The 135,068-nt window shown below is 36.0% G+C and overlaps 12 protein-coding genes, 1 long non-coding RNA gene, 1 other non-coding gene and 5 pseudogenes across 21 annotated transcripts in view; 5 read left to right on the top strand and 14 right to left on the bottom strand.

Annotated features, from left to right (window-relative positions):
* Positions 1–5,686: 5,686 nt before the first annotated feature.
* Positions 5,687–7,763, bottom strand: LOC103322768 (F-box/LRR-repeat protein At3g48880-like). Of its 3 annotated transcripts, XM_089046803.1 has the most exons (4): positions 7,623–7,755; positions 7,121–7,170; positions 6,442–6,827; positions 5,687–6,266 (listed from the first exon to the last, which is right to left on the bottom strand). In XM_089046803.1, the coding sequence occupies exons 1-4, from the start codon at positions 7,738–7,740 to the stop codon at positions 5,795–5,797; spliced, it is 1,026 nt and encodes a 341-aa protein (XP_088902929.1). In that variant the 5' UTR covers positions 7,741–7,755; the 3' UTR covers positions 5,687–5,794. The 3 variants fall into 3 exon arrangements, with proteins under 3 accessions (XP_088902929.1, XP_016647406.2, XP_088902930.1); XM_016791920.2 differs by lacking the exon at positions 7,121–7,170 and having other exon boundaries at positions 7,623–7,763; XM_089046804.1 differs by lacking the exon at positions 7,623–7,755 and having other exon boundaries at positions 6,928–7,609.
* Positions 7,764–8,195: 432 nt separating this feature from the next.
* On the bottom strand, positions 8,196–9,275 carry LOC148920245 (F-box/LRR-repeat protein At3g48880-like). The gene is made up of 2 exons (XM_089044572.1): positions 8,905–9,275; positions 8,196–8,757 (listed from the first exon to the last, which is right to left on the bottom strand). The coding sequence occupies exons 1-2, from the start codon at positions 9,273–9,275 to the stop codon at positions 8,196–8,198; spliced, it is 933 nt and encodes a 310-aa protein (XP_088900698.1).
* Positions 9,276–10,817: 1,542 nt separating this feature from the next.
* Positions 10,818–13,999, bottom strand: LOC148920244 (F-box/LRR-repeat protein At3g48880-like). Its single transcript, XM_089046505.1, has 3 exons — positions 12,785–13,999; positions 11,713–12,098; positions 10,818–11,574 (listed from the first exon to the last, which is right to left on the bottom strand). Exons 1-3 carry the CDS (start codon positions 12,797–12,799, stop codon positions 11,124–11,126), a joined length of 852 nt encoding a protein of 283 aa, XP_088902631.1. The 5' UTR covers positions 12,800–13,999; the 3' UTR covers positions 10,818–11,123.
* A 27,054-nt stretch (positions 14,000–41,053) lies between these two features.
* Positions 41,054–41,497, bottom strand: LOC148920243 (secreted RxLR effector protein 161 pseudogene; annotated as a pseudogene).
* Positions 41,498–45,759: 4,262 nt separating this feature from the next.
* LOC148920242 (F-box/LRR-repeat protein At3g48880-like) lies at positions 45,760–47,149 on the bottom strand. Its single transcript, XM_089046802.1, has 3 exons — positions 47,043–47,149; positions 46,555–46,943; positions 45,760–46,435 (listed from the first exon to the last, which is right to left on the bottom strand). Exons 2-3 carry the CDS (start codon positions 46,941–46,943, stop codon positions 45,928–45,930), a joined length of 897 nt encoding a protein of 298 aa, XP_088902928.1. The 5' UTR covers positions 47,043–47,149; the 3' UTR covers positions 45,760–45,927.
* Positions 47,150–51,553: 4,404 nt separating this feature from the next.
* Positions 51,554–52,747, bottom strand: LOC148920241 (uncharacterized). The gene is made up of 6 exons (XM_089044571.1): positions 52,738–52,747; positions 52,407–52,645; positions 52,109–52,327; positions 51,895–51,992; positions 51,717–51,798; positions 51,554–51,625 (listed from the first exon to the last, which is right to left on the bottom strand). The coding sequence occupies exons 2-6, from the start codon at positions 52,533–52,535 to the stop codon at positions 51,554–51,556; spliced, it is 600 nt and encodes a 199-aa protein (XP_088900697.1). The 5' UTR covers positions 52,536–52,645; positions 52,738–52,747.
* A 723-nt stretch (positions 52,748–53,470) lies between these two features.
* Positions 53,471–59,028, bottom strand: LOC148920240 (uncharacterized; annotated as a pseudogene).
* Positions 59,029–59,927: 899 nt separating this feature from the next.
* Positions 59,928–64,484, bottom strand: LOC148920239 (F-box/LRR-repeat protein At3g48880-like; annotated as a pseudogene). Its single transcript, XR_016123574.1, has 4 exons — positions 64,443–64,484; positions 63,952–64,328; positions 63,397–63,832; positions 59,928–59,936 (listed from the first exon to the last, which is right to left on the bottom strand). The product of XR_016123574.1 is annotated as an F-box/LRR-repeat protein At3g48880-like (transcript).
* Positions 64,485–72,304: 7,820 nt separating this feature from the next.
* On the bottom strand, positions 72,305–73,481 carry LOC148920237 (uncharacterized). Of its 2 annotated transcripts, XR_016124385.1 has the most exons (3): positions 73,371–73,481; positions 73,044–73,213; positions 72,305–72,947 (listed from the first exon to the last, which is right to left on the bottom strand). It is a non-coding gene; the product is annotated as an uncharacterized LOC148920237 (long non-coding RNA). The 2 variants fall into 2 exon arrangements; XR_016124384.1 differs by lacking the exon at positions 73,371–73,481 and having other exon boundaries at positions 73,044–73,364.
* On the bottom strand, positions 72,346–72,429 carry LOC148920238 (small nucleolar RNA Z159/U59). Its single transcript, XR_016124843.1, has one exon. It is a non-coding gene; the product is annotated as a small nucleolar RNA Z159/U59 (small nucleolar RNA).
* A 419-nt stretch (positions 73,482–73,900) lies between the features above and the next one.
* LOC103322769 (F-box/LRR-repeat protein At3g48880-like) lies at positions 73,901–75,294 on the bottom strand. 2 transcript variants are annotated; one of them, XM_089046800.1, is made up of 3 exons: positions 75,246–75,294; positions 74,727–75,097; positions 73,901–74,613 (listed from the first exon to the last, which is right to left on the bottom strand). In XM_089046800.1, the coding sequence occupies exons 2-3, from the start codon at positions 75,095–75,097 to the stop codon at positions 74,112–74,114; spliced, it is 873 nt and encodes a 290-aa protein (XP_088902926.1). In that variant the 5' UTR covers positions 75,246–75,294; the 3' UTR covers positions 73,901–74,111. The 2 variants fall into 2 exon arrangements, with proteins under 2 accessions (XP_088902926.1, XP_008222919.2); XM_008224697.2 differs by having other exon boundaries at positions 75,211–75,280.
* Positions 75,295–82,603: 7,309 nt separating this feature from the next.
* On the bottom strand, positions 82,604–85,366 carry LOC148920236 (F-box protein FBW2-like). 2 transcript variants are annotated; one of them, XM_008224699.3, is made up of 4 exons: positions 85,226–85,366; positions 84,982–85,059; positions 84,242–84,669; positions 82,604–83,806 (listed from the first exon to the last, which is right to left on the bottom strand). In XM_008224699.3, the coding sequence occupies exons 2-4, from the start codon at positions 85,021–85,023 to the stop codon at positions 83,362–83,364; spliced, it is 915 nt and encodes a 304-aa protein (XP_008222921.1). In that variant the 5' UTR covers positions 85,024–85,059; positions 85,226–85,366; the 3' UTR covers positions 82,604–83,361. The 2 variants fall into 2 exon arrangements, with proteins under 2 accessions (XP_008222921.1, XP_088903131.1); XM_089047005.1 differs by lacking the exon at positions 85,226–85,366 and having other exon boundaries at positions 84,982–85,161.
* Positions 85,367–88,106: 2,740 nt separating this feature from the next.
* LOC103322772 (uncharacterized) lies at positions 88,107–90,277 on the bottom strand. Its single transcript, XM_008224701.3, has 4 exons — positions 90,151–90,277; positions 89,821–90,011; positions 89,118–89,539; positions 88,107–88,979 (listed from the first exon to the last, which is right to left on the bottom strand). Exons 2-4 carry the CDS (start codon positions 89,941–89,943, stop codon positions 88,367–88,369), a joined length of 1,158 nt encoding a protein of 385 aa, XP_008222923.2. The 5' UTR covers positions 89,944–90,011; positions 90,151–90,277; the 3' UTR covers positions 88,107–88,366.
* A 719-nt stretch (positions 90,278–90,996) lies between these two features.
* Positions 90,997–92,794, bottom strand: LOC103322785 (F-box/kelch-repeat protein At1g57790-like; annotated as a pseudogene). The gene is made up of 2 exons (XR_016124694.1): positions 92,659–92,794; positions 90,997–92,265 (listed from the first exon to the last, which is right to left on the bottom strand). The product of XR_016124694.1 is annotated as an F-box/kelch-repeat protein At1g57790-like (transcript).
* Positions 92,795–100,468: 7,674 nt separating this feature from the next.
* On the top strand, positions 100,469–103,374 carry LOC148920235 (sugar transport protein 13-like). Its single transcript, XM_089046264.1, has 5 exons — positions 100,469–100,948; positions 101,084–101,406; positions 101,905–102,029; positions 102,171–102,462; positions 102,550–103,374. Exons 1-5 carry the CDS (start codon positions 100,921–100,923, stop codon positions 103,180–103,182), a joined length of 1,401 nt encoding a protein of 466 aa, XP_088902390.1. The 5' UTR covers positions 100,469–100,920; the 3' UTR covers positions 103,183–103,374.
* A 5,851-nt stretch (positions 103,375–109,225) lies between these two features.
* LOC103322774 (sugar transport protein 13-like) lies at positions 109,226–112,567 on the top strand. The gene is made up of 5 exons (XM_008224703.3): positions 109,226–109,494; positions 109,604–109,926; positions 111,063–111,187; positions 111,391–111,682; positions 111,773–112,567. The coding sequence occupies exons 1-5, from the start codon at positions 109,356–109,358 to the stop codon at positions 112,424–112,426; spliced, it is 1,533 nt and encodes a 510-aa protein (XP_008222925.2). The 5' UTR covers positions 109,226–109,355; the 3' UTR covers positions 112,427–112,567.
* Positions 112,568–125,065: 12,498 nt separating this feature from the next.
* LOC103322758 (sugar transport protein MST4-like) lies at positions 125,066–128,256 on the top strand (annotated as a pseudogene).
* Positions 128,257–131,074: 2,818 nt separating this feature from the next.
* On the top strand, positions 131,075–133,445 carry LOC103322693 (sugar transport protein MST4-like). Its single transcript, XM_008224622.3, has 5 exons — positions 131,075–131,366; positions 131,499–131,821; positions 131,939–132,063; positions 132,158–132,449; positions 132,543–133,445. The coding sequence occupies exons 1-5, from the start codon at positions 131,234–131,236 to the stop codon at positions 133,203–133,205; spliced, it is 1,536 nt and encodes a 511-aa protein (XP_008222844.2). The 5' UTR covers positions 131,075–131,233; the 3' UTR covers positions 133,206–133,445.
* Positions 133,446–133,792: 347 nt separating this feature from the next.
* Positions 133,793–135,068, top strand: part of LOC148920234 (sugar transport protein MST4-like) — a 2,299-nt gene continuing 1,023 nt past the window's right edge. The window contains exons 1-4 of the mRNA XM_089047371.1: positions 133,793–134,070; positions 134,205–134,527; positions 134,602–134,726; positions 134,813–135,068. The exon at positions 134,813–135,068 is cut by the window's right edge and continues 36 nt beyond it. Of these exons, the coding sequence (XP_088903497.1) occupies positions 133,938–134,070; positions 134,205–134,527; positions 134,602–134,726; positions 134,813–135,068 (837 nt within the window). The 5' untranslated portion in view covers positions 133,793–133,937. The remainder of the gene's footprint in view (positions 134,071–134,204; positions 134,528–134,601; positions 134,727–134,812) is intronic.

Below are 135,068 nucleotides of genomic sequence, written 5' to 3'. Positions count from 1 at the left end.
GTAGTGTTGGCAAGGGTCCCCTTGGGTGCACTCAATACCATGAATGCCCCAATAATTGGAATATAATTTCCCTTTATGATGTATTTAACATTTGTTGACCTATTGTCAGGTATAACTCAGTTGGTTGAGCTCTTTCACCACCTCCACTTATGTCATGTGGGTAGATGTTCAAAAACTCGAGACGCCCAATTAATATTTGTGTGTAAAACCCCATCCCAATTGCTTGTACTCAAAAAGAAAAAAAAGGCAAAAGAAATAGCAAACATAAGCATGATTACAAAAGAAAGTACAATTAATTTTAAGGTAAATGCTATGACATTCCGCCTCCCGAAAGTAAAAGATTGATCTAGCGAATGTTTCTTGAGATAAATTTCGCTGGTCATGCATAAGTAGAGTGGGGAAACTATGGGCAACAGACTGACCTCAGCCAATTCAATAGCAATTTTTGTTTTCCACCTTTGCTCGAATTGGGGCAGATTTATACATAAGGATCAAATTCTTGTTCATATATAGCCTCTAGAAAATTCTACATACTAGTACGGCTTTAATCAGATTCATATGCACAAAGATAGACGGCATTTCTCTCATAGTAATCATCGCAATCTGTACAACAATCAGATAAAGAACCCTCACACCTGAAATTAGTAATATGAGAAGCAAGAGTATATATTTAATCGTCGCCCTCGTCAAAACCTCTACAATCACTGACATCCAAAACCACAAGCTCCTTGCAGCCCTGTAGTAACATGACAAGATTATCCCGACCGATGTCTCCCCGCCTCAAGCTCAAGTGCTTAATATCAGGCACCAACTTGACAACTGCCAGTGCCTCAGCATTGCCAATATAGGCATTAGCCACATGCAAACGCCAAAACTTCTTGCAGTGAATGCTGATCTCTGAAAGGGTTTTCTTCAGATCAAGACTGCTCCCCAAGGACAACTCCTCCAAATGTTTCCACTTTGCAATTAGTTGAGGAATTATTCTTGGTCTCTGGTGCACTAAATATATGGGCAAAGACAGAGCCGTCAGGCGAGGGCACCTGCAAACAATAGTTTAACCCTGCCATTTTAGGGTGACTGAACTGATATTATATGGATCAATGTTTTCAAAGGCGAGGCGTATAGGCGAGGCGTTTTTAGTAGCGCTATGCTAGGCGCAAGCCAAGCGTTGAGGCGTAAGCCTTTTGAACATTAATTTATTTTAATAAGAAATTTTTTTTTTAATAATACAATACAATTAAATTGTACAACTAATTTTTATTGAACGATAACAATCTTTTAAATATAATAAAATATTTGGTAAGGATAGAAATTAGGGTTGTACTATACAATATGTATATATATATATATAATTCCATGTGTTAATATATTAACTTAGAAAAAAAAAACAAAAAAGTAAGTAGAAAACGGCTGGAAATAGAAAAGGCAGGAATATTGGATGAAGGGAAGCCGTTTCACTTACAAGAGGTTTATTTTTCTATTTCCAAGTGGGGCAAAAAAAAGGGGGAATAAAAAAGAAAACCTTGCGTGGTTTATTTTTTCAAAACAGTCCAAGTGAAACGACATCGTTTCACTTTAAGTTTTATTTTTAAAACACTTCAATCGAAACGACGTCGTTTCGTTAGAAAAAACCTATAAAAAAAAAGTCATCTTCCTCGCGTTATGTCTTCCTCGCAGAGCCGCACCGGAACTTGGAGAAACTGAAAATTTCTTCCGTTTCGAGTGTCCAGATCTCGCGCGCCTTGCTCCGCCTTGCAACGCCTTCTCACGCCTTCTCACGCCTTCCTAGCGCTAAACGTGCAACTCGCGAAACAGCTGATCGCCTCGGGCGTTTCCGCCGCCTCGCCGCGCTCCGACGCGCGAAAGCATGCCTTTGAAAACACTGATATGGATAAAGAAGATGAAAAACTTATGATTGGATAGTTCTCAATCAAAAGTGGCCTTTAATTGCTGCTAAACTTATGATTTTTAAATGGGCAATCTTATTTGAAAAACTTGGCCAAACCTTAAAATTTGATTCCCAATTTATGCAAAAAAGTCTCTACCATAATTAATATGTTGCATACTCTGACCACACATCAAATGAACCCGGCTTCTATGCATTTTAGTCCAACTTGATTATTGGGGAGGTTCATATTGCACTTGTCTAACTTGCACAGTAGAGGGTTTGAAATTGTTGTCGCCATGAGGATGCATATTTGGTGCAGAGTACGATTCCTCTTCGTTGCTAGGTGCACACAAATCAGCAACTATGTTTTCGACACTTTCAAAATTAACATCTTCAACCCAATTAGTCCAATTAAAACCATTCCCACCATTTTCAATTTCGTTGTCCCCAATTACCTCATTGGTATGTTCCATAAAAAATGCAGGAGGAGCATTGCTACTCTCAATGCTTACAATGCCATTGCACCCTTCAATACCATATCCTTCTATATTTTTCAGGGTTGCTAAAAGAGTGATTACTTTAGAGGCCATAACATATGTGTTGCACTTTAGAAAATATTGAATATCAACATTGTTTTCAACCCTTACATGCTTATAGACAGATGAGGATAGAGAAACAGAATATTTCAGAGTGACAATGTATTTGTTGGGATATACTTTCATGATCTTATAAATGCAGTCAACAAGCTCGAAAAAGGTTATGTCCCATGTCACTATTATACCTTTAGCATCCTCACATTCATAACTCTGAATGTTATCCTTGTGAACCAAACTTCCGTTGTAGCATACCAAAATTCCAACAATATCCATTTATGCAAATAACATCAATAATTACTAGACAAATTAATAACATTGAACCACAAAAATTAAACCGAATAATAACATACACAACTACCATTCTACTACACGTGTCATCTTATCATTCCACAAATCTGATTCTACAAATTTTAGCTACTTGAACAAGGTAATTTTATTACTTTTTCTATTTTATGTGATTTTCTATATATGTTTGTGAGTATTGTTTGTTGTGGGTTCCAAGTTCTTAACAAACTCACATAAACATACCGTGTAAGCAATATGATTCATCTAAGCTATAAGGGTTTTCAACAAATTTAAACACCTTCAACAAAGGATCAGGTTGTGATACAAAAGGTGTTATGCAGTATAAGATAAATCTCAATTACCAAATTGGAAACCAAAACACAAAAACTAAATTTCTTACCAAAACAAACTTAGAATGGCAATAAATTCCAATTCAAATACCTTAAATTCCACAGTTAAGCATCTAAATTGAAGCTAAAACTAACCTAACAAAACTATTTTTAGGCCAGAAAAAGTTAACATCTGATTTCTCTATTTGCTATTATTTTAGCCAATATCAAGGACATTGCACTACATTCTACGAGCATTCAGTCAATTTTAAACAAAATTCAAGTTCACCAGACAGATCCCACAGCAGATAATAACAAAAACTATGAATTTCACCATATCACAACTCATTCAAACTGAAAAATTAAACTTTTTTTGCCCATGTGTGAAGAAAAGGGGATGAGCGAATTTATAAGACACATACAGTACAAAAGAAATATTAGAACTCACAACTGTTAAAAACGACAACGGAGGTCACCACTATGGCTTCGCTGTGGAGTCGCGACAATCACTTTGATCTAGAGGTCCACAACGAAGGTCATGAGTTGTTCCGGCTTTGCTACGATCAAATTGGGGTTCCAAATTTGAGGACAACTGGGTTATGACTATGGATGGGTAGAGAACTGGATTGCACAGTGGCGACATGGCTCGCGACTGGAGTTCAGCCAAGATTTTGGAGACTGCGAAGATAGAGAAGAGAGGACTTGAGAGAAGTTCGCATTCAAAAAAGAGGTGGTAAAGGGTCAATAGATATGCTTTTATATGGAAAGGAATTAGCAATTTCAAGTCTCAAAGTGATTATATGAGAATAAGATTGTAAAGTGAACATTTGGGAATGAAAGTTGGGCAAAGTGATCATGTACGTATATTTCCCTAGATTATATGCAATGGCATGCATTGTAATTTCAGCAACTGTGCACACCCATTTTATTATGAGGGCTTTTTCATTTATTTATTATTTTTGAAGTATCGAGCTTGAATGTTTCTTTCATACGACGTAAAATTGTCAATGACTTAAATGTGCAACTACATGCGAACAAGGTCTAGCCCAGTTAAAAAAGGTCTTAACTTGCAAATGTCTCATATTCGAACTCTCATGGCAGATCTTGGTAGTGTGTGAGAAACTCCCCCTCCTTTTATAGTTTAAATTATCGCTTGTATTTAAATAAATTAAAAAAAGCATTTTATCACAAATGGTCCTTGAGGTTTACCAAATTATTACATTTGGTCCCTTATGTTTTTTTTTACATTATTGGTCCTTTATGTTACACATGACACATCAAAATTGTCCTGCCGTCAGATTCAGTCAAAAATTATGTTAGGTTGTTGATGTGGAATTTAAGTAGAGTCCACATATCCAATGAAATTGTGCCACGTGAATTAACTAAATAATAATTATTTTTAAATACTTTAAAATTCATAGAAATATTAGAAATGAAAAAGAAAAAAAATTAAAGGACTGCAACATTCCGCCTCCACCTCCCTCCGCCTCTACTCTCTCTCTCCATCCCTCTCTTTTTGCTCTCTCTCTCTCTCTCTCTCTTTTCCCTCTCTCTGCTTTCAGCCTTATGCTTGGTACAGAGAGCCCACCGCCATTGTTAGCATCCGATTGGGTCATAATGGCTGCGAGGAAGTGTTTGACAAAGAAGACACTCCACTTCTAGCCAGACCTCAAAAGTTCTCATCCCAATCTTTGAACCTTTGGGGTTGTTTCCTATTTCAACTGGGATTTCCCACGCTGATCCATTTAGCCCCTTTAAGCATTTTCGCTGATGTTGATCTCGGGGCTATGGGGGTTGTGATGGTGGAGGATCTAATAATTTTTCTGCAAAATAGGCTAGCTTCTACGTGCTTTTGGAGACTCCTCTGTTTTCTTATATGGTCTTGGTGTGGCTGTTTTCTTCAATGGCCTTGTGTGTGAGTTTCATTGCTTTGTTGTATGGATCATTTGGAGCTCTTGGTTGCTTTGTTTTGGTGAAAGGACCAAAGACATAATCACCGCCACTTTTGGGCAAAGCTTGGTGAGCACTCTGGTGCAGATGGATCTCTGTACCAAAGACATAATCAGCCACCATTATGACCCAATCGGATGCTAACAATGGCGGTGGGTTCTCTGTACCCAGGCATAAGGCGGGGAGAGAGAGAGACAGAGAGAGAGAGACAGAGAGACAGAGAGAGGCGGACGGTTGCTGATTGTCTTTTAATTATTTTTCTTTTTCATTTCTAAATTTCTAATTTTCTATGAATTTTAAACTATTTAAAAATAATAATTATTTAGTTAATCCATGTTACGTTTTTTCATTTGATATGTGAGTTCTACTTAAATTCCACATCAGCAATCTCGCACTAGCAGACTTTTTGACTGAATCTAATCGTAGGACAATTTTGATGTGTGAGGTGTACCATAAAAGACCAATAACTAAATATGATAATTTGACAAATCTCAGGAAACATTTGTGATTAAAACCCTAACAAAGAAAGTGCAACCACAGGGATGGAGGGAAATTAAACTACACTTCAAATTAGGAGTAATTTTCCAATGTGATCAAATTCACACACGGATGGAGGGAAATTAAAGTAGAGGTTATAATTAATCAGAGTCAAAATTCGAAAATTTAGATTTCAAAGTAAAATTACAACGATCAGTTTCAATGGACGTAAAAAATGAGACACTGCGAGAGCATACTACTACTCTGTTTTAATCAGATTCATATCCAAAAAAATAGACAGGATTTCGATCAAGGTTATCATCGGAATCAGAAGAATATTTAGAAGAGGAACCCTCACACCTGAAATTAGTAATATGAGAAGCAAGCTTATATATTTCATCATCGCCCTCGTCAAAACCTCTACAATCACTGACATCCAAAGCCACAAGTTCCTTGCAGCCCTGTAGTATTGTGACAACATTATCCCGTTCAATGTCTGCCCGCCTCAAGCTCAAGTGCTTAATATTAGGCACCGACTTGACAATTGCCAATGCCTCATCATTACACATATAGGCATTACCCACATGTAAACGCCAAAATTTCTTGCAGTGAATGCCGATCTCTGACAGAGTTTTCTCAATACCAATGCTGCTCCCCAAGAACAATTCCTCCAAATCTTTCCACTTTCCAATTAGTTCAGCAATCATTTTGTCAACGTACAGAGCCTTCAGGCGAGGACACCTGCAAACAATAGTTTAACCCTGTCATTTTAGGGTGACTGAAAAAATATTAAAGAGATAAAGAACATGATTAAATACCTACATCAGAAGAAACTCTTAAAAGTCAAAATACATAAAGCTAAAACCCAAAAAAATGCACTACTGATACACATTCAAATACTTTTGAAAAAGCTTACACATCTGCAACATATTTCATTGCTTCCAAGGAACAAAATCCAGGTAGCCTGACAACAGTAGCTTGCCCTCTGCTACGATTGACAACCACCTTTAGAAATGCAGTGACAGAGAAACGATCCTCATCAATTCGATATATACATCGAAACCTATCCATAAAGGTTCCAAGTTCACCCTCAGAACTCCAAAGATCGAGAGTTGGAAGGTCAAAGCCATCAAAACCACCAGGAAAAATGAGACATTCCCAGCATGAAGGACTCAGGGATGCTGTGTACCATGACTTGCACACAAAGGGAACATCCAAGAGTAGTGACTGCATCCCTACTCTTCCAAAAACATTCACCAAACAGTCCACATTTAAGTCCTCCCATCTTCGTTCATTCTCCATCTACAAGAAAGGACATGATATCAAATCATTAATGGGAAATAAAAACACCCAAATTATTAAGAAAACTAATGAACCGAAGATGGAATGAGAATCAGCTCACCTTAAATGTAAGATAAAGGCAATGAAAAGCGAAAGGATCGGCAATGACAAGCCATATTTACCAAAAACAAAAAGAAACGCAAAAACAAGCAGGATAACAAAAACTTGGGTTTGTTAGAAATGAAAAAGTGCAATTAATGTACAATAACTTGTATTTTGTAGTTAACATATATAGGACAAAAGGTAAAACTGACCTTTGCCTCCCAAAAGGAAGATTGATCTAGCAAATGTTTCTGGTGATAATCTATAAATTTCATTGGTCAAAGTGAGTAAACTATCAAGTAGGGAAACAATCAACGCCCAATTCAAAATAACTGGTCCAATAATATTTGGGATCGCCAGCAGACTTAACTGAGTGAGCCAATTCAAAAACAATTTTTTCTTCTTATCTTTCCTGAATATTGGGGCAGATTGAACTTCCAAACCACCCTCAACAAAATTTCACCCCATTTTTTAAAATTTAATTTCTCCATCTAAAGTCCTGATTCATCAATCAAAAAGGAATTTCATCTGGGAAAAACATTTTATCTGAAAACAAACAACTACATACATCTTTTCTTACAAACAAAAAAAACAAAATTAAGGTTCAAAAAACTCAGAACTGTCCAATGAAACAGAACAGGAACGATTGCTAAACAGAAAGCATATTTAAACGACGATAAGGAGCAGCAATAAGTAACGTGAGATGAAACTTACTTGGGTCCTGCTTGCTCCGAGAGAGTGGCTGAACGAACCAAACTAATTTCACAAGAAAGAAAAGTTGACGGCAGAAGAATGGAGAGAATGGGGCGGTACTTAACTGTAGAGGATTCATGGGCCAAAACCCAATTTGAAATTTGTTTGGTATGGGCTAATCTCGCCTATAGCCCAAGCTTTCCAAACATGTGGGTATGGCTCTTCAGATTCGACAAGGGGTTTGCATTGTTTCTATGGAGAAATGTCGGTTTTCTATAACTGTTGTATATTGTTGGCTTTATAATGTGTTATTGAGTTCACAGATTAAGGTAAACTTCACATTATTGTTCGAAAATTTATGCGCATGCCACAAGAAGTTACCATACCATAATGTTTCTCACAAATTTTCTTACAATGAAAACATCCAATAGGACCCCAAAATACAGCACAATCATCGAATATATATATATATAAAAGTTTGATACAGAAGCAAGCAGTCTTCTTTGTATTAAAAGTTGAAACGAATGCCCCAAGTACCAACTTTCAGAGCAAATAGAACGAAACAACCTCTAAATGAACAATTCTGCACCATGATCAATCAGAACTGTCTCCACCATAGTAGAACCCATCAGAGTGATAATACCCATCAGAGCCAGCATACTCATCATCGTCATAATCATCATCAGAATCATAATAATCTTCGAATACAGAATCATACTCATAGTAGAGTCTACGTCTAGAACCCTGACAGCTGAAATTAGTAATATGAGAAGCAAGCTTTGATATTTCCTCGTCTTCCTCATCAAAACCTATACAACCGCTAACATCCAAACACACAAGCTTCTTACAGCCCCGTAAGATTGTTATAAGACTGCCCCGATGAATTCTTGCCCCTCTCAAGCTTAAGTGCTCAATATTAGGCACCAATTTGACGATCGACAACGCCGCATCTTCACCTACTGAAGCACCACGTATATCTAAACGACGAAAGTTCTTGCAGTGAAGGCTGATTGGTGAAAGGAGTTCAGCAATAGTTATGCGACTTTTCAATGACAATGACTCCAAATTTTCCCACTTTTCAATCAGTTCTATAACCATGCTAGGTTGCAGAAACACTAGTTCACTGGGCAAAGACAAAGCCTTGAGGCTAGGACACCTGCCAACAATATAAAAATAAACGCAGGCATATAACTCTTGTACCAAATCAACTTGTGTAGTTTGAAATCGAGAAAAATATAAACTACAGAACCAAAAATATGCACTAATATTGAAACACATTGTAAAACTTTTTGAGAAAGCTTACACATCTGCAACATATTTGAATGCTTCGAGGGTACAGCATCCAGGTAGCCTGAGAAAAGTAGCACGCCCTTTGCTACGATGGATGACGAACCTCATAAATCCGGTGACAGTGAAACGCATCTCATCAATTCTATATTCATCTACAAATCTTTTCACAAAGCGATCATCGCTTTCAATGCTAGTATAGTAGTACTTGGTTAAAATTTCCGTGAAGTCGAGACTTAGCCAGCAGCAAGGACTGAGACTCGCTTTGTACCATGACTTGCACACAAAGGGGATATTCAGGAGCAGTGACTCCATACCAACCTTTTCAAAAACACTTGCCAAACAGTCCATGTCTAACTCCTCCCATCTTACTAGACGATTCTCCATTTGCAATAAGTAATGAAATGCAGAGAAATAGTTTGACTCCATATACCACATTTATACGGTCAGGATAACACAATTTTTGACACATATTTTAAGACACATTCTAAGCCATTAGATTGAGCCACTTTCAATGGCTGTGATTGAATTTTATATAGAGTGAGTATTGCATTTAAAAAGTTAATCAGTATGGGGAAAAGCACTAATAAAAAGTTAATCAATATGGGGAAATGCAAGGACTCAAACCACGCATGCGTGCAATATATCCAAGAGATGAGAGAAAGGCAACATGAGTATAATACAAATGGAATTCCCAGATAATTAATAACAAGAAGGACTAATAAAACCTTCGTGCTTCCCTCATTTCCCAAGAGAGAGGATACTAATATGCAACGTTCAGCTTTCTCGGTCTGGAAAGTGCATTGTTGGAACTCGGTTGGAATGCCAACCATCGAATAGAAACATTAAACTAAATAATAAATTAAGCTTAGACAATAAAATTTATTTTAAATCACCTACAACCCTTTTCTTTATTTTTTTATATTTAAAATACTTAATTTTTTCAAATAATATCCGATGATTATGATCCAATTAAGCAAGTTAGCTAATATAACTTAACATTTGATTTATTGTATTTTTTGAATTCCAAAACTACCCCAATTTATAAGTTAATGTGTTATTTGGGGGAGGGGGGGTAACTAATGACAGACGTTAAATTTGGAAAGATCTCCAAATAGTTTTAATGGATATAAGAATTAATTTAGAAACTTATTTGAAATTAAATATTAAATTCAACATTAACGTATTAGTAATCCTCTTATGAATTATACGACTAGTAATCTATTTTATTGTAGTTTTTACGAATAATAGTGTACATTCTAATTATGTTGAAAAATAATTTGATAATCTATTTATTGTTTTTTTAGAATTTTTTTTAAATGAACCTATTTTTTCTCTAAATAATGTACCTATTTTTTTTCTCTAAATAATGTACATTTTTTTCTCTAAATAAAGCACCTATTACTTGTTTTATGAAAAATAATTTGATCATCTTTTTATTGTTAGTTTTATGAAAACAATTTTCTTTAAAATGAACCTTATTTTTTTCTCTAAATAATTTAGCTATTTCTCTAATAATGTATACCTAGTAAAACAATTTACCTTGTATAATGAACTTATTTTCTTCTAAATAATGTACCTATTTTTAATTTATAAAAAAATGTGCATAAATTCAATTATACAGTGTACCTATTTTTTTTTTTTAAATTATTGTGTACCTATTTTTAATTTATAAAAAAATGCACGGAAATTTCAATTAAAAAGTAACTGACTTAGTTTTTATTTATTTTTATACCTATATTTTTATAGGTGTATATTTATATTTATATTTTTCATATGTACATTATTAGATATGTAATTTACAATTTTTTGTTTGTTTGTAATTTTAGGGGGTGATATGTTAGAGGTATAAAATAAGATGAAAATAAGATGAATAAACTGATAAATACAACGCCACCATGAATTGGCTTAAATAGAAAACAAAGAAACTCTAGAACCATAGGAGACCCTAGGTTCTAGAATATTCCTAAACTTAGCTAACAAGAAAATAATAAAAATCATATTAGTAAAATAATATCCTAATAGATAACTTATTCTTCAAAATATAAAATAAAACATTAAATTAAATACAAATCTTGACTGAATCATAATTGCTTCAAACTTCCTTAATCAATTAGAAAATCTCGCCGATATGTTTTCCTTCTTTTCGTAGCGCCATAATTGACATTTAGTTGGAATTTTCCTCTCTTGCACTATTTCCTTCCAACTTTGAGCCACTTTATTCTAATTAATTTTTCACACCATAATTGACCCACATATTTTGTCATGCATCAAACCCTTACACCTAAAATTAGAAATATGAGAAGCAAACATTGATATTTCATGGTCACCCTCATCAAAACCAGTACCACTGACATCCAAAAACACAAGCTCCCTACATCCCTGCAGTAATGTGATGAGATCACACCGACGAATGATTGCCCTCCTCAAGCTTAAGTATTCAATATTAGGTACGAACTTGACAATCGACAATACCTCATCTTTACATAATGAAGCACGAAAGACGTCTAACCTACGAAAGTTCTTGCAGTGAAGGCTGATCTGTGAAAGAATTTCAGTAATATCTGTGCTGTCTCCCAAAGACAATGACTCCAAATGTTTCAACTTTTCAGTCAGTTCCATAATTATGCTTGATTGCCGTAACACGAAATTTCTAGGCAAAGACAAAGCCTTGAGGCTAGGACACCTGCAAACAGCAGTTCATCATAAATATTGAATAGTATAAATTGAAGTACATGCCAAAGGGAAAACAAAAATAAAAATACACATCAAGCAAAACAAACCATTGAAATGCCAATAATTAAAATAAAATAAAATAACTTACGTATTTGCTACTAATCTCAGTAGTCTGTTTGAACATTCAGGTAGGCTCAGAGAAGTAGCATTTCCACGGCTACGACTAACAACAAGCTTTACAAAACCAGTCATGGAGAAACGGTACTTACTAATTCGATACTGACGTATGAATTTTCTATAAAAGGGAGTAGCGATCCAATATTGATTTTTTGCGAAATAAGAAAACCGAGCAACCATCAAACCATCATGAAAGTCCGGTAATATGAGACATTGCCAGAATGAAGGATCGAGGCTTGCTTTGTACCATGACTTGCACACAAAAGGGACATCCAAAAGCAGCGACTCCATTCCAACTCTTCCCAACACAATCAACAAACAGTCCACGTCTAAGTCCTCCCATCTTCTTTGATCCATCTACAACAAATCAAAACATAAATATTAGTCCAGCTATAAATATGATGAGGACATCTATGTCGAACCCATTAGGGTTTACAAAAGAAAGAGATGGAAGAGGAAGCCATTTAATTTGGTCTTTAAATCTGGCAATTTTTATTCTTGTGATTAGTTTCTAACTTGTTCTCTAAGTTTCCCAGATTTTAGTAAGATTTTTAAGTTTTCCAGATTTTAATAGGATTTCTAAGTTTCCTATTTTATTTAGGTTAGAATTTATGTTTTAGCAATGAAATTTTTATCCTATTGTCTCTAGGCTCTCACGTAATTCATTATGGAGTTGAGTTGTTGAGATATAAGAGAAGTTTATTTTCCAGAGATTGGGGACTACTTAGTTGAGGCGAAATGCCTTGGAGTGATTCCAAACCTATCTATTTTGTTTTATTTTCTATTTTCCATTGTTTTCGCTTCCTCTAAATTACCCAAATACTCAATTCACCCATATCCTACATCAAAATATATCAACACAGAACTAGATACATACATAAGCAAAATGCAAAAACCACAAAGAAGTATTAAACATCAGTAGAAAAAACTAATAATCTAAATTAAGAGAGAGCTAAGAAAGAATCACCGCAAAATCACACATAAGGCAATGAAATAAGAAGCGACTGCAAACCATATTGACTGCATATAAATAGAACACTTACCTTTTGGCTTGTCATAGAAGTTGTGGAAATATCAAGAACATATACAAGAGCTCTTCTTCTCAATCTGATCTCTCTAATTCTAGATGGGGTGAATACTTTAGTGTAGGTCGCGTAATTTTGGTTGAGCAGGAGCTCTTGTATTTATATGCATCTGTCTAGAAAGTCTTACCCATCAGGAAACTCTTTACCTGTCCTTATTACATTAATGAAACCTTAATCCACATGAAAATTCCCAATCCTTATATGATTAGGAAAGCACATTGAGTGGTACAAGACAATACAGCGACAGCGCAAACCATGCTAACCCTTTGTGGGAAATTCTTTTAATACATGCCTAATTAACTTTTACCCTTCCCGAGTTACTGTATTCAAATGTAGGAGAAAAGCTATAATGGCTCTTGTGCCTCCCGATTGACTTCGATTAATAATACCGGTAATGTTCATAATAAATAATACCCATTCGTTTCTTCATTAAATTTTTTAAAAAAATTACCGAATTGTTTTACCAAATATGGATTATCAAAAAAGAATGTTCATGGCTTTATCAAATTGACAGAAAATACTATTTATATAAAGAAATATCAAAATAAAGTATATATAGCGGTAACCATTTTGGCAATTTCGAAAATCAAAATGCAGGAAATAATATTACAAGCACGTTCACTAATTAAAGTTCAGTTAATTAGAATTATATCCATCGTTCACCATTTCGTCACAACTGTTTCCCGAGTCATCATCAAAAGCATAATCACAAGAGCCCTTAAAGCAGAAGTTACCAATGTGAAATCTCCAAATCATCCGGACTAAAACCTATACAATAACTGCCTTCCAGCGGCAGAAGCTTTTTGCAGCGCAGCAGTAACGCCATAAGATCATCCCGACCAATTTCCACCCTCCTAAAGATCAACTGTTTAATCTTAGGCAGGAAGTTAACGATTGCCATTCCCTCTCCAGTACAAAACACATCATTAGACACACATAAGCCACAAAAATCCTTGCAGTGAATGCTGATCTGTGAGAGGATTTCTTCGAAATCATCGCCGCTTTCCAACATTAACCACTCCAAATGTTTCCACTTACCAATCAGCTTTGGGATTACATGTGGTTCGTCCCCATGAAATGCCACAACCTTGAGATCACCACACCTGCAAACAAAATTTTACAATGACTCAGTTATATGGTGGATACATTTGAAAAGGAAAATGAACAAAATCCTCAAAAGAAACTTAACACATTCGAAAAATATTTCAACTCTGCTTTGAAGCAGATGGAGGTAGGCTGAGAACAGTAGCATGTCCTTTGCTACGACTGACGACAAACTTAATAAACGCACTAGTCGAAAACTTCCCCGCATCAATTTGATATTCATTGACAAATCTTCCCAAACAGAAGTCGTTGGGAAAAAATGAGACGTTGCCAGCAACAAGGATCGAGACTTGCTTTGTACCATGACTTGCATACAAAAGGCACATCGAAAAGCAGTGACTCCATACCAACTCTTCCAAAAATATTCATCAAACAGTCAGTGTTGAACTCTTCCCATCTTCTTTGATCCATCTGAAACAAATTAAATTAAAATTTAAAAAAGATTCAAATATGTAGGGATTTCAAAGGAAAATCGGAAAGAAAACTAATTATTCCAAAGAAACAGAGCCGAAATTACCTCAGCAATTCTTTTCCTCTTTGGCTTACGACTCTCTCCCCGATTCTCTTTTCCCCCAAACACTCCAATTTTATACATTTTCAAACCCTAGATTGAGACTCCAGAAATCCGGGGTAGGGTTTATGTATTGTTTGGACTTTGGTTGGTTGTTGTTGGGCCATTGGTCTTTTTTGTTGCTTTTGTTGGGCTCACCAATATTGTGAATGAAGGAACTCGACTAAAAACGGAACAGGCCTAGATTTCTCCAATTTGATCTTATTGAACTTACTTTGTGTATTGAGGGACACTACTTAAGCAAATTACATATTGTTTTTTAATGATCTGAACTGTCTAATTTTTAGATATCTCTCAAAGATCATATCTGCAAAAAATCACTTGAATCCGAAATTCCATTTTACCACTTAATTAGATTATTGTTATTTTAGTCTTTTCTTGAAGCATCATGTTAATCTATTTTGTTGCTAGCAATTAGATGCCTTAATGATTTTCAATTTTTATGTTTTGTTTTGTTTTTGTTTTTTTTTTGCAGGGATGATCTATGAATGAAAACTTGAAAAATAGATTGTTTGGATTGTTGAAAAAAAAAATCGTACTGTACAAAAATGGTGTCCCTCAAATAAATTTATCTAAGGGATCCTCAATGGAAGTGCTCAATTCTTATTCTGCCAAAAAGAAAAAAGAAAAAACTTCCTTATTGTACAACCAAAAAAACTACCTTATGGCTATTGTATTTTAATTTGACATATCAGGTGGAATGTAAAACTCTATTATAATTTATAGGTTAAATTTCCACATAATTCATCAAATTCAAATTTAATGTTTAATATTTGATTGGAGATATTCTAAGAATTGAATTATGAAGTAGAAATGAGATGGGAAAAAAACAAAGAGAAGACAATTCCAAAACATCAAAACGCAGGTAGATGGTATTACAAGCACATGCACTAATACATCGGACTTTTTTCATATTCAAATGGAGGAGCCTCTTTCATGGCTAACACACAAAGGAACTAAGGAGAGCACATGTTATGTTAAATATATATAATATATAAAAATTGCATTGATTCTAACCATTGCAGATGTTCTTAACGGAACTAAAGACAGCTTATTTAAATGTATCAGAAAGTGGTATACACATAACTTTGGTACCATGAGACCTATAAATAAATAGTTTACTGTCACTCATTTTTGGTAATGCAATTTTTCACCAACCCATGTATCTTTATTACTTGTTTCAAGTTTTTATTTGTTGTCCTCTCCTTTGGTTGATCTCAATCCTTTTTCTTGATTTTGTTGCCATCGATGGCATATACCTCCTCAAACACACCTCTCCCTAATTTGATACAACACACCTACATTGTGGTTTCTCAAACCTCTCAAGACACCCATGCACCTCAACATCACTCCTCCAGTGTACCTCAAGCAACGCTTGCACAAAATAAAGGACGGTCCTTCTTGTCCTTATCCTCCTCAACGGTCAAGACCTAGAATGCTAGGGTTCTGTGCATATATTTTGGAAAATAAAAGATCATGTCCGATTCAAATTCCTGGAAAGTAAAAGTTGCAACCAAATGGGCAGCCCTATCGAATTACGTACGTCACACAATATTCAATGTAAGCTGAAGAAAAAAGCTCTTGTATTCATGATTTCATGTATGTATTTGATACAGTATGGTCAGTGTATATGTGACACACACACACACATATATGTATATCTATATATCTCACACACACACATTTACTAATGTTCAGTAATCAATATATGCTCCTTTTGTTTATATATTTATCCTAAACACATACATTTACTAATGTTCAGTATATGCTCCTTTTGTTTATATATTTATCCTAAACACATAAATTTACTATAAATTTACTAATGTTCAATATATGCTCCTTTTGTTTATATATTTATCCAAGAGTTAGAGCAAAAGGAATATATATATATATATATATATATGTAGGAAGTCTGTAATATCTCAGACATGAAAAACTATATGCAAACACACAAAGGAAAATGTACGGCAGACAACGGAAGTGATAGAATTTACATAAGAAGGGAAATATTGTTTTAAAAAAAGGGTTTAAGAGAAAGCAAGCTTTGACTAGGGTCGTCCTTGAGGTTTTGAGGGCCCTGTGTAAAACTTAAATTGAGGTTTCACATAATCTAATATGAAAATACTATTAATAAAAATTTGCCATAACTTAATGTCATAAACAATTTTTTTATAACTAAAAGTCACCATCAATAAATATGTAATGACAACTAGAAATCAAATTGATAAAAATTTAAGAGATATTTAGTCATATACCCATTCGTAGCACTAAAACTATAAATAAACCTTGCACCATTAAATTTTTATAAACATACCCAAAAAAAACATAAAAAATGACAGCTGGACCTATTGAATTTAATTTTGATTATTAAATTACTTTGATGCCCTATTGAGTGTTTTGGACGGTACAAAAATAAAGTACCTCCAATAAGTACTTTTCTTGGAGGAGAAATTTTTTTATTTTTTATTTTTTATTTTTTATTTTTTATTTTTTTATTTTAAGAACGATTAGGTGAGGAGTAGAAAGTGTTTGGTATATATATATAATCCTTTTGTGGTTAGCTTCAATGTTTCCTTTTTTTAAAAGGCTTTTTGTGTGTGTGTGTGTTTTTTAATAATTATGTAAAGTTTGTTGTTATAAAAATAATATAAAAAAAGGCAAATAGATTGGCTTCAACGAGAATCGACTCCAACAAATACGCTCTTGTGCAAATATTTAACACGTTATACTATATATACAAATCAGATAATATTAATATATATATATATATAAAATATAATATAAAGAAATTTTTTTTGTTGCGCCACCCAGGGCCGCCCTTAGCTTTGACTAAGGAAAAAAATGGAGAGAGAGATAAAGCAAAACGTTCCTAGTCATTTTGTTGGCATTACAAATCTTTAATAGAAAAGGACAGTTGAAGAGACATGGGATATGGAGTAGTGTCTTATATATTCATTCTCTGTGTAATGGAGAAGAACATTTTTTTTATACAAAAACGTATTCATATGCATCTCCTTAAAAGAAAAACAAAAACAGTATTCATATATGTTTGATATTTCGACAAAAAAACTGAAGTGTTATATAACTGAGGGAAAATTATAGAGATAATTGGAAAGTAGAGAAAAACAATATAGAATTTGTGACAATCAACTTGTATATCTCATCTTGATAAGACATTTTATTTATAGGCTTATAGTGATAAAAAGACATTAACAACTCATAAATTACAAGCTCACAACTATGATATTTATAGGTTACATAGAATTAGAAAAGGTGAATGCTAAGAGTTATGGTGGTCATCCACCAACTCATGCATTTACAACAAGAAGTTTGATATTTGTTTTTTTTGGTGTTTGAGAGACCATGACAAAACCTACGTAGCACAGTCTGCCATTAGCTCTGCAGATCACTGATTGAATTCATAGTCAAACAATATGAGTAGAATATTTTTAGATTGTATTTCATTCTCCAAAAGGAGGTATTTATAATACAATGATGTAACCCTAGCAAGTTCAAACTAGGAAACAAGATAAAATCCTAATTACACAAAATTTTTACAAAATGAAAGAAATAGTGTCCTAATATACTAGGAAATAAATATCATAATTAGTCTAGAATCTCGCTAACACTCCGCCTCAAGTTGAAGCAAAGATGTCATGCATGCCCAACTTGTCAAGCGAGTTGAGGAAGACCGTAGTAGATACAGCTTTCATAAAAACATCTGCCAATTGATTCTCTGGTGATATAAAACAGAAAAGAAATAATTCTAGCATCCAACTTTTCTTTAACAAAATGTCGATCAACCTTCACGTGCTTTGTACAATCATGTTGCACAGGGTTATGTGCAATTGCAATTGCATTTTTGTTATCACAATACAAATCCATGGGTTTATGGGGTCCAAACCCAAGATCTCTCAACAACCTTCTCAACCATAGTAACTCACACACCCCTTGAACCATCCCACAGTACTCTGCCTCAGCATTAGATTTAGACACCACTTTTTATTTTTTACTCCTCCAAGTAACAAGATTACCACCAATATATGTGAAATACCCAGACGTAGAACGTCTATTAGTAACTAAACCAGCCCAATCAGCATTTGTATACCCTCCCACATTTGTATGACCATACTTGCAAAACATTAATCCCTTGCCAGGAGTTACTTTCCGATACCTCAGAATGCGCACCACAGCACCCATATGATCTTCACTAGGAGAATGCATAAACTGACTCACTACACTCATTGCATATGCAATATCAGGACGTGTATGAGCTAAATAAATAAATTTTACCATAAGTCGTTGATAACACTCTTTATGTGTAGGAACTTGATCAGGATACATCCCTAACTTATGATTTTGTTCACTAGAGGTATCAATTGGTTTACAATCCAACATTTTAGTCTCTGCAAGTAGATCCAAAATGTACTTTCTTTAGGACATAAAGATACCATGTTTAGACCTGGCAACTTAAATATCAAGAAAGTACTTTAATCACCCAATGATTTCATCTCAAACTCGGAAGCCAGATACTTGTGAAGACTTTGCATTTCTGCCTTATTATCTCCAATCACAATTATATCGTCAACATAAATAATTAAAGCCATCAATTTACCTTTATGATGCTTTAGAAATAAAGTGTAGTCTAAGTTACTTTGCACATACCTAAATTTCTTCATAGATGTAGCAAATCTTCCAAACCATGCTCTTGGAGACTGCTTCAATCTATACCAAGACTTCAGGAACTTACATACAATACCCTTCTTAGAGGTCACAGGAATACCAGGAGGGAGATCCATGTAAATATCCTCCTTGAGGTCACCATGTAGAAACATATTTTTGACATCAAATTGCAATAAGAGCCAATCGAAGTTAGCATCAATGGATAAAAGCACACACACAGTATTAAGTTTTGCCACTAGAGCAAAGATCTCCAAATAATCCACTCCATAGGTCTGAGTATACCCATTTGCTACAAATCTAGCCTTGTAATAATCAATAGAATCATTAGCCTTATGTTTCAAAGTAAACACCCATATGCATCCAATTGCTTTCTTCCCTCGTGGAAAAGGAACTAAATCCCATGTCTTATTCTTGTTAAAGGAATCCATTTCCATATTCATGACATCCATCCATTTGGTGTTAGATAGAGCATCATGCAGCTTAGTTGGCACACATACACTAGATAATTAACATAAATATGATGCATATAACTTAGATAAGTGATGAGTTGTCACATAATGGCTAACGAGATATTTAGATTTCACATGTATATCAGGAGAATATTGTACTTTGGGTTTCCCATGAGTAGTTCGTGTGGGTAATTGACAAGTAAACATAGCCAGATCATCATAAATTACCTAACTTGGCTTATTATCACAATTTGACTAGAGCAATGACAAGGTAAAAAGGGGTCTTGTATCAAACTCGTCTTCGCAAGAATCACAAGGAACAACATTAGTTGTCCTAGGCGACCGGTCACACTACTCAAAGCGACCGATCGTTTCAGAGCTAGGTGACCGGTTGTGACCATCTTGGCAACCAGTTGATTTGAAGCCAAGAGCATCATCTTTGGGGTCAGAGCCAAGCGACCGGTTGTGACCATCTTCGTGACCGGCAGTTTCGAAGCCGAAAGCCATATTTGTACTATCTTCACCTATATCATTAAGTCCAAGATCCTTTAATCCGAGACTCTTTAATTCACTTCCCCTCTCCCCCTTGAATTGGAGATGAGGGATAAATATAATATAGCACTTCTTCATGAAAGGTTACATCCAAAGTAACGTGCACCTTCTGAGTAGGAGGGTGATAGCATTTATAACCCTTATGAGTAATAGAATAGCCAATGAAGACACATTGTAGAGAACATGGATAAAGTTTACTTCATTGATAGGATTAGACATGAACATATGCAACACATCCAAACACCTTCGGAGGTAACTTAGAGACAGAAACCGGAGAAGTATGAGCACACAACACATCAAGCAGAGTCTTGAAATCAAGAACCTGACTAGGAGTACGGTTAATCAAATAGGTCGCGGTCAAAACACCATGGTTCCAAAGGTGATGGGGAACATACATGTCCAACATAAGGGAGCTGGCAACTTCAAGTAACTGATGATTCTTATGTTCAAACACACCATTCTGCTGAAGAGTGAATGAAGTGGTAGTTTGGTGAATAATGCATTGATCACGGAAGAAACAAGTCAAGGTATTATTCACATATTTACCTCTGTTATCAATCTGAAACACTTTGACTCGAACATGAAACTAAGTAGACAACATGACACAAAATTCAGGAAGAATAGAAGCAATATCATGTAACAAACCAACGGAAACCATTAGAAGTCACATGAACAAGGCCTCATACATCTGAATGTACGAACTCAAAAGGCAATGCAGCTTTATTATTACTTAAGGGAAAAATAGTACAGTGGCTCTTGGCAACTACACAAGTCTCACATTTGAAGGTAGACTCATCACACGAACTAAATAATGAAAGAAACAAATGCTTAAGATAACCAAACGAAGAGGAATAGGTAAATCATTAGCACTAGTAATATAGGGGTCACGAGGGGTACGAGACAACTCATCAAAATAGATTAATATCACAAGTCATATGATTAGAACCACCAGTGTCAATTATCCAAGTATTAGAGGCCATACCTGGCATAGTCTCAGAAACACACAAATTTGCAGATAGGGCTTAAAGATTGACCTGTCTTGGGTCATAGTACAAGCAGCCTTGGGGCCATACATACGAGCTTTGTAGTCAGCAAACCAATCCAAGTAATCATGCTCTTTAAAACAACTTCTTAGAGTAATGATCACCATTGCAATGACAACACTAACAAGAACATTAAAAAGGATGAGAACCATTGGAAGATGTGGGCCTCTGAGACGACAGATGACCGTTCAGATCCTAATAGGCGATCGATCGTTACGGGTAGGATCCACTTTTTGGTCCATCGCACTCCTTCGAGCACAGCAGATCGACGAGTGTCTTTCCCTATGACCATGGCATAAGCTTCTAGAAGAGGCAGGACAGGATTGAGAGCAAAGATTTGGCTACGGACACCATCATACGGTGGATCGTTCTCCAAGAAAATCATAAACTCGATTGACTTCAATTTCTTTCTGACGACGAACCACATTAACAGAACAACTAAATTCATTTGGATGTAGACAATCAATCTCCTGCCAGATAGCATGGAGTTTTTCATAAAACACTTTTACATATTCACCATTATGACAACTTCCGTTGGGGTTGAAACAACCAAGAACTATTATGAGTCACAGTATAGGTCTTTTGAGCGGCCCCCCATATATCAAAAGCAGTACCACCATGTTCAAACAAGGCACGAATTGGTTTAGTTATGGAATTGAGAAGCCATTACTGTACCAAACAATTATCTTATTCCCATTTGGCATAGGTAACGGAGTCTAGAGACAGAGCAGGCTTCTTCCAATTGATCCAATTTGCCATACGACAACTAGTAAACGTAAGGCATGCACCATGAGACCAAGAGGCCTAATTAGAGCCATCTAAATTTTCAGAAGTAATAAGGGTAGCGTAATCACAGGAGGGATGTTCCTCATTTGTTTCAAAAGCACTAGAACGTGCTACAAATTTAGAAGCATCACCCATGATAGCAGCGGAAACACAACATGAAGCAAAGATGACAAACACGGCACAGGCACGGGCACAAGAGAAAATCCTAAACGAAATTAGAGCACATAGTAGAACACGAGTGGGTACAACATACGGGTCACCAGAAAGTCGGTTCTGATACCAAGTCAAACAATATGGATATAATATTTTCAGGTTGTATTTTATTCTCCAAAAAGAGGTATTTATAATATAAGGATGTGACCCTAGTAGGGTCAAGCTAGGAAGCAAGAGAAAATCCTAATTACACAATACTTGTACAAAAAGAAAGAGGTAGAGTTCTAATATACTAGGAAATAAATATCCTAATTAGTCTAGGATCTCACTAACATTAATGTTACCTGATATAGTATTGACCGTTTTTTCTCCCCACACAAAAACGCATGCCTACCCCTTGCTTCATTTTAATGCAGAGGATGAGATCTTTGCTGCAACACTAGATAAAAACAAAGCTGCTGTCTCACCATGATTCCTATCATATTCCAAAAGCAATGGTAACTTTTCTCATTCTTATCCTCAGTAATTCGACTTCGAGCATGCATGCCTCTCATTTAGGTAAAACTATTTATCCTATATAAAAGTAAGCCCTCATGTTCATGATTTCTCATATTTTGTTTACTCTTCTATCCTCTATGCTTTTCCTAGCTAGCTAGCTATTGTTTTCCTCTTTCTATTTTGCTTATATTAGTTTCCATTTTTTTCCTAGTCTACTTCCACTCCTTCGTTTCAGAAGCACTAAAACGTGCCACAACTTTATAAGTATCACCCATGATAGCAGCGGAAACAAACACGAAACAAAGACGACAAGCATGGCACAGGCACGAGCACAAAAGAAAACCCTAAAAGAAATTAGAGCACACAGTAGAACACAAGTGGACACAACACATAGGTCACCCGAAAGTCGGCCCTAATAACAAGTCAAACAATATGGGTAGAATATTTTCAGGTTGTATTTTATTCTCCAAAATGAGGTAATTATAATACAAGGATGTGACCCTAGTATAGTCAAACTAGGAAACAAGAGAAAATCATAATTACACAATATCTGTACAAAAGGAAAAAGGTAGAGTTCTAATATACTAGGAAATAAATATCCTAATTAGTCTAGTATCTCGCTAACATTAATGTTACCTGATATAGTATTGACCATTTTTTCTCCCCACACAAAAACGCATGCCTACCCCTTGCTTCATTTTAATGCAGAGGATGAGATCTTTACTGCAACACTAGATAAAAACAAAACTACAGTCTCATCATGATTCCTATCATATTCCAAAAGCAACGATAACTTTTCTCATTCTTATCCTCAGTAATTCGACTTCGAGCATGCATGCATTTCAGCTAAGTAAAACTCTTTACCCTATATAAAAGTAAGTCCTCATGTTCATGATTTCTCATATTTTGTTTACTCTTCCTTCCTCTATGTTTTTCCTAGCTAGCTAGCTACTGTCTTTCTCCTTCTATTTTGCTTATATTAGTTTCCCTCCTCTTCCTAGTCTACTTTCACTCCTCCTTCGTTTCAGAAGCACTAGAACGTGCAACAACTTTGGAAGCATCATCCATGATAGCAGCAAAAACACAACACAAAACATATATGACAAACATGCACAGGCACAAACACGAGAAAATCCTAAAAGAAATTAGGGCATGTAGTAGAACACGAGTGGGCACAACACAGAGGTCACTAGAAAGACGGCTCTAATACTAAGCTAAACAATATGGGTAGAATATTTTCAGATTGTATTTCATTCTCCAAAACGAGGTATTTATAATATAAGGATGTAACTATAGTAGGGTCAAACTAGGAAACAAGAAAAAAATCATAATTACACAATATTTGTACAAAAGGAAAGAAGTAGAGTCCTAATATACTAGGAAATAAATATTCTAATTAGTTTAAGATCTCGCTAGCATTAATGTTACATGATATAGTATTGATCACTTTTTCTCTCCACACAAAAATGCATGCCTACCTCTTGCTTGATTTTAATACAGAGGATGAGATCTTTGCTGCAGCACTAGATAAAAACAATGTTGTTGTCTCACCATGATTCCTATCACATTCCAAAAGCAATGGTAACTTTTCTCATTCTTATCCTCAACAATTCGAATTCAAGCATGCTCTCAGCTAGGTAAAGCTCTTTACCCTATATAAAAGTAAGCGCTCATGTTCATGATTTCTCATATTTTGTTTACTCTTCCTTCCTCTATATTTTTCCTAGCTAGCTAGCTACTGTCTTCCTCTTTTTATTTTGCTTATATTAGTTTTTCTCCTTTTCTTAGTCTACTTCCACTCCAACTTCATTTTAGAAGCGCTAGAACGTGCCACAACTTTGGAAGCATCATCCATGATAGCAGTGAAAACACAACACGAAACATATACGACAAACATGGAACAAGCACAGACACAAGAGAAAAACCAAAAAGAAATTTGGGCATGCAGTAGAACATGAGTGAGCACAACACAGAGGTCACCAGAAAATCGGCTCTGATACCAAGCTAAACAATATGAATATAATATTTTTAGGTTGTATTTCATTCTCCAAAATGAGGTATTTATAATACAATGATGTAACTCTAGCATGATCAAACTAGAAAATAAGATACAATCCTAATTACACAATATTTGTACAAAAGGAAATAAATAAAGTTCTAATATACTAGGAAATAAATATCCTAATTAGTCTAGGATCTCGCTAACATTAATGTTACCTGATATGGTATCGACTGTTTTTTCTCCCCACACAAAAATGCATGCCAACCCCTTACTTGATTTTAATGCAGAGGATGAGATCTTTACTGCAACACTAGGTAAAAACAAAGTTGCTGTCTCACCATGATTCCTATCATATTCAAAAAGCAACGGTAACTTTTCTCATTTTATTCTCACCAATTCGGATTCGAGCATGCATTATTTAGCCTTAGCCTCTTAGCTAGGTAAAACTCTTTACCCTATATAAAAGTAAGCCCTCCAATTGATGATTTCTCATATTTTGTTTACTCTTCCTTCCTCTATGTTTTTCCTAACTAGCTAGTTACTGTCTTCCTCTTTCTATTTTGCTTATATTAGTTTCCCTCATCTTCCTAGTCTACTTCCACTCCTCCATCCTCACCATGAATGACAAGGCTAAACAATTAGTCATCATCATGCTAGCCTTACCCATGTTCTGGTGATGTTTAAGTCAGGCATGCATTAATGGTGGGTGTTACTTTATGGTTGTGGGTTGCATGGTGGTGGCTTCTACTTATTTCATATCATCTTCCATACGTTTCTACCACTTGGGTAGTTCTATTCTGCTTATGGACATCTTATTGGCTCAAATTGCTTGTTATACTTCCATATTCCATTTGGCTTCCGATGTGACTGATTTGTAATATTCCTAGTTTCATCATGCTAGTGGCTTCTAGGCTATGGTTCATGCGTGTATCCAATGCTGTGTAGGCCAAACTCATGAGAGGAAACTAGGCATGTATTTTCTGTTAGCGAGATCCTAGTTTAATTAGGAGATTTAGTTCCTAGTTTGTTATGACTATATTCTTTTTCCTTTTGTATAGATATTGTGTAATTAGGATTTTATCTTGTTTCCTAATTTGACACTACTAGGGTTACATCCTTGTATTATAAATACGTCCTTCTGGAGAATAAAATAAAACCTGAAAAAAAATATTCTACCCATATTGTTTGACTTGGCATCAGAGCCAAATTTTCTAGTGATCTGTGTGTTGTGCCCACCCATGTTCTAGCTCCATATTGTTTTCTATTTGTGCCACATGTGCCCTCTTGGGGTTGTGTGTTGTGTTGTAGTGTTCGTACCTCTATTATGTTCGTGTGATTCCTATCTTCGTGCATCTGCCATATTTGTGCCTTTGTTGTGTTCCATTGTATACTCTGTCGTGATTTGTTGAGTTTCTGCTACAATCATGGGTGATAACTCTATTGTTGGTGTTGTTGTTGTTCTTCTACAAATTTTTGTGTTTCTGACTCTATTCTTAGTACTGGCTCCAATACTTGTATAATCGACACTAGTGCTTCTGATCATATGACTTATGATGCTAAATTTTTTGATGAGTTGTCTAGTAACACCCTTGACCCATACATAACTAGTGCTAATTGCTTGCCCTCTCCAATTACAGGCGAGGGCACAATCTCTCTCACTCCTACTCTGTCTTTGTCTTGTGTGTTATTAGTTCCCAATATCCAATGTAATTTGTTATATGTTGGTCGATTACTTGATACACTTAATGCGTCTGTTACTTTCTATCTTACACATTGCTCTTTTTAGGATCTTAAGACTCACAAGATAATTGGGCATGGTAAACGGATAGGGGGTTATATTATTTGACATTGCCTTTTGCACCAGTTCATGATCGTGTCGTTAATATTGTTTAAAGTTCCAGTGTCAAAGACAAATAGCAAATTTGGTTATGGCATCATCGCTTGGGACACCCGTCATTTAGCTACATTAAGCGTCTGTTACCATATTTATTCCGCTCTTGTGATAAGTTCAGTTTTAAGTGTGAGACATGTATTTTGGCCAAGAGTCATCGCACTGTATTTCCTTTGAGTGACAGTAAAGTTGCAAAGCCTTTTCATTTAGTGCATTATGATGTGTAGGGTCCGGCTTGTGTTAGTTCGAACTAATTTCGCTGGTTCGGCACATTTATTGATGATTGTACCCGACTCACTTGGGTTTTCTTATTGAAAAATGAACATGATGTTGCTTCAATCCTTCCAGAGTTTTGTACTATGGTATCTACTCAGTTTCATGCTCAGGTCAAAGTATTCCAGACTGATAACGGAGGTGAATATGTGAATAATACTTTGGAGTCTTTCTTCTGTACTCAAGATATTATTCACCAAATGACAACCCCATTTACCCCTCATCAAAATGGTGCGTCTGAAAGAAAGAACCAACAATTGCTTGAAGTTGCCCGTTCACTCATATTGGATATGTATGTTCCTTATCATATTTGGGGGCATGCTGTTCTTTCTGCTGCCTATTTGATTAATCGTACTCTAACTGGGTTCTTGAATTCAAGACTCCGCATGACGTGTTTAGTGACCATGTTTCCCCTGTCTCTAAGTTGCCCTCTAAAGTTTTTGGGTGTGTTACCTATGTTCATGTCTATTTTCATCAACGGAGCAAACTTGATCCTTGTGCTTTGCGATGTGTCTTTATTGGTTACTCTTCTACTTAGAAGGGTTATAAGTGATATCATCCACCTACCCAGAACATGCATGTAACTTTGGATGTGAACTTTCTTTTATAAGTGCCCTATTATGTCTCTCCCTCTTCTCCAATTCAAGGAGAGATGGGAAGTGAATTGGAGATACTTGAATTGGAGAATGATGTGTTTGAAGATACTGCTCTTGAGAAGGAAATGCCCGGTAGCACTGAAGCAAGTGATTGGTCGTCCATATATGAAAATGAAACATGTGGTCTCTGTGAAGAAACGACTGATCACCCTTTGAAACTTGATCGGTCGCCCATATATAAGGATGAAGCAGGTGCTCTCGGTGTTGAAATGACCGGTCACATTGAAGTAAGCGACCAGTTGCCTGTATATGAAAATAATGACAGTGATTCTTGTATGGTAATTTCTAATGATCTATCTGTGTCAACTTATCAATTACCCCCACGAATCACTCGTGGGAAACCTAAAGTACAATATGCTCCTGATATACATGCCAATTCTAAATATCCCATTAGCCATTATGTGTCAACTCATCGTTTGTCTAAGTCATATGCATCATATTTGGGTTAATTATCTAGTATATGTGTGCCGATTAAATTGCAAGATGCTTTATCTAACCCCAAATAGATGGGTACCATGAATGTTGAAATGGATGCCTTGAACAAGAATAAAACAAGGGATTTAGTTCCTTTTCTAAGAGGGAAGAATGCGGATGGGTGTTTACTTTGAAGCATAAGGCTCAGACTTATGGAGTTGATTATTTGGAGACCTTTGCTTCAGTGGCAAAACTTAATACTGTGCATGTACTATTGGCCCTGGTTGCTAACCATGACTAGTCCTTATTGCAATTTGATGTCAAAAATGCGTTTTTACATGGTGACCTCAAGGAGGAGATTTACATGGATCTCACTCTTGGTATTCCTATAATCTCTAAGGAGGGTGTTGTGTGTAAGCTGTGGAAGTCCTTATATGGATTGAAGCAGTTTCCAAGAACATGGTTTAGGAGATTTGCAGCATCTATAAAGAAATTTTGGTATGTGTAAAGTAACTCAGACCATACTTTGTTTCGAAAGCGTCATAAAAATAAATTGACAGCTTTAATTTTTTATGTTGATGATATGATTTTGACTGGATATGATCAGGCATAAATGCAAAATCTTCAGAAGTATCTAGTTTCTGAGTTTGAGATGGAGTCATTGGGTGATTTGAAATACTTTCTTGGGATTGAAGTTTCCAAATCTAAACATGATATCTTTCTGTCTTAAAGAAAATATATTTTGGATTTACTTGTAGAGGTTGGAATGTTGGATTGTAAACCAATTGATACTCCTAATGAATAGAATCATAAATTGGGGTTGTATCTTGATCAAGTCCCTATAGATAAATAACGTTATCAACCACTTATGGGGAAATTGATTTATTTGGCTCATACACGTCCTGATATTGCATATGTAGTGAGTGTAGTGAGTTAGTTTAGCTCATACATGTCTGGGTATTTCACATTTAATTGTTGGTGGTAATCTTGTTACTTGGATGAGTGAAAAGCAAAAAGTGGTGTCTAGGCCTAGTGCCGAGAGTATCGTGGGATGGCTCAAGGTGTGTGCAAGTTACTATAGTTGAGAAGATTGCTGAGAGATCTTGAGTTTGGACCCCAAAAACGCAAGGATTTGTATTGTGATAATAAAGCCACAATTGTGCATAACTGTGTGCAACATGATCATACAAAGCACGTGGAGGTTGATCGACATTTTGTTAAAGAGAAGTTGGATGCTGGAATTATATTTTTTTCTTTTATATCATCCAAATATCAACTGGCAGATGTTCTTACGAAAGCTGTGTCTACTATGGTCTTTCTCAACTCACTTGACAAGTTAGGCATGCGTGACATCTTTGCTTCAACTTGAGGGGGAGTGTTAGCGAGATCCTAGTTTAATTAGGAGATTTATTTCCTAGTTTATTATGACTATATTTCTTTCTTTTTGTACAGATATTGTGCAATTCAGATTTTGTTTTGTTTCCTGGTTTGACCATACTAGGTTTACATCCTTATATTATAAATACCTTCTTTTGGAGAATGAAATAAAACATGAAAATATTCTACCCATATTGTTTTACTTTTTCTTCCCTTTCTTTTTTCTTGTTTCTTTCTTGAATTTAAAAAGAAAAAAAGGCAAGCTTTTTAATGTTTATTTTATTCATGGCAGTCTCCAAGGTTGTTGTTGGATTGAAGAAGAAGAAGAATCGTATCGAAACAAGAAGAAGAAGAAGAAGGGACAGAAGTGGGTGCAAGTTCTTTTGTGAGTTTTTTCTTTTGTATACACTGCGGAAGAGATGAAATCTCTTGAGAAGAATCAGGCTTGGACACTGGAAATTTTACCAAGATGAAAAAAATATTGTCGGATGTAGATGAGTGTTTACCATAAAACACAACGCTGATGGATTTATCGAGCGATACAAGGCAAGACTTGTGACGAAAGGGTACACACATATTTATGGCGTAAATTATGAAGAAACCTTTGCCCCAATTGCAAAATTGAACACAGTCAGAGTCTTATTGTCCCTTGTAGCTAATTTGGACTGGCCACAACACCAGTTTGATATAAAGAATGTCTTCCTACATGGAGAACTCAAGGAGGAGGTGTATATGAATATTCCTCTTGGATATAATACTACTCAGAGTGGAACAGTATTCAAATTACGAAAGGTATTGTATGGATTGAAACAGTCACCACGTGCATGGTTTGGACGGTTCACCATGGCAATGAAGAACAATGGTTTCAGACAGAGTAACTCATATCATACTTTGTTCTTGAAACATAAAAAAGGGAAGGTAACAGCTTTAATAATTTATGTTAACGACATGCTTATTAATGGGAATGATAAACATGAAATATCTCAACTACAAAACTATTTGGCTACTGAATTTGAGCTGAAGAATTTACGCGGACTCAAATATTTCTTGGGGATTGAGGTGGCCAGATCACAACGAGGCATATTTCTCTCTAAAAGGAAATATGTATTGGACTTATTGACAGACACAGGAATGCTAGATTGCAAACTTGTAGACACTCCTATTGTTCAAAATCATCATCTTGGAGAATACTTATATCAAGTTCCAACTAACAAAGAAAGATATCAAAGGTTAGTGGAAAGATTGATCTACTTGTCTTATACTAGGCCAGACATTGCTTATGCGAAGAGCGTTGTCAGTCAATTTATGTATTCTCCGAGTGAAGACCACATGAATGCAGTTATTCAGATACTTAGATATTTGAAGTATGCATCCGGAAAAGGACTTATGTTCTCAAAACATGGTCATCTGAATATTGATGGTTACACATATGCAGATTGGGTAGGAAATATAACAGATGGGAAATCCACATCCGATTACTTCACATTCGTGTGAGGTAATTTGGTTACATGGAGAAGCACGAAACAGAAGGTGGTCGCCTTATCCAGTGCAGAAGCCGATTTCAGAGGTACGACCAAAGGAATTTGCAAACTCATTTGGTTAAATAGGTTGCTTACTGAACTTGGGTATAGACCTACATCTGTAATGAATCTCTTTTGTGACAACAAGGTTGCAATAGCTATTGCACAAAATCTAGTTCAACATGATTGCACCAAACATGTTGAGGTAGATCGACACTATATCAAATAGAAGCTCGAAGCTAAAGTGATTCAATTTCCTTTCGTAAAGTCTAAGGATCAATTGGCGGATATGTTGACAAAAGCAATTTATAGTAAAGCGTTCCACAATTCACTAGACCAGTTGGACATTGGCGACATTTATGCACCAACGTGAGGGGGAGTGTTGGCGTAACTTGTGAACCATTGACTTTCTTTCCTTACACACCAAGGATTCCTATTATAATTATGTTTGATTTACTTTAATTCCTGATTTCCTACTGTAAATATAAATAAGAATTTATTATTTACTTGCCCATTCAGGTTTCGTTGTATTATAAATATGACCTGCTACAAAGTGAAGAATACATAGAAAATTCTCACAAACAAATATTCTCTCATAGTTCTCATATTTTAGCACTAGTTAGGAGTCTGTTTAATTATTTTGTTTTGTTTTTGGGATCCAAATTCTAACATTCATTTTCAGTATTATCAAATGAATGTGACCGGAAATTTATACTACTACATATTCGTGTTGGAATGGAAATTCGACAACAATATATTAGTGGTTGGTTATTCTATTGAACTTTTAATACAAAGAGCACTATTACACTAATCCAAGGTGTATATACAAACAACCTCTAATCATCATCAGAACTCTCTCCATCAGAGATCAATCTACCATGGTTATCTTCAGAATCATAGAGTTGGGAACCCTCACAGCTGAAATAAGCAATATGAGAAGAAAGCTTTAATATGTCATCATCATCCTCTTCAAAACCTCGACAATCACTGGCATCCAAATACACAAGCTCCTTACAGACTTGAAGTAATGTGATAGAATTTCCACGACGAATTCTTGAACACCTCAAGACTAAGTACTGAAAATGGGGCACCAATTTGATGATTGACGATGCCTCTTCTTCACCTATTAAACAATCATGCAATTCCAAACGACGAAAGTTCTTGCAGTGAAGGCTGATCTGTGAAAGGATTTCAGCAATATTTCTGCTATTTCCCAAAGACAGTGACTCCAAATGTTTCAACTTTTCAGTCAGCTCCATAAGTATGCTTGATTTTAGTAACATCGAATTGCTAGGCAAAGATAAAGCTTTCAGGCCAGGACACCTGCAAAGAGAGTTCATCATAAATATTAAATAGTTTGCATTTGAGATAAATGATGAAGTGGAAAAAAATAAACAAAAACAAAAATTTCAGCGTTTGATTTGGGTATCTCCAGAAAAAACAATACAAAAACTTTTAAACTTGCGCATTTGCAACATATTTCAGTATTTGGTCAGAACATTCAGGTAGGCTGAGAGAAGTAGCATTTCCACAGCTACGACTAACAACGAGCTTCACAAAACCATTCATGGAGAAACGAAGCTTACCGGTTAGATAACGATATACAAATTTTCTATAAAAGAGAGTTAAGAACCAAAATCGAGTATCTATGTAAAAACCCCGAACATGGTCGAAACGATAATAATTAAAGCCCGGAAACATGAGACATTGCCAGCATGAAGGATCGAGGCTTGCTTTGTACCATGACCTGCACACGAAACGAAAGGGACATCCAAAAGCAGTGACTCCATTCCAACTCTTCCCAACACATTCACCAAACAGTCCAGATTTAAGTCCTCCCATCTTCTTCGATCCTTCTAAACCAAAAAAAAAAAAAAAACCCATAAATACTGGTCCAGTTCCATATACATAGGTCAATGCAAAAACACAAAACTTTTGCCAAGGTAAACAAAAAGACACCATAAACATCAGTAGAAAAAACCTAGGGTCAATCTAAATTAATAGAGAAGTGAGAAAAGAATCACCAGAAAAGCACAGATGAAGAAAAGAAATAAGATCCAACTGCGAAAACCATGCTCACCCTTTATATAGGAAATTCTTTTACTTCCATAGATATCAGATTAACTTTTACCCTTCCCTCCGAGTTATTGTATTCAAATGTAGGACAAAACAAAAGCTGTAAATAATGGCTATGACCTTGTGCCTCCCACTCCCATTAATAATAACGGCAATTTTCATCATTGTAGTCGTTTTATGCAACAAGGTTCTCATATGGTTAATGAGAGAGAGAGAGAGAGAGAGAGAGAGAGAGAGAGAGAGAGAGAGAGAGAGAGAGAGAGCATGCAAATGGTTTGTCTTCTCTATATGAGAATTCGACCCTCTGGCTATACGTGGTCCAATTGCAATGTATGGAAAAACGATTAATTAGTGGTCAACTAGAAATCTATAATTGACCATTAATATATAAGTGAAGGAAAGCCAAGATAAACAATCCAACTTCATGAAGAACTCTGGAAAAAATAATAATAATAACTTCATGAAGAATAAGCCAAGATGTTTATTTTTATATATATTTAATTAAATTAAAAAAAATAAAGAATATTCTGTAAAAATTCATTCATAAAATAAATAAATAAGGGGCCAAGAGGCTAGTTTACATTTAAAGAAAAAAAAAAAGTATAGCTGTGTGAATCAATACCAATAGCAAAATATTGGGTAAGTCAGCATGTGACTATCAATTGCACGTACAGTGTTTATCATATTAGCCCACGAATATATCAACGTGCCGGAATATCATAAATCATGTTCATATGGAGATGCCAATTGGTCTTAAACTATGTCACGAGACAATACATCATCATATAAGATAAAAATCAAAGCGGTTTTCCCCATCCTATTTCCAACTCCAACATTAATACTTGGCCTTGGGCCTCCCACTCCCATTAATACATTAGGATAGGTGGGTGGACATCAATACATTAATATTTCAGTCAGACATTAATATTTGGCCTTTGTTTGGAATTTGGAATAGATCTCTCCAACTCCAACGGCTAGTCCAGCATATTTGGCATACATTAATATTTCAGTTATCTTTAATTGTTAGGAATTAATAAGTTAATTATTTTTTTTATTGTTATCTAAAAATTTGTAATAAAAAGATATTTAAAAAATAGAAAAAAGTCCGATGAGGCTCGGCCCAATGACGAATCCTACTCCATGATACTCGTGTGTGTGAGTTACCCCCCTTCCTCTTCCTAACTTTGTCATTAGGGAAAATTTGTACATGGCACCAGCAGTCTACATGGAGAGTTCTGTAGTTTCACTCAATTTTGAAACTGCAGTTGTTTCTTAATGAAATGCTCATCAAGAATTACCAATACCAAAAATAACTTCACAAGGTGAACATTAATTGAATTATGCAGTAGAAATGAGATGGGGAAAAACAAAGAGGAGACAATTCCAAAATATCAAAATGCAGGAAGATGATATTTAAATTGAGGTGCCCCTTTCATGGCTATAATACTAGGTAAACAACAGTAAACTCTCGAAAGCAAATACACTTGGGACTGCATAACTAGAATTATATCCATCACCGTTTCGTCAAACATAAAACTGACATCACCCTCACTAAAACCTACACAATCACAGACATCCAGAACCAGAAGCTCTTTGCAGCCCCGAATTAACGTCATAAGAGCATCCCGACCAATCTCTGACTTCCCCAAGAACAAAGACTTAATCTTGGGCAGGAAGCTAACAATTGCCATTGCCTCATCTTTACCGATATTAGCATTCCCCAAATTTAAGGCACAAAAATCCTTGCAGTGAATGCTGATCTGTGAAAGGATTTCCTCCAAACGATGAGTGCTTCCCAGTATCAAAAACTCCAAATGTTTCCACTCACCAATCAGCTCAAGAATTACACTTCATTTGTGGGTAACTAAATTCCTAAGCAAGGCAACACCTTTGGGCCCCGTTTGGTTCACGAAATGGATTTGAGGGGAAATCATTTCCCACGTCATTTCTCAAAGAATGGAAATGAAAGATTCTTTTCCCATGTTTGGTAATGTCGGGAAAGTAATCGTGAGATTTCACTTTGTTTCCTTTCCCATGTTTGTTTTGAGTAGGAATGGAAAACAAAGTTTGTATAATTTTTCAATTATACCCATATTAAATCAAATAAAAAAAATGCATTTAATGATACGTTGTAATTATAAATTGTTCATAGGGACAAAATAGTCATGAAAATTGTGCATTGAACGTTGACTCATTTTCCCAAACTTTCCCATGAAGAGGGAAAACAAAACCCAAGTTAAGAGGAGGGCTTCACTTTCCTCCCTACTTTCCCATGTGCCAGACAACCATTTCTCATGCCTGGACTTACCAAACATAGGAAAGCAATTGAATTCCCAGTCCCAAGCCTCCTTTCCCATGAACCAATAACGGGGCCTTGAGGTTGCCACACCTGCAAACAACATTTTACGACGACCCAATTATAGGGCACGGGGAACAAATTAAAACTGAATACATTTAACAAGAAAAATAACATAATGCTGAAATACTTAAGGAGAAACTTTCACATCTGAAACATATTTCAAGGATGTTTCTGAAGCACATGAATGTAGCATGAGTACAAAAGCATGGCCTCTGCTACGATTGGCCACGAACTTTATGAATGCAGTGACAGAGAAACGACTCCCATCAATTTGATATTCATCAACAAATCTTTGAAAAAGGGGGACACTGCGCCAATTTTCAGTTTCAACGGGAAAACCAAAATAGCTAGTTTAAATTTCTTGAAAAATGAAGGATCGAGGCTTGCTCTATACCAAGACTTGCATACCAAAGGCACATCCGAAAGCAGTGACTCCTTACCAAGTTCTCCAAAAATATACGTGAAATAGTCCATGTTTAAATCTTCCCATCTTCTTTGATTCATCAGAAAGCAATGAAATTAAGATTCAATGCAGCATTGAATATGTCTATATATCTATGACAAAATGCAAAGACCATATACCACTGCTTTTCTTTCTGCCTTTTAAAAATAAATAAAAAAATTAAGAGAAAATGAGAAAAGAAATAGACCTTAAATCAAAGATTTTCAGTTGAGATATAGGCAATCCAATTACGCAAGAAAGCACAGCCATGCTTCTATTATAGAAAATTATCTCATACGTCTGTCGTGTTTGTTTGATGAGATATTAATGTTTCAGCTAACTGTATCCGCGGGATTATTTCAAGTTGATGCATGGCACAAGTATCATGCTGTTTTTGAAAAGATGGTGAAGAAGAAGAAAATGATAATACCTTCTTCCTTTTTTATTTATTTATTTAATAACAAATACTACGTACACCCGTCAATGAGCAAGAATCTGATGAGAAAAAAATATATTTTACCTGTACGGGAATCAAGAGTCCGAGAAACCAATCTACTTATTGTAGCTGAAAACCCTAAACAGATTTATAATTTTTTTTTAAAAAAAAAAATTCAGAATCGAGGGTGCTGCAGAGGGAGGAGAGTTGGATGTGGCTGGGCTTGTGGTTTCATAGAAGATTTGAGGGAGAGGTTGAGAGAAGATAGAAGAGTTGAGCGAGAGAGGCAGAGAGGAGTTGAGCGGAGGGATAGATGAAAGCCTATCGTCGTGGTTTTGAATTAACAGGGAATAGGGTCCACAAGGCGTCAGGCCCATTTCGCCACTTAACCCCAAAACTGTTTAGCGGGAAAGAAACGAATCGACGTCACGCGGCGATTTATTTATTTTTAATTTTTATGTTTCCTCTCCCTACAAACATGCCATGTGCGTACCTGTCGTGTGCTTCTTTTTTTTTTTTTTTTTGGTTTGAACCACGAGGTGGTCCCTGACGCCCTAACTATGCAGACCTTTGCTTTAAGACAACCTGCACTAATCCCCGCTCATACCGTCGGCCCGTAAGGGGTAAAGCCAAAGTCGTGTGCTTTTTTTCAATGCTTTCTACTTCGATCTTTTATAAAACTTTCCACATCTTTATGACAAGAGCGTTTTTGTTAGAACTGTTTATGTTCAGAAGGGTTTATTAGAGAAGTAGTCCTAAATGAGACCAAATTTAAATAAAGTAAAACAGCTAAGTAACGGTAGACACATGAATTTTTTAGCAGAGATGCAATTTTTAAAAGCTAAAAGCTCAAAAAATAAAATTACACAACTAAATATCCTTACAATTTAAACAATACTTATGCTATTCATAATTAATTGAAAAAAATAACATTACAATTAACTTACAATTGTTGCTAGTGAGATTTCATATCATGAAAACGTCGCATTATATTTTCATTACTAATACAAGAAAAACCATCTTTATCAATATAAACAACAAGCTATCACTCAACCATTGATTTCCCATTTTGTTATGCAATGATGTGAACTACCTGAATTATTCAAAGGAGAATGTGAACTACCTGGATTGTTTGAAGGAGGATTTAAACTCTTTCTCTTAAAGTACCGTTCCATAACTGTATAATTAAAATAAAATAAGGGTTTTATATCTATAACTATGACTAATTGACTATAGTTTATCAATTAAATAAACAAATTAATATCAAATTATCAATTAAATAAAAAAATAAAAATTAATTATACCGCGAATCATGCGTCACGCAACCTCTTCCTTGAGTTTGCTACTGATCTTACTAATACACAGAGAGCTAAATAAGAAAAAAAAAAATTATTAAAAAATAAAAGAAAATGAATAAACAAAATTGGCGTTTGCTCAAGAAGAAAAAAGTATGTATTTGACTTACTTTGGATTGGTGTACTCAAAAAGGGGGAAAAAAAAGGTAGGATTCTTGTGATGCACACATACTTTGATAAAATTGAGTGATGTTAAATTGGTCCTTTATAAAAAGAATTCTCAATCCCACTTAAATAAGGAATTGTGCAAGCCCTATTAAAGCCTAATTAAATAAAAAGAACTCCTAATCTCATTTAAATAAGTAATTATGGAGGCCCTATTAAAAGCCCACGAAATGGTAGTAGGTTTCCTTTTTTTTTTAAAAAAAAAAATTTAATTTTAAAGCTTGGTCCCAAACGACATTGGTTTGGTTAGGATTTTTTATTTTATTTTTGAAAAAAAGGAAGCGCTCAGAAACAAAAAGTTCTCTTACACATTTCATTGAACATCAATATGCAGCATCTCTTATGCCTTTCCTAGCGACAGAAGGTGTAATCGCACCTTCTTGCGCCTTAATAGGTCGGGACTCTCTCTCTATATTGATGTTGCCAATCACTGCTCATCTCTCTCTATATTTTCTGACGTGTTTCTGTAGTGAAAATAAGGTCGGGACTCGAACACAAGTCGTCTGAGAATAAAGGTAAAAATTAAAGAATAGAACAATTGAATGCGAAGGTCGGGACTCGAACACAAGTTGTATGAGAAAACGAACAAGACACACGCTTTTGTCACTGTGCTGCAAGTTTGATTATATATACGTTATCTATAATATTAATACATATATATATATATATATATATATATAAAGCAAAAGACAGAGAATGGTGAAACATTCAAAATACCAAAAAATGCCCTTGGTTAATTCAAAGATTTAGAATTGAAATTATTAATTAAATAAGAATAATATGGTAAATTCACATTTTTATATTAAAAAAATTAAAATTAAAAACAAAATCAGACAACATGTCCTATTTTTATGGAATATAACTACCCATGTTATCTTTTTCTTACTTCTAAAAATAAAAGAAAAAAGAAAAAAGAAAACCAATTGGCACATGTGTGAGCATGTGCCAAGGGGCTAGTATATTTTTATGTATAATTTTTTAGGAGAACTAATAATATATTTAATATACACATAGATAAATAAAAATATTCAGTGGCCCTAAAAAAGGTGTCTGTGATCATATATTATTTCATCAAACATATAACTGCGCTTAATAATGTAAATCATCATAATAACAAGCCATAGATCCCTTACAACTGAAACTACTAACATGAGAAGCAAGCCTTAAAATTTCCTCATCACCAAAACCTACACAATCACTGACATCCCTGCGGTAACTTTATAACATCATCTCGACCAATTTCTGCATTCGTCAAGATCAACTTCTTAATCTTCGGCAGGAAGTTAACAACTGCAATTGCCTCATCTTTATCAAATGATGACTGTGAAAGGATTTCCTCCAAATGTTTCCACTCACCAGTCAGCTTTGGAATTACACTTGATCCGAGGCAGGGGCGGATCTATTAAGGCGCAAGGAGGTGAAGCTGCACCTCCCTTCGCCAAAAAAACCATTGTAGGTGCTTCAAATTGCCTCTTTGCTTAACTGGTGTACAGATTACCTTATTTCCATTTTCAACATTTAAGAAAATGTCTTTGTCTTTTTACTTTTATTTATTTTTATATTACTCCATTTACTTAAGTTTACAATGTAAATAAGGAAGTACCCCCCATTTGGATTCAAATAAAAATACTAGAAAATCAAATTTCCACCAAATCAAAATATAAAAATTCGGTTTTAGTGCAAAATACGATTTAGGCTAAAAATGATGGCTCATTAAGTCAATATATACTTCATACTAAAATCCCAAAAAATCAAGTTTTCTTATTTGATGTATAAGGAATAAAAGCCGCCAAAAATTATCTTGAGAAAATGATTATTCCGAAAAACCATTTTCATACTTAGTCAATATTGCACCTCTGCTAAAAAATTTCTGGATCCGCCAGTGATCCGAGGTAAACTAAATCCCTAGGCAATGCCAGAACCTTGGGATCACCACACTTCCTCTGAAGCACATGGAGGTAGCCTGAGTAGAGTAGCATGCCCTTTGCTACGATTGACGACAAACTTTATAAAGGCAGTGGTCGAGAAATGACTCGCGTCAATTTGATATTCATGCACAAATCTTTGCAAAAAGGGGTCATAACACCAATATTCAGTGTCCAAGGTATAACCAAAATAGCTGGTTGAAATGTTTGGAAAAATGAGACATTGCCAGCATGAAGGATCGAGGCTTGCTCTATACCACAATTGCATACAAAAGACACATCCAAAAGCAGTGACTCCATACCACCTCTTCCAAAAATATTCACCAAACAGTCTATGTTTAAGTATTCCCATCTTCTTTGATCCATCTGAAAGAAATAAAATTAAGATTTAATACAGGTATAAATATGTCTATATATATAAATGACAAAACGCAAAAGATTTGGCTCCATCAAAGATCAAGGATTTCTAATCTCAGCAATTGGATTGCATGTATGATATATATTAAAAAATTATTTAACCCACTGATATATCTAATCCATGGCTAGGATTTTCAACTCCTTTAACTAATCCGTAGCAAAAATCCTTATTGAAGTGAAGAAGCTCCCAAATGCTAAAATACCAAACCACAGCTAATCTACTTAAAAATTTATAGAGAAAATGAGAAAATAAATATGACCTTAAATCTAGGACTTTTTTGTTGAGATATAGGCAATGCAATTATGCAACCCATGCTCGCCATTTTTATTTTTATTTTTATTTTTCTTTAGAGAAAGCAAAAACAAGTACAATTGATACCACCAAAAATAAAAGACTCAAGGAAGTGGGGTGACCTAAGTGAAATATCAAAAAATAATAAATTTGGGACAATTTATGTACTAATTGTTAGAATTCATATAGTTTTCAATGTTTTGGATGTTTGGGAGGAAGGAAGAAATCACAAAAACTAGATGTAGAAGAGAACGTTGCTCTAAAACAAAGCTGGAGATTTCTATCTATTTCATTCCACTGTTCATGTATATTCGTATGAGAGAGAGAAGAAAGCTGTTTCTCTAACTGATTTACATCAAAATTGAATCCTAGCCATTGCTTCTATCATCCTATGAGATGCTTACAATTGTCCCTAGCTGGCACTAAAGTCTTAGGCTAGAAAAAGAGTCCACTTGGACTATGATCCAATGGCTCACATTACATCAGAAAATTAAAAACTTATAACATGAAATCAAAACAGACTTTGTGACTTTGGCTTCAAGGTTTTCAGCTTAAGGGTTACACATCAACACTCCCTTCTAACCCTTTAGCTCATTTCACAACAAGTAGTTCTCTTAGATACACAAATCGATCCTTAGACAGAGCCTTGGTTAATATGTCTGCAATATGATATTATGTTTTGCAGTAGATAAGCTCAATCTCCTTTGCTTGAATAGCTTCTCTAATGAAGTGAAACTTTCGACTGATATGTCTGGTTTTCTGGTGGAGAACTGGATTCTTTGCCATTGCTATGGCAGAGGTGTTATCACACATGATTTGAGTTCTTCAACTTGTTCTACTCCAAAGTCCTCACGTACAAACCTCAGCCATTTTGCTTGGGAAGTAGCTTCAACAGCATTGACATATTCTGCTTCCGCAGTGGACAATGCCACTGTGTTTTGCTTAATTGATGCCCATGAAAACACACCAGATCCTAGAGTAAACACATACCCTGAAGTGCTCCTCATATCATCTTCACTTCCTGCCCAGTCACTATCACAGTAACCGATTAGAGTAGTTGTCTTCCCGTTTATAAATTCAATTCCAAAATCAAATGTTCCTTGAATGTATCTCAACACTCTCTTTGCTGTCCCCAGGTGTTTCTTGGTACGATTATGCATGAACCTTGCCAAGACACTTGCTGCAAACATCACATCAGGTCTAGTTGCTGTCAAATAGAGCAAGCTTCCCATAATCTATCTGTATTCTCCTTCATTTGTAGCTCTGTGTTGCTTTCCTAGCATGCAGCCTTCACACATTATTGAAGTCTGCTCCAAGTGAGGTAAGCCATGAACCATGTCTCGATTCTCAAGCATTTTTATGCTCCTTTCATTTAAGTGCCCCAATCTCTTGTGCCATGTCTGCAAGCAGTGTGTAACACTTGCCTTTAAGGCCAAATCACTTGCAGGCATCATTGTAAGAGGAAAACATCTGTTATTTGTCATTTGAACTCAAACAATCAGATTGTCCAGTGACCAATCATCATAAATGTTCACCACATCTCATCCAAACACAAGATAGTACCCATGCTCCATCATTTGTCCAACACTCAGCAGATTTTCTTCAAGACCCGGTATAAGCATCACTTCTTGAATATGCTTCCTACCCAACTTGGTTTCTATCACAAGAGTCCCTTTTCCTGCAACTGGAACTATTTCTCCAGTACCCATCTTTACTTTAGAAGTCAAATTTCTTTGAATATTGACTAACAGACTCTCATCACCTGTCATGTGGTTACTACAACCACTGTCAATGTACCAAGAGTGATTTACCTTCACATCTGTCACAGCATTGCATGCATAGAACAAGGTTCCAGTCTCTTCAACTTGATTTGCATAGTTCAATTTCTGTACATTTTTATATCCATGACACTCTCTGAGCATATGTCCAAATTTCCCACACCCTTTGCATTTAGGCTTTCCTTCAAACCAACGTTTGCCAAAATGAAATTTCTCATAGTGTTTACAAGCCGTTTTGTTCCCATCGTTAGATTTCTAATTCTTCTTAGGTTTTTTTTATCTCCAGAAGAAACTCAACTCTTAGGATTTTTTTCCTCAATATTAAGATTAGTAAAAGCCCTTTATGTAGAGTTCTCAATGTGTCGATCCAATCTGAGCTCAAAGCTCTTCAGAGAAGCAACCACCTCTTGAATTTCAAGTGTCTCAAGATCCTTAGAATGTTCAATCACAGAGCAGATAGAATCATATGATTTTGGCAAACTAAAGAGTAATTTATGCACAACTCTCTCTCTAGATAGTTCCTTACCATAACTCTTCATTTGATTCAATATATAAAACAATCTAGCAAGATATACAGCTAGGGATTCACTGTCTTTCATGCGAGTATATTCAAATTCTCTACGCAATCCTTGCAATTTTACATTTCGTACTGTTTATCTCCTCCGAATTCCGGCTTCAGAATATCCCAAGCACCCTTTGAGGTGCTCGTTCACAATTCTGGAGAAGAGCGATCTAAGACAAAGCACTTTGGATCAACCCAAGTGCACGAGCGTCCTTCATCAGAAGCTCAGCCATTGTAAACTTCTCAGCAACCTTAGTCTCTTCTATCTCCTTCTCATTCTCTAGATCAAGCATCGAAGCCATGTTCAACCAGATCCCACAATCCATGAGATTTCAGAATGGTTTTCATCCGAATGCTGCAAAACTCATAGTTTTCTCCATTGAAAACTGGTGTGCGAAGCTCAGTAGTGCCTGATCCTACCATATTAGACATTGGATTCAAGAAATCACAGCTGCAATTGTCGAAGGAGCTCAGACCCAACTCAAATCGATTCCGACTCCCTATTCACAGATTCACTTCTAGCTCAAGCAATCGAACCTGGCTCTGAGTCCATGTTAGAATTCATAGTTTTCAATGTTTTGGATGTTTGGGAGGAAGGAAGAAATCACAAAAACAAGATGTAGAAGAGAACGTTGCTCTAAAACAAAGCTGGAGATTTCTATCTATTTCATTCCACTGTTCATGTATATTCGTATGAGAGAGAGAAGAGAGCTGTTTCTCTAACTGATTTACATCAAAATTGAATCCTAGCCATTGCATCTATCATCCTATGAGATGCTTACATTTGTCACTAGCTAGCACTAGTCTTAAGCTAGAAAGAGAGTCCACTTGGACTATGATCCAATGGCTCACATTACATCAGAAAATTAAAAACTTATAACATGAAATCAAAACAGACTTTGTGACTTTGGCTTCAAGGTTTTCAGCTTAAGGGTTACACATCAACACTAATCTATTATACAAAATGATTTATTCTCATCTGTTTATTTCTTTCCATTTTTTTTAACATTGATGAATTGTTAATATGCAGACCAAAAATGGGTTAATCTATTCATTTGGTTCGTTCTCGGGAAATATCTATCGCTGTATTGTTTCTGCACATGTTCACAATAAACAAACCTATTGATTGAGTGCTTGAGTTTGATCCGCAAGGAACTGCAGAGACCAAAGGGTAAGAAATCGATGTGGAGGTTTTTTTTTCGGAGATTCATTATTATGATTATACTCAATATAGAAGTCTAAATTATTAAAAAAAGAAAACTATATATGAAACAGACTTTAGAAACATACCCAAAGCCCATTTACAACATAATAAAGAGGCTTTTAACTTCTTATAAATTACAAAATTGTCATCGATTCCTTAAAACAAGCCCAACCCCAAAATCTCATAAAAAAAAACTAAAACACTCAATAGGGCATCAAAATAATTTAATAGTCAAAATTAAATTCAATAGGACCAGCTGTCATTTTTTGGGTTTTTTTTTTGGTTTTTTTTGTAGAAATTAAATGGTGTCGAGTTTATCTATAGTGCTAAGAATGGATATATAACTAAATATCACTGTTTTTGTTTGGGCGAAAAAATCGAAGTGGAGGTTGAACTTAATGCCTGAATGTGTAAAAGTATGACTCGGCCCACTATCTTACAAGAGTAAAAGTAAAAGTTCCATTTGGGTTTCATACCATATAAGGTTCGATTACATTTTTTATCCTCGTTTTTAATGTTCCTTTTCATTTTGAGTTTTTCTATTTAAATCCCACACTTTTCTTTGTTCACCAAAATACTTAAATTATTAAGCTTTTAAGTTTTATTATTATGCAAAAAGATAAAAAAAAGGCCATACTTAATCCTAGTATATCCATATACACATCCCATCACTCTTCATATTAAGTTATAGAAAAACACAAACTCCTCTACACCCTATGGTCAAATTACTCTTCTCTTTCAATCTAAGAAACCTACTATACTCTCAACTTCTCTTCACAAACCCTAAATACGGTATGCAAATAGAGTGGCTTGTAGGTCATCAATTGAGTTTGACAACAATGTATTTATCTATTTAACTAATATGAGATTGACTGAGGTGAACCTAGAGTGGTGAAGGGTAAGATAGCAGGGTGTAGAGTGTGGGGTGTGAGGTTGATGAGTTTTTTAATTTTATTTCTTCTGTTGGGTGTGTATTTAGGGGTAGTTTGAGAAGATAATGAGATTTTATTAGAAATTGTGAAAATTTGAATTAGAAGTTGGGGTGAACTTAAGGCTCGTTTGAGAGTGATTCTGGATAGGCTAGAATCACTTCTGGAAAGAAGCATCTTCCACATGCTTCTCAATATAATCACTTTAAGTGATTTTAAGTGATTATGGGAAGAAGCAGCTCCCATGTGCTTCTTCATAAAATCACTTAAAATCATTTAAAGTGATTATATGGAGAAGTGATTCTCCATATAAGTGCTTTTTGACATATCCAGAATCACTCCGAAACGAGCCCTTAAAATATGTACTGAACAAAGAGAAATACGGTGTTTAAATAGAAAAACTCTTCTTTTTTTACATGGCAATATTCTAAATTATTATAAAAAATTACGCTGGCACATTATCTTACCTAACTAGTCTAATCCACATTTGCTATAAATTTTCTACTTCACCAATGTCATCTTAATTAGTGTAAGTTTAATGTTGTTATATTTAGTTTGCAATCATGTTTAAATTGTGAGTTCTGTCAAATTTAATAAGTAAAATCCAACGTGGCAAGATGAAATCATGACGTTTGAGATTTTTATTGTGTCTAATTAAAATGTTTGTACTCAGTTCATAACGTGAATATTTAATTTATTTTTCTTAACAATGTTAGACTTTCGGACTTAACAAGAACTAAAGTGAAAAATGAATCGAACTACGCAAACAAAAAATGTGACTTGGACGTGATATAACTTTGTTTCTACGTGTGGGCATTTCTTGTAGCCATGGAGGAGGATGAACGAAGACGGGTCATTGGAGGAGTTAGCCATGGACTGTTGAATGAATGTGTTTAAAAGAGTTGGAATTAAGTCCAGTCTCTTTTGTGGAGGAGTCATTGTGCATAGGAACTCACTGCCACGACATGGTTTGGTTTAACAGAAGAACTCGGCGATTGTTTTTCTAGGTACTATAAAGACAAAATTAAAGACAAAATTATATAAAATAACTTAATCATGACTTGCAGGCAAAGGGACTTATTATATCCAGGAGCATATACTTCACAGGAAGATAATGTTACAAGCATATGTACAAGTAACACAAGGTAAACAACAGTAAACTCTCCAAAGAAAATTCAGTCCGGAACGCCTAATCAGAATAATATCCATCATATACCACATCGTCAAACAAAAAACTGCCTCCCTCATAGAAACCATCATCATCATAATCATACTCTCTAGAGCCCTTGCAGATGAAATTAGTAATATGAGAAGCAAGCTTTAAAATTTCCTCATCATCCTCACTGAAACCAATACAATCACTGACATCCAGAACCTGAAGCTCCGTGCAACCTTGCAGTAACTTCATAAGAGCATCCCGATGAATTTCAGCCTTCCTCAAGATCAAATGCTTAATCTTAGGCAGGAAGTTGACAATTGCAATAGCCTCATTATTAAAAATATAAGCATTAGATACGCGTAAGCCCCAAAAGTCTTTGCAGTGAATGCTGATCTGTGAGAGGATTTTCACCAAATCATAGCTGCTTCCCAACATCAACCACTCCAAACGTTTCCACTTACCAATCAGCTCTGTTATTACACCTGATTTGTCGTCAACTAAATCCCCAGGCAATCCAACAGCCTTGAGGTCACCACACCTGCAAAAACAAACATTTTACCATGACCCAATTATATGTGTGGGGAGCAAATTAAAACCCAACCGAACATTCAAAAAGAAAATTAACATAAATGCTGAAATACTGGAGGAGAAACTTACACATCTGAAACATATTTCAAGTCTGTTTCTGAAGCACATGGAGGTAGCCTTATAGCAGTAGCATGTCCTTTGCTACGATTGATGACGAACTTAATAAACGCAGTGGTCGAGAAATGACTCTCGTCAATTTGATATTGGTGGAGAAATCTTTTTAGTTTGGGGTCATGAACCCATTGTAATTTTTCACCAGCATTACTCAAAAACAAAATGGAATAGCTAGTTTTAATGTCTGGAAAAATGAGACGTTCCCAGCATGAAGGATTGAGGCTTGCTCTGTACCACGACTTGCATACGAAAGGCACATCCAAAAGCAGTGACTTCATACCAACTCTTCCCAAAATATTCACCATACAGTCTATGTTTAAGTCTTCCCATCTTCTTTCATCCATCTGAAAGAAATGAAATTAAAATTTAATAAAGCTATAGATGCAAAGACCCAACCACTGCTAATCTGCTTTAAATAAAAAAAAAATTAAAGAGAAAATGACCTTAAATCAATTGAGATATATATACATGCAATGCAAATGGAGTGTAAATAGAACTCCCAGATTATAAGAGGCAAGGAAGCACAGCCATGCTCGCCTCTTTATATAACTTTTTCAAAAGCAGAGTGATATGAACTTTTCTTAATGAGAAAGAGCTAGACCCAATCGTTTTTCTCCTTTTTCTTTGCCCTTTTCTTTTTGCAATGTCTGGAAAAATACGAGAGGTTGCTTTGCCCCTAAGTAATTAGAGGATCTCCAAGGGTATAAGCAAACGAAGTAGGCAAAATTGTACTATGCAGATTGATGGCATGTTTCAGTTGCCCCATGGAAAAAAACTGCTCACTCCAATGGACTAGGCAATGCAATATTATATTATTTATTTTCATTTTTTACATTTACCTCATTTCACCTATCACAAAAAAAACAAAAGAAAAATGTATATTATAATAATAAAAATATGTGGGGCCCAATATACCTATTCACTTTGAAGTAAGCAATGTTTGGGAGAGTATGGGCTTGTTTTGGGGTGCTTCTCTAAGTGCTAAAAGCGCTTCTGACTGTGTTTGATAAATAAAAAAAAATAAAAATAAAGGTCCTTCTCGATCATGGAAGCACTTTTTGAAGAAGCAAGTGCTATGTGCTTATTCAAGAAGCACTCCTATGTGCTTTTCCAAGAAGCTTGGATTTCTTATGAAAGATTCAACATCTTTATAATAAAAGCGCTTTTACTAGAAGCGCTTATGAACATAAGTTATTCCTAGAGAAGTAGCCACAAACGAGGCCTATGTATATTTTGTCTACCTATTATTGCTTCTTCTCTTGGAGTAAATGCTGATGTGGCAAGACAAATGAGATTTGCCTACTCTTTTACCTCTTCCCTTCAAGAAATCTAAAGTTAGTACTTTCTAATCACTACTACAAAATAACCCCTGCGTGACCAAATTTTCGTCGCGCAAAGACACTTTGTGCGACGAACTCAAAACTTCGTCGCTAAAAACCTTGCGACCAACTTTTGCGACGAAAAATAATTCGTTGCTCAAAGTGACTTTGAGCGACCAAATTTTGCGCGACGACAATACATTGTCACTCAAAGTCTTTGCGCGACCAAAAATAATTCGTTGCTCAAAGTAACTTTGCGCGACGAAAAAAATTTGTCACTCTAAGTAACTTTGCGCGACGAAAACAGTTCGTCGTGCAAAGCGACTTTTGCGACGAAAAACAATTCGTCACTCAAAGCTACTTTGCGCGACGAAAGAATTAACTTCGTCGCGCAAAGTCCTTATAAAAATAAATAAATTAAATAAATTATTTTTTAAAATCTTTGTTAGAAAAATATATTATTGTAGTTTGGATTGGGTTTTTATTAGAAAATATATTTTTTAAATTGACGATTGAATTAGTTCATTGTATTCATATAGGGTCAAAGAGTGTAGCTATAAAAAATCATCAAAATCGGAGTTAAAATAACCGTTAAATCGTGATTTTTCATTTATAACCGTCGAAAAGTTTTGTCCCATTGCTTGATCTCTGAATGTTTATTTTTTCCGATTTTTGGCGTATATGATCTCGAAGTATAAACAAACAAGTTTGACGGTTGGATTGTTCAAACTAGTTTCGTAGAATGCGTATGCTATCAAAACAATATATTCACTAACAATTAAGAGTTTATTTATACTTTTGTTAAATATAACATAAGATTTTGTGGTATCCACTAGTGTAAATATTTTAAATTGACGATCGAATTAGTTCATTGTATTCATATAGGGTCAAGGAGTGTAGCTGTAAAAAATCATCAAAATCGGAGTTAAAATAACCGTTAAATCGTGATTTTTCATTAAGAACCGTTGAAATTTTTTGTCCCGTTACTAGGTCTCCGAATGTTTGTTTTTTACGATTTTTGGGGTATAAGATCTTGAAATATATACAAACAAGTTTGACGGTTGGATCGTTGAATGGTGTGTGTATATATATATTTATTTACTTATTAAGTAGCTTTAAATTTATTTATTTTGTACGTATAACACTTAAGAAATTAATATATACATTTATTAAGTAGCTTTAACCTTATTTATATTTTAAATAGTAAAAAAAATAATTTTATTATTCATAACAATTATTTTTATAAATATCGTGCTACAAACCAATTTTTCGTCTCTCAAAAGTTTGCGCGACCAACAATTCGTCACGCAAAACTCTAAAAATTTGGGTGGGTACCAAAAATGGGACGTGGGATGAAAAAAATTTTTTTTAGACTTTCTTGCGACCAATATATATTTTTGTCGTGCAAAAATTTGGAGTACCAAAAATGGGACGCGAGAATTTTTTATATAATTTTTTAGACTTTTGCGACCAATATGTATTTTTAAATCGCATAAAAATTTCAAAATTTGGGCAGGTACCAAAAATGGGACGCGGGATTTTTTTTTTGACTTTGCGACCAATATACTAATATTCGTCGCGCAAAACTTTGCGCGACCAATACTCCAATATTTTTCGTCGTGCAAAACTTTGCGCGACCAACAATGTCGTTCGTCGCGCAAAGTGATACGGTTTTAAAATGAAAATAACTCCACCATTTTCTCATTGTCTTTCTCTACTCTTTCCTCTCCTCTCTCTTTCCCTCTCCCCAAATCCCACCATTTCTCTCACACTCACTCCTCTCACTTAATCTCTCATCATCTCTCTCTTCACTATCTCTCACTCTCACTCACTCTCTCATCTCTCTTTTCACTATCTCTCACTCTCACTCACTCTCTCATCTCTCTATCACTATCTTCTCTAATTCTCTCACACTCATTTCTCTCTCTCATTCTCACTCACTCTCAATCTTGCCAAAAGGTAGATTCTCTCCAAATTTTAATTTTTTTCATTAATATGTGTTTTTGGAGTTAGTTTTGAGTTTGTGTGGGGTTTGGGGTTGAGTAAAGGGGAGGGATTGGAGTTTGGGTTGGATTTGTGGTATAACAATTTTAGGGGAGATTATCCCTTTTTTTTTATTGTACTTTGTTAATTTATGTGTACATTTTGAATATTATATATATATATATATTTATTGGATAATTTGATCACTATTTTTCATATGTAATTTTATTTTGAATATGTCAATTTAAATTAAAGTAATTAAATTTAAAAAGTAAACATTTGAATAAATTAATATAATTAAATTAATATCAATTTAAATTAAAGTAACAAAAAAAATCATACAATTAAATTAAATTTAAAAATTAAAAATTCGAAATAATTAATATAATTAAATTAATATTAAAGAAATAATAAAACAAAAAGTCAAAAACCAAAATATTTCGTCGCGCAAAACTCTAAAAATTTGGGCGGGTATAAAAAATGGGACGCGAATTTTTTAAAAATATTTTAAAATTTTTCGCTTTGACATTAATATTCATCGCGCAAAATTCTAAAAATTTGGGCGCGTACAAAAATGGGACGAATATTTTTCGTCGCGCAAAGTCGCTTTGCGAGACCAATATTCACTACTACATTTTACGTTTGCGCGCGAAAACAATTCCGTCGCGCAAAGATGGATGTAGTCGCAAAAACTTAAGCACGACGAAAATGTCGTCGAGCAGCATCCGTCGCGCGGTTCGTGAAGAAAAACATTGCGCGACTAAAACATTTCTTTCGTCGCGCAAAATTGCGCGACGATTAGCCTTCGTCGCTCAAAATGTGCGAGGGGACGGCAGTATGTTGCGTCGCAAGCAAACATTTGTGCGATTTAAAATATATTCGTTACGCAAAATTTGCGCGACGGGACATTTTTGTCGTGCAATTTTCGTCGCGCAAAAGTTAGAGCGACGAAAAAGTTTTCGTTACGCAATCTTGAAGCGACGGAAAACATTCGTCGCGCAAAAAATATGCGCGATGAAATATTTTACGTCGCGCAAAAATAAAAATATTTTATTTTTAATTTTTAATTTCTTGCGACCAAATGGTTTTCGTCGCGCAAAAAGAAATATTTTTTTATTTAAATTTAAATTTTGGTTTATTTTGTTAATTTAAATTTAAATTTTGGTTTAATTTTTTTTTTCAATAAAAGAAAATTGCATTAAACAAATGTAATGAAGAGAAAAGAAATGTTATAAAATAATATAAATGTAATTACAAGAAAAATTGTTAAAATGTAATAACAAATAAAAAACTAATCGAATAAAGTTCCAAAATCAACGTGGTCGTCTGCGAGATGCGGCTCGGACGTCTGGGCATTGTTGGCGGGGTAGATGTCCGTAGGCAGGTTGGGGGTTGGGAGGTCGAGGAGGAACCAAACTGCGGGATTGGAATGCCTGACCAAGCAAGGGACTCTAGAATCATAGACATCGACCCTTAAGCTCGCCACCGTCGCGTCAAAGCAATCACCTCGTTTGATCGCGACAATGAAGCGGGTATAGGTTCCGCCGCGGGCATTCCCCATCCTCGACAATATGTCTCGGGCCTCCTCCCGAGAGTCGATCCAACGTCTCTGTCAAGATTTGAAACCCGCATCCTGTGGAGGATGCACAGACTCAGCGGAGTATCGGGAGGAAGTTGGGAGGCGGACTCTGAAGAACCAACTGGCTCCTCTCCACCATCGTCGTCTGTTTAATTAAAATTACAGAATTAAAACATTCATATATTAACCATGACACTTGAATGCGTATATAATAATTATAATTAAAGAATACTTACATGAATGGACTCGGCCAACTCATTCCCAGGTCGAACATAAACGTCGCCAAAGACGTCGATCTCCGGGAATTTGGACCCCGCTTGAATTGAACAAGACAAGAAAAATGTTAGTACGAAAAATAAAAATTAATATTAATTACATATTCAAAATTGGATATAAAAATAATTTATTATTACCCGTCGTCGTGCGTCCATCCTATATGAGAAGGGCCTGGAACCTGAATGGTGGAGAAGAGTCTTCTTCTTCCTATTGCCCTTATTTACTGTGGCCTTATTCTGTTACACAAAAAATAAACGTATCAGTTGAAATTGAAATGAAATAGAAAAAATTAAATAAACATTAGTAAGAAACATGTAATAAGTTTGAACAATTAATATAAAAATAAAAATACCACATATTCGGGTGCCAGAAAATGAGCGCAGAGCCACGCCCAACTATCCTCCCGACCCTCAAGCTCCGTCGGGCAACCCTCTTCAAGAGCGACTTGCGGATCATCAAATGCCTGAAAATGGTGGTGCAAGTCGCTCTTCCACTGCTTGTACCTCTCACCAAAAAGTCTATTGACGTACGCCAATGACTCATCATCGAGGTCCTCTAAGTTGTAGTTCGTCTGCAATAAATTCATTATAGACCAGGCATATAAATAAATAAAATTTGAAGGACAAACAAATAAAATGTAGGATACATACCGACAAATGTTCGCGCACCTCCATCTTGACCTCGTCAGGTATGACCTTCCAAGACTTCCATTGCATAGGGTAATGGGTCCGAACGACATGACCAATGTCGTGGGCCAAAGAGCTATGCAATTCCGCCATCGAGGCTGCTCGATGCCCCTCGTCGTATTCAATGTTGATACGATTGTTGGTCACCCGGGTGACCTTCGCCGTCTTCAACTGCCGACACGGTCCCCGAGTGTTCTTCTTCGCTGCAAAGAAATATGAAATGAACATTAAATAAATAAGATATGCAACTAGAAAATATTGGTCCAAAAGAACTGGAGGTGAAGGAAATATTTACCGGGTTGTGACCCCGACCCATGAAGCGTCACATCGATATGGTGTCGAGAGTCTTTGGGTGGCGATGACGACGCTGGCGCTAACGAGTTGCGCCACCGGCGCTGATGGCGTCGGCGCATCGGACACCTTGGACCAAGCTGGAAAGTGGTCCATCTCTGCTGGAGCTTTGGCAGCGATGGCTGCGGGGGAGGCGAACTATGTGCAGCCGACACCGCCTTACGACTTCTAATTAGGTTTGACATCTGCACAACGGAACAAGCAAGAACTAATTGAAGAACACAACATATCCTAACCAACCTTCGGACTAAGCATATATATATATTACATATCTAAATAATATAACAGATTTACATATCTATTTGCTTATGTATTAACCAGCCAAGCATTCATGTTCCTAGTTTAATAAGAAACCGCAATTGACAAACAAAATTAAAACCTAAACAAGAAATGAAACTAATAGGAAAACAAATTATCCTAATACATGCTCGTGCATCAGAAAATGCCTAAAACCGTAATAAGAGAGAAAACTGAAAAAGTTTGCTACATTGTACAACTAATAGCAACAACCAATACATGCAGTTTAACAAAACTATAACCAGCATAATACCGTTCTACCATTTATGCACCAAAATGTAACCAGCAATGATAACCTTGAAGCAGCAGAAACATAACCAATTAATCATCATTCAAGAACTGAACAGCATAACACGAAAAAGAACCTAAAAACAATCCATCTAATCAGCAACACGGAATGCATAATCGACACCAAGCGGCAAATGCATCACCTACAGAGAACCTAAAAACAGCCACTTAAACAGCAAAAGTCCCAATTTCCAGCAAAGCCCCAATCCCCCAATTAATCAACATTCACAATCACATCCACCAAAACCTAAACACTACATGCAAACCAACAACAGAACCTAAAAACAACCCAATTATTACAAAAGCCCTAATTAATTTCCATCAAATAACAGAACCTAAACAATACAGCGCAATTAAAAACGAATTCCTAAATAATTTCATGAAACCCAAATTTTAATTAGGACAAAAAAAACCCTAATTTTGTTCATTCAAAATTCAGATCCAGAGGCAATTAGAGGAAGAGGAGATATACGATATTGAGATGCGAGAGTCACTGAGAATCGAGCAATTTGTGAAAGGGATCGAATGAGAGAGGGTCTGAGAGGGCTCGAATAAGAGAGCTCAGAGGGTGTGAGAGGGTTCGAAGGTCGAAGGAGGGAATTGAGAGGGTTGAAGGAGGCCGAAAGGGTTCGAAGTGAGAGGGTGCGAGGTCGAGAGGTTGAAGCAGAGGGCAAGAGGCGAAAGGGTTGATCGAGAGGCGAGAGGGTTCAGCGGGATTTAAACTGATAGGGTTCGAGGGTTGAAATCGAAGTTTAGGGTTGAGCTAGGGTTGAAGTCTGAGAGGGTTCGAGCTAGGGTTTGAATCTGGAGACGATAACGAAAATAAAAAACCGCGATTTTTTCACAAAGGGCCGCCTATATTTTGGACACCTTGAGCGACGAAAAACTAAATTTCGTCGTGCAATGATGTGTTGCGCGACAGCAAAAATAATGGCGTCGTGCAAGGTAATATTTGAATGGCTTAAATGCTAAAATGGTCCCTGTATTTTACTCATGTGGCCAATTTAATCCCCGTGTTTTTAATTTGACCAATTTAATCCCTGTGTTCTATTCCGTTAGTCAATGTTGTCCATTCCGTCAAATTAACTTAAAACATTCATTAAAGCTTTAAAAATTAATAAAAAATTATTGGGTTCAGTTTACAAATAAATAAAATTTATGAACACAAATATCAAAATTAAATATAATTACATAATAAAAAATCTGGAAACCCAACAGCCTCTATGTCGTTCTCTTATGCCGCCTCCACCGAGAACTAAATCAAGACTAGGCCTCCATTCTAGTTTGTTGCCATATTCACAGCAAGGAGCATCATTCTCCTCTGGCAAGTACAGATACATCCCCAGGAAAAAGCAAGGAAAGCTCGATAATGTTAGTCCAACAGTTGGCTTGATGCCATGAAATCATCTTCACCTCCCTAGAAGAAGCTCAATAAGGATTTCAAAGTTGAGGTTGTTTGAGATGATGTTGATAATGCTTACAGGTCTTGGATGGTATATATGATTATTTTTTAATAACTTTACAGTTTATTATATCGATTTGTTCTGGTATGACTTTGAACTTAATTCGTCTTGTGCCTTCTATGATGATGCAGCTTAAGCATCCATCAGTGCTGAATTCATTCAAGCGCATTACAAATTCTGTGGGGTGGAGAGAGAGAGAGAATAGGTGGTGGTTGGGACTGCTCATGGTGGTTGCAGTGATGGGTGTGGTGGTGGTGACGGCACGAGAGAAGAAGGGCATAGAGGTTGTTAGGTTTCCAGATTTTTTTATATTTGTATTCAGATTTTTTTAATTTTGTAAATTGAACTTAATAATTTTTTTTATGACTTATAAAAATGTCAATGAATTTTTTAATGATATTTTGACAGAATGGACAATATTGGCTAACGGAGTAAAACACATGGACTAAATTGGCCAAATTAAAAACACAGGGACTAAATTTGCCAAATGACTATAACACAGGGACCATTTTAACATTTAACCCTATTTTAATCATCGAATTAACGACACTGCGCGACGACATGACATTTCGTCGCAAGATTCTCGAACCTCTAAACCCTAAGCTGCCAAAAATTTCGACATCTTGCGCGACAAAGGTATTAATTGCGTAGCGCAAATGCGCTACGCACGACGATAATTAATTTCGTCGCGCAAGATTACCATAAATAAATCCGTAAATCCTAAACCCTAACGGGAAATGCGGGAAATGTGGACAACTTGCGCGACGTAGAAATTAATTTCGTCGCGCAAATCTCTCGGAAAACCAAAATATTTTAGTTTAATTCGGTTTCTGCAATTTGTATTTTGTTTTTAGTATTATTTATTTTGTGAAGAATTAGTTTTAAATTTTTTTAATTTATTTATGAAATGACTGAATATATAGTATTTAATTCTTTTATGGTCTTGAAAAACTATTTTAAATTTTCAAAAGTATTTTTAAAATAGTTTCTATTATTTAAAAAACCTGGAAACTTGTTTGAAGTAGGCAAAAATTATATCTTGCCTATTAAAAAAGGGGGGTTTTCGTCATTTAATAATAGAGTAATGAACTTTCTCCTATTAAAAAAAAAAGGTTTTAATTAACTTTATGACTTGCAATGACAAAGTTTGACCTCTTGAGAAAGAGAAGGACAAAATCACATGGGCTGTAGCCAAGCGTGGAACATCGCGAAGAGAGATGAATTCTTGATTTTAATTTTTCAAATTTTTCATGCTTGTTTCAATTTTTTGTATTCTTTCAATTTCAATAGTTTCAACTCCAACAAGAGAAAACCCTAATTCTTATATTCATAAATACCACTTAAATTCAAATAGTTAGATTCAATGTATATATTATATGATTAAATTTGTGATTAAAAAAGTCAAATTCAAATTGTGTGCAACTTGATTTTAATTTGTGATTGCCATCTTTACACTACCATAATTAAAATACACAAAATTAAATTTACTATTTACATGGGTAGTCACTAATAAATTGCATTATTCATCATCTGAACTATAATAACCTTCGTTATCGTCGCTATCATCACTTTCGGTTTCCCAATCCTCCTCCTCATCACTTTCGTAGTTCGGGCCCACTGGAACATCATATCGCGGAAGATCACCAAGGTCAATTGTAATTGACTGAATCGGTATTTCGATTGAAGACACTCCTTGAACCTGAAATGGTTCTTGTATAATATTTGTATCTCGAAGTGTTTCTGCATCATTTTCCATGGAAGACTCCAAACGTTGGTCAGTGACGTCGTGGTCGATGGCGTCATTGTCGATTAGGTCTAGTTCAGTATAGCATACACGTTCCTCTGATCCATATGCTGAACAACTTTCCAACCGCTCCCGGCTTTAGGGTCATCTAGATACACAATCTGTTTTGCCATGTTTGCCAAAATGAAAGAGTCGTCATCATACCAAGTTCTGTTAATGTTCACTGATATTAAGCCATGGTCGATTTTAACACTTCCCTGCCTATTTGGGTTTGTATCAAACCATCGACACTTAAACATGATTACTTGGTATCGGTCTTTGTAAAGCAATTGCACGACCGTTGTCAGTTTGCCATAGAAATCAATGTCCGTACTTTCGCCTCCACCTAGGACATGGACACCGCTATTTTGCGTACACAACTTGTCATCTCGTGCAGCCCCTAAAAACTTGATGCCGTTAACATGGCAACCCGAGAACAATTCAGCCCGAATCGGGCCGAACGCCAAGTTATATAACTCTTCACTGTAAGTGGGGGAATTCGATGATTTCAACTTGTTGACCTAATATTATACAAAAATATTCACATGTTAATTTGAGAACATTAAATAATACAATATATATCTCAATTACAAAACACTTTTAACTTACAGTTTCCAAAAACCATTGTGGAAACAATTCACGGTGTTTCGTGGCATACAAATGTGATGGATGTTCTCGCTTCATCATCTCTTCATGCTCATCTAAGTATGCCATTATCTCATCACAATTGTTCAGTACGAACCAATGTGCTACCTGCATGTCATTTATGGAAAACGACTTTCCTCGTACAGGATCTCCAAATGGTCGTGCTCTTTGGGCAAAAACAGAAAGTTTCTCATTTCTCACACCTCCGTCATTATTGCATTGAGGACGATTGAAAGCTGTGTCCACATCTTGTAAATACATTCCACAGAAAGTAAGCGACTCATATTGAACCCAAGCCTCTATAATTGACCCTTCCGCCCTATTGCATCTTTTTTCAGTTCTCCAAGCAGCCTGCGAAAAGAAAATGATATGGTACAAATTATGAGGATAATATACCTTTCAATTGGATAATGATGCATAAACAAATGATGAGGATTATATACCTTTCTATTGGATACATCCAACGATAGTTGACAGGACCAGCAAGCAATGCCTCTTCTGGCAAATGAACCATCACGTGGATCATACTTGTGAAGAAAGCTGGAGGGAATATCATCTCAAACTTGCATAGGACTTGGACAATGTCATGGCGCAATTGATGCATGTCCGTCTTTCGCAATGTTTTTGCCGTCAGTTGGGAAAAAAATCTGGACAACAACATGATCGGCTTCACCACATCTTCCGGCAATAGGTGTCGAATACCCACAGGAAGTAACCGTTGCATAAACACATGGCAATCATGGCTCTTAAGTCCAGTAAATTTACCCCCGTCAACATTCACGCAACGCGCGATATTAGAAGCATACCCATCGGGAAACTTTACCGACGATACAAACTTTAGAAATTCTTTTTTGTCATTCGGTTTCATGGAAAAAAATGCCAGATCCCTTCTAGCTTTATCACCGTCCCTGTTCATCCATAAACCTCTTCGTATGCCCATTCTTTCCAAATCAAGACGAGCTTTGATCGTGTCCTTTGTCTTGCCCTCGATGTCTAGAATCGTACCTATCAAAGTGTCAAACACATTTTTCTCAACATGCATAACGTCGAGATTGTGTCTCAATTTTAGTTTCGACCAATATGGGAGCTCAAAGAACATAGACTTGTGCGTCCAGTTCATATGTGTAGAAGGTCTGGTTCGACTAACTGTTTTGCCGAACGGAGCAAAATCCAAATTGTTAAGCTGTTCCAAGATGTCATCACCAGACCATTCTCTAGGTCTAAGGCGAGGCTCTGTGTTCCCGTCGAACTCTTTATCCTTTTCCCGCCATTCGTGGTCCCATGGCAACCATCTCTGATGACCAAGATAACAAACTTTTCCGGCATGCCAACTAGAAGTTACATCTTCCTTACACATAGGGCATGCCATATAACCCTTTGTGCTCCACCCAGAAACCATTGCATATGCGGAAAAATCATTAACAGTCCACATCACTGCTGCCCGCAAAGTGAACATCTTCCCAGTGGATTTATCGTGCGTGTACACCGTTTGCCCATAAATCCTTGAGCTCATCAACCAACGGCCTTAAGTAAACATCGATTGACCTGCCAGGATCCTCAGTTATCAAAACAGTCAACATCATGTATTCTTTTTTCATGCATTTCCAAGCGGCAAATTATATGGAAATACGAAAATCGGCCAAGTCTTTGTGGTGTTGGTTTAGAACCCGTCGGATTGAATCCGTCAGTGGCAAGTCCCAATCTAACATTTCGAGGATCAGCAGCAAAGTCAGGGAACGTTCGATCGAACTCTTTCCATGCTTCCCCATCTGCAGGATGCCGCATCACATCATCGTCTACCCGTTTTCCTTATGCCATCTCATGTACGTAGCAGTATCGTCGACATATACAATCGCTGAAGCCTAGGTTTCAGAGGCAGATAACGCATGACTTTTTGTGGGATCTTAGTCGTTCTATTCTGAGATGTCATTTTGAACCTCGACTCATTGCATATAGGGCATGTATCCAATGTTTCATACTCTTTGTAGAATAACATGCAATTATTTTTGCAAGCATGAATTTTTTCATAACCCAATCCAAGACCATTCAACACCTTCTGCGCGTGTTTATGGTCTTTCGGCAAACAATTGTCCGTCGGAAGCATTCTCTTGAAAACCCCCAAAAAGTAATCAAAACACAAGTTCGACATACGATATTTTATTTTTCCGTGCATTAGCTCCACAATGGCCGTGAGAACGGAAAAGCTCTTGCACCCCGGGTATAACTCTTGGTTGGCATTTTTTAATAGTTTTTCATATTGTTCGAACTCTGCACTGTCCATTGGTGTAGGCACGTCATCTTCCCCTTCCTGATTGATGTTCGTCGATGCAAATGGAAAAACATCGTTTATAATATCCATCACTTGTTCATTAGGATCCACAATAGGTTCAACATTGTCCACTCTTATGGCATTTGAAGACGAAGCATTGTCTAATTGTTCTCCGTGAAGGTTCCAAATGCTATATGTCTCAATCATTCCATTCCTTACTAAATGAAATCCAACATTTTCAATTGTCTCCCACAATGTGTTGTTACACCTCCTACAAGGACACCGGATTCTAGTTGCACCCGGGTTGTGTCTACGTGCAAACTCAATGAAATCCTCGATTCCATCCAAGTATTCGTCTGCGCATCTATTCAGGTTGTATCCACACCTGCTCATAATTCCTGGAACCACAATCAGAACACAACAATTACAAAAACTTCATACGAAGTTGTAATGTCACCTTATGCCTCCGATAAGGGTCCTATCCCATTCGGGAATGCATAGTCCTGTCACGTAACCTACGGCTACATGAGATTAGATTTCGACGTGTAAGAATTTCAGCAGCATCTCGTCTGAGTTCTTGAGGTGGGCATAGGTATAAATACCTCGTACCACCCGAAGCGTGCGAGATGACACGAAATTTCACAATCGAAACCTAGTCACTGTAGCCGTAGATTACGTGACAACACTATGCATTACCAAACTGTCCAAATAATGGGACAATTCAAGAATTAATTGGACCGCAGTCATGCATTACGCATCCATGCACGAAATCCAACTAATCTCGAACGGGACACTAAGTTTTAATACAATAAAAAACAAAGTACGAAGTTAATTTCAATTAACTTCGTACATCACAACACATTGTGCTACGTAACGGACAATTTAACAACATAATATAAATATAATTTCACAACAAAAAATATTAAAATTATCAAATACCTTCTCAATCGTTTTCCACCAATCGCAAATTACAATTATCCCTACAAACAACGAAATTAATTGCGTTAGTGTTAATTTAAATTAATACTTTCAAACTAACGACTACAAATACATACCTAATAACCGTAGTCAACTCCCAGCATAAGCAGAAGCTGCGGTAGATCAGAGGCGGCGAGAGCGAGCACGGTTTTTTTTGAAGTGCGCCTGCGCAATGGCGAAACCAGCATATGAAGAAGAAGATTTTTGCGCGCGAAGACATAATTCGTCGCGCAAAATGAAAACCTCCGTCGCTCAAACAGGACACTTTAGTCGCGCAAAATCCCGTTTCGTCTCGCATATGTCCCGTTTCGTCGCGCAAAAAATTTCTTCCGTCCGCAACCCGTGCGACATCCAGTTTTGCGCGCGACGCACCAATTTTCGTCGCGCAGCGTGTTCGCCTTTATTGTCGCGCAAAATTAGGAAGCCGTCGCGCAAGTATGAGCCCAAACTCTTGCGCGACGACTCTCCTATCGTCGCGCAAAAGATCTCTTTGCGGCGATTCGTCGTCGAGCAAGTGTTTGTCGCCGAGATAAATTTGGGGGATGATATGTAACTTTGCGCGACCAAATTTATTTTCGTCGCGCAAAACAATTTAGCGCGACGACTTTGTTGTCACGCAAGGTTTTGGCGCCATAAAACTTTCCAGCGTTTTCCCCCCCTTTGCGCGACGAGATTTTTATTCGTCGCGCAAAGTTATCTTGCGTGACAAATTGAATTTGTCGCGCAACTTTTTCACACTTTGCGCGACGATTGTGTTTTTCCGTCGCATATTGATCTCTTGCGCGACGAATACTTCTTCTTCGCGCAAAATGCGATCGCGCAAATAGGAAAACGTAGTAGTGATTTTAAATCGTGTGAAGTGACTTTGCGCGACCAATATGTTTCGTCGCGCAAAGTCACTTTGAGCGACCAATATTTTTTCGTCGCGCAAAGTCTTTCTCCACGATTTTTGCGCGACGGAATCTGCGCGATGAAGTTTCTGTCGCGCTAAAATTTAATGCGACTATAATGTATTTTTGCGCGAAATTCTCTTCGTCGCGCAAAGTGAAAAATGTAGTAGTGAATGTTGTTTTTATCACTAAATAATAATAATAATCACTTGCTAAAGGGACAAATTGAGTTTTATGGAGTGCCAATATCAACTTCAAAGAAGGCCTTTCAAATTTTAGTATTTTATAAGACTCCCAATTTTTAGCATTAATATTATAAAGAAGCCCTACAATAGTAATTGGAGAAAGGAACCCATTATACACTAGTTGGCATTCCCTTGGAGAATTTTTTTATTTTTTATTTTTTTTATAAAACTAAAATGCCGCTTATGCCTTTAAGAGGTACATGACTTTTAGTAATAAAAAAAAACCCAAAAGTATGGCAATGTGAAGGAGAAATTATAGAATATTATGGTAATATGGCTATATTGTACATTTTATACATGTGTAATATGGGTGGATGATAGAGTTTATTTCCCCCACTTTCAGAGAATATTATCAATAATTATCCACTTAGATTGAAGTTCCCCATCACCCCTTTTAGTCTATGTTCTCAATCAAATCCTACTCCCAAAACTCGCTCCCCAATGCGCTCATGTTCTCTAAATGTAATTCTACGTCGTCTTTGATTGAGATTGTTGCAAATCACCCAATTGTTCTTTGGCAAAGTTGTTGTTTTAATTTATTTGTTCGCTCTTATGCGCAGGTAGATCATTGGAAATCATATTTTCCGTAGATTTGTTATGGATGCGATGGTGGGTGTGTCTGTGACAGCGCTTCTTCAAATGGTGGTGGTAAGGTTTGTTTAGGCTCATGGGTTATTTTAGGGTTTTGGTTATGTTAGGTTTGTGGGCTTTGTTTGGGCTTATGTCTAATTGTGGTGATGTGTGCTAGTTGTTTTAGTGCCGCTTTTGTTCGCTTTAGTTTTGCATTTAGCATGTTAGTTTGTTGCTCTCTTGGGATTGGTATTTTAGATGTTTTGTTGATGTCTTCGATTGTACCATTGAAGTTTATCTAATGAAGTTTCTATTTGATCACCAAAAAAAAAATGTGTACAAAATGTACCACTTGACCGTCCTGCCGTAGTATTTTATAATGGTATAAATTCTATTGAGGGATCTCTCAAATAATGTTATTTTAGGACACCCTTCAGGATACCCTTCAATTTTTTTTTCCAACAATCGAACTACCGTAGTCGTCATTTATAGATCATCCTTGCAAAAAATGAGACAAATCGGAAACCATTTAGACATCTAGTGGTGTCCTACAAAATCAATGAACACGTTACTTTAAGAATGTTCTAAAAATTCAATAATTTAATTGAGTGGTCAAATGATATCAGATTCAAGTGATTTTTTTTTTTTTTTTTTTTTTTTTGTAGAGATGATCTTCAAATGAATCTATAAAATAGATGGTTTGGATTAATGAAATACAATGTATGGTGGACCCTACAACGGTGTCCCTCAACCAAAACTCATTGTATATATATAAGGCTTAATTGCTACGGTGCCAAACATTAGTCAATTCCCAATTAACCCTTCAAAGTTAAAGTGACCCACTTTGCCCCTTGACGAGGTTTCATGTGTCACTTAACCACTTTCCATCAACGCCATCCCAAGTTTCGTTAAAATGATGACTTGGCAGGGGTATATTGGTCAATTCAATTGGTGGGATTTTCCCACCAATCTAAGGTTGTGACGTATCTTGTGGACCCCACCTCTAATAACTGATGTAGCTAAAACGATCATTGGGCCTGTTGATGTGGATTTGTGGACCCCATCTCTAACAAAACAACCACTATAATATCTGAAAACTCAAAATTGAAAAGAGGAAATCAACTTGGGAGGGGAAATTGAGATTTGGGAATTTTAGATCTAGGGTTTGAGCATACGATTGAGAGAGGAAGAGCACTGTGAGTTGGTTTCAAACTCTTGAAGTCAAGAAGAAGCGATGCAACTCGACGATGATGCTCGTTTGGCGAGAAGCGGAGAAGCGCCTGTGTACGATAAGTGATTCTTCTAAAAGGACCTATTTTTGAAAAGGAATCTTGTCCTGTTATGTGGAAAAGAATCTTGACTTGATAGTGATGCACGTTATCATTAATTGCAATAGCCTCATCATTAACAATATTAGCATTATTAGACACACGTAAGCCCCAAAAATCTTTGCAGTGAATGCTGATCTGTGAGAGGATTTTCACCAAATCATAGCTGCTTCCCAACGTCGACCACTCCAAACGTTTCCACTTACCAATCAACTCTGTTATTACACCTGATTTGTCGCAAACTAAATACTAAGGCAATCCAACACCCTTGAGGTCACCACACCTGCAAAAACAAACATTTTACGATGACCCAATTGTATGTGGGGAGAGCAAATTAAAACTCAATAGAACATTCAAAAAGAAAATTAACATAAATGCTGAAATACTGGAGGAGAAAATTACAGATCTGAAACATATTTCAAGTCTATTTCTGAAGCACACAGAGGTAGCCTGAGAGCAGTAGCATGTCCTTTACTACGATTGACGACAAACTTAATAAACGCAGTGATCGAGAAATGACTCTCATCAATTAGATATTGGTGGACAAATCTTTTTAGCAAGGGGTCATCAACCGATTTTTCAAAATTATAATCCAATTCGAAATAGCAAATTTCAATGTCTCGAAAAATGAGACGTTCCCAGCATGAAGGATTGAGGCTTGCTCTGTACCACGACTTGCATACGAAAGGCACATCCAAAAGCAGCGACTCCATACCAACTCTTCCCAAAATATTCACCGTACAGTCTATGTTTAAGTCTTACCATCTTCTTTCATCCATCTGAAAGAAATGAAATTAAAATTTAATAAAGCTATAGATGCAAAGACCAAACCACTGCTAATCTGCTTTAAATAAAATAAAAAAATTAAAGAGAAAATGAGAAAAGAAAATGACCTTAAATCTAAGAGTTTCTGTTGAGATATATATACATGCAATAGCCCTGGGCACGGTTGGTCGGGTCAAAATTTGGCCGACCGCGGGCCAACCCGAAGGAGAGCTCTGTTCTCGGGTCGGGTCGGGTCTAGGGAGAAACCCGAAAATGGGCCGAACCGGAAATGGGCTCGGTTCTCGGGTCGGTTCCGTTTTTGTTCGGTTTGGGCCTGAGCCCATTTTTACCATTTTAAAAAGCCCAAATTGTATTTATTTTCAGCAAAAAAAAAAAGCCCAAATCAAATTTTTTTAGCAAAACAAAGCCCAAATCAGATTCACTTTCAGCCCAAAACCCTTTTTTTGTTGTCAAATTGCCAAAACCTATTCAATTCTCATGAACAAGCCCAAAACACTTTTTACTTCATTTTCAAAACCTGAAATTATGTAAATTCAACCTATAAAAATCCATAATTCCAATCTAAGTTTCTAAACTAAATAAATCTCACATTCAAAACCTGAAATTATGTAAATTTAACCTATAAAAATCCATCATTCCAATCTAAGTTTTTAAACTAAATAAATCTCACACACACATTCAACCAACCAACCAAGGAAAAGAAATATAATTTCTTACAAACCATTACAAAAAATAATACAAAAACCAAATTAAACTTATGAAATTAAATATTACAACCCATCACAAAAATACACATGAAGATAATGTCCTTGCAAAAAATCTGCTGCATCCATTCTTCCAAAAGCATTAACAAAGTAATCTGCACAACACTTAAAAGAATTAACACAAAATTTCACCATCAACAAATCATAATTAACATAAGATGCAAGAAAAATACCTTCCAACATATCTTAATCACACTAAGAAGGGAGAGTCTTATTCAAATTTGTCGTGGATGTTTTACTCCCCATTTCTACAAAATATAATAAAATAAATCAAACCAATTTGAGTTAGAACACATAAAAATAAGAACAAAATCAGATTCAAATATACTTATATAAATGAAAATATTACCCATTTCAATTGATTCATAGAACTCCATCTCCTCAATGCTTGGCACATATTGCAATGAAGATATATCTTCGGACCTTATCCAATTTTGAGAGCAAATCAAAGCCTCAACCATCCTAGGAGACAATGAGCTTCGAAACGAGTCAATCACTCTCCCACTTGTGCTAAAACAAGACTCCGAAGCTATTGTGGAAGTAGGGATTGCAAGCACATCCTTTGCAATTGATGCCAAAGTAGGATACTTGAGCCCATTTATTCTCCACCACCCTAGTATATCAAACTCCTCATCAATGGATTCAAGTGGATCCAACAAGTACCTATCCACTTCATGTGTTATAACCACATTCTCACTCTCTTGTTGAATTTTTTTCCACTTTTCCATCATGGTTTTTCGCTTACGACCTCCAAAAACCAAAGAAGAGTCGGTTTCATTGTTAGTACTACCACCACTCTCATTGGTAGTACTAGTAGCACCCATATTGTTACTACAAGGCTTATACACTTCATACATATTCATAAGAAGTTGTTTAACCTCATTTGTCTTTTGAGCCACCAATCTATCACAAATAGGGTCATTTTCAAATATTTCTTCAAAGATGTGCTTCAAATTGCGAAGCTTGAATCGGGGGTCAATCACAACTCCTATCATCAAGAATGGGTTCACTTTATGAAGTTCACCCCAATATTTATCATATTTCTTCTTCATTGATGCTGCCATATCATTTAAAAGAGTATCCATGACTATCCGTTTGTCAATAGAAATTGTAACATCATATCTATACAACTCCCGAATCTCCCCATCTATGGCAAGCAAGTCATGGAAGGTTGAGTGTGATGTTGGATGCAAAGAAGCTGAAATTTTCAACGTGACATCATAGAAGGTCTTCAAAAACATAACAAATGTCACGGCTTTTTCCCAATCTTCATCATTAGGTGGACCCACCCTCTTATTAGACTTAGACTTTCCCTTCCCTTTCCCACTTCCTTCAATGACTTCAATTCTCTCGTCATCTCCTTCATCTTCCTTGAAGTACATTAAGTAGGAAGAATCGGGATCATCCCCCATTCTATCAAAGGCTTTTCGAAATTTCAATGCCGCATCAAGCATCAAATAAGTGGAGTTCCACCTAGTGGGCACATCCATCACCACCAACCCCTTGCACTCTATTTTTTCCGTCTCAACACACATTTTGAAGTAACTCAACCGAGAAGGTGAGGACCTCACAAACTTGACCGCATTACGGATTGCCACAATTGAGCTTTCTAATCTCTTCAAACCCTCCTTAACTATCAAGTTGATTATATGAGCACTACACCTCATATGCATGTGAACTCCTCCTAACACACTATTCGAATCTTTCCACCCATTTATTTTCTTCCTCACATATTCAATTGCCTTAGTATTGGCAGCTGCATTATCTGCGGTAATTGTGAGTATCTTCTCATGTCCCCAATCAATCAAGCAATTTTCAAGCAATTTCCCAATGCTCTCCCACTTATGACTATCAATTACACAAAAATTTAAGATCCTTTTGTGCATTTTATAGTCGGAATCCATAAAGTGGGCAGTCAACACCATGTAATTCACATTTTGAACCGATGTCCAAGTATCGGTTGTAAGACATATTCTATGTGAATGAAGATCAACTTTCAACTTCTCCTTCATTTTTGTGTACATTTCTAGAAATCTTCTTCCAAGAGTTCTACGAGATGGCAGATTAAATTGTGGGCATGCAACACTACAAAATTCCCTAAACCCTTCACCCTCCACAAAGCTAAAAGGTAGCTCATCTCGAACCACCATCCTAATACAAGCATCCAAACAATCATCTTTGTTAAACTTCCTAGAAACAAGAGCATTACCCTTGGATGCATCAAATGCGAGCGTCCGTGTGCTCTTATCCTTGTGCCTATAAGGATATTGCAAGCATTGTTTGTTTATATGCTTCCACATGTTGCTAGTCCCATTTTTCTTGGTATCACTAGCATAAGTAGCACTACAATACTTGCACTTAGCCCTTTTTTCAATTTCCTTTCTTTTAGTCCCATCTACCCCTTTCAAATCCAATACCAACTCATACTTTTCAAAGTGTTCCCACACATCACTCTCCTTCTTACAAGGTTTCCTTTTTCCGGTACTAGGTTCTAATGGTGATGGTGTTGGATTTTGTGATGCTGCTGTAGGAGGTACAACAGCATCACTACAAGGTAGAGAATCATCATTCCCATGCATTTGAGCCTCATTAGAAGCAGGTTCCTATTCATAAACAGAGTAAAACCATATTTAAACATAGCCAAACAAAGTTTAACTACCCATAAACATATTAAAAGATATATCCGATTGAAAAAAAACAGATTTAAACTGTCAAAACTGATTTAAACTATGCATACAACTCCCGAAACATATATCCTATCCAACAATCAGACTACAAAAACAGATTACAAATTACATAATACAAAAACAGATTACAAAAACAGACTACAAAAACATATTACAAAAACAGAGTATAAAACCAGATTACAAAAACAGATTATAAAACAGATTACAAAAACAGATTTAAACATATTACAAACACAGATTTAAACAGATTACAAAAACAGATTTAAATAGATTATCAGCAGCAGCGAATATGTACCTCCATTTAAGCAAAATTTTCCAAACTTTCAACGCTCAGCAGCAGCAACGACGCTAAACAACTGTGAATGAAATCAAAAAAAGGGTTAGGTTACAAACAAGCTTCATTCCTTTCAATGCCTCCAAACCAAATAACCTTAAATACCCATTGCTCTAAAAAAAGTCCTAAAATTAAAACCAATATCTGAACTGCATGCCTTAATCTTTAATATGTAACTAACCATAATTCGTTCAAAAAATTGAAGTATCAAGCATGAACAATGTCAGATTGCAAATAAAAAGACAATACAAAGCTAGAGCAATTTAGCCCTGCTTTATTAGCTTCAAGCATGTTTTTCATCATTAAGAATAAGATATCATTATTATGCAAGTTTCCACTTAACAATTATGTAATTAGTTTACATGATTAATAAAAATATTTTGGGAAAAAAAACCTACTATTTCGCAAGGTCTCTGATTAATTATCCGATTGCATTTTATAGTCACATCCTGTACATTAGACTAATTAGAATTTTCGTTTATAAAAATTAAAAACCTACCAAAATCAGTTTACTGTAAAACTATATGTCTCTGTTTGGTTGCTGTCAATTAATTGCGAAACCTTAAGGGATTCATCAGAGAGACTCATTGCAGCCCTAATTTGTATAATGCATGATACTTACAGTTCATAATTTCTTTGTCAATTTCAAATAATCATCAAAACACAGCATAACCTACTAATTGGTGGCAGCCCTAATTCGACAACCCTAAAGGCTAAAACCTTAACAGAAAAAATATATCATCACATTAACCTCAACCACCAAATCGACAAGCCTAATTTAACAGAAAAAAACCATAAATTTAATTTACAATAAACCCTAAATTCAAAGGAAGATGATGCTCTCATCTCTTTGAGTGATGAAAGAGAAACCCACAGACGAAATCGCAGGAGAGGAATAGATGTCGTCGGTGATCAGAAACGAGACTGAGAGAAAATAGAAAAATCGAGATAAGAAGAGAGAGCAAAGAGAGAGTTCACGGAGCAAAGACGCGATGGAAAAAATCGAACACATAAGAGAAGAGAAGCGACTGCGTGGAGGGATGAAGGCTGCGGTGGTGATCGACTGAGAGTGAGAGGATCGAACTAGAGGCGGTCGAGAGAGAGAGGCGTCGTCACAGCCTCTTAGGTCAAAACGAAATGAAAAACTGAAGAGAGGATGAGAAGTGCGAGAAAGAGAAGAGAGAGAGTCACGTGTGACTCACACGGAGACTTAAGGAAATTTTAAAAAATGCGTGAGGATGCTGCAAGCGATCTCACATTAATAATTTTGGGCCAATCATACAACGCCACGTGTAATAATTATATATATTAAAATAGTGCCGATTCGGTTCGGGTTCTTGGTTCTATAAAATTAGACGAAGGTGAACGTTAACCAGTTGGTTGAGTCCGTTGTTGACTTTTTCGGTTTGGTCAAAAAATACTCTTTTTCGGTTTGGTTTGGTTTGGTTCGGTCGGTTTGATCGGTTTATCGGTTTTTATGCCCACCCCTAACATGCAATGCAAATGGAGTGTAAATAGAATTCCTGGATTATAAGAGACAAGAAAGCACAGCCATGCTCGCCTCTTTATATAACTCAAAAGCAGAGTGATATGTACTTTTTCTTAATGATAGAGAGCTAGACCTAATCGTTTTTATCCTTTTTCTTTGCCCTTTTCTTTTTGCAATGTCTGGAAAAAAAAAACGAGAGGTTGCTCTGCCCCTAAGTAATTAGAGGATCTCCAAGGGTAGGCAAACGAAGTAGGCAAAAGTGTACTATATAGACTGATGTGGCATGTTGCCTATTCAATAGCCCCGTGGAAAAAAATTGCTCACTCCAATGGACCGGGCAATACAATTTTATATTATTTATTTTCATCTTTTACATTTACCTCATTTCACCTATCACAAAAAAAAAAAAAGTATTTTATAATAATAAAAATATATGGTGTTCAATATACCTATTCACTTTGAAGTAAGCAACAATGCCTTATTTGGGAGAGTATGAGCCTGTTTGGGAGTGTTTCTCGAAGTGCTAAAAGCGCTTTTGACTGCTTTGATAAAAAATAAAAAAAATAGAAGTCCTTCTCGATTATGGAAGCGCTTTTTGAAGAAGGACTTGCTATGTGCTTATTCAGGAAGCACTCCCAAGTGCTTTTTCAGAAAGCTTGGATTTCTTATGAAAGATTCAACATCTTTATAATAAAATCATTTTTACTAGAAGCGCTTATGAACATAAGTTATTCCTAGAGAAGCAGTCTCAAACGAACCCTATGCATATTTTGCCTACCTATTATTGCATCTTATCTTGGAGCATGAAAATGCTAATGTAGCAAGGCAAATGAGATTTGCTTACTCTTTTGCCTCTTTCCTTGGAGAAATCTAAAGTTGGTACTTTCTAATGTTTTGTTTATTGGGACAAATTGAGTTTTATGGAGTGCCAATATCAACTTCAAAGAAGGCCTTTCAAATTTCAGTATTTTATAAGACTCTCCCCTTTTTAGCTGTAATATTATAAAGAAACCCTATAACAGTAATTGGAGAAAGAAACCCATTACACACTAGCTGGCATTCCCTTGGAGGATTTTTATTTTTTATTTTTATAAAACTAAAATGCCGCTTATGCCTTTAAGAGGTACATGAAAGTATGGCAACATGAAGGAGAGATTATAGAATATTACGGTAGTATGGCCATATTGTACATTTTGTACACGTGTAATATGGATGGATGATAGATTTTATTTCCCCCCCTTTCAGAGAATATTATCAATAATTATCCACTTAGATTGAAGTTCCCCATCACCGCTTTTAGTCTATGTTCTCAATCAAATTCTACTCCCAAAATCCGCTCCTTAACGCCGCTCATGTTCTCTAAATTTAATGTGGGTTTCTTGGATTACAGAACATATTATTCAATCTTTTTCTTTATTGTTATGATCTCGATCATCTTTTCCTTCCTACCAAAATTCCGGGTTTCCGTTGATTTTCAATTAAACTGCAAATTGTAGGGGACAAAATAAAATCAATTTTTTTGTTTCATATGGCATAAAAAAAGACTGAATCCATGAAAACTATAGTTATGAATTTCTTTCCTTGCATCTCATGGATATCAGGTTTTATATAGTTATGAATTTCTTTTTTTGAACCAAAGTGAAAGGACAAAGTAAAACCAACAGGAAGGAAGTAAAGACTTGAAACAAGTGAGGCAAAAGGACAAAGTGCAACAAATGAATGCTCTGCTTTAAAATTGTTCTTCCCATCTCATTGGCAATTTGGCATTGTATTGTAGGCTTGTAGGTAGGTACCAAGTGACACGTAAATAGTAAGTTAGTGGGAGTTGTGGATGTGGTGTGGAAGTATACCAGTTAAAACAAGGAATCTGATCTCCAACCTTTTTCCTTTTAAGTAAATTTAGGTTTTAGTCACGACAAAATCCCTCATTATAAAAGCTCCCCTCCTTGTGCGTGGCTTCAAGGCTTTGTTTCTGGGGAATGGACTTGAAATGTTTTTGAGCCCTCGGGTTGCCTTGACCAAAGCCTTATTACGCTGCTTCTTGGGGTTTAAGATCTCTTTCAGCTTCGTTTTTAAAATTTTGGGTCCAATCATCTTTTCCTTTATTAATTAGTCCAAACGCTCATTCACCAATCTGGATTTTAGCTATTCTCTACGTACTCAACAAGTTTGGGCAGAAAAATGCATCAGGTTTTGGAGGCGCTAATTTACCGTACATCAATCACAAAAATTGACTCGAAGATAAAAGCATGAACGATTAAGGAACAAAATAGCAAATCACCAATTCAAAAACAGCAGAAAAACATGAAACTGAATAGCAAAACATTGCTATTCCAACAAGTGAAAAAGTAATTATGCATTGCATGGCGTGATTGATAACCCGTTGCACACAAGTGTTTTTCCTCTCCAAAAACAGAGGTGGGTTATAATTTCTAGATTTGGTTTTTAGTATTTTCAATTTTGCAGATGAACATTCAAACGTAACGCAAATGTTGATACAGAACGACTTATATAAAGAATATCATTTCGTGATGTTCTTCAGTTCAGGTCTCCAGATTTTCAGCATTAATAAGCTCAGGAGAATTGAATGTTTCATGATTAGAAACAAAAGAAGATTTTCTTTAATAAACACAGCAAAGTTACTCAGAAAACCACAGCTAACAACTATTAGCAAAAACTTAACAAAAGAACCAAATTCAAAGTCAAGATGAACAAAAAATATATATCTTCTTAGAATGCTCTTCAGTTCAGGTCTCCAGTTTCTCAGCACTGACAAGCTCAGGAGAACGAAAGTTTTGTAGAAACAACATCATTAGAAGCAAAAGACGATATCATTTCATACAACCCCAAAACCCAAACTAGAAAAATCAGTCACTCAAACCATCCACGAACCTCCTTAGCGTCTGTGAGAGTCTGCAACGCTGTTCAGCTAAGATACCCATTTTATGGCGTGGGGCGGCTAAACCCCAGCCCCTGCAACAATGGACTGGGCCAAGAAGATTTATTGTACTGGGCCTTTGTCATTTTTTTTTGATTTTGGGCTTTCTTTGAGGTGAGTTTGTGACTGGGCTTTACTTCAAGAAAGATACCACCTAACCACAAGCCAACTAGGTGGAGAAATTATCTAAACTTGACAGCATAACAAAGAAACTCAAAAGCCTGGAGGTCCAGGAAGACCATCTGCTACCAAAATGCTGACCAGAGACGGTGGTGGTCTATCGACCCAGCTAACTTGCACCACCGCTCCACTTCCAATCCTTGCTGCCTCATGAGCAGTTCTATTGGCTGAACGAGGGATCCAATTCCACTCCAAAGAACCAAAATTTACTGCCAATTGCCTGATCTCCAAAAGCAAGGGAAGAATAGAAAGCTGAGAACTTTAATCATTAAACATTGATTAAATTACTCGATCAGAGTGTTACAAAAACTCATACCTGGTAAAGCTTCTTGGGTTGGGGCAGGTCGGGATTCGCCCCTTGAGTTGTTTTGGGACATAGAATGAAAGTGAGAGGAGAGACGGGAAAGAAGACAACAACCAGTTCGCTCTTCTGCTCTTGCGCAAAATATACAAAGCGTTTTCTCCAGCAAAACCTAAGGCGAGAGTCTGCAAATACAGCAAAAGTCAAAAGCCCAGAAGAATTCTTCCTCTTCCGCATCTTATAGTCCCAGCAGAAGAAAAAAAAAATCACAAAATCAAGCAGATGGAGGCATGAAACAAATCATCAATTAAGCAAATTCCTTCCAAGAAAGAGTAAACAAACCTATTGATAGAGTGCTTGAGTTTGACCTGCAAGGAACAGCGGAGAAAAGACCAAAGGGTAAGAAATCGAAGTAAAGGTTTATTTATTTTTTTAGGGTCGAAAATATCGAATTAAAATCCAACGTGGCAAGATGAAATCATGACGTGTGAGGTTTTTATTGTGTCTAATTAAAATGTTTGTAGTCAAATCAATTAATAACGTGAATATTTAATTTATTTTTCTTGACAATGTTAGACTTTCGGACTTAACAAGAACAAAAGTGAAAAATGAGTCGAACTACGCAAACAAAAAATGTGACTTGGACGTGATATAACTTGGTTTCTACGTATGGGCATTTCTGGTAGACAGAGGAGGATGAAGAAAGATGGGTCATTGGAGGAGTTAGTTATGGAGTGTTGAATGAATGTGTTCAAAAGAGTTGGACTTGAGTCCAGTCTCTTTTGTGGAGTCGTCATTGTACATAGGAACTCACTGTCAGGACATGCTTTGGTTTAACAGAAGAACTCGGCGATTGTTTTGCTAGGTACTATAAAGACAAAATTAAAGACAAAATTATATTAAAAAAACTCAATCATGACTTGCAGACAAAGGGAATTATTATATCCAGGAGCATATACTTCACTGGAAGATAATATGTACAAGTAATACATAGGGCTTCTTTCATATTCCTATTGGGGTGCCTCATGGCTAACATAAGGTAAACAACAGTAAACTCTCCAAAGAAAATTCAGTCCGGCACGCCTAATCAGAATAATATCCATCATATACCCCTTCGTCTAACGAAATCCTGCATCCGTAATAGTAATCATCATAATCATACTCTTCAGAGCCCTTGCAGCTGAAATTAGTAATATGAGAAGCAAGCTTTAAAATTTCCTCATCATCCTCGCTAAAACCAATACAATCACTGACATCCAGAGCCTGAAGCTCCGTGCAACCTTGCAGTAACTTCATAAGAGCATCCCGATCAATATATGCATTCCTCAAGATCAAATGCTTAATCTTAGGCAGGAAGTTGACAATTGCAATAGCCTCATCATCAACAATATTAGCATTAGACACACGTAAGCCCCAAAAGTCTTTGCAGTGAATGCTGATCTGTGACAGGATTTTCACCAAATCATAGCTGCTTCCCAACATCAACCACTCCAAACGTTTCCACTTACCAATCAGCTCTGTTATTACACCTGATTTGTCGTTAACTAAATCCGCAGGCAATCCAACACTCTTGAGGTCACCACACCTGCAAAAACAAACATTTTACGATGACCCAATGCCGGGGAGCAAATTAAAACCCAATAGAACATTCAAAAAGAAAATTAACATAAATGCTGAAATACTGGAGGAGAAACTTACACATCTGAAACATATTTCAAGTCTGTTTCTGAAGCATATGGAGGTAGCCTGAGAACAGTAGCATGTCCTTTGCTACGATTGACGACAAACTTAATAAACGCAGTGGTCGAGAAATGACTCTCATCAATTTGATATTGGTGGATAAATCTTTGTAGCAAGGGGTCATCAACCCAATTTTCATCTATAAAATAATACTCCAATCTTTTAATGTCTGGAAAAATGAGACGTTCCCAGCATGAAGGATTGAGGCTTGCTCCGTACCACGACTTGCATACGAAAGGCACATCCAAAAGCAGCGACTCCATACCAACTCTTCCCAAAATATTCACCATACAGTCTATGTTTAAGTCTTCCCATCTTTTTTCATCCATCTGAAAGAAATGAAATTAAAATTTAATAAAGCTATAGATGCAAAGACCAGACCACTACTAATCTGCTTTAAATAAATAAAAAAATTAAAGAGAAAATGAGATACGAAAATGACCTTAAATCAAAGAGTTTCTGTTGAGATATACATACATGCAATGCAAATGGAGTGTAAATAGAACTCCCTGATTATAAAAGGCAAGAAAGCACAGCCATGCTCGCCTCTTTATATAACTTCTTCAAAAGCAGAGTGATGAGAGACAGCTAGACCCAATCGTTTTTCTCCTTTTTCTTTACCCTTTTCTTTTTGCAATGTCTGGAAAAAAACGAGAGGTTGCTTTGCCCCTAAGTAATTAGAGGATTTCCAAGGATATAAGCAAACAAAGTAGGCAAAAGTGATAATAGTGATAATAGTAATAATAGTAATAATAATCATAATCATAATAATAGTGATAATAATAATAATCATAATAATAATCATAATAATAATAATCACAATAATAATAATCATAATAATCATAATAATAATAAGCTATATCCAATTGTTCTTTGGCAAGTTGTTGTTTTCATTTATTTGTTTGCTTTTATGTGCAAGTAGATCGTTGGAAATCATATTTTCCTCAGATCTATTACGGATGCAGTGGTGGGTATGGTTGTGACGGCGCTTCTTCAAGTGGTGGTAGTATTCGTTTAGGCTCATGGGTTATTTTAGGGTTTTGGTTATGTTGGGTTTGTGGGCTGTGTTTGGGCTTATGGCTAATTGTGATGATGTGTGTTAGTAGTTTTAGTGCGGCTTTTGTCTGATTTAGTTTTGCATTTAGCATGTTAGTTTGTTGCCCTCTTGGGATTGGTATTTTAGATGTCTTATTGATGTCTTCGACTGTACTGTTGAAGTTTATCTAATGAAGTTTATATTTTATTTTTTTTATAAAAAAAAAAAACGTGTACAAAATGTACCACTTGATCGTACTGACGTAATATTCTATAATGGTACATATATAGTTCCCTAAGGGATCTTTTAAATAATTTGATTTTAAGACACCCTTTAGGATACCCTTCAAATTTTTGTCAACAATCGAAATCATATATTTTTAAAGTCTTCATTCATAGATCATCCTTGCAAATAATTAGGAAAATCGGAAACCATTTATACATCTAATGGTGTCCTACGAAATCAATGAATACGGTGCTTCAAGAAAGTACTAATGTTTTAATAATTTAATTGAGTGGTCAAATGATATCAGATTCAAGTGATTTTTTGTAGAGATAATCTTCTAATGAATATCTACAAAATAGACGGTTTGGATTAGGGCTGAGCAAGGTTTGGTTTGGCTCGGGTCTTACCCAAAACCGTACGTCGAACCGTAGCTTTCGGTGGAGAGATTTTTGACATCGGAGCCAAACCACCAACTCCGGTTAATCGGTGTCTCGGTTAACCAGTCAAACGGTTTGGTTTTCTCAGTTTTGGTGATTAACGGTGGCTGCGAAGGAACTGAGATGGAGGTTGGAGGTTGCGAGAATATTGAATGGATCCTATGGGATCTGGGTTCGACGACTTCACAGCTTGCCCCTCCACCTCCACACCTCCACAATTTATTCCCTTTGTAAAAATGGCTGGTACGATTTTGTTCTTTTTGGACGGTATACAAATAAGAAAGAGATGAATAAGAGAGGAAGGAAGAAGAAGATGAAAAAGCTGTGACAGAATAGAAACAGAGTGAGGAAGAAGAAAGAAGAGAGAGAAAGGAAAAAAGAAGAAGAAGTGATCCAAAAAGAGAGAAGAAGTGGTGGGAAAAAAAAAAGATCCCAAATTTTTTTTATAATATTTATTCTACTAGAAAGTGGTTAAATAAACTTATTATATTAGCATTTACAAAGAAACTTGCTTGCTCTAGTGGAGGTTTGTCATGAGCCGATTCGAAAATAAGAAATATTCTCGAATAATACAAATTTAGAGCCACAAATAATACAAATTTTATTAACAACACAAAATCAGAGTCACAATAGCTCGTAATTAAATACACACTAAGATTTTTATCAAACGGTTGACTACTTATAAATAAAGTAACATCACCCCTCAAGGTCAACTATCACAGTTAATTAAAGTGGCATCCATCAAACAACACAACATACAGAAATTATGCAACCACATCAGATAAATAAATTTGCATATATAGTGATGCCATGAACTCACTCCCTTCTAATCCCACTAATTCATACCTTAGGGCAACAAGTCTGCATGTCTCATACCATGTGTTTTACCACTGTGGCTCCGAATACCCTAAAATATGAACTAGTGCCTATCCGTCACTTAACCTAGTTTTCTTTTGTTTACGAATTTCTCAACTTTCACTTTTCATTAGAGGCCCTTCTCCCATCACCTCAATATATTCAAGCCCTGCTCTCGTCACCTGAATATATTCCACATTTTTTTTTACTCATATATATCTAAGGCCTTCACCCACCCATTAGATATATGTCAAACGACACACACCCTTAACACCACTATATTTATGATATGCATATGTAATGCAGCGCAAACATCATTTATTTCTGCTAAATAATAACACACATAATAACAATATTATTTCAGATTTAACCACATGAATAATAATATTCACCCAACATCAAATAATATTCATGAAGAAACATCAAATAATATTCACCAAGCAAAGCAACAATAATATTCATATTCATATTTATAGCACTATATATAAGCACCAAGATTAAATGGGATATAGCCCAATCATTGGCAATCAGGAAACCCTACCTCGTGTCTAGCTAGCTTAACCTTGTGCGGGTTCGTCCTCGAAAGTACGCAAAGTAGAACACATAATTAAGATAATTTACTAATTAAAATTCACTGTAAATAAGGAAACACGTTTGAGTGTCCTATTGGAGCACGTAGACATAAAACCCCATAATACACTCGATAAGTTGTTCGACCCGATTGATACTCCCTCAACCTCACGTCCAAGCAAGCATAGAACCAACCATCAAGGAAAAACTAATATATTCCCTCCTATAATAGTTCTATTCTTTGGGATGTTTAAAATCAGGTGGTTCGGCTCTAGACTCGTAAAGAAAATTTTAAACATCAATTTAAAACAAAAACTTCAGTTTTGCTAAACATTTAGGTTGGAACACGTTAAATTTGAAAATTCACTAAATATTGAGTTTAAATCAAAATAATGTAAAAAATTTCAGATCAGAACTAGACGTAGAAAAACTACAAATGTGAAAATTTGATGGAAATTAGGGTTAAGGAAGCATGTCAATTTACAACCACACTGGATAAAACTTTCCAGAGTTGAAGAAAATACGTGAAAGTAAAACATATTAAAATTTCATGAAAATCCAAGTTCAGGAAGTTTTCAAACACGTATTCAAAACAAGGCATGCAACAAAATCAGAACAATTTCAGAAGCATAGTCTCTATTTCGAAATTTGACAAAAAAAATCAATTTAATTTCAAATGACACAAAACCAACTTTGAAATAACCCTTGAGATATCCATTTTGATGTAACAAAATCCCATAATGAAATTGGAACAAAATCACATCGAAATAATTTAGAACTTCACAGAAACACGCTTTGAAAGAGATATATGTCATTGAGTCATTCTAACCAACACTTGATTTACAACTAGTACTCAAAGAGAAAATAAGAAGATGAGCTTCATATATTCAAAGAATCATTTACTTGAGATGATAGTGGCTAATTTGATCAATTGAATGACAAGTAACAAGCCATTTGAGAGAAAGTACATATCTATAACAAGAAATTCAATATAATCAATGAACAAGATCTACTCTAAACTTTCCCAAGGTGGCTATAGAAGTTCGATCAATCTACATTTTTGATATGTTATAATAGACAGAATTTTGAACAACTTTGATGAAGGAACCAAAGTTATTTAAGTACAGGAAATCATAGAAATATATTGAAGCCGAGCATACTACTACGAAATCAGAAAATGGTAAACATCAAACCAACTTTTCAGAGTCTATACTAATCGGATTGAAGTGACATTGGAGCATATTATAGGAATCGCGTAAATAAACAACTTTTTGAAGGACGTTTTCTCATTTGAGCTTCCAAAATTTGAGTCCTCAGCTACTCCAAGGAAGTGACGAATTTTGGATTTTGAAGAAGAACAAAAGAAGAATGAAGATGAAAATAAGGTGAATGAGGAAGAAAGTGATGAAACAATGAATGATGAGGATAAGAATAATTTCATGATTGAAGATTCTTAGGCTAGGTGAGTCATTAATTTAAGAGAGTGATAATACAATGAATAGGGAGGAAGTGTTCACCCGTTTTGATTTTAATCATGTGATGGTAGGGTAAAGTTCCCCATTGGCTTGACAACCATTGGTGGTCAACAAGTCAACTTTCTTTTGTGCGTAAGTGTGATACTGCTAGCAGTTTTAAAACCCTAGCAGACTTCTAAAAAATAGATAACTTGCGCCCAAGTTACTGATTCTTAAACAAGTAATTGTGAATTTGGGTGAGGAATATCTCCCAATAAGTTCTTTTATTGCCTCAGACTAGTGAGGACTTCACAATTTTTCACAATACAAAATTGGTAGTTCTGGCCAGAATAGATATAAAAGAAAAACTGTTTAGGCAGAACGCCTATTATAGGACTCAAAAGAAATGGAAACTTCAAAAAAGAAACAAAGCGTTGGACTTCGATTTCTGCCTAGGTAGCTGCCTCTGAACTTGGCTAGATTGGATGTGTCTATACTAGATTGAATCGTCAACACCTTCAACTAATGAGTTTCATCTGGAAATCGATACCAACGTTTGAGTTTGGCAGAGCTTCAAGTTATTCTGAGCCATGGAAGGCTTGTTGAACGGGCAGAATTGAGACCTCTTTAGTCTGGAGAGAATAGAAGTGGCTGGATTGATGGTCACTGAGCTAGAGTTGTGCTATGGTGCCTATTCTGCTTGACCAAGGTTTTTGTAAATTTGTTGAGGTTTTCATTTTTGTAAAAACAAGGACTCTGCTTGACTTGGCTTTGTGCTAAATCAAATTCGTAATGAGAGAAATCTCACTTTGTAAAATTGTTTCTCTGAATTGAACTGAAACCAGAGATTTGAATTCTAGCTGATTTGTTTCTTGTGGATCAAAGAGCTTTTGGTTGCTTTAGGGTCTGAAAGCTTTTGAGATCAGTTGATCTTTTTGAGTTTGTTAGTTGTGACTTTGAGAGTTTTTGTTTTTATTGATTTTTTTGGATGTCCATTGGTCTATTCAAATCCTCTCATATTTATAGGAAATGTTGGAGTGGGGTTTTTAATCTTTAATAATGGGTAGTAGATCTTTCAAAAGATCTTTTCTTTCTTCAATGCCATAAAAGAGTGAAGTTTATTATTTTGGCAGAATGACTGGTTTACTTGAATGTGGTTTGAAGTTTTCCAAAAGATAAGCAGACTACGTTTTCAGGAGATAAGTAGGGAGCAAGGAGATTGAAAACTTCAAACCGCAAACTGAATCGGATTGACCAATTTGGTCCATATTTAAAACTGGAAATAAACTAAAATATCTAAAAAACCCGAACCAAACCACCCATATCGGTTTGGTTCGGTCGGTTTCTCGGGTTATCGGTCTGATTGCCCACCCCTAGTTTGGATTAATGGAATACAATGTATGGTGAACCCTACATGGCTGTCCCTCAAATAAACTTATTTGAGGGTCCCTCAACTATATATATATATATATATATATATATACACAGCCTCCTTCTATTGAAGATATGAACTTTTTCTTAATGAAAGAAGACAAACACTTATATGAAACAGAAATAACACTATTTTGTTATTCCTGGCCAATCACAGCATGCCACACATGATAACTTTTTTATATGCCAATATGTGATTGGCCAGAGATAGCAAAACAATGTTATCCCCTTTTCTTATAAGTGTTTTCCGATGAGGGAGAGCTAGACTCTGTCATTTTTCTCCTTTTGTGCCCTTTTATTTTTTTCAATATCTGGAAAAACGAGAGGTTGCTTTGACCCTAAGAGCATCCACAATGGTTATTCAATAGTTCAATCAATTCAACTGTTTTGATATCTATTGAATTGAACTGTATTTTTACTTGCAATGGTATATTTCAATAGCTTCATATCAGTAGTTGTATCTTCTTACATATATATATTTTTTGTTCATACTCAAATAAAATGAAATGGATAAATTTAATAACAAATTGTACCATTGAAATATTTTTTTAAAAATATGTAAAAAGAGACCAATTTTGAATATATTTGAGACAAAAAAAATTTAATCTCATGCCAAACTTATTTATTTGGATTGTTTTCTTTAAAAAATATAGGCAAAGAAAGGTTTAATGCAATTCAATAGAGATGTGGGTCTCATGGGTAGCCTAATGCAATGCATTAACGACATAGCGCATTAATTGTTGTATTTTTTTTTCTATTTTTAATTAGCACGTGGGTCTCATGGTTGGCCTATTGCAATTGCAATAGAGGGTTCATCACATTGCACCCTCTACTACAATTGCATCTATTGTAATGAAATAAATCACAACATTGCAAGTGAAATTTTACAGATAGTCTAAGTAATTAATAGAGAGAAATCTAAAGTTTATACTTACTAATGTTCTTTGTATCATTAAATAATAATAATAATAATAATAATAATAATAATAATAATAATAATAATCACTTGCTAAAGGGACAAATTGAATTTTATAGAGTATCAATATCAACTTCAAAGAAAAGACCCTTTTAAGTGGACAATGCTTCTCTCCTTGCCCATGACGAGGAAGTATGCATTTACCTAATATTGTGACTCAAGCCCCAATAATAAAGTGACATGTGTCCTCTCTTTTTTTTTTTAAATTGTCAAAAGTGCATTTTTCCTTCAAGTGACAAAAAGATATGCTTGGTACAGTCTCTACAACTCAAAATTTACTTGATCCTATATCGCTTTTCCCAAAAAAAAAAAAAAAAAAAAAGCGCCTCCATATCAATGTTGTTGTCGACAAATTTGGTTGTAGGGGAATTATTTAGGTTAAAGTTGCCAAGGGTCACAAAGACTCAAAATTTTGACTGAGGAAAGAAATTTTAAAAGAAGAAAAGTGAGTTGAGGCAAATAAAAGTGAAAGCTATAGAGATGTGAGTTTCGTCAGAGATGAAAGCTATGGGTTTTTGGCTTTTTGATAAAAAGTAATGGATTCAATTAAGAATAATAAAGGTTGAGTGGTAATGCTCGCAAATCCATAGCTGCACCAATTTTTTTTCCCCAACATAACTACACCAAATTGATGATAGGCTTTTTGTTATAACTTACGCCAGATTTATTAGCAAATTTATGCCAACTTTTATTTTTTTATTTTTTTTTTTTTGTGGTCATTCTTGTTGAAACCCTTAAAGATAATAAAAGTGAAGGGAAAATCTACCTTTGACAATCAAACAAAAAGACGTTGTTGAGCCATAATAGAAAGCAATGAGGAGTTTCTCCTTATGGGCAATGAGAGAAGTATCTTATCACAAATAATTTATGAGATTAACGCTGATTGCTAAATACACTTCAAGATTGTCTCATACATGAATCAAACCGGGTGCAAAACACACCTCAAAATTAACAAAAAATTAGGATGATAATAAAAAACGGAACCACCAGGTTGACAATTGCCAATGCCTTCTCTCTATTAATGCAATACAAGCACTCAACACGTGTAAACCATAAAAAATCTTGCAGTGGATGTTGACCACGTGTGACTTATGTTCCGTAGTAATCTGTCATCAGTGAAAATTTGGACATTGGCATGGAAAGTTCTGTAGTTCAATCTCAGTTTTGAAACTGCAGTTGATTAAATACTCATCAAGACTTACCAATACCAAAAATAACTTCACCCGGTGACCATGATACTTACTCTCAAACATTGATGCTTCTTCTGAGAAAGTTGCATGTCCTCTGATACGATTGACTACAAACTTTATATATTGAGTGCCAGAAAAACAACTATCATGGATTCGATATTCACATAAAAATCTATTCATAAAGGTTTCAAAACAGCAACGATCAATTCCCCTGTCAATCTAAGCTTTAGATTCATCGTCAGAACCCCAAAGCATGAGTGTCAATGTCAATCTCAGTATCAACCTCAGGGAAAACGAGATGTTGCCAGCATGCAGAGTTTAGGCTTGCTCTGTACTGTACCAAGACTTGCACACGAAAGGAACATTCAACGGCAATGACGTCATACCAACTCTTCCAAACACATTCCCAAGAAAGAGCGTCATGATTTCCAGTCACCATTTCTAGAACCCTCACAGCTGAACTTATCAATTTGAGAAGCAAGCGCTAATATTTCAACATCGCCGCCATCAAAACCAGAGCAATCTCTAGCATCCAAAAGCACAAGTTCTTTGCAGCACCGGAATAATGTGACAAGATTATCCCGATGTATGTATGACTTCCTCAAGCTCAAGTACTTAATATTAGGAACCAAGTTAACAATTGCCAATGCATCTTCTCTACCAATTACAGCATTCAACACAAGTAAACGACAAAAATTCTTACAGTGAATGCTGATCTGCAAAAGGAGTTCCTTCAAATTATTACTGCCCCCCCTCAATGACAACAGCTCCAAATGTTTACACTTTCCAATCAGCTCTGGGATAATGCTTGATGAATAGATCAGTGAACAGCGATGCAAAGACAAACCCTTCAGTCCATGACACCTGCAAACAAAAGTTACCATGACTCGTCTTTGGGGTGAGTACAAACTTGATGTAGCACCAGTTTAGAGAACTTAGAAATCTAGAGAGATTTAGAGAAGAAGGTGATGAGACAGAAGAACAAGAGAGCAGACATGGATCCAAAAGGTTAAAACACAAAGCTGAAAATGACTCAGGCATAAACAACGTTAAAACATAAATACAATACTTATAAGCTAGGAACCCTGGAGAAGAAGAAGAAAAAAATAATAAATTGTTTAAAGAGTAAGTTGAACCACAAATTTAATGCACATAACTCACAACAAATACAACAAATTAACTGTTGTACTTTTAGATGTTAAAACACATATCACAGAAAATAAAGCTTAACCAAAGAGTCTACTTCTCTCAATCTATAGAGATAGGAACACATTGATAGTTTTGATTGAGGAAACTTACACATCTGCAACACGATTCAATAATGCAATTTGACAGAGTGGAGGCAGCCTGAGGAAAGTAGCCTGTCCTCTGCTACGATTGACTACAAACATTATGAATTGAGTCTCAGAAAAGCAATTATGATCAATTTGATATCCCCATACAAATCTGCGCATCAAGGTATCGAAACGGAAAAGCTCTAGTCTTCTGTCAACCACAGCTTCAATTTCATTGTCAGAATTCCAAAATCCCTCATTTCCAAGGTCAATCTCAGTATCAACATCAGGCAAAATGAGACGTTGCCAACATGCAGAGTCGAGGCTTGCTCTGTACCAAGACTTACACACGAAAGGGACACCCAAGAGCAATGCCGTGATACCAACTCTTCCAAACACATTTGCCAAACAGTCCACGTTTAGGTTTTCCCATCTTGGTTGAAATTGAACCGTCTACAAGAATCGAAAATCCAGAAATATAGTTGTAGTTGTAGATATGCTAAAATATAACACATAAACAAAATGCATAACGAAATTCAACAAATCCAATCAAATCCCAAAATCTAATTAGATTCAAAGTAATCATTAGTTTCATTATTTTCATTTTCATTCTTGAAATCTCAAACCCACCACGAACTGAAACCAATAATTTCAGCCAATCCAGTAACTTTAATCAGGAAACAAAGATTAAACCTTGAATATTTTAATATGGGCACAGCTGATTATTACTAGAGTAGAGTGTTAAAAGAAATATATAATTCATACCTGACGAAGCTTCTTGGTTTGGGGAAGGTCGGGATTCGCCATTGGAGTGGTTTGGGGACACAGAACGAAAATCTTCCTCTTATAGTCCCAGCAGAAGAAAAACAAAAACACAAAATCAAGAAGAAATGAAAGCGATTGAAACTGAAATGGGTTTTTAGGTGGAAATCAAAAGACCCCGAACCAGACCTAGAGCAAGACAAGTAGAATCATCAAGAAAATTCTTTCCAAGAAAGAGTAAACAAACCTTTTGATTGATTTGAGTGCTTGAGTTTCATCTGCAACGAACAGCAGAGAAAGGACCCAAGGGAGGCTGAACTCGACACCCGAATGCGTACGACTTTCCGGGGATGCCAGGTCAGAAAAGCCCTGTCCAGTTATACTCCAATAAGGTTGTGCCACCTGTCCAATCGTAAAAGAGTAAGAATTTCCATTTGGGTTTTATATTGATGTCCTATTCTCTCCCCTAACGGACAATTTGGAGAGTTTACACAAATATTCATTTTTGATGAACTTAAGATTAACTTTCCACTTTCACCCATGTCATTTTATTTTGGCAAAAAGTCATTTTTGATTCCTGTGGTTTACCACTTTTACCACTAAGGTCCCTGTGGTTTCAATTTCACTTTTGTCCCTGTGGTTTCAATTTGATGCAATTTAAGGATAATTCTCAATTTATGATACTTATTGAGGGGCATTTCAGTCCAAACTTGCAGCCCCTCCCCAACCACCTCCACCGCCGCTAGCCCTCCAAAAACTCCTCCATGTTGTAAACATTGACAATCCCACTGTCTAAACCAACAACAAACAATGCTTATTGGAGATGTACAAAGAGAGGTACCATTATACAATCTTCATTAATAATTTTTTTTAGACATTATGTCGAATTACATAATAAGAAACTATCAAAGCTTGTGACACTAGCACAAGGTGCAGTAAGGGCTGCAATTGATGATACTGTTGTAATCATGGGCTACTTTTATGAAGCTTACAAAAGACCGAAGTAGACTTGCTCTGGCTACCTTGTTTTTCTTTTTTGGCTGGAGATTACCTTCATCCCTTACGAAGAAATGAAATGGATGATGATTATAATTGTGAGTTTTTCTTTGGGTTCAGAAATTTTTTTTTTAAGAAATGTATCTCCCTTGTGTAATCCTAAGGCCCGCTCGATTATGATTTTGTTAGTTGATGTTTATGCATAGATGGCCATAATTTTTATCAACAAAAATTCAAATGGAGCATTGTTTGTTGCCGGTTTACAACAAAGATAAGTTTTTGGAGGGGTTGCTGGGTGGCTGTAGGGTGGTTGGGAAGGTGCTGCAAGATTAGACAGAAATGCCCCTCAATAAGTATCAAAAATTGGGAATTATCCTCAAATTAGTTCAAATTGAAACCACAGGAACAAAAATGACGAAATTGAAACAACAGGGACCTTAGTGGTAAAAATGGTAAACCATAGCGACCTAAAATGACTTTTGGCCTTTTAATTTGTGTAAGTTTAGTTAATGTTGTTTTCTTTAGTGTTAAATCATGTAGTTTTAATATGCAACTACGACACGTGAGACTTCAGTTGTCTCTAATAAAAACGCTTGCGGCTGGTCTAACACGTGAGCATTCCGTTTATTTTACTTCACAATGTTAGGTCATTGGACTTGATCACCAAAACTAGATAATTGTCAAAATTGAAATAACAAGAAAAAGTAAAGCGAAGTTGACGACGTGATATAACTTTGTTTCTAGTGTCTGCATTTCTTGTAGACCGATGATGAGGATGAACAAAGATGGGTCACTGGAGGAGTTAGACATGGACTGTTTGATAAACGTGCTTAAAAGAGTTGGAACTAAGTCCGATCCCTTTTGTGGGGAAGTCATTGTACACAAGAACTCTCAATTTTAAAAGAGTTGGAATTATATCTAAAATCATATACTTTTAATACAATTTTAGCTACACTATTCAAACTAAGATAAAAGAAGAGACCATCAGACAAAAATTATATATATACTAAAACTGAGTTAAGGAATTCACTGTTCCTAGACTGTAGCTTAGGAATAGTAAAATTACGGTTTTGCCCCTACGTATGTTCTTTGTTCTTTTTTGTCCTATTTGGAACCACAGTAAAATGACCGTATTGACCTTCGCTCTTTTTACTTTTTGTCCTATTCAACAACAAAAGGCAAAGATTTTTTTTAAAAATATATATTTTTAAAATTTTAAACTTCCTATAAATTACATATTACTTATAATTATATGTATGTTTTAATTAATATATATATATATATATAGAGAGAGAGAGAGAGAGAGAGAGAGAGAGTTTATGTCTTATGTAATTCAATATATGTTTAATCTTGGTTTGTATAAATATAACTTGATGTTTGCTCTAGATAATTAGAATACTACAATTGTTAGGCCCCATTTAATATACTTATTTTGTAAGTGACATTTATGTATAAAATTAATTATCTAATTAAATGTTTAAATTAAGATAGTTTAAAAGTTCAAAAAATACATGCATGCATAGAGTACAAAATGGAATAGTATTATACTCCCTATATTTGGATATAACAAACACATATGCATTTTTGTTATATTCAAACAAGTATATTGTCAAAAACATATAGTCTTAAAGTTATATATTCTTAATTATCATGATTTATATTTTTGTTAGATTATAATAACCACACATATTATATTCAAACAAGCATATTGGCGAAAAATACATGGTCCTAATAAAGTAATATATACTCATATAGATATGCAAATATATGTATATATAATAAACTTTTAATATATATATATATGTATATATAATAAACTTTTAATATATATATATATAGGCATGTGTCTACTTCTTATGTATACACGTATGTATGTGTGCTTTATATATACACATACATTATAACCAAAAATAGATAGACACGTATCAAATAGTATATAAAACATGTTATTAGTTTATCTTTTGTAACTAAAACTTGAGAAACTAAATGCGATGACACTATTTACATTTTCATGTATATGTACATAGAACGTAATCCCTGTCTATTTTCATCACTTTATACACATTTCACACAATTTTAAAACCCGCAGCATCGCGCGGGCTCCTTTTGCTAGTATCTACTATATTAGACAATTCCACAACCCAAAGGTAAAGTCTGGATCCTATTACATAAACCCTCCAAACATACCAACAAGCTGAATGTAATCTCACCAGATTTAGAATTCTCAACTGTCACTTTCTGATGGAAACAATTCTCAACCGTTAATCTCTTCGTTGTCACGGAAAGGGGGTTTAAAATATCGAACTCCGTTAACAAGAGAAGTGGACAAGAAACACCTAAGCTAAGACACTATGCTTTGCTTTGCTTGAAAAGCAAACACTCACATTAATGTCTAAATGCTTATGTGAGTACGCAACCACAAAAGAGGGTCATCAACACACTTAGAACCCTCACAGCTGAACTTACCAATATGAGAAGCAAGCACTGATATTTCAACATCACCTTCGTCAAAACCAGAGCAATCCCTTGCATCCAAAAGCACAAGTTCTGTGCAGCCTCGCAGTAAAGTGAGAAGATCGTCCCGATCAATGTATGCCTTCCTCAGGATTAGGTACTTAATATGAGGAAGCAAGTTGACAATTGCCATCACGTCTTCTCTTTTGATTAAAGCACCCGACATATTTAAACGGCAAAAGTGCTTGCAGTGAATGCGGATCTGTGCAAGGATTTCTTCCAAATTATAGCTGCTCAGGAAGCTAACATTAGGAATCAAATAGGGAATCTTCATTGCTCCTTGTCTATTCATTAAAACAGCTGGCACATTTATGTTTAGAAAATTCCTGCAGCATCCCATGCTGAACTGTAACAGAATCTCCTCCAAATTATGGCTACCACCCAGTGACAACAACTCCAAATGTTTGCACTTTCCAATCAATTCTTTTACAATGCTTGATGAACAAAGCAGTAAACGTCTGGGCAAAGACAAACCCTTAAGTTCATGACACCTGCAAATAAAAGTTTACCAAGACTCATTTTTCAGGTGACAATACAAAGGTTTTAATATCGAAGTGCATGTCTTAGATAATACAGCTTAACCAAAGAGTGACTCTTTTCTCTCCACCTATGAGTTTGAGAAAACTTACACATCCCCAACATATTTCAATGCTGCTTCTGGACAGAATCCAGGTAGCCTCAGGAAAGTTGCATGTCCTCTGCTGCGATTGACTACAGACGTTATAAATGCGGTATCTGAGAAACAGCTATCATCAATTTGATATTGAGATACAAATCTACTGATCAAGGATTCGAAGCAGAGACGATCAGATTGAATGTCGATCTCAGCTTCAATTTCACTGTGATAACGCCAAAGTCGATGAGTTTCAAGGTCCATCTTAGTTTCAGTGTCAACAAAAATGAGACGTTGCCAGCATAAAGGGTGGAGGCTAGCCCTGTACCATGACTTGCACACAAAAGGGACATCCAAGAGCAAGGACCTCATACCAACTTTTTCCAACACATTCACCAAACAGTCCGTAGGTAAGTCATCCCATCTTGGTTGATCAATCTACAAGAAATGAAATCCAGAAACAGGCCTTATAAATATGTACTTTATAATACAGAACCAAAACGCATACCAAAGACAGCACAAGGAAATTCAACACAGCCAATCCAGTCTCAACTCCCAACCTCTAATTAAAATTTTCTTTAAAGATTCTTTTCTTTTTTCGGTTCAGTAAATTCATATTCATGCTTGCAATCTAAAACCCACAATGCTGTCTTCAATTTAAACTTTTAAGAACAGGGTGAAATGAGAAATCCAACAAATTTAATCATATAAAATCATACCTGGCCAAGCCTAGGGCACCGAGAGAAGAGAGAAGACAAAAACGGTGAAATTAATGTTCTTGCTCTTGCGCAAAGTAGACAAAGCTTCTTTGCACAAAAACCTAACACGTACTCGATAATCATTCCCTCAGCTTCAGAAAAGTTCCAAGAAAGAGAAAACGAACTTTGATTGAAATGCGAGTGAGTTTGATCTGCAAGCAAGCATCGAGGTAAAGCAATCAATTCGGTTAGGAGAAGATTTTTAACTTGAAATCACGCAAAGGACTGATGGAAGAGAAAGGGTCAAAAATTGAAAACGAAAACTGATGAGCAATTTGTTAAACAAACTACCTGGGAGAAGAAGAATGGTCGCCGAATTTTTGATTCTTGAACGAGAGTTGAAGTGAGAGAGAGAGAGAGAGAGAGAGAGAGCGTACCTCCTATTTACTGAGTGAGTAGTGGGCTAAGCACATGACTTGGACCAATTTGAGTATTGGGCTGGACAATATCGCCCCTAGTCGATACTCACCGGAGTTCTTTGAAAGTACAAAGAAAATTATAAAAATATCCTCGACGGATCTTAAAGCCCAAAAAGTCAAATTTCAAAGTTTTTGTTTATGCTTTTTTTTATATAATTTTTAATATAACAGAATTATATTTTGTAACACATAACTATAATTAAGCCACACAGAATTATATTTTAATTAATATTTAATATTAGGTAGCCTCTCTTCCTTTTTATTTATTTACAAGTTAAGCCACACAAACTTCATTCTTTTGGGCATATGCCTGGTTTTCAGCTCAATTAGGAAGCGAGTTGACAAGTGCTTTCCTTTTTTTCCTTCTTCTGAAAGGAGCTAGTCTTCTTGTTTAGATCAAAGATTATATCGTTCATTTTGTCGTCTGTATGACAGTATCTATCTTCCTGTCGCCAAAAACATAAGCAGATCAACTTTTTTCAGAAATGGTTTCAGTATGAAGAAGGCCTTGCTTTGTCCTCAGAAGATGTTAAATTTCTACACTTCCATGTAACTCTGAATCAAAACCCAAATAAACTCTTGAAGCAAATCCTCGAATACCAAATCGAAATGGAAGTGGTAAACACAACCCTGTGCATGAATCTATACCAAAAATATAAACCTCGAAAACAAGATTGATCATCGACATAAACAAGCAATAATTAAACCACAAAATGAATTTGTCACACTCAAACCAACATTTAAGATTTAACATAAAATTCAAAAGATAAGGTTCATTCTAATTTTAGTACTAGTTGCTAATGTTACTAGCAAAGATTGAATTCTAAAATTCTGCTGCACTTCATTGATACCTGTAGTAGCACATATCATTACAGACTTGGTGGTTCAATCCAAACTCTGAGCATATGAGGGCTGCGGTCCTCATAATGTTTGCAGGACTGGCGTATTAACGAATGGCTGCGGATTTGGCCAATCCCAGACTTGATTGGGTAGAAGTACGATCTCCTAAATCCATGATAATAGATACGATCAGACAAATCCTTTATTTCCCCATCTGCAGAAATCAAGAATGAGATATCACCAAGGAATAATACTCTGTTACCCAAGCTAACTTCCTTCACCCATGTCATTTGCAACCAGTCCAGCCTGAAAGTGTGCCAAGGCTTATAGCTCCGCTTAGAGTATACTAGTAACACCTCTCCATCGGACTCAACAAATCTAGCTTCAAACGAGCCTGCAAGGCTTTGTAACTCCGATGAATTCGTGTTTTCTGAAATAAGCAAACTCCACTTTTTGGTAGCAGGGTTGTAGGAACCTAGCATTCCAGTTTTGAAAATACAGTAAAAGATGCCCTTGATATAGACCACACCAATTACTTGCTTCAAATTACCTTCAACAGCTAGAGACTCAGTCCATTTTCTATCACCATGGCTGCAGGTGCTTATGCACATTACTTTTCTCTTTCCTCATCAGCATGTATGGCAATAAACAAACAATCTTGGGACGTCAGATTGGAGGTGAATGTGGCTTTAAATTCCTTGGTTCTTAAACGGGGCAAATTGATACTCGCATCATCAGTGAAAGGATTGTAGAGGTAAAAATCAGTGTGACCAAAGAAAAAAAATGGCGTAATTTCAGCTAGAAGCAACCAACCGTTTCTTGCACCGCAAACTTGTAGTTTGACAACCCCACTCCAGCTAGAAGATGTTAATTCATGATCAAGCTTATATGCTTCAAGGGTACATGGATCATAGAGGCTAGATGGGTACATATAATTTTTAAAACTGAAGTTTAATGTTAGAACCCAGGGCAGTTTATCTTTAGGCCTAATACCAGCAACCAGTCCAAAATTCTTGCAAACAGCACGAAATTGAATTTGGTCCACAAAACAAAGGTGCCCCATAATGCAACACAATATGTCATATGGAAGATCAGACCATGGCGGGCTTCCTCTCCTGAGCCTTTTATCAGTAACAACTGACATTTTCTGTACAACAATGATAAATGTCAAGCAAATAATGGAGTTCATACAAAACAAGGTTCCCCCCATTATACAAATTTCTTCTTTAAGAGCAGGACGATGAACAATTGGGTTTGTTGGAAATCAAAGAGGGCGATGAAAATATATACCCAAATTTTGCTCTTTACCTATTCATTGTATCAAATTGTACTAAAACCTACAAAGTCTTTCTTTTCCCCTGTTTATCCTTCTGCTAACCACACCCAATAAAAAAAACCTAAAGGCCATAGGTTTTTTTTTATTCTCCCTGCTTATCCCTTCTGCTAATCACACCCAATAAAATCCCAACACACCAAATGTCAAGAATTTGCAGTGTCAATTCTATAATGAAAATGAAAAGGCCATAACTTTAGGCCATACCTGGGTAATGGTAATGGAGGCCTCCTCCTCCTTCAACAATGGAGGACTAGGAAGCAACAGTGGGCCGAATATTCACGAGAGTTGGAGGGTCTTCCTCTTTTGCCTTGCCTGGGTCGTGACTCGCGAGGGGTCTAAGAACACCCACTTACCAAGACTCAAACGTTTCTTTTCTTTATAAATCGGTTTATGATATCAAAAAATTGTATGGGCCTGTTGGTTTGGTTTAAGAGCACTTCCAGCAAGAGGACCAAGAGGAGGGCTGTGGTGGTTGTGGGGGGGAGCCCAAAATGGTGTTTCCAGCAACAAAAGGATTGGGACCCAGCTAACGGCTGGCAGCCTGCGGGCTGAGCTGACGTCAGTGCAGGCTCTCAAAATTTTTAATGTGCACGCGCCAACGTTAAAAAATTTGAACACCAGCGCTACTGATGTCCGCCAACGGATATGTGCCACGTGTCGCGTCCTGGGCTCTCCGATCATAATTTTGCTCCAATCGAGCAGCCAATTTTTTCCAATAAAAAAAAAAAAAAAAAAAACCCAAAAAATACTGAATTTTTTTTTCTATAAATACCAACCAATACTCTTCTGTTTTAACACCAAATCCTCATATATTTTCTTCTTCTTATACTATTATTCACTTTCTACTCAATATTTTTATCTGAAATTTGAATTTCGAAATGTATATGAAATTTGACATTTTAAATTTATCTGAAATTTGAATTTTGAAATGTATCTTAAATTTGAAATTTATTTGAAATTTGAAACCGAAAATCTTATCCGATATGAATAGTATTGACATGTAGGAACCCAAAAATCTTATCCGAAAATATTAACAAAATTAATTATTTAAATAAACAAAGTTGTGAAAAAAAACAAAACAAGATGAATAATATTTGCCATGGCAAAGGACTAATCTGCTGAAACACACTTTGTCGGGAGAGCTAGGCAGCCACTATTCATGAATAGTAGTTGCCTAGGGCTCCCCTTACCATGGCAAGGGCCTAACTGCTGGAAATGCTCTAAGAAATCCAATCCTCACCCTTCATTGAAACCAACGGGTAGGGTTTATCTCTATTTCTTTTTCTCAAGGTTTATCTCTAATTGGTTCATGCTCCTTTTGTTAAGAGATTTCTTTTATCAACAATTTTTCTCCATGAATGAATTCACAGTCTCCCCTCAAAAATACATATGCTTTTCATATTATTGAAATACAACTTGCTTATGCAGTTCTGATCTCTTGGACTACAAGGGTCCAAGAGATTTGTAGTCACTCACCATACAAAAAAGTTTCTTAAAATGAGTGCGAGAGTGAGCGAACCGTTGAATTTACATCCAACGATAGGTGGCCACAAATCTCTTGGACCCCCGTAGTCAAGAGATCGAGACTGCTTGCCTATGTTAGTTTTTTTATCTGGTCAAAATATAATTAACATGTGCTTTTTTAAGAGAGAAAGACTCTCTTTGCTATTGCTACATATTGTATAGATCATTGAGTCCTCTATATCATTTCATTTTATTGCTAAAATATGATACTTGGTTTAAATACTTTAGTTAATTGTATCTTTTTCATAAAGAGATATTTTGGAATTTATAAGGGTGCTTTACAAGGAAATAGATACAGTAATTAATTAGGAGAATATCTCCTAATTATACCAGGATGTGTCAACTATATGAAACAAAGAAGTAAATCACCTAATTAACTTAGGAAATAAATCTTCTTGAATTAGTAGGTTAACTCACGTCAACACTCCTCCTCAAGTTGGTGCATATACGTCACCATACCCAACTTGGTAAGTGAGTCACAAAACACTCATCCACAGACGGCTTTTGTCAAGAAATCCGTTAACTGATCTTTTGATTTAACAAAGGGTAAGCAGATGATCTTGTTCTCAATATTTTCTTTCATGCAATGATTATCCACCTCAACATGTTTTGTTCGATCATGTTGAATTGGATTATGAGGAACATTGATTACTGACTTATTATCACAATGTAACTGCATGGGCTTGTCTAGTTTAAAACCCAATTCTGTTAAGAGTCCTATGATCCACAATAATTCACAAACTCCTTGAGCTATACCTCGACACTCTGCTTCTGCACTAGACCGGGCATCCACATTTTGTGTTTTAGTCCGCCAAGTGATTAGGTTACCTCTAACGAATGTAAAGTACCTCGATGTAAAGTGTCTATATGTAATGGAACTAGCCCAATCAACATCTATATATCCAACAACTTCAAGATTTCCATTCTTTCATAACATTAATCCCTTTTCAGGGTGCTGACTTTAAGTATCTCAAGATCCGATCAACTGCATTCATATAAGAAACACTGGGTGAAGGCATAAACTGACTAACCACACTCACAACATATGCAATATCTAGTCTTATGGGTGCCAAATATATCAACATTCCAACAAAGCCCTGGTATTGTTTCTTATTGGTTGGTAGATGGTCCATGTCTTCACACAACTTGTGATTCATCTCAATGAGTGTGTTAGCAGGCTTACATCCTAGCATTCATGTTCCAATGTGTATCCATCATATATTTCCTTTGAGACATAAAAATACCAAATTTTGATCTTGCTACTTTAATTCTGAGGAAGTATTTTAGAGCAACTAAATCCTTCATCTCAAATTCCCTAGACAAATACTTTTGTAGCTTATGTTGCTCTCATCCATCGTTCCCAGTTACAACTATGTCATCTACATAAACAATTAATGTAGTAATTTTTCCTCCATCACACTTCAAGAACAAGATGCGGTTTGAATTACTTTGAGTGTATCCAAAATTCCTTATGGACTTAGTAAATCTTCCAAATCATGCCCTAGGAGATTGTATTAACCTATATAATGATATCCTGTGCTTGCAAACTTGATTTTTCTTGTCATGAGCTAAATTACATCTTGGTGGTAAATCCATGTATACCTCTTTTCCAAGTTTCCATGTAAAAAATCATTTTTAACATCGAACTGATGTAGTGGCCAATATAGATTTGCTGCTAGAGATAGTAGAACTCTGATAGTGTTGATCTTGGCTACTAGGGCAAAGGTCTCTTAGTAGTCCACCCCATACCTCTATGTATACCCCTTCGTCACCAATTTGGCTTTATATCTTTCAATAGATCTATCTGCTTTGAGGTTCATAGTATAGATCCACCTGCATTCCATCGTCTTATTTTCGTGAGGTAAAGGCACGATATCCCATGTGGTATTCTTCTGGAGAGCTCGCATTTCTCCATTTATGGCTTCGTTTCATTTTGAGTCTTCTAATGCTTTATATTCACACTATTTGGGACAAATATATCGGCCAATTGGTTCATAATGTGTACATGTAACTATGATAATCTGTTTAGAGATATAAAATTATTGATGGGGTATTTTCATTTGCCTTTAAGATGTGCTTCGTATTGGTACTCGAGGTTTACCAACGGTTTTTCCTTTATCAAAGTTGGTATATATAGGGGTACCTGTATCCTTTATACTTTATGAAATCAAATTATCATGATATATTTCATTAGTGTTATCAGTTTTAGGGGGAGATGTTACTTGAATGACATCCTCAACATGCAATTAGTATGGTTCTAGAGCTAAAGATGGTCCGGAGTAGGCAAAATCTCAGAAAATGAATTAACAGTCTTCTCTTGATTTTGGCAACAGAGAGGCAATCACTCGTGTGGCTCTAACGACTGGTCATGTTGTGGTAGAGATGCATGGTGTGAAAAACTCGAGAGGAGACCGATCGTTTTGGAAGGACTACTGGCCGTTTAAAGGCAGAGACTCCTTATGCGCACGGATAAAGGGGGTCGACTTGTCGCTTTGATGCTAAGTCTCTTTGGTTGTGAAAAAATCCAGAAAGTCGGGGTGTTTAACTCTAAATTCTCCTAATGCGCTTCTGAAAAATATATATCGTGTTTCCGGAACACTACATCCATGGAAGGTATATACCTTTTGACTTGAAGGGTGATAACATCGGTAACCTTTCTAATGAAGGGCATAGCCAATGAAAAACACTTTTCTGCGTGGAGCTTCAATTTGTTTGTTGGTAATCATGTAAGTGTAACAACACAACACAACCGAAAATCTGTGGTTCAAGGTTTGGGGTGGGAAGTATTTGGATATGTTGGTGAAGTGTTTGAAGAGGAGTTTGGAAATTCAACATACTTGAGAGAATCCTATTGATAAGGTAAGCTGCAAAGAGGACGTCCTTACCCTAAACAGATCGAGGCATGTTGGCACCACATAGAGAGGCAACTATGACTTCCAGTAAATGTTGGTTCTTTCACTCAGCCACTCCTATTTTGGGGAGTATATGGACATGAGTGTGATGTATGATGTCATGATCCTATAAGAATTTGTTAAGGTAATGATTAAGAAATTCTCTGCCATTGTCAGAACGGAGAACTTGGATTTGGGCATCAAACTAAGTCACCCCCATTTAGTGGAATAGTTGAAACGTTAAATTGACTTCCCCTTTGGTTTTGAGAAGGAAACCCAAGTTATTCGGGTATAGTCATCAATGAAAGTGACAAACCATCGAGTCCATCCAGAGCAACGATTTGAGCAGGGCTTCAAACATCATAATGAATAAAGGAGAAGGAAACCAAACTTATTTTTGTATTTAATGGGAACGGAACATGATGGCTTTTAGCCAATTCACATGTATCACATTAGACACTGGAAACATCAAAATTGGAAAATAATGATGGAAACAACTTCTTCACATAATAGAACGAGGCATGCTCAAGACATTTATGCCATAACCAAACTTTGTCATTGTACCTCTCAGAACGAGCTCCACTTGTTATGAAATCTTGACCAACCTTAGTCTCACTATCCGGTGCTTAGTCTAAGTAGTAAAGTTTGCCTTGCCTAGTACCACAACCAATCGTCTTCCTGATGAGGATGTCGTAAAAAAATACAATGATTCGGCAAAAATATTACACGACACCCCAAACTAGTAGTAAGTTGTGCAACAGACAACAAGTTATGGTCCTAAAGATGGAAGAACCAATACAAAATCAAGATTAATGAAGTTATAGAGAGATAGAGAGCCTTCCCCAACCACAAGGGAGGGGGTACCATTAGCATTAGACACCACTGATTGTGTGGAGGGTTTATGAGTAATAAGTTGGTCAGGATAAAATGTCATGTCATCCATAGCACTCGATTCAATAATCCATGTGTGCTTTGGAGATGACGTATGGAAAGCAAAACCTTTGATGGTGGCTATAGAGGCACAAGCCCATTGTAGCTTGTTCAACATGATTGACTGCATGCTTCTTTGAGTCTACAAGGAGGGAGAGAATCGTTGGGGGGGCCTGACATAATAACGGAAGGAAGATTTGATATGAGTGGGTGTTTGTGGTTGAGGAGTGGATTTGAGAATTTGAGGATTTTGATTTGAGGAATTTGATTTAGGAATTTGATTTGAGAGGTATGTGTTTAAGGAGTTTGATAAGAAGATTTCATTTGAGAGGTAAGGAATTTGATTTAGGGTTTGGATTTGAATTTGAGGATATGATTTGAGGGCTTAAAGATGACCTAAGATCGGTTGTTCTGATACCATGCTAAAATATGATACTTGGTTTGAATACTTCGGGTTAATTGTATGTATATATAGGAGTTTACAAGGGTGCTTTACAAGGAAATAGATACAATAATTAATTAGGAGAATATCTTCTAATTATACAAGGATGTGTCAATTATATGAAACAAGGAAGTAAATCACCTAATTAACTTATATAAAAAGAAAATATTAACTTTTAATATATATATTATTAGAGAAAAGAAATAGTCTTGAATTTAAGATATAAATATAATAATATCATGTAATATTTTTCTCTAAAAGAAATATAATTTAACAAGAATAATGCTACACTTACCACATTTTTATCCCATATTTCTATACCACATGATGTGGCATGTTCATATCATATGTCATATCAATTAAATGAATGAAATGTATTTTAATAAATAAAATTAGAAAAACAGAAACTATTATTTTACATGATGTGGTGTGTACACATCAGCTGCCACATCATGTAGTATAAAACTGTGGTATAAAAATGTAGTAAGACTAGTATTATTCATTTAACAAATGGACTTTATATGGGCCAATCCATTGTGAATTGACGTTGCCTATGATTGGCCACGGGCCATTCCGGCCCATTGGGCCTAATTACCTCATTCTGGCTTCGCCATTCTCACAATCTCATCCTCATCCTTCAACCCCATTCTTACTCTCATTTTATTCTATACTCTAGCACAAAAAATGAAAAATGAAAAACTAAAATTGAAATGGTTATCAAACGGGCCCGAATATTCCTAATCTTGCTTTTGCGCACACCTTTGTTATGTATAGTGTGCCAAAGCCCAAAACAAAAACAATGAGAAACGTTTGTAAAATTGATTTTGATACCAAAGAACGTTTTAAAATTTTGAACATAAGTACTTTGTTTAATATGTTAATCTAGCTTTCTTCTTTTTTTTTTTTTTTTTTTTTTCAAATAGGCATGAGAGGGAATTTTCTCATACAATGCCAATATATCTAAGGGGCATTACGGTTCAAACCAAAAAGCATGACTCTGCAAGTTAAGGCCTTTTATGCCGGACTACACGTCATTAGCATTACTCCAAGCTAGAAAATAATTAAATTGTAATAAAATAAAGAGTGCAGATGAAAAAAATAAAGAGTATTGCTATTTCCACCCTCTTATTCTATTTTCCCACCCATCTTATCATCAAAATTTTAGAGACAAATTTACCCTTTTGTAAAATGACTTTTAAAGACTTAATGAAAAGGATCTCCATGATTTTGTTGCCTTTTCCTCTCAACATGCCACATCATTTAAATTCAATCTAAGTGCTTGAGAGTTGACATGTCACAATTATAGATTAAAAATAATATTTGAATAAAGCTTTTTGATATATTATTTTTGACATATCTCTTCTGACATTCAAATTCATATACGATTTGACTACTTTATTGGAGCAACTTGAACCTTCAATTTTTGTCAATTGGTAAATAAATTTGTTCTTCTCTCTTTCTTCGTTGTTGTTGGAGGGAGGAGAGAGAGAGATATATATATATATATATATAGGTCATGCTAGATATACCAACTTTAGATACCAACTTGTGTACCATCTTTCTAATAGAGGTGGAGCCCACCAATACAATGGGTCCCACGCTCTATTAAAGAGATGTACATATAAGTTAGTATTTAAAGTTGGTCTCCCTAGCATTTTCCTATATATATATATATTAGTAAATAAATTTGTTCTTTTCTCTTTTTGACTTGTTGCTAGACTGAGAGAGATTGAATTTGCTTGAATTAATAAATAAAATGTATTTTAGGAATAATGGTGGGTGGAAAGATATGATTGTGTATTTTCAAATTTATATGGTTGAGTGGAAAGATAAGATGAGTGAAAAAATAAGACTGTGGGTAAAAATAACAGCACTTAAAATAAGTATTATTTAGTTGAACAGTGTGCCACGGGAAAAAGAAGAACCAATGGAACTGCGCCCCTCGGTTGAATTGAACCGTGTGCCGCCTAATAAAAACAATCGATTTCTTCAGTACTTAATTTGCAAAAGAAAACTAAGAACATAATTATCTTTCAAGATATATGACTGCATTCAATGAATTAACGTAAACATACAGATAATCTTGCATGTCCAGTGCTATCATAAAACGCAACAATAATGTTGCACTGTGGGCTCACAGAGTCACGCACGGTCTTCTGGTTTTGACAAGAGAAACGGAATGTCTCTGGATTTCTTTACATAGAATCATTGACAAATAATACGAAGGAATGGAACAGACAAAGGAACAGAGAAAACATATAATATTAGCTTTAGCTTTAGATAAGGAAGCCGATAAGATACTCTTAGAACTGAGACACCTGTTTCTCATGCAATGTCTCTCTCTCTCTCTCTCTCTCTCTCTCTCTCTCTTTCTTTTTCAAACACACAAACACAATCTAGATATCCTAAAAACAACCCCTTTGCTGGTTTTGCATAAACTCTCTCCTTTTCTTTCTTCTTAACTTGTATGTATATTTATAAGCTGCAGAAGCAGCTTCAAGCATTATTTTTAGACCAATTAACAGTTTGCTTAGACTGTTTAAAGATTGAGGTCATAGCTAGTAACTATGGCTAAGCAGGGCTCCTTGTCCATAGCAAGTACTGCAGAAGATCGTGTTGAAGCCTAAGATCACACCAATTGTCATCTTTTCATGTGTACTGGCTGCTACTGGAGGCCTCATGTTTGGTTATGAGGTTGCCATTTCTGGTCAGCCCCTCTGTTTCTCTCTCACATATAAAATAAAATACCCACAATTTTTTTTTCTTTCTGTTTTAGTTAAAATTGACAATGATTTTTGTTTTTGTTTTTGTTTTAATTTTTGGGTTGTTCTTATTGATGCAGGAGGTGTGACAGCCATGCCAGATTTCTTGAAAAAGTTCTACCCTGATGTCTACGCTAGCACTCAGAAACTGAATATCAATAGCAATTATTGCAAATACAACAATCAAAGCTTGCAATTGTTCACATCTTTGCTGTATCTTGCTGCTCTGGTGGCAACCTTCTTCGCATCATACACTACCAAAAGGCTAGGTCGAAAGAAAACCATGTTAATTGCTGGGGTTTTCTTTATAGTTGGTACAGTCCTAAACGCTGCGTTTAATCACCTTTCCGTGGTCATCCTGGGGAGGGTCTTGCTTGGTTGTGGAGTTGGTTTCGGCAATCAGGTTTTCATTTTTAATTTCGGCAATCAGGATCTTGCTTTGTTTTGAGAGTTTGAGAATGTTGTATTTGCTGTTATCAATTTCTAGCAAGACATTATTGTTTTCTTTTTCAAAGAGCTAGGCAGGGCAAAGGATAGTAAAACACAGTACAACTCTAATACAATTTCATGTAATAGTGATGACATGTAGAATTTAGAGGAAATGGTAATCTGTTGATCTTTTTAGTGCTGATGTTATGAATGGAGAAAAAATTGCAGATGCCCATATAGGGAAAATTATTGCATCTCAAAAGCAAAACGATATGTGGTAATGTGACTGATAACACCATGTGACATTATAATAGGCGCATTGGAGGTATGCCTATCGGAGACATAATATGACGCAGCTCTGTTTTTCTTCCTACCATTTGAATAGGAGCTTTCAGTCTCCATTTTCTCGAGGCATATGCATTATCCCTTGCCCCCTAACATGCTCATCAAGCATTATTTTCATGTTTTGTAGGTTGTCCCACTTTTCCTTTCGGAGATAGCCCCAACAAGAATACGTGGAGGACTCAACATACTTTTCCAGCTTAATGCAACCATTGGAATTCTTTTGGCAACCCTTGTCAATTATGGTGCTGCTAAGTATGTCCCTTTATCCTTGGTTGAATTAGCAATATACATGAAAAATACCAAGAAAATGAAACTAGTTTCTTAATCAATTAGGTACATGAAGATAAACTGTCTATGATTAACCTCTAATAACCATGTGTTCTGTCGAAACAGAATTAAAGGGGGATGGGGTTGGAGGCTATCACTGGGTCTGGCAGGTGTTCCTGCACTTATGCTAACCTTGGGGTCCCTCATTGTGGTAGACACTCCTAACAGTTTGATACAACGCGGTAAGTTGGATGAAGGAAGATCAGTGCTTAAAAAGATCAGGGGAACAGAAAATATTGAAACAGAGTTTGCGGAGATAGTGGAGGCAAGTCGTGTAGCAGAAGAGATAAAGCACCCCTTCAGGAATCTCCTTGAGCGTAAAAATCGCCCCCCACTGGTCATTGCAATAGCAATGCAGGTCAGTATATACATTGGTTAATCAGTAACTTGAAAAATTATGTCACATTTTGTTAACTTTGTTTGATTGTCAATGTTTGCTTTGCAGATCTTCCAGCAATTCACAGGCATCAATGCAATTTTTTTCTATGCTCCCATTTTGTTTGCAAGCATGGGTTTTGGCAGCAATGCCTCACTTTATGCCGCAGTTATAACAGGAGCTGTCAATGTGCTTGCCACAATTGTATCTCTCTTCTTGGTTGACAAAGTTGGGCGTCGAATGCTCTTATTGGAAGCTGGCATCCAAATGTTGCTTTCTCAAATAGTCGTTGCAATAGTGCTAGCCGTGAAGGTAAAGGATCATTCTAATAATTTATCTTTTGGTTTGGCAATTCTTGTGGTGGTCATGGTGTGCATTTTCGTCTCTGCCTTCGCGTGGTCCTGGGGACCCATCGGATGGTTGATACCTAGTGAGACATTTCCACTGGAGGCTCGGTCAGCAGGGCAAAGTGTGACAGTTTGTGTCAACATGCTCTTCTGTTTTGTTATAGGACAAGTCTTCCTCTTAATGCTTTGCAGCTTGAAGTATGCCATCTTCTTGTTCTTCGCTGCTTGGGTCTTGATCATGTCACTCTTTGTGCTACTTCTAATTCCCGAGACCAAAAATGTTCCTATTGAAGAAATGACTGAGAGAGTGTGGAAGAAACATTGGTTTTGGAAGAGATTTATGGATGACCACTAAATAATATTGTTAACTAATAGTCCCATTCTCGTTTGTGTTATGTTTTAATTCCCATTATCGTTTGTGTTTTGTTTTAAGTTTGTAAGCCTAGGTTCTTATGATGGGGCCCTGGTTTTCGTTGAGTATGTCAAGTGGATAACGTTCCAATATTTAAATGGATATTTCAGATGAAAATTTCATTTCAGTCAAGCATTTTAAATAGTGAGATGCAAGTGGAGATGCTTTGTGTCCTTACAAGCGCACAAGAAGTCATATACTTTAATACAAACAAATCATCTCTCTTCATGTATAGGAACTTTAAAATTATTATATCTTTCACAATTTATCACCCATTAGGAAAAATAAAATAAAATAAAATAAAAATTAATTTTTCCAACAATCCCCCCACATGGATGTAAAATTGGTCGAAAGAAAAACACAAAACACTGCAAACTCTTTGAAAGAATTCGATTGGAAAGATATTGCATATCAAGATATAGGTAGGTTTTGTCCTTCAACCTTTCCTATGCTAGTGAGATACTATCGGATTTACTTGGCTAATCATTGAACCTTGAACACACCTCAAATTGTTCAACTTGGCTAATCATTGAACCTTGAACACACCTCAAATTGTTCAACTGTTTTTGTAAATCCAAACAATAGTAATATCTGGTTCTAATTGTACACTTTCGAATTCATGTAGTTTAGAGAATTTAGCCTTGAAAAATTCTCATACTAAAGGTCCCATTTCACTCGTATAGGTGACTTCCTAATAAAATATCTTGATATATCTTACTTAGATTTCCAAGCTATATTGAAATCATTAAAAACAAATCTTATCTTAAAACACGCTACGTACAGGCAACACTATTTCATCATAGTCCTACTATTTGGTTATCCATAATTTAGATGTCCCTTTTGAACCTAGATTTTAGAATCTCTAGTCAGCTAGATTGGGTATCCACTATGACGACTTTAAATGTCCATGTTTATAACCCATTTTCCTCAATATTAACTCTTTAGACAAACCTTGGAAAATTAGGTCTATTAGGTTGACTATTTATAATGTATGCAAACACATTTCAGCTTTATATTCACTTGAGAGTAATTGTTTACAACGTCAAGTCTCTAATTTATATTGTCAAGACTTAATTGTGCACGCTAAGTAACCTTCTAATACTTAAGTCGTACACACCCACAAACGTCATATTAGGAAGGTACCCCCTTTCGGTACCAAAATTTAATTGCGGTTGTGGGCGAACCCTAGAATTCTCTCATAATGTGGGTGCCAATAATTCACCCTATCATATGCCTTGAGAAGTAGGGCACTTTTACTTTCCCTGACAGAATGAAATAACTCCACCTGTTAGTTTATATTTATTATTTAAATCATTATAATGTTGCACTAGTAATAGAACTATGTTATAATTAACGTACTCTAATTTACTATACCCTCATTAAATGATTAAAATATATACGTAAACATGTAATTCATCCAAAATGAATTTCAAGCTATACCAATTTGACTAATGACAACATCACTTTCGGTTGTCGCAACTCATAAATTCAACTTTGATTGAAAATGCTTATCATCTTAGACTTGTTTTAACTCAGTGACAATGAGTTTAAAACATATTCAAATATCAACGTTACATTTTGTGCTTTCAAATTAATTTCTTATTATAAAGAAACTATTGCTAACTTGATCCTCTCATAAAAATACAACATAATTCAGAAGAAAAAAACTTATTTAAGGTAAATGATTCATCAGTGTAGTGGTTTAGAGTAAGTGCTCTTTCAGGCAAGATTCTAAGTTCGAGTTCTAGTATCTGTGTAGTGTGTATGAGTTTAGTATATTATCGTCATTCTTAATAAAAAAAAGTCCTCAAAAAATAAATTGAAACTTTTACATTTTCTCTGGCTATGACAGTACAAATGAAAACGGCAACTACCCAATTAAATACACAACCATTTGGAACACGGCATTGACTCCAAGAGGAAGGCAAAGATCAATTCGCTTCGTTCTTTCTCATGAAACGTATTTTGATATGGCAGACTTATGCAAGCACACAGACAGAGGCAGTAAAACAAAGACACAAACATTCTCATAAAAAACAAAAAACAAAAAAAACAAAGACAATAAACATTGCATCTACTAAGCCACCATCTCACAACAGGAGAACTGTGTCTCAACTTATTCAAAACAGACCCAACCACACCCTTTGGATCCAGACCAAAACAGGCTCTAGGCCAATTTATGCACGCCACATCGAGCATGCAAATTTTTTTGTTTCTTTTTTAAACACAACAATTTATCCAATAGAAAGAAAGAGGACAAAGCAAATAAAGTGAAATGTCAAGCATTTTCACGTATTTCAGATACCCTTTGGCATCAGTTATATTTTCATCAATCAGCAGCCACGTGCAATATGATATGATGATTTTTGTATACACGCACATCTTGCTGTTTTAAATTCACTCTACATATGATGCAATCGGATTATATGCATAAATGATAATACTTTTTTTTTTCTTTTCTGAATTTAAATGACATGTACCACCACCCACCACCACCATCTCCACTTCCACCTCACCTCCACCACCTAAACCACCACAACCACCACTAATACCCCCCTTTCCACCAGCACCACATAGCCAGCACATAACACTTTCAACATCATGTCTATTTTAATCATTATTCACAGTTACAATAAGTTTTATATTAAAATTTACTGAACGGTTTTGACATTACTTTTCATACGAACTTTAAAAATATATTGTTTACCAAACATGAAATGCTTCACTTTACATCATATTATTTTCAAGGGCTGGAGGCCCCTACAATTTCTATTTCCTAGACATCAACCAACCCATTAATTTTGAAAACAATGTATAAAACCCAAATTCAAACTAAAATGCCTCATAAGATATAAAAGGTCATAATACTCCTACATATTTACATTGTTTCCCACCAAACTTCAAATAAGTCAATATGATAGTTTTCAAGCATGTCATTAATGGCTAGTTTGGCATTGCTGTGCTGTGAAAATAATCATTTGTCAGATTTGCTATGAGAGAAATCAACTGTGAGAGAAAGCAGTTTAGCGATTGGTAAAATTTTTGTTAAAAGTGTTGTTGGTATAGATTTTACACATAATCAGAAAATGATTGCCGCATAATCATTAAACTCAGCGCCTTTTCAAAACTGATTCCTGCATAATCAGAAAATGAAAGCACCTCATTAGCTATTTTCCCTTATAGCTTTCTCTCACAGCAATTTTTAACAATAAGTGATTTTCTCACAGTTTACCAAACGGGTTGGGCTTCTCAAATTTTTTTAAAAATCACTTATCACCCCAAAAAAGCAATGTCAAACTTGCACTAAGTCCCTCATTTCTAATTAATACTTCATCATTTGAAGCATATCAATGACTTTTTTCTTTTGGGCATTCCTTGTAATCCTTAAATTTTCTAACAATAAAAAATATCCATTTTATAATAATTTGTTTACATAAAAACTCCCTCAAATTTTATCCCAATAAAATGTAATAGGTAAATTATTGTCAATACAATATAATGTACCTACAAATTTACCTTGTATATATCTTACAGGTATATATTTTCAATATGTATATATATAATATCCAATAGAATATAAGGTTTTTTAGGTAAATTATTTTCACAATATGTATATATATAAGGGCATTTTTGTATCTTCTTTTAAAATTTTTCTCTCTCCTTTTGCTTTTTCTAGTCCCTAAAATATAATAGGTAAATTATTTTCACAATATATATATATCCAATAGAATATAATAGGTAAATTATTTTCACAATATAATGGCTTTAGTATACCTATAATATACCCTTAATAGGTAAATTACAAGGTATATGCATAATAGGATATTATTAGGTAAATTATATCCAAAATGCATTTATAAAAGTTGGGTATATTATTTGAATAATAAGTAAATTCATACTAGGTACATTATTTTTCATAATAGGAAGTAATGGGTACATTTCTTTTTCAAAATAAAATTGTATGTGCACTATTTAATAGATAATTAATCTCGTATACTTCATAAATAAATAATTTTTTTAATTAAATAACCCGATTGGATAGTTAAATCTAAATATATTGTTAAATTTAAAAAGAATTTCCAAATTAATAACTACATCCATTTGGAGATCTTTCCAAATTCAAAGTGTTAGTTACTATCCAATTAAAAATTGTTTCTATATTGGTTTGTACGCTAAATTTACTAAATTTTTCAAATCACAACAAAAGCATTTTTTTTAAAAAGTGACAGTAATCACAAACTGACCCTTACACATTAATAAAACCAGTTTCGTAGATATACTGAAACAAAACTCATAAAGTCACGAAATTGACATGTCTTCTGGAATAACATAATCAAGAACTCTATTGGAACATGTCTGTCTAATATAGCAAATAAACAATTACAAAGGAAAAAATTTCGTCTTAAGATTGTTGGAAAAATAGGCATTTAATTGCTATAATTCTAGAAATAAATAAATAAATAATTTCAAGCAAATAAGGCCAAAATTAATGCATAAAATTAATCAAACAAAAGAATAGAGAGAAGTTTAGGAAAACTCGAATATGGTCGAGTCTAGAACTTGATTTTATGACCTTACGAAGAAATAGCTCCTTTTTGGTGCTTCAAGGTTTCAATGGCAAATGTCTCCTAGGAAACAACGACCTCCTTCTTGCGGTATGTAGTAGCACTCCAAACCGCAAGAACAACTAATACATACTTGTGTTTTAATTATTGCATATAATTTTCATGAGACAATCTAGCATATTTTGTAAATCATAACACCATTTTTCTATAAATAAAAAAAATAAAAAACTGAATGAATTGCAGTATTATATAGATGCTCTGTGTCCTTACAATAGAGATGTACTTCTGTTTATGGAAGCCCACAAGTCATATACTTTAAAGGCTTATTTACTGTTTCACCCCATGAAACAAACATTTGGTCTCACTTTATCTCGTTAAATTAAAAATTTCTCACTTAGCCCCTTGAATCTCTAAAAATTGCTGAAATTTTCTCACTTTACCACTTTCATCCATTTCCTTCCACAAAACTGTTAAGTGTGTTGACGTGGCATGGGCATTCTATTAATTTTAGCTCCTTATCTACTCTCTTCTCTCTCCCTCTGCCTCTCTCTTCCCTCTCCTCCTAGACCCAACCTCCATCACACCCCACCCCCACCCCCACCCCCTGAAACAGATAATAAGCCTACTTTAAAACAAACAAAGCATCTCTTAATGTATAGGCGAACTCGCATGAAAATAAGACTGCAACTTTAAAATTATTATTTCTTTCACAATTTATCATCCGTTAGGAAAAATAAAATAAAATAAAAATTAATTTTTGGGAGGTGGCTTAGCAAATGTGATGGTGAGGTGGCTTAGGTTTGGAAGGTGGTTTGGTTTGAGTGTGAAATTGGGGGAAGAGAAAGTCTTTTAAATTTCATTTTTAGATCGAATTTGAATATTTTATAATTAATACAATTTTTTCTATTAATTTTGTTAATATTAATTTTTTTAATTTTAATGAATTTAGAAGAATGAAACATATTTGTTTTGGTTACATTGGAGGAAAGAAACCCATTGGAGTTTCAAACCTGTGTGCCATGGGGGGAGGGGGAATCCACCACCACCACTGTGATGGAAACCATTGGCACGAATGAAACATATTGGCTAATAGATATAAGCACCAAAATTAGATTGATGGAGTAAACATAGACATTTAAACATGTACCTTTGATTAAATCAATTGAAGTAAAAATACATATAACGTGATAAGATCACCATATCCAGTGCTATTATTAAGTGCAACAATAATCTTGCGCCGTGGCTCGCAGGTCTCTTGATTTTGACAAGACAGGATATGTACCTGGATTTCTCTACATAGAATCATAAAGAAAGAACAAGAAGGAATGGAACAGACAATAAATGCACAGAAACCATATTAAATATACGAGCTTCAGTTTGGTGAAGAAGCTGATATTTATAGAGCTGTAAGTCTCTCAAAAGTGTTACACCTGCTTACTGGTTCTGCAGAAACTCTCTCTCTTTCTTTCTTTCATAATCAAGGAACTTCAACAAATACTAATTCATAAGGCTGTTTAGACTGTTTCAAGACTGAGATCATAGCCAGTAATTATGGCGAAGCAGGGCTCCTTGGCCTTAGCCAGTACTGCAGAAGATCGTGTTGAAGCCAAGATCACACCAATTGTCATCTTTTCATGTGTACTGGCTTCTACTGGAGGCCTCATGTTTGGTTATGAGGTTGCCATTTCTGGTCAGCCCCTATGTCTCTCACATATAAAATAAAATACCCGCAATTTATTTATCGTCTGTTCTAGTTTAAATTACAATGAATTTTTTTTTTGGGGTTCTTGTTGATGCAGGAGGTGTGACAGCCATGCCCGGTTTCTTGAAAAAGTTCTACCCTGATGTCTACGCTAGCACTCAGAAACTGAATATCAATAGCAATTATTGCAAATACAACAATCAGAGCTTGCAATTGTTCACATCTTTGCTGTATCTTGCTGCTCTGGTGGCAACCTTCTTCGCATCATACACTACCAAAAGGCTAGGTCGAAAGAAAACCATGTTAATTGCTGGGGTTTTCTTTATAGTTGGTACAGTCCTAAACGCTGCGTTTCATGACCTTGCATTGGTCATCATTGGGAGGATCTTGCTTGGCTGTGGAATTGGTTTCGGCAATCAGGTTTCCTATCTCTAATTTTTAATTTTTTAATTTTGCTTCTTCGTGTTCTACTTTGGTTTGAGAGCTGGGAATGTTGTATTACTGTTATCAATTTCTAGCAAAATATTATTATTTTCTTTTTTGAAGAGCTAGGCACAAACAGTACAATTCTAACACAATTTAATCTAAGCTTAATTACTGTTTTACCCCCAGGAACGGACACTTGGTCTCACTTTGCTCATTGAAACTAAAATTTTATCACTTAACCCCAGAATCTCTAAAATTTATTGAAATTTTCACACTTAACCCCCAAAATCTCTAAAATTTGTTGAAATTTTCTCACTTTTATACAATTTCCGTCCATTTCCATCCACAAAACTGTTAAGTGTGCTGACGTAGTATGGGCATTTTTGTAATTTTAGCTCGTGTATGCCTCTCTCTCTCTCTCTCTTTCCCTCTCCCTCTGCTTCTCTCTTATCTCAACCCCCCCTCGACCCGACCCGACCCTACCCGACCCCACCCTCTCTCTCTCCTCTCTCCTCTTAGCTGACGGGGAGGGGAAGAAAGGGGTTTGTTAACCCTAAATTTCTTTTTTTAAATGTTTAAAATTTGTTTTATTTATTTATAATTTGGATTTTGAAGTTTTTTTAATAGCTAAAATTACTAAAATGACTATGCCATGTTAGCACACTTAACGGTTTTGTGGATGAAAATGGACTGAAGTGGTAAAGTGAGAAAATTTCAGCAATTTTTAGAGATTATGGGGGTTAAGTGAGAAAATTTCAGTTTTAGGGGGTAAAGTGAGACCGAGCATCCGGTTTAGGAGGTAAAACAGTAATTAAGCCTTTAATCTAATTGTGACCACACGTAGATTTAGAGGAAATGGTATTCTCTGTTGATCTTTTTAGTGTTGATGTTTCGAACGGAGAAAAATTGCACATGCCCATATAGGGAAAGTTATTGCGTCTCAAAAATAAAAAATAACACCTTATGACATTAGTTATAATATTGGAGGTACGCGCTCAGACATAATATGAACCAACTCTGTTTTTCTTCCTACCATTTGAATAGGAGCTTCAGCCTCCATTTTCTTGAGGCATATGCATTATGCCTCGCCCCCTAACGTGCTCATCACGCATTATTTTCATGTTTTGTAGGTTGTCCCACTTTTCCTTTCGGAGATAGCCCCAACAAGAATACGCGGAGGACTCAACATACTTTTCCAGCTTAATGCAACCATTGGAATTCTTTTGGCAACCCTTGTCAATTATGGTGCTGCTAAGTATGTCCCTTTCTCCTTGGTTGAAATAGCAATATACATGAAAAATACCAAGAAAATGAAACTAGTTTCTTAATCAATTAGGCAAGGAAGATAAACTGTCTATGCCAGACTGATGGGAATGACTGAAAATAATTATGGCTACTCTTATGCTTAACCTTCATCCACTAATTAACCTCCAATAACCATGTGTTCTGTCGACACAGAATTAAAGGGGGATGGGGTTGGAGGCTATCACTGGGTCTGGCAGGTGTTCCTGCACTTATGCTAACCTTGGGGTCCCTCATTGTGGTAGACACTCCTAACAGTTTGATACAACGCGGTAAGTTGGATGAAGGAAGATCAGTGCTTAAAAAGATCAGGGGAACAGAAAATATTGAAACAGAGTTTGCGGAGATAGTAGAGGCAAGTCGTGTAGCAGAAGAGATAAAGCACCCCTTTAGGAATCTCCTTAAGCGTAAAAATCGCCCCCCACTGATCATTGCAATAGCGATGCAGGTCAGTATATGTACATTGGTCAATCAGTTACTTGAAATATAAGAGTCATATTTTGTTAACATCGTTTGATTGCCGATGTTTGCTTTGCAGATCTTCCAGCAATTCACAGGCATCAATGCAATTTTTTTCTACGCTCCCATTTTGTTCGCGAGTATGGGTTTTGGCAACAATGCCTCCCTTTACGCCGCAGTTATAACAGGAGCTGTCAATGTTCTTGCCACAATTGTATCTGTCTTCTTGGTTGACAAAGTTGGGCGTCGAATGCTCTTATTGGAAGCTGGCATCCAAATGTTCCTTTCTCAAATAGTCGTTGCAATTGTGCTAGCCTTGAAGGTAAAGGACCACTCTAATAATTTATCTTATGGTTTGTCAATTCTGGTGGTGGTCATGGTGTGTACTTTCGTCTCCGCCTTCGCATGGTCTTGGGGACCCATCGGATGGTTGATCCCTAGTGAGACATTTCCATTGGAGGCTCGGTCAGCAGGGCAAAGTGTGACAGTTTGTGTCAACATGCTCTGCTGTTTTGTTATAGGACAAGTCTTCCTCTTAATGCTTTGCAGCTTGAAGTATGCCATCTTCTTGTTCTTCTCTGCTTGGGTCTTGGTCATGTCACTCTTTGTGCTATTTCTAATTCCCGAGACCAAAAATGTGCCTATTGAAGAAATGACAGAGAGAGTGTGGAAGAAACATTGGTTTTGGAAGAGATATATGGATGACCACTATGAGGGTGATGGAGTTAAATAAAATTGTTAACTAATAGTCCCATATCATTTGTGTTATGTTTAAGTTTGTAAAACTACGTTCTAATGTGGTTAATGTTTCCAATATTTAAATGGATGTGATTCTAGTCAAGTATTTTAAATAATGAGATAAGTTGCTTATACATTATATGTGTGTGTGTGTGTGTGTCCTTTTTTGTACTGTTGGTTTGTTCGTTTGATTGGCATTTCTTGATATAATGAGTATATTATCATCTGTTAGAGCCTTTCCACCCGTTCAGCCCAGCTCGAGGCTAGGGGGAAAAAAAAAAAAAATGGCTTTCAGTGCAGCCTTTCGCGTGGGACCCACCTCCTAAGGCAAGTCTTACCCGAGGTCCAGTTAAACATGAGGTTAAGAACATTATATTTATTCTTATACAAGGCCACTCGATTTTTATAACAAGACGCAGTACGACTAATTTGATTTTTTTTGCACGTGGCGTCGGTTGGGCTCTCCGATCGATTTTTCCTCCAATCCAAGGGCAGCCAATTTTTTTGCAATAAAATATCTGAAAAAAATTCGGAAATTTTTTTAGAAAAATACCCAAAAATTAATGAATTTTTTTCTATAAATACCAGCCTTTTTTATAATTTATCTGAAATTTGAAATTGAAAATTTTATCCGATTATGAGATATGAATAATATTGACACGTAGGAACCCGAAAATCTTATCCGAAAATATTATCTAAATTAATTATTGAGGTAAAAAAAGTTGTGAATCAAACAAAAAAATGAATAGTAATGCCCTTAGCAAGGGCAACGGGTAGAAACACAAAATTCGGATTTTGCAAGGACAACCACTATTCACGTGAATAGTGGCTGCCCTAGCTCCCCCCCTTGCCATGGCTAAAGGCAAATGGGTGGAGTTGCTTTTATAGCTCAACCGGTAGCATGCACAAGTTAATAACATGCAATTTATATAATAGGCCTCTGGCCTTACAATCAACCCTAACATGCATTTTACAAAAAAAACGGAGTTCAACATAAGTAGACATATATAAAGATTGCCCTACACAAGCTCGGGCTTCAAGTCACCAACAAATTCAAAACCAAACTTAACAACTCTAATAAATAGGATTTGATCCCAATGACCAAATGAAAGTCCACAAAAATATGGTTTATTTTGGAGCTGCACCTTGGTGAGGCCTCAGGCTACCTACGTACCCTTACTGAGGGATCAAGTCACATGTAGTTCTACGATCAACAGTCATAATTCAGATAATATACGATTATTTAAAATAATACAAACAGTTAAATTTAGATTCATTACAACATCAAATTCGACAAGGCAACCCCTGCACACTTTATGAGTTTCTTTCCCTTTATAAGTTCTTTTCCCGCAACCATACCTTATCCAAGGCGTATGTTGTCAAACAACACTTCCTAATCCATGACTTAAACATTCATACCTATGCAAGGTGCTCACAAAGCCCAAATTCAAGAATCTCAACCCGGAAACAAATCCACACACACACACACACATATATATATTTAATATGTATGTATATATACATACATACATACATATATATACACCCACCTCACACTATCATCATGTACCAGGGGAAAACAATCCAATTCGGGGATCGTTTGATTAGACCACATGGAGGAATCCTCAACAACTATGTGGTTAGGGATGAGCCGTCTATCTGGAGGATTGGGCTAACTAGCACGCACAGCAGAATCTTCAATACTCATGCGCTTGTGACAAGTCCTACAAGAGCAAACCACCCCGCCAAGGGTCTATGATAACACCCCGTCAAGGGTGCTCGGATTCCGATCATATCTAGGTATCCATATCCATGTATCTAAGTATCCATATCCACTGTTTCCAAGTGTCAGTATCCAAGGGGAGGTACATATGATATTGCACATAATGTAATGGGGAAAGCAATCCAACACGGGGGTTGTTTGGCTGAACCACATAGAGGAATCCTCAACAACCATGTAGCCAGGGACAAGCCGTCCAACAAGGGGACTAGGCTCACCAGCAGGCACAGTAGAATCCTCAATACTTATACGCCTGTGACAAGTCCTACGCGCGAAGACTACCTCGCCAAGGGTCTATGGTAACACCCCGTCAAAGGTGCCCGAGTTCCGACATATCCAAATCATATCCACAATCTCCAACTATCCATCCATACTAGAATCTATAACCAAGGAAGCCCATACACCGGAAAATCCAACGCCATGTGTGGGTATAGTGACCAAGGACGGTACATATGATGGTGAAGTTTGTAACCATTATATAAATATTATACAAATAATATTCCCTTCCTTAATTCAAAATTTCCAAATATCTATTCATAGTATCGAAAATAAACTCTCAAGCATATATTCCGTAAAGACCCAAAAATAATTCAAATAAAAACCAAAATTTGTTTACACATAATTTCTATAAAATACTAAATTCCACAATTAAAAATAATAGACTTTCGTAAACAACCCTCTATCACCCAATCCATATACTTTAATAATAATCATAATAATATTAAATAATGCTAAATAATAATCCTTAGAGATCCCATATCCTCATTAAGCCAAATTAAATCAATTTTCAATAAAAACTTATTTAAGCAAGAAATTTCCACAATAGAAGAACGAGGTACACTTAAACACAAACGTCCACTCATTTCCTAATAATTATAGCCGAGCCCAAGGCTCACTTTCACAACCCACCAATCAACTATCCCATGCTTATCTATTCCATAATTTCAATTATCAAGATAATATCCAAGAATTCCATAAGATATTATAAACCATCTCATAATCCCAACATAATCAAAATAACTTAAATAACTGTCAAGACTCGTTTACACGGTCGTTCTAGTACTTCTAGAAGGGTGAAACTACCTCAAAAGACTCATGGTCAATCGAGGGTCAAACCGTCCAAACTTGGTCGACCGGGCCTAGGGGGCCCACGACCTCCGAATTCCAATCCGAAAATTCCTACAGGTTCAACAAGGTTTAACATACATGTCCTGAAAGTTTGGTCCAAATCGAACGGTCGGATCACTTGCGATCGGATGGTTACCGTTTAATCTAATCTTTGAATCATGGAATCGAATCATCTGAGACTCCCATTCACGATCCGTGAATTCTTACACAATCCTAAAGATTCCTAGATCAACATATTTGAAATTAGAGTCAATCCAACGGTCCGAACATATCGAACTCGGATAACGCTAAATATATGTAATCCGATCAACAGTCAAACGATAACCAAATTCAAATCCGAGCATACCGTCATGCTCGGGACAACATGATGATCATTTTAGGACCAAATGGGTCACCCAAAAAATGCCCATGTGCCGAGAGCATGTGGGTGCCCAGAGAAATTCCGGTAACCGAAAAATCTCCAAATCGCCGATCAAGACCTATACCTATATGACCAGGACAATGAGTGGAGCAACTTTTGGACCGTAACCAAAGAGTGACCAAAACTTGCTGAAAACCAGCCAAATTTCAAGCGATAAATCGAGTTAAAAAATGCATAAATCGATCCTATTCAACCCAGCCATCAGCTTGAACAAAAAGTTTACATAAAAAGCGGTGACTTTTCTACATTTTCTGGCATATAACGACAATGGTGGCGGAGGAAATGGGGTGGGGCTGGAAGAGGGAAGTGAGCTTGACCTTTTTGTATCGGTCTCGTCCAAAATGGAGGCTAGATGTGGTGGTGGTGACCCAAAAACTGCCGCTGCCAAAAACTAGGGGAGGGGGCTGTTTCGCATTGAGAGAGAGAGAGAGAGAGAGAGAGAGAGAGAGAGAGAGAGAGGAAATCCAGGTTTAAAGAAAACATTTTTGAAATATTTACGGTTATGCCACTAAGCTTCGTTTGGTCCTAACTTCTTTGTTACAACTTTGATTTGAGCTCACTACGTGTCTACGAACTCAACTCGACGCGATCTACGTCATGGTGCAATTCATTTGCCCAAAATCCTTTCGGATTAAAAATTTGACCAAAATATCCTTACCCTCAAGGGCAAATTGTAATTTCAAAATAGAAATAAATTGATTTAAATGATTAAATTAGGTCGGGATGTTACAAATTGCTTGATCTAATGAGTATATTCACATCTGTAACATTGTGCTGGGACTTGTAGAACATGGGATATAGCATAATATTTATTTTGCACTCGAGGTCTTGTATTTAATTTTTATCACTTGACAAGTGCAATAAGACTTATTGCTAGATCAAACACAAAACCCTATACATGGAAAAGGATGCTTTTTTTTTTTGCTCGAGGAGAGTCATGCGTCTAACTTAGAGTTTCTCTATGATTTAGCCATTGTCGTCCTCTCTGAATTGACAACACTCACAGTCGATTTCGTTGGCGTCAATTTGTCCCTCTCTTTGGCCCTTCTGGTTGTTCTCCCTCATGCCTTGATTCGCTCTTTTGGATTTGCATTAGGGTTTATGTTAGGATTGGATTGATATTCTTCGACTGGCAACTCACTATCAGGGTTTCTGCCCTCGCATTCCCTTGTTGTCTCTGTCCTGTTACTGCCTTGGTTCTGTATTTGGGTTCTTGTTCGCAAATACAGGGACACGCTTTTACTATAGTGTTCTTGCTCAGTTGGTTTCTAATAACATGCCATTGGATTCTCTATTTTGTGCGTTGTGGTGCAATCTGTTTTGTTAATTTCAATAGATACGGCAGAGCAATTCTTGTCCCTGTCATGCTAGTGATAAGCTAGAACGTACGGGAGCTTGGCAACCGTCGTACATTCCGCGATCTAAAAAATCTTATATTTGACAAGAAGCCAGACATCATTTTCCTTGCTTATACTTGTATGACTGCAATTCGAATGGGTGGTTTTGTTCAGAGACTTGGTTTGGGTGGTGTGTTGTGTTCCCCGAGAATGACTATCTAGTGGGCTATGTATTCTTTGAAAGATTAATTTATAGGTCATGCTGCTCTCATCTTTTATGGGTCATATCAACATTAGGATTACTTTTCATAACTCTTTTAAAACTAGAGTTACTAGGTTTTACACTCATCCTGATCCTAGCCAACGGTCTCATTCTTGGGAACTTCTTTGTTGACTAAGTCAGTTGGGTTTTGGTCCTTGGCTGTGTTGCGGTGATTTCAATGAAATTCTTGATATAGATGAAAAAAGTGGTCCTTGTACCCATTCAACCAATCAAATTGAAGAATTTCAAAGGGTTGTTGGAGATTGTAATATGGTATCGTTTGATTTTGTGGGTCATCCTTTTACTTGGACGAATAATTACAAAGATGACACCAATGTTCAAGCTCGACTAGACTGAGGTTTTGGTAATTTAGCTTTGCTTCAGCATTGGGGGTACCTTTACTACATATCATCTTGCGGCTTACTCATCTGATCACCAAAAAATTTTCTTACATCCTGATGCATCATCTGGTGTTGATGTTTGGCATCATAGAGGTCCGCATTGTTAGATATATGCCATAAAAGCCAATATAAAAATGGATTATTCTAAGGATATAATATAATATAATCAAAGGGGCATGAATGTTACTCTAAGTTACATAATGTACATAAAGTAACAAGTCCATGGATAAAGATATGGATGTTAAGCAGTCTAAAGAAGTTAGATTCACGAGACCTTTACATCATAGTAGTATCAAATCCTAAACAGTTCCTAGTTATAGGATCACTAATTAGACAATGGTAATCCGCAAAGATTGATTCACACTATGTTTACTCAATTTAGAGGATGACTAGTCTCAAGTTATTAATGTAGAGACACTAAGACAGGTGTGTAGGTGGTATATAGAGATGAAGTTCACTGAACACGATCAACTCAAGAATTATTGTATGGAAGTCTTACTCACAAATGTCTTAGACATCATGGTTGTCTTTTGTATGTGACTTAAAGGTGTTCCTCAGGATATTCAGCATATACACAGAGGCATGTGAATGTACAACAAAAAATCTCTACTCTTAGTAAGAAGAGAAAATACTCTAAAGATATGATTCATTGAATCTTAAGTGTAAACTTTCATAAACCTATAAAGATTGGGACCTAAATTGAGACTTGCATGAATCAATAGTTTTTTCTTGCTTTCGCTTTTATTTGATTTCATATTTGATATGCATAGGCTAGATGATTTGTTTTCTCATAGCTTCTAGGGAATTTAGAAATCCCTACACCTAATTTCCGTTCATGCGTCACTTTTAGTTTGAAGAACAATAGACAACCGATCAAGAATGTGAACAAATAGTTCAAGAAGGGTGGCAACATGGGGATTCTCCTACGGCTAATATATTTCTTTGTGCTCAACGTTTATCGTCCTGGATTCTCCTACGCCCATTTTCTTCTGCTGGTACAAATATGAGTAGAGAGATTTTTTAAGACAGTCTCCACTCGTGTCCCTCAAATGACTCAACATTTTCTGTCCCTGACTTTCATTCGTGATGAGGTGGAAAATGCCATTAAATCTATGGGATCGACTAAAGCTCCCGGTCTAGATGAAATGCCAACTTCATTTTACCAACGTTATTGGAATATTATTAGATTTGATGTCTGTCAACTTTATTTAAACATTCTTAATGAGAGTGAAGGGGTGGCTGCTTTCAACCATACTCTGATTGCCCTTATTCCAAAAGTTAATTCACCATCTAGGGTAATTGAATTTCGCCCCATCAGTCTTTTTAATGTTCTCTATAAAATTATTTCCAAAGTTCTTGCTAGATGTTATCTCGGAATATCAAAGCTCATTTGTTCCCCATCATATGATTTTCAATAATGTTCTAGCAGCGTTTGGAACCATTCATTGTTTGAAGCGTAGAAGGAAATTGGAAAGACGAAAGATTATCTTGAAACTTGATATGGCCAAGGCCTATGATCGAGGGGAGTGGATATTTTTGGAACGCATAATGCACATAATGGAATTTCATGATCGCTTTATTCAATTGATTATGGGATGCAATACCACCATCTCCTATTCCTTATTACTGCAGGGGAGGACGTCTGGGCATATCGTTCCTTCTCGGGGTCTTCACCAAGGAAACCCACTGTCATCCTATCTTTTCCTTATAGTGGCTGAAGGTTTCTCAGTGTTCCTCCAAAAGGCTCCCTTTGCACCATTTATTAATCATCTATTTTTTTGCTGATGACAGTCTTTTATTTTGTGATGTTGAGTTTTCAAAGATTATGGAGTTGAAACACATCTTTGGTCTTTATGAAGCGGCTTCGGAACAACAAATTAATTTTGACAAGTGAGCTATTTGTTTTAGCCCATCTACCCCTGAAATAGTTCAAGCTCAAATCCAAGCACTATTGGACGTATCGGTTGTTCCTTGTCATGAACGCTATTCGTGCTATCAAAGATTATGTATGGAGAAAAATCTCTGGTTGGGAAGGCAGACTTCTTTCCAAAGTTGGGAAGGAGATGCTTATCAAAGGTGTGTGTCAGGCTATGCCTACTTATTTTATGATTGTTTTTCACCTCCCTACTGGTTTATGTTCTGAGATAGAAGTTATCTTCACTCGCTATTGGTGGTCAAAAGAAGGTGAGAAAGGCATTCATTGGAAGAATTGGAAAGCTCTCAGTACGCATAAGATTGAAAGTGGCCTAGGCTTTCTCAAGCTTGTTAGTTTTAATCAAGAATTACTTGCCAAACAAGGGTGGCGTCTACTGGAATTTCCCAATTCCCTTATTGCCAGAATGTTCAAAGGCCACTACTTTCCTGATTCGAATTTTTTGCATGCCTAAGTGGGTTCGACACCCTCTTTTACATGGAAATCGATTATGTGGGGTCGGGAGCACCTTTTCGTGGTCTTCAATGGCATATTGGCCATGGAAGCTTAGTAAAAATATATATATGGAGATCTGTGGGTTCCTGATCACCTTGAATGTTTATGAGTTTAGGGCAAGTGCTCTTATTATTGCTAGTGGATGTTGGAATGTTTATGAGATTTATCGTCTCTTTACTTTTCTCAAAGCTAAGCTCATCTTTTCTATTCCTCTGGCTTGTGATAATGGTGATTGTTGTATTTGACATTTTTCTAGTAATGGTCGATATATATAGTTAGGAGTTGGTATTAGACTGCTTTGGAATTCTAAAAATTGGCGGCTTCTTTGTCTACCTCTGGGCCTTTATCCTCTAGGTCTTAGAAGTTATGGAAACATCTCTGGAAGATAAAAGTTCCTCCAAAAATACAGCAATTCTTATGCGGTTGGCCCAAAATGTTCTCCTTACCTGTGATGTGCTTTATCGTCGGAAAATCACCCAAGATGTTCATTGTTTTCGCTATTTTGGCCAGGTTGAAACACCTTTTCATGCTCTTTCTGATTGTACGGTGAGCTCTTCAGATTTTGGAAAAGCTGGGTTGGACTTCACTTCTTACTGCTTACCTCGCCACTGTTAGATTCCATGAGAGAAGATTGTAGAGCTAAGAAATCTAGAATTTGAGAGTGAGAGAAACGAGGGAAGAAAGATCAGAGAGAGATGAAGCAGAATTAGATTCTATTCTTAATGAATGTGATTATAAGAGGGAGTGCTATTTATAGCAACTCAATGACAGCTAACTAATAATAAAACAATTATTAACCCCAAACTATAGATGACGAAGCAGGTCAGCTAGACATTGCAAGATGGCTGCAGAGTGTATGGGAAGTTCTACTTAATTCCCAACATTCTTTGTTTGCAATTGGTCTTTGGTCCCTATGGAATGTTTGTAATGCGGCTTTGTTTGGTTCTCCTATTTTGCCCCCTGAGCAAATTATTTTTTGTGCCAAGAACTATGATGTTGAGTATCAGAAGATTTTATTACTTCATCATAGGCGGTCTTCTTTGCCAACTCCCAAGAAACAATGGCAACCTTCTCCTCCTGGTTATTTTAAACTTAACGTTGATGGGGGGCTTAGTTTGACTTCTAGTTTACGTGGGTTAGCATTGAAGTGTGGGAATCCTATGGCCACCTTTGTAGGGTGGTGGCGATGCGCGCTCTTAGTTTGTTGTCAGTTATGGGAACTGAGTTGTTTGCCTTAAAGATGGTATCTCCTTTGTGATGGATGTATCCTTTTCACCTTTAATGCTATTCATTTGCTTCTCAAAGAGGAAACTTGTTATGCAGCAGAAGGGGTGTTGGTTGAGGAAATTAGACGACTTCTTGATTCGCTGCCTTCCTACTCCGCTTGTTTTGTCCCTTGTACTGTTAATCGGGTTACGGATCGTCTTGCATGCTTGAGTCTTGGTCAGGAGGATTTGTCCTTTGGTTTGCTAACCCACCTCTTTGACTGCACGGTTGTTTGCTTGAGGACTCTCCTTATAGTATTTAATATTTGACTCTCTTGTAGTCACATGCATGTGTGGTACTCTTTCCTTCTCTGGGGTTTTATTCCATTGAGTTTTCCTCAGAGAAGTTTTAACAAGGCCACATTATACGTGCTTCTCATCTTGTAATGTTCTGATTATCTAATGCTACACAATTTTCTCTCTAAAATAAATTAATATTCTTGATTTTTAACAATAAATCGATTGCATTTAGAATTGAATTTTCACTAAACTCTCCTCCTCTTTGTAAGACTATCGATTGTATTTCAACCAAAAAAAAAAAAAAAGAGCGAAATTCAGAAATTAAATCCATTAATAACCGAACTCCAATTATAAATCCTTTAATCCTTTAATCACGCACCCCTATATTCAAGCAATGTAAATATAGGGGACCCAAAACCTTACACACTCAATCTTAATATTCCCAAATGAGTAATGCTACACTTACCACATTATTATCCCACATTTCTATGTCACATGATGTGGCATATGCCACATCAATTAAATGAATGAAGTGTATTTTAATAAATAAAATTAGAAAAACAAAAACTAGTATTTTACATGATGTGGTATATACACATCAACTGCCACATCATGTGGTATAAAATTGTGGTATAAAAATATGGTAAGACTAGTATTATTCTTCCCAAATTTTAACAAATGATTGCTTTAAGAAGTGAATTTTCACTAGGCTTCCATCCTCTATGTAATTTAAAGGGTTAAATACTTTTTTTTGTCACTGGGTTTTATATGGAAATTCAATTTGGTCACTGAAAAAAAAAAATTTAGCCAAAATTGTTCATTGTGTTTTCCAAAGTTTACAATTTATAGACATTCTGTTATCTTCCATTAAGTGCAGTTTTATTTTTATTTTTTTAAGAAGCACCTTCAATCCTCTTCCTCTAACTCAACGAGTTAGGGTATATTGTGCTATTATGGTTGAACAATTTAGAGAAATCTTGGGTTGAAATTGAATTGTGAGGTATAAAGAAAAGAAAAAAGGCAAGCCAAATTAAAATGAAATCAACACCTTTCCAAAATACTTTGGTGCTCTATCACCTTGATTACGTCTTCTTGCCATCCGAAGTCACAATACGGTTGTCACTCAATCTATTCAAGCTTCAATATAGCATCCAATTTGTGATCCTTATACTTCCGATTTCAACTCAAAATTTCCCCCAATTTGTTAAAAGCTAATAGTACAATATGCCCTAACTTGTTAAAAAAAAATTGCACTAAAAGGAAAGTTAACGGAAGATAATAAAATGTTTATAAAGTATTGTAAACTTTAGGAAACACAGTGACCAATTTAGATAAATTGTTTTCTCAGTTTCCAAATTGAATTTTTGTGTAAAACCTAGTGACCGAAAAGGTATTTAACCCTAATTTAAACTATCGATTGTATTCCCCCCAAAAAAAAAACCAAGCGAAATTCAGAAATTAAATCCATTAATCAACCGAACTCTCCAATAATAAATCCATTAATCCATTAATCCTTTAACCACGCACCCCTACATTCAAGCAATGTAAATCCAATATATATGGAATAATTATGCACCTTAAGGTAACAAATTTATGTTATACAACCACTATTGATGAGTAACTTTGATGTGACCCCCTGTTGTTTTGGTGGTGACACTCTGTACTAACAAAACCTTTGTGTTTTGGCAAACACCATTTTTGTTTAGTGGGGGGAAGTCTAGGGGCCGAGGACAGTCAAGAATACCAAAATTACCTAGAAAGAAACTTGGATGGTAAATATGGTCTATTTTTGGGATATTTAGTTTCATTGACTCCTATCATTGGTTAGTGGCAGTGGCGGAGCCAGGAATCGAAACACAAGGGGTCTTAGTGTAAAAGTCCCAAAAAAAAATTTAGGATGGAATCAACATATATATTCTACATATGCAAAAAAATGAAAATAAAAACTCACATTGTTATTGGAAATTAGTGCGATAAACATCTCTAATACTTCACTTACGCACTAAACACATAAACTTGAGACATCATTTTAATTGAGATCACATAGAAAAGGGAGGGAGGAGAGAGGAGATTATGTAGTTACCCTAAATTCCTTAATTAAACTGCTGCCTAAGTTTTAATTTAAAAAAAAAAAAATTAGAATGGCATGCACAAGCTGAGGCGCAAGAGTGGCAGAAGTTGCAGCTTCGGATAGATATTAAAGTGTAAACTTTGTTATTACTGGGGGCAAGAATGCTTTGTGATGGTCCAGAGGCCAATAGATAGCAATTTGCCATTTTGCTTTGACTTCAATTATAGTGTCTCACAGACGGATCCAGAATTTTTTTAGCGGAGGTGCAATACTGACTAAGTATGAAAAATGGTTTTTCGGAATAATCATTTTCTCAAAATAATTTTTGGCGGCTTTTATTCTCTACATATCAAATAAGAAAACTTGATTTTATGGGATTTTAGTATGAAGCATATATTGACTTAATGAGCCATCATTTTTAGCCTAAATCATATTTTGCACTAAAACCGAATTTTCATATTTTGATTTGGTGAGAATTTGATTTTCTAGTATTTTTATTTGAATCCAAATAGGGGGTACTTCCTTATTTACATTGTAAACTTAAGTAAATGGAGTAATATAAAAATAAATAAAAGTAAAAGGACAAAGACATTTACTTAAATGTTGAAAATGGAAATAAGGACAGATTGGAGAAGCAGTAACAAAAGAAAATTGGGAGAAAATTGGGGGTTTTGGAATGGAGGAATCGGATTTGTGGAGAAGGAGAGGCTGGAGGATACGCTGGTCATTATCTTTTTTCTTTAGACCTGGCCCAAAACGACGTCGTTTTGCCCAGGTTGTTTTAAAAAAAAAGATGCGCGCCAGCAGCCTCGCCTCCTTCTTCTTCAGCTGTTTTGTTTTCTTCTTTCAAGCATTCCGTCGACCACGTGGTGTGCAGCTCCAAGAGGTCGTGCCAGCAGCTCCAAGGGACCTCCAAGGCTATTTCCATGGCTTCCAAGAGGTCGTCCGACCCCGACGACCCCACTGTGGCTCCGCCTCTGGTTAGTGGTAATTGAAAAATATCCGATCCAGAAAACATAAATATATATAGGAAAATCCAAAATTAACGACATTCCAAACTCATATTAGTCTTGATCATTATCCAAATTTGACCAGTTAGATCTTTCTCGCTGGCTAACCAAGTAACAAGAATGAACACCAACCATAGATCATGCCATCTACTGACTAAATGTCCATGTCGTTTGCTCTCTATATAGAGCTCCTCTAATAATAATAATGCTCACACTTCAATCCGGAGTCTCTTCTTCATTGCCTTCCCGTTAGACTTCCTTTTACCTAAGTTTGAGTGGGGGGAAGAAATCATGGCAGGGGGCTTTGGGGCGCCGACATCTGGCGGAGGAGACTTTGAGGCAAAGATCATGACAGTTGTGATCATTTCTTGCACATTGGCCGCCAATGGAGGCCTCATGATTGGTTATTGTTGATACCGTGACTAACCGAGCAACTAGTTAGGCAAGATCAACCACGTTCCATGCTATGAGAGGTTATCATCTTAGTCAAAGAAGCTTTACCACAAGTCACAACTAGGGGCAATATCAAGAGTTCCACATTAGAGGTGGAGACTCCCCTTCACCTATAAAAGAAGACTACTCTCCACTTAGAAAGGGGTCTTGGGTCTTGGATTCTTAGGCTTTGTACCTTTGGCCTTGGGCCTTATTCCCTTTATCTTTGGGTCTAATCCCCTTGTACAAATGTAAACAAATATTATCATAATGAGAACATCCTTCTCCGTGGACGTAGCCCATTATTTGGGTGAACCACATATACCTTGTCTTCTGCATGCTTATTTACTTTGCCTCCCAAAAGCACATACACACGCTGAAGACCCACGTCTTCACACATCATCTACCACTTCACATCTATCTAAGTTGATACCTATTTTTGGTGTCAACAGTTATGATATTGGTATCTCAGGTACGTACGTGTTATAGCCCACTTTCTATGTTAAGCAAACATATAGGTTAAAATGTTCTGATTGGTTGCAAGGAATTTGTATTTGATTCTCTCACTTGTATAAGAAAATGAACGGATTAGTGACTTACTTTCCTAAGCTCCTTCAATCAATATGAAGATTGAGTACTCTCTAACATTACTTTTCTCATAATATTATGTGCGAAAAGTGTTGTATACAACTATTGCATCTATAAGATTTTCTTTTTTTCATTGAAGATATCCCACATCTCTACCTAGTATACCATCTGAACCCAGAGTTTTTGCATCTCAAATTTTAGTAGATTTACGATTTTTTATTGATGTGAAAATACCACAAGATCAAATGCTAGTTGGTAGTATATTTATAATTTAGTGCAAATTAGTTTCATGGTCACACTAAAATATAATTTAGTGCAAAGTTATTTTATTGTATAAAATATCATGTTCCTTCCTTAGATCATTCCTTAGCTTTACTTAAACACATAACTTTATTAGAAGGAAAAAAAAATGTAAGCCTTATTGACAAATAGTTTCGAAAAATGAGTCCAAATAGGAAACATTTTATTGACAAGTTATAATATTGCTAATTTGGTGCGGGGGGTGTTACATCCATGCCCGACTTCCTGAAGGAATTCTTCCCAGTTGTCTATCAGAAAACTCAACAGCCAGGGCTTGACAGCAATTACTCCAAATACGATAACCAAGGCCTGCAATTGTACATCTTCTCTCTACCTCGCTGCTTTAACCTCAACCTTCGCTGCATCTTACACAACCAGAACGCTAGGCCGAAAGCTAACCATGTTCATTGCTGGGATTTTCTTTATAGTGGGAACAGTTTTCAATGCTGCAGCTCAGAACCTTCTCATGCTTATTATTGGCAGGATCTTGCTGGGTTGTGGAGTTGGTTTTGCTGACCAGGTATAATCTGTTAATCTTTATCTTAAACTTCCACTATTGCTTACTTTTAACACAGCATGTTTGAGAGCCGGTTTGGAAGTGTTTCTGTAGCAAGTACTTCTTCTGCTCATAACCGCTCTTTTTGGAAGCGCTTTTATTAGAAGTAGATCAAAAAATTTATTAAAATCATGAAGATACACTAAAATTTACTTTTACAACCCACAAACACTAATTTTTCTATTCTGACAAATTATCTGATATGCCATTCATGTGTATTATAAACAGTTAATAGTTATTATTATAAATTTGTTCATGTTGCATTTTCTAATGTATATATCAGGCTGTGCCACTGTTCCTTTCGGAGATTGCACCAACAAGAATCCGTGGGGCACTAACGTTCTCTTCCAGCTCAATGTCACCGTCGGCATTCTTTTTGCAAACCTTATCAATTATGGCACTTCCAAGTAAGTTATTTACATAATGAGTACGCATATTAATATATATAGCTAATTTATAATGCTTGGTTTTATTTTCGACCGTTCTTATCACTAATGTTTTGTGCACCACAGAATTGCAGGGGGATGGGAATGGAGGCTATCATTGGATTTAGCTGGCGTTCCTGCAGCTATGCTAACCTTGGGGTCTCTGGTTGTAGTAGACACTCCTAATAGTTTGATTTCTCGTGGTAAGCTGGAAGAAGGCAAAGCAGCTCTTAAAAAGATTAGGGGAGTTGACAATGTTGAACCAGAATTCTTAGAGATTGTTGATGCAAGTCGTGTGGCTAAAGAAGTAAAGCATCCCTTCAGAAATCTCCTTCGGAGGAAGAACAGGCCTCAATTGGACATTGCCATTTTGATGCAGGTCATTAATCAATTCATTATTTCATTGATATATACCTTGCTTATTTCATTCCAATATTAATTTAGTGGTATTTCTCTTTTCAATATTGAAGGCAGCCCATTAATAATATTAGTGTCGTACGTATATTTGGTACAGGTGTTCCAGAAATTTACTGGCATTAACGCAATCATGTTCTACGCTCCGGTTTTGTTCCAAACCTTGGGATTTAAGAGTGATGCTTCCTTGTACTCAGCTGTTATAACAGGAGCTGTCAATGTCCTCTCCACTCTTGTCTCAATTTACTTTGTTGACAGAGCTGGAAGCTGGCATCCAAATGTTCTTGTCTCAATTGGTGGTTGCAATAGTGATGGGACTCAAAGTTAAGGATAATTCTAACAACCTTAACCAGGGGTTGGCTGTTCTTGTAGTAGTCAAGGTTTGCAGTTTTGTTTCATCCTTTGCATGGGTGGTTGATCCCTAGCGAAACATTCCCACTAGAGGCTCGCTCAGCTGGCCATAGTGTGGCTGTTTGTGTCAACATGCTCTTCACCTTTGTTATAGCACTGGCCTTCCTCTCAATGCTTTGCCACATGAAGTTTGGTATTTTCTTGTTCTTCACATCTTGGGTCTTCGTCACGACACTCTTTGTACTTTTCTTAATTCTCGAGACCAAGGTTGTCCCTATTGAAGAGATGACAGAGAGTCTGGAAACATTGGTTCTGGAAAAGATTCATGGATGACGGTGAAGATAAAGCCAAGGGGCATGCTTGAAGCATTTTTCTTTTGTGAGAAATTATTATATGATACTAGGACAACCGGAGGCGGAAGCAATATATTATATATATATATGTTACTTTCCTCTGTTGTAGTACTATATTCAAACTAGTTCAAGATGATGACGATAATGGAAAGGTGATAAGGTAACCTCCTTACAACAATGGAGTCAAAGTTTTATATATACAAACATCCGATCATATTTCGTTTAGCATTACAAGCACAATGACGAATTTTGAGGTGATTGTTATCCTTAAGTCCTTTTGATCAGCACTATGTTAATTGTTGAGTTGCATTATACTGTCAATATCGGATTAGCATAATCCAAAAGCAAACAAAACACCTTTTCTAGTCAATAATTTTCTATACAAACCTAATTCTCAATGAAAATGTTGGGTATAACCCACGTATTTGAATTGATGAATAGCGGCCCAATTTGCATTTATTACTTATTTTTGGTGACTATTTTGCCCTTAAAGGTAAATAATGGAAACAAATTAAAAGTCCATTATTTAAAGCAGTATCAGTCTTAAATTTTAAACATTTATGGCTTCAAAAATCAAATCTCATATAGACCAAATAAAAAAAATTGGTATTATAAGTAGAGTGCTGCTATTTCCACTCATTTGTCCTATTTTCCCACATACCTTATCTTTTCACCCATCATATAAATTTCAAAAAACACAATCCTATCTTTCCACCTACCATAATTCCTAAAATATCCATTCATCATTAATAATATTATGGCAAAAAAAATTATATATTTATAAATTAAAAAAAAAAAGTAAAAAATAATCCACCCCAAAGCTGCCCCTCGTCCCTATGGAAAACAGCCATCTTTCTATAAGATTGCACATAAGTGATAATTGGAATTAGATCGAAATTGGAAGCACAATTTGGAATTGCAGTCAGTTTGTAGTCTGATATCCAAGAAAGACACTGAAGATATATACTTTGTCTAACCCACAATCAAAGAGCTATTGCCAGCAACCTTCTTCCCAGGAAAGGTACCATTTAACTAATTTCTGCAACCATTTCTGCAGATTCGTTGTGGGCTTGTTAGATGGCATGAGATGTTTGTTGGGGTAAATAGAACCCCCATATAACGAAGAAGTTAAAGAAAAGCTTTGCTGGAAAAGAATTCAATCCCATTTTGTCTATTTTGTACCTGTATTTTTCAAATTCGAGGAAAAGGCGTTGGGTAAAATGGAAATGGAGTTGGCCTTCTGAAAATATCATGTTTAAAAGAGAAAGGGTAAATGGTCATTTTACAAAAGGTAAAATTGTCTTTAAAATTTTGAAGATAAAGTGGGTTGAGAAATAAGACAGATGGGTGGAAATAGCAACACTCTATAAGTATAATGCACATAAGATACATTAATCTACCTTACTAAAAGGTCAAAATGAAGAACATGTGTTTACATGACGAAAACACGCATGAGCATAAATATAAAATAGTAAATTTAGGTTTTAACCAAAAAAAAAATTTCACTTTTGAAAAAAGCCAAAGTTTTTTCAAAAAAGACAGAAAAACCTCTCAACTTTCAAATCAAAGACATGCAAATGTAAAGGATTCCTTAGGAAATCCAAAAATAAATAAGGGCAATTTTGTCTATTTTAGCTTCTTTTACAAAAATTTTCTCTCCTTTGTGTTTTTCCAAAGTCTCCTATATAAAATTGTGTTCCCTTATTTATAGGAGAGCAAAAATTATATAATATACAGAAAACTCACAAATCGTATCCCTTTTTGTTAGATAGACTACCTCAACACTCAAAACTATTTGGTAGCTAGTTAACATAAACCCTCTTTACCTATATATATGTGCACAACAGGAAAAAAGAGAAGAAACATAAACTACTCCTACATATACAAGGTAAACAGTATAAAAGGAATTTTTATAAAAGGAATTTTTTTTTTAAACAATAAAAATAAATAATAATAATAAAAAAAGCAGAAAGAGAATCACCATTGTTGAGGACTAGTGTTGCAGGAGAAAAAGATTTGGATTTGAATGAGGGAGAGTTTGTGTGGTGGAAGTTTGTGAGAGAGTTTAGGGAGAGAAATATATGGTGTATGTGTGTGTTATAATTTATAAATGGTTATTATGTCATTAATTTCAAAGCAAATAAAGAAAGTTTTATTTTGGTAAATAATAAATAAAAATGGATATTATTTGGGGTAATACGGACATTGAGAAAAGTCAAACTATGATCATCAATGAAAATTTTGATAAAAACCCCAAAAATAGGCCTACATTGATCCTTAAAAAAACCCATGGGGTTTTCCCTATGAATGCTTACATTTTTGGGTTAATATCTAATTTTCTATTTATGAGTTCAACTGCGCACAGTTTTTTCTTGTACTTTTAATCGATGAGTTCATGATTTAACCAGTTCCTCGAGCTCCCAAAGGAGAAGTTATAGCTTGCAACACAAAAATATTAGAGATCAATTAGGTGTACATTTAAAGTGAAGATAATGGTGCACTCACTCGGGTTAAGGCGATGAGCAAAAATATTCCTTTAATTAATATCGTTAAAACATAACAGATTTGGTTTATAAATAGAAGTCTCAAAATATACATATGATTTACTATGCGGATCAGATAATTTCAATGACTCGATATGACAATGTTAGCTGGATAATTTTGGGTTGTCTAAATATATCTTGGACATGACTAAGACTAAGCAAAGCAAGAAGAATGAAGAGTATAGAACAACAGTTGACCACGCCATGTGGAAAGGTCCTGTCCATGGAACTTACTAAGTCACGACGGTCATCCATTTTCAACGTGGTTCACTCTCTGTCGCCTTGAGGTCTTCAGGTCGTCTGGTATATAAACCCCTCAAGAGCACACACCTCATTTCACCAAGCAAAGTCTCTTCTTCTTCTTCTTTAGTTGTACATGAGGTCGTCTATAGATATATATATAAATACATGCAAAATACTTGTGTAATTAAATACTAAGAATTAAAGTGTAGCTAACTAATAAGTTTGAGTACTAAATTGATTAAGAAGCAAAAACCATGGCGGGTGGTGGATTTGGGACAGGGACTGGAGGCGGAGATTTTGAGGCAAGGATCACGCCTCTTGTGATCATTTCTTGCATATTAGCCTCCAGCGGTGGCCTCATGTTTGGTTATGATGTCGGTATTTCTGGTAAGTAAATGCATGTGTGTGATATCAGCCGTCCATGCATTCCAAATCTAGTTAAGATAGCTAGCTAGCTATGTTCTCATGTGAATTTTATATTGTAGTCCTCTGACGATGAATTTATAAATTATGACGCAGGGGGTGTTACATCCATGCCGGAGTTCCTGAGGGAATTCTTCCCAACAGTGTATAAGAAGAACAACCAGCCTGGACTTGAAAGCAATTACTGTAAATACGATAATCAAGGGTTGCAGTTGTTCACGTCTTCATTGTACCTCGCTGCTTTGGTAGCTACCTTCGTTGCGTCCTACACAACCAAATCGCTAGGCCGAAAGCTAACCATGTTGATGGCGGGGATTTTCTTCCTCATCGGAACAGTTTTCAATGCTGCAGCTGTTAACCTTGCCATGCTTATCATTGGCAGGATCTTACTTGGTTGTGGAGTTGGTTTTGCAAACCAGGTTCAATTAACTCTTAATCTTATCTTAATTTCCATTATAAGGATTTGTAGTTTGAATACATAATATTCATAAATTTAATTCCATATAATTAATGGATATCTATATGATTGATTACAGGCGGTGCCACTTTTCCTTTCGGAGGTTGCACCCACAAGAATTCGTGGGTCACTTAATATACTCTTCCAGCTGATGTGCACCATTGGCATTCTTGTAGCCAACATGATCAACTATGGAACTTCCAAGTAATTAAGCCAATATAATTAATTATTAGCTAGTTATAAATATTAATCACATATAAGGTGTAATGAAGTTGTGCTATGTACCACCTGCATGCAGAATGTCAGGGCCAAATGGATGGAGGATATCACTGGGTTTAGCTGCCATTCCAGCACTCTTGTTAACCATGGGGTCTCTCATTGTAACAGACACTCCTAACAGTTTGATTGCTCGTGGTAAGATGGAGGAAGGGAAAGCGATTCTTAAAAAGATTCGTGGTGTTGAAAACGTCGAACCAGAATTCGTAGAAATTGTTGAGGCCAGTCGTGCGGCTAACGAAGTGAAGCATCCCTTCAGAAATCTCCTTAAGCGCAGAAACAGGCCTCAACTGGTTATTGCAATTTGCATGCAGGTGCTGCGACTATAGCCTATTGCTGTGTTAACTAGTTTTCACAATCACATATTATTAGATAGTCTGACATGTTATGTTTGTGCGTGCATACAGATTTTCCAGCAATTGACTGGCATTAACGCAATTATGTTCTACGCTCCCGTTTTGTTCAAGACCTTGGGATTTAAGAGTGACGCTTCCCTTTACTCATCCGCCATAACAGGAGCTGTCAATGTCCTCTCAACTGTTGTATCAATCTACTTTGTGGACAGAGCTGGTCGCCGCGTGCTCCTGCTAGAAGCGGGTGTTCAAATGTTCCTTTCTCAAATTGTGATTACAGTAGTGCTCGGAATCAAACTTAAGGACGACGTGAACAACCTCGGCCATGGCTTGGGAATTCTTGTGCTGGTTTTCGTGTGCAGTTTCGTTGCCTCCTTTGCATGGTCTTGGGGACCTCTTGGGTGGTTGATTCCTAGTGAGATTTTCGCACTAGATGCTCGCTCAGCCGGCCAAAGTGTGGCTGTCTTTTTCAACATGCTCTTCACCTTTATTATAGCCCAGGCCTTCCTCTCAATGCTTTGCCACATGAAGTTTGCCATTTTCTTGTTTTTCGCAATTTGGGTCTTCGCCATGACTCTCTTCGCTCTCTTCTTAATTCCCGAGACGAAAGGTGTCCCTATTGAAGAGATGACTGAGAGAGTATGGAAGAAGCACTGGTTCTGGAAGCGATATATGGATGAAGTCGAAGATAATCCCAAGGCCCAGGCAAATGCTTAAACCACTTATCCTTGCCTGCAGGGTTCTTAGATTTTACAATTTCCACGAATTTAAGTTTTAGGAGTTGTTTAGTTCTAGTAGACCTTCATCTCCATGCCATTTGATTTGTTTTTCTTCCTTTGAACATAGCTTCAATTTCATTCCAAGCAAAGTACTTGTCAGCAGCGTATACACTACACTCTGCATGTCAATTGCTTTAATAATTGTTATTTTCACCGATTAATGTTAATCTTTTATTGTTAACAGTGAGTCTTAAATATTTTATTCAAAACAAATTAAAAATATTCGTAGGTTAGCATTGATACACCATTTTAAGACATATGCAAGATGTACTAGTTGACGAATTAACTACCACAGGATGAGATTAGGAAATGTGGTCCTTCTAGTTTTACTCTAGACAGACTCGATCAACTTTAGTTGAACAAATTTCGCGTTAATGCCTAACCAAACAATCAAGAAAGAAAATCAACCACAGATCATGCCATGAGGAAGGATCCTGACCATGGTACAGACTAAATCATGCCTTTATCTACGAAAGTTCACTCGCTGTTGCCCTGAGGTCACCTAGTATATAAACCCCTCAAGCACACATTTCATTTCAGCGAGCTAGTTTTTCAAAACAGTGTCATTGAGGTTGGCTAGTATATACAAGTATCCGCATTCATCAAATCAAATACGCAGAATCAAAGTGTAGCAAAATAAGTTTGAGTACTTAATTAGGAAGCAGAAACAATGGCCGGAGGTGGCTTTGGGGCCGCATCGGGAGGCGGAGACTTTGAAGCAAAGATCACGCCTCTAGTGATCATTTCTTGCATAATGGCCGCTAGCGGAGGCCTCATGTTCGGTTATGATGTTGGTATTTCAGGTAGGCATTGTGGAGCTTTTCATATCATTCACGTCAAATTAATTAACCATTTTTTTTTTGGGGGTTAAAATGTTAATTAGAATTCTTTCTTGATTTAATTAATTTGACACGTGTGATCATTGTGATGGATGCAGGGGGTGTTACATCCATGCCTTCTTTCCTGAAACAGTTCTTCCCGGTTGTTTACAAGAAGACTCAAGAGACTGGACTTGAGAGCAACTACTGCAAATACGATAATCAAGGCTTGCAGTTGTTCACATCTTCCTTGTACCTCGCTGCTTTAATTTCAACCTTCTTCGCGTCCTACACAACCCGATCCCTGGGACGAAAGCTCACCATGTTCATTGCTGGGGTTTTCTTTGTAGTCGGAACAGTTTTTAATGCTGCAGCTGTTAACCTTGCCATGCTTATCATTGGGAGGATCTTGCTTGGTTGTGGAGTTGGTTTTGCTAACCAGGTACATAATTATTTCCTAATCTTAGCTTTTTCTATCACATGCTAGGTTTTACTAATTAATGAATATAATTACAGGCAGTGCCGCTTTTTCTTTCTGAGATTGCACCCACAAGAATTCGCGGGGCACTTAACATACTCTTCCAGCTAAATATCACCATTGGCATTCTTTTCGCAAATCTTATCAATTCTGGAACTGCCAAGTAAGCCACCATCCTCCCTAATATTCCATTAATCATCACCGGTAATTAGACACAAGTGATTAATCAATGTACGTTTTCTGGCACAGAATTGAAGGGGGATATGGATGGAGAGTGTCACTAGGTTTGGCTGGCATTCCAGCAGGTATGCTGACTGTTGGGTCTCTCATTGTGGTAGACACTCCTAACAGTTTGATCGAACGAGGTAAGTTGGAGGAAGGAAAAGCAGTTCTTAAAAGGATTAGGGGTGTTGACAATGTGGATCCAGAATTCTTAGAGATTGTGGAGGCAAGTCGTGTGGCAAAAGAAGTGAAGCATCCTTTCAGAAACCTCCTTAAGCGTAGG

Source organism: Prunus mume, linkage group LG2 (genome assembly GCF_029339155.1).
Source record: "Prunus mume cultivar Tortuosa linkage group LG2, ASM2933915v1, whole genome shotgun sequence".
NCBI classification, from domain to species: Eukaryota; Viridiplantae; Streptophyta; class Magnoliopsida; order Rosales; family Rosaceae; genus Prunus; species Prunus mume.
Note: the sequence above shows the minus strand (reverse complement) of the source record. Positions and strands in the feature narration are given on the sequence as shown.

Coding starts and splice junctions, on each gene's coding strand:
- LOC103322693 (XM_008224622.3), top strand. CDS start 131,234: ATGGCGGGTGGTGGATTTGGGACAGGGACTGGAGGCGGAGATTTTGAG. Junction 131,822..131,938: donor GAGTTGGTTTTGCAAACCAG/GTTCAATTAACT, acceptor GATTGATTACAG/GCGGTGCCACTTTTCCTTTC. Junction 132,450..132,542: donor TTATTGCAATTTGCATGCAG/GTGCTGCGACTA, acceptor GCGTGCATACAG/ATTTTCCAGCAATTGACTGG.
- LOC148920244 (XM_089046505.1), bottom strand. Junction 11,575..11,712: donor CTGAGATTAGTAGCAAATAC/GTAAGTTATTTT, acceptor TGCTGTTTGCAG/GTGTCCTAGCCTCAAGGCTT.
- LOC148920245 (XM_089044572.1), bottom strand. CDS start 9,275: ATGGAGAATCGTCTAGTAAGATGGGAGGAGTTAGACATGGACTGTTTG. Junction 8,758..8,904: donor TTCAAATATGTTGCAGATGT/GTAAGCTTTCTC, acceptor TATTGTTGGCAG/GTGTCCTAGCCTCAAGGCTT.
- LOC103322768 (XM_089046803.1), bottom strand. CDS start 7,740: ATGAATCCTCTACAGTTAAGTACCGCCCCATTCTCTCCATTCTTCTGC. Junction 6,828..7,120: donor CTTCCTTTTGGGAGGCAAAG/GTCAGTTTTACC, acceptor CCTTTCTTGTAG/ATGGAGAATGAACGAAGATG. Junction 6,267..6,441: donor ATGAAATATGTTGCAGATGT/GTAAGCTTTTTC, acceptor TATTGTTTGCAG/GTGTCCTCGCCTGAAGGCTC.
- LOC148920236 (XM_008224699.3), bottom strand. CDS start 85,023: ATGGCGAATCCCGACCTTCCCCAAACCAAGAAGCTTCGTCAG. Junction 84,670..84,981: donor AAACCAAGAAGCTTCGTCAG/GTATGAATTATA, acceptor CGATTCTTGTAG/ACGGTTCAATTTCAACCAAG. Junction 83,807..84,241: donor TTGAATCGTGTTGCAGATGT/GTAAGTTTCCTC, acceptor TTTTGTTTGCAG/GTGTCATGGACTGAAGGGTT.
- LOC103322774 (XM_008224703.3), top strand. CDS start 109,356: ATGGCGAAGCAGGGCTCCTTGGCCTTAGCCAGTACTGCAGAAGATCGT. Junction 109,495..109,603: donor TTATGAGGTTGCCATTTCTG/GTCAGCCCCTAT, acceptor TTGTTGATGCAG/GAGGTGTGACAGCCATGCCC. Junction 111,188..111,390: donor GTCAATTATGGTGCTGCTAA/GTATGTCCCTTT, acceptor CTGTCGACACAG/AATTAAAGGGGGATGGGGTT.
- LOC148920242 (XM_089046802.1), bottom strand. CDS start 46,943: ATGGATGAAAGAAGATGGGAAGACTTAAACATAGACTGTATGGTGAAT. Junction 46,436..46,554: donor TTGAAATATGTTTCAGATGT/GTAAGTTTCTCC, acceptor TTGTTTTTGCAG/GTGTGGTGACCTCAAGGCTG.
- LOC148920235 (XM_089046264.1), top strand. CDS start 100,921: ATGTTTGGTTATGAGGTTGCCATTTCTG. Junction 102,030..102,170: donor GTCAATTATGGTGCTGCTAA/GTATGTCCCTTT, acceptor CTGTCGAAACAG/AATTAAAGGGGGATGGGGTT. Junction 102,463..102,549: donor TCATTGCAATAGCAATGCAG/GTCAGTATATAC, acceptor TTTGCTTTGCAG/ATCTTCCAGCAATTCACAGG.
- LOC103322769 (XM_089046800.1), bottom strand. CDS start 75,097: ATGGATGAAAAAAGATGGGAAGACTTAAACATAGACTGTATGGTGAAT. Junction 74,614..74,726: donor TTGAAATATGTTTCAGATGT/GTAAGTTTCTCC, acceptor TTGTTTTTGCAG/GTGTGGTGACCTCAAGAGTG.
- LOC103322772 (XM_008224701.3), bottom strand. CDS start 89,943: ATGATTATCGAGTACGTGTTAGGTTTTTGTGCAAAGAAGCTTTGTCTA. Junction 89,540..89,820: donor GGTGCCCTAGGCTTGGCCAG/GTATGATTTTAT, acceptor CATTTCTTGTAG/ATTGATCAACCAAGATGGGA. Junction 88,980..89,117: donor TTGAAATATGTTGGGGATGT/GTAAGTTTTCTC, acceptor TTTTATTTGCAG/GTGTCATGAACTTAAGGGTT.
- LOC148920241 (XM_089044571.1), bottom strand. CDS start 52,535: ATGGCGGAATTGCATAGCTCTTTGGCCCACGACATTGGTCATGTCGTT. Junction 51,993..52,108: donor TTCTGGCACCCGAATATGTG/GTATTTTTATTT, acceptor TTTGTGTAACAG/AATAAGGCCACAGTAAATAA. Junction 51,626..51,716: donor AGTTGGCCGAGTCCATTCAT/GTAAGTATTCTT, acceptor TTAATTAAACAG/ACGACGATGGTGGAGAGGAG.